The 144,179-nt window shown below is 41.2% G+C and overlaps 1 protein-coding gene across 1 annotated transcript; it reads left to right on the forward strand.

Moving 5' to 3' along the window:
• The first annotated feature begins 14,174 nt into the window (after positions 1-14,174).
• Positions 14,175-120,087, forward strand: NKD1 (NKD inhibitor of WNT signaling pathway 1). The gene is made up of 10 exons (XM_066557683.1): positions 14,175-14,519; positions 14,660-14,692; positions 14,976-15,133; positions 81,318-81,375; positions 99,627-99,733; positions 102,248-102,343; positions 110,629-110,776; positions 111,796-111,880; positions 115,629-115,759; positions 116,493-120,087. The coding sequence occupies exons 1-10, from the start codon at positions 14,495-14,497 to the stop codon at positions 117,065-117,067; spliced, it is 1,416 nt and encodes a 471-aa protein (XP_066413780.1). The 5' UTR covers positions 14,175-14,494; the 3' UTR covers positions 117,068-120,087.
• Positions 120,088-144,179: the final 24,092 nt, after the last annotated feature.

The raw sequence follows: 144,179 nt of genomic DNA on the forward strand, positions 1-144,179 counted from the left end.
TCAGTACTGTTTCTCACTCAGCACTACTTCCCCTGGACTTCTATGTTCTTAATAAACATAAAGCCATTCCTATTTTGGGTAGCAGTATGCTTTTGGAAATCATTGTTATGAAATGTCTGTCAAATTGGTTGGAGAGAGACTTTATTTGAATTAAAATTTAGATTAAATTTTTAAAATAAAATTTGTGGGGCACCTTTTAAATATTTGATCTGTCCAGCAAGACCAAGGCACACAGCTTTAACCAAATGCTGCTTGGGATGCTTTGAATAAGGATATTCAAATTCCAAATCATAATGGAGCTCATTGTCTTTCACCTTGTCAGTAAAGTGAATAGAATCTCCATGAGTAAATAAGGAAAACGAAAGGCAAATATGTTGGGGAACACAATCCTGTCATCTGGAATCCATCCAAACATCACAAGTACTTGTCCCCTCACTCCTCCTGAGAGACAATTCAGACTTTATCACTGTTTCAGACCTTTATGAAAACAACCATAAATACATGTATTTGGGTGACAATCATAAATATGTGAAATGTTCTGCCTACTTTGAAGTCTGTAGTTCAGTCTCTGGAAAAAAAAAAAGCTACATGGAAAGAGTTTATAGAAATGTAAGAGCAAGGGAAGGAATTTGTGCTGAAGGCAAAATCTCCAACTCCATAAATGTCTGACCATTTAAACTAGGAGAATCACTGTAAGTGCTTCATGCTCCCTCACACATCCATTCTCATATTGGATGATTTCTGTAGTGCTTTATACCCATTGTGGCAAATTGCCAGAAAAAGGCATATTTTAGCTGCTCCTTATTAAGAACAGCATCTGAGGAAAATTTCTGAGAACTAGACTTTCAGCTGTATTTCTTCTACATTTTCATGTCCTTAAAAAAGAATTTTTATTGCCGCCAAAGGAACTTCAGCACAAATATCTCCAGGTTTGAAAGCAAGAATGGAGAGCATTGTTTACTGATAATTTGTAAAGTTTTGTGTGAATTTTAGAGCACGTTTTCTGTACAGGGAATGTGCACATCTGCCAGCAGAATAAGGGCTCGTGTCTGAACTGCCAACAGCAATAGACTGCGCATGTATCAGGAAGGGTTTGTCAACTGCTCCCTTCTTTTAATTTGCACGGTTAGTGCTGTGAGGTTTATGCAAGGCAGCTCTCAGGGGAGGGGACTGAAAGTTCTTTGAAGTCCTTTGTGGTGGCTGTCTAATCTGGAGAAGAGGATTACTTTCTTTCTGCCAGAAGCACATGACAGTTTGGTAATTAATGAGCATCATAAAGTTCTCTTTTTCTATTAGATACCCATTAGTAAACCTGGGATGGTTGTCATTTTGGACAAAACCATGCATATCCTCATTTTATCCCAACATCAAAGGGGATCTCCTACTGTCTGATGCTGAATGCTCTAATTGTGTTTGTGTTTGGTGGAGTTGGTGCAGAATGCATCTGAAACAAGCCTTGACATAAACTGTAGGTCCTGTGATTGGACACACAGCCTGAGCCTTCCCAGAGCTAACAGTTTAAATGAGTGGTGGGTTTCTCTATTATTTTAAACATACTGCTCTCTTCCTCTCCTGTCTGTCAGTTTATGCTATTTGTTTTCCTTTGAGAATATGGGAATTAACATACTTTCCACATCCATATCATGCTGAAAAAAGGAAAGCACTGTGTTGGGCTATTTCCCTTTCCCCTTTTGATATAGTATTACAAAAAGTCTTTCTTTAGGATTTAAGAGCATTTCAGGTATTAAAGCTCTCTTGGGTTGTCTTTTTCACATTATTCTGAAAGTACAGAATGGTTTCCTGTTCTTTATATTTGGCTCTTTTATACTGAAACAGTTGAAAAGTCCTAGTCTGTGGACTTTTTCTTTCTGAGAAAATGTCACCCTTTCTTCCAAAGGGTCCAGTTTCTGAATGCAGTGTAGTTTCTTCAACTGCATTTAATCTCCTTTAGAAATAAGAAGAATGGCTAAGCAGCCTGTTTTATATATTCTGAATTTAAGATTTTTTTAAAGGTCAGATGCTCATCCTATACTCAAAATCTGTGCCGAATGCAGGCTGGAAAGAACTCAAGGATATGCAGCTGCCTTTTCTATGCACAGGGCTGGACCAGAAAGCTCCACTGTAATGAAATGTGATGGCTTCAGAGGGACTGCTCAGTTGTGAAGCCTAAAGAGGAATATACATACTTAAGATTCCTTTTGCTTTGTTTTCTCTTATATTATTTTATCTTTTTAATAGGATTATGTCTGTACTATTTGGAATATCTGACGGGCCCAGAGTTCTTGTTCAGGGTCAGGCTGGATGCTGTATGTTCTGACTGTTAACTCAGGATTAGCAAAACAAAGTATTATTAATTTTTGCATCTCATGTGGTGAAAAAAGCCCTGGTGTCCTAACAAAGGAACTGTAAAAATCTGCAGTATAAAAACACATAAAATAAAGCTAACTGGCTTTAACTGGCCCAAATGTTTAGCATAATCAGAGGCACCCTGCAGTATGGCTGTAAAGAAAACTGACAGAAATAAATGTTCTTCCTTTACAGCAAAACTGAAATAGAGACACTGAATTTCTGAAATGAAAGTGTACCTTCCTCACTAAAATCCCTGGGAAGATGAACCTAGGTCAATAAAGAGTCACATTAATCAGAATTGGAAATTTTTTTTTCGGATGATATCTTAAACCTTTAAAATAAGATTAAAAATATATAATTACTATATTTGTTATATTTAGGACCTAAATTTTTTGATCCTGTTTTTCTGAGTCATCCTTGCTCTTAGAAGATGAAAGGGATAAGTAATACCATTGAAGATACAAAGCAACTTGTAAGCATAGTCTCTGTATTCTCTCACATTTCAAATTGGAACTGGTCAGAAAATTTATTGTGGACCTGCTCTTCATTGCAAAATGGCAATCCATATAAATGCTTCACTTTTGACAATGCTCTATGCATTAAAATATTGGAGCAGAATATTTGAATAGACTTGAAACAGAAGTTCTTTATATTTTTGGAATAGAACATTATGACCTTGTAAAGTAGATTTTTAGCCCATTGTTTAAAATTAAGAAGACAAACTCTTTTGTAATAAGAAAAGCCTAAAAATCAGAACCATCAGTTTAAACCTGAAAAGAACTTTAAAAAATTATATGAAAATAAATAAAGAGTTTTTTCCTCATTTAGAATGAAAAAAGAAATTATGGAATTTCCAATATAGCTGAAAACCTACTTTCTGCACAGCTCTGATCCCAGCTGTAAGCATGACAAAGGCTTGGACCATTGTAGCAATTTGAAACTCTTTTATTTGCTTGTTATATTTACTTTTGTCTAATTTTCTTTAAATGAATGTAGAGAATCACATCTGGATTCTTTTAATTGCTGAAGTGAAAATTATGGATGTCTGGGATAGTTTGTGCTCCTTGCAAAATCAGTCTCGGGCCAGTTTGTACATAAAAGACCATTCCATGTTTACTTCTGAGGCTGGTACATTGAATTTGAGATTGGCTCTAGACACAAACTTCAGTGTTCCACACTGCAAACTCCAGCATCCCAGGCAAATGTGGGGTTGGGGCTGGAAAAGTCAGAGCCCAGCTGGTGTCTAATGAGGCAAGGCCTGGGAAGAGCAACAGACAGGGGTTCTGCAAGTGTATCACAGGTAAAATGTGGGTCTGCTGCTGAATGAGGAGGGGGCTCGGTGGCAAAGGACACAGAGAAGGCCAAGGTGCTCACTGAGCTCTTCAGCTCCTTCTCCCCTGGTAAAACCAGCCTCCAGCTATCCCAGGTTCATGGGGCCAGTGAGAAAGTCTGAAGCAGCGAAGACTCACCCTCAGTGAAAAAATGTCAGGTGAGGAGGTGCTCCAAGAAGCTGGATGTACCAATCCATGGGAACTGATGGGATGCACTCATGGGGGAGCTGGCTGATACCTCTGTGAGGCCACTCCCAGCTATCATTGAAAGGTCACCACTATTGGGAAAGGCTTTCTGAAATAAAGCAAATGTGACACATATCTTCAAGGAGAACAAAAGGGAGAATCTGAGATTACAGACCAGTCAGCTTCACCCTGATCCCAGGGAAGGCAATGGAACAAATACCCTGGAACCCGCTTCCAAGCCCACTTAGGACAGAAGGTGACTGGGAGTGCTCTGCATTGATTATGAAGGGGGCGAATAATCCCTGGCAAACCTTTCTGTAAGAAAGGTGGATGTTGCTGAGGATATTGTTCATCTTGACTTCAGTAAAACTTCTGACAGTGTCTAACAGTACTCTCCTCACTGACAGAGGGATGGAGGAGGGTCTGGATGAAGGCACAGGCAGGTGGCCTGAACCTTGGCTGAACTGCTGGGTTTAGAGCCTTGTGATCAGCTAGAAGCAGCACCAGTGCAGTACCCAAGGAACCAATACAGGAACCAACACTGCTAAACCTCTTTGTTCGTGACCAGGGGGGGCCCTATGTCAGCTTTAGGTTGTTAGTCCTGTTTGGCCTGATTTAAGACTGATACATTTAAACTCCTTAACTATTTGCCAGGGTGCCATAATTCTGAGTATGATTCCATTGTGTGAAAGATGAGCTATTAAAATATTAGACGTTATAGTAAAGAGAATATAGAATTTATAAACAAAAGTTCTATTATCCGTCTCACTGGTTTGTGCCACAGAAAAGAATTTGTGGAGAACCATAGGGTATTCAACAATAATCCAACAGCAGGGAAGAGCTGAAGTATATTCTTTTTCCATAGAGATTTATGCTGATTTGTAGAATTTTAAATCCAGTTTTATTAATGCCTTCCCACTCTCAGTAGGAAATACTCAGAACATATGAGGAAACTGTCTTATGAAACAAGATTTTATTTTAATAATGTGGATATTATTGTACAGCTACTCAGACATGAAGAGACTGAATAGTACCTCATGGGTCTCTTGAAATCAGTATGGAGCCTCCAGACCAGCTCAGTGGCTTAGTTGAACTCGGTGCAAGAATTTTCTTCCTCTCTTCTATGGGGACTACACTAATTGAACTTCTTCAGTTGGTCTGAAACACTCATGATCCACTTTATTTTTATGTGGTAGGTAGATCAAGAATTGCTGAACAGGGCACTGGTCTCTAACAGTGACCAAAAGCAGATGCCTGGGGAAGAATATAATAGGGTTAACATATCATGATACTTCCACTCAATCATCTCTCAGTCTCTCACAACTTGTTATTCAGGGAATTCTTGAGTCTGAAATGACTTCTCTGTATTTAGAAATTGTCACTGGATTTCCCTTATGTTGGTTTGCCCAAACTTTCCTTGAGCCTATGTACGCCACAGAACGCCCACTGTTTAGTTGGCTAGGAGTACCAGAGGAGCAGAGATTGCATAGCTGTTCCTGCATGTGTTTGTCTGCTTGAGCTTGGTGGGAATGGCTGATCTTGAGCTTGGTGGGAATGGCTGATCTGGTCCCAGCATTTTTCTGAACAGTATCTTTCTGCACAAGAGGGCTGATAACAGCAAGCCCTAGGACCGGAGCAGTAAGAAACTTTTTGTGGTGACATTCTAACTCCTTGCAGAAACAGAAAACACTCCTTGAAACATTCCACAGACCCACAGCTACTCATACAAGAATGGCCTTAACACACCTGTAACTTACACAGTGACTGTGTTTGGTATGGTGACAGATCTGAGATCTCTCACACTTTTGTACATCCTAATTGAACCTTGTGCAGCACAGTAGCATTTTGTTCCCTCTGATCTCCTGAGTGTTTTACAGTGCATAGCAAGCAGGAGTATTCTTTTTGTGTTTAAAAAAAAGGAAAGCCACCTCTCCCTTTGAGATCAGGAGGAAAAAGAACCTTAAAATCTTGCTCCAGATGCACAAAGTGGAATGCATCTCAGCTTTAGCTATCTACAATATCTTCACTTGATATGGTCACCTGGTCTCCCCTTATAGCCAAGGGAGGGGAATAACCTGTTCATCTGACCTATTTTAAATGTCTATATTAAGGTGAGACAAATCATGTCCTAATAGGTACTTTTAGAAGATGATTCATTTCAACTTCATAGAGACATATAAAATAGGTCACATGAATCACCCATTTCTCTACATTGACTGTAGAGGAAGATAAATTCTACCTAGTATATGTTCAGGAATTTGTATTTTTTAAAATCTAAATTTGGATTAATAAATAAGACACTGTTCTCTTATTGTGTGAATGTGGTCTTAGCCGCAGTGACCCAGCCACAGCCCCATACCTGCCTCGTGATACTGAAGGAGTCTTAAAGGGAAAGATTCTCTTAAGATATTGCAAGAGCCTTCTACAAGGGAGGCTGTGAGGAAATACAAGGTGTGTGGTTTATGTGCCTGAGTTCTTTCACTTGTCTGCCCTTTGGCTGCCAGAAGAGAGGCAAAAGGGAAAGCCTGCTCCGATGCACCCTGACTTTGCAGGATGCTGGCAGAAATGCTGCCTTGGTTAGACGTGGTCTGGCACTAGTTCAAAACCACCATGGCAAAATTATGAATGCCAGCAGAAGAATTGAGGGCTTGTTAGTTTTATGCAAATCCCGGAATTCCTGTAGCTTCTGTCATGTATTTGAAAATGCACAATGTAAAAGGACACAGAAAGTAGAACAGAGCAGCAAAGTGGATCTCCATGGGTTATCTTCATTCAAACTAATGCAGCCTATCTGAATGCAATAATTATGTCATTAATGCCATAACAAAATGTTGCAGACGCCATGTATTGAGAACACAAATTAAATCTATGTGCAGTGTGTTTGGTAGAGTCTTGTAACGCTGATTGTTAATGGCAAAAAAAAAAGCTGAGAAATGTAAATTAAATGTTCAGAGTTTACTTGGTCGTTTTGTATCTGTCCATCTGCCAGTCCTTCAGAAGTTTCCATGTAGAAGTGAAGAAGACTTTAATTTTAAATTCATTTAAGGTAGTGTCTTATCTGTATGAGTCAGTTTTGTGGCTCCTTTGGATGCACCTTGTAAGAAAAAACTTAAGTAAATTTTGAAAACAGAGCTGTTTTCCACAGCAAAGTTTAGAGAATACAGGTAAGCAGCAAGGACAATTTAGATCAAGCTATGTGTGCTGTGCTGGTGGCCTCAATGCAGTTGAACTGCTTTAGTGATTTCTGTTTTCCTCACAAGGAATTCCTTGCACACAGGGTTCTGTCCGTGTCTCGTCACCCGGAGCGTGCGTGTGCTGTGCTGGGCAGTGCTGACACGCTCTGTGCTCCTGCTGTGTGCCTGCATCTCCCTGGGTCTGGGCCTGAAACCAGTCTGCTTCTGATTCAACAGCCTTGGTAAGCTGCACAAAGGCTGAGCACTGAGCCAGGACCGTGCTCAGCAGTTCACAGTTTGGATCTTTGTGCTGTACTCTGGGTAATTCATCCCCAAGACTGTCTGTGGGCTACAGGCAGCTGGGCTCTGCTGGGTACTGCAGAGCAGAAACACACACAGGGAAATGCAGAAGGGCAGTTTCTGTGCCTCAGCCCCTCACCTGTGTCAGCCTCTGTATTCCTGCTGCATCACAGGCTTTGTACCAACACCACTCCTGGGTGTGCACAGGGTACCTGTGGGGAAAAACAGTAGGAACATGATACATCATTCTCAACGTGTAAACAACATATAAAAAACCTGATTGCTTATGATTGCTTATTCTACTGAATCTTAATATTCAAAAGAAGGCATTCTTTTATAGCTAAGTTTCTTTTAAAATGACAAAATACTTGTGGCAAGTTACTGGAGCCAGATTTGTACAGTGACATGGTGGTCCAGGCAGAGTTTTTAGAGTAAAGTTTTCTTTCCCAGTACGATATGGTTATAAGTGTTTGCCAAAACACTTTGGAATTGTTATAATTCATGCAGAGCTTGAAAGGTAGTTTTATTAACATTTTTCATCCTTTTCAGATATTTATTAAGTTAACACTTCTTACACTTACTTACTTGTAAGCACAGCACTAACCCTGTTTACTATAGCAACAGAACTTCAATAAACTTTATGTTTATTTAAAAAAAACCAGCAAAACTAACACAGAAGTGCTGTGCTGAACCAGCATACATTGAATTCAAGCCTTTCACGTTTCATGAGAGTTTTGCAAATGCTATCATATTGGAAATCAGGCCTGGGTGACTGTCAATGTAGTTTCAAATATGCTGAAAATACTCCAGAGAGGGAACCTAAATACAAAATATCAGTGCAGATCCTCATTCTTACATTTTCTTCCCAAAGGTCATGGATTTGTCAACATGTGACAGTATAAGACTTTACCACCCCATAGTTGTAAATAATGAGACAGTGATCAAGCAACTTTCTCCTTCCTCCACCCCTTGCTGTGGGTTGCCACTTTGTCAGAAGTGACTTCTACACAAGCAGTGTGCTTTGTGTGTAAGGTCTGACTGGTCCTACTTTGTTCCCATGCCAATTGTTTTCCCAGCAATAATTTTTCCTTTTTTCAGAAAGAAAAGCACCAGTGAGTTACAAAATGAAAAATGAAAACAGAAATCCAGCTTCTTACAGTTTAAAAAACCCCAACAACATTGAGCAAGTAGCAGCAGAGTGGAGGAGCTCAGCTGGCTTATCTGACAGTAGCCATTTGCTTTAATGCAAGACATGTTTCTTTTGTCCATGTGCAGTGAGTATCCTCCAGAATGGATATGAAAAGTAATAGGGAATTGTATGATTTAATGGTGACCCTCGGTGCCATGCTTTGAACAGACCTATGATGTCTGTGTTGTCAGCTGTGGAGTGGGGCTCTCTTCAGTCATCAAAGCATTTTAGTGCAGTTTACAGTCTGTTGTTTACGTTATTGGCCAGTACTTTACTCTCCTGAATACAGTTTAACTACTCCGCCGCCCCTGTGATGAGTATTCTTTTCGGCGGCAGCAGTCCTCACAGCCTTGGAACATTGTTTTTGGACACAAACATACACAAGTTATTAGAACACAAGATCAAAGGAGGTGTCCCACTGTCTTCTTTTCAATGCTCCCATTGTGTTTGTATGCTGAAGCCTGCTAGAGAGTTAGAACCAGAGAAGGGGGAGAGGGGGGAAGGAAACCTTTGTACAAAGGTACTTGTCACTGAGAGAAGCCCATAAAAGATGATGTGAGAAAAGACACCAGGTGGAGTATAAACCACCCTTATTGTTAAGAAATGCAAATAAAAATCCTCTCCTATATTAAAACTTTCTTACTTGTCATTTCTTAGATGCTAAAGGAAAGATTCTGATTATTGAAGTCATGGCAGTACTTTCTACTTTGCTTTTTTTTCTTTTTATGTGTAGTACACTATACATGATGTGGAAAAAAGTTTTTTTTCCCTCTTTCTCTGCATATTGTTACAATTGTTAGCAAATTTCATGTCACCAAAATATCCACTGGAAAAAGAAAACTCAGAAAAATCACACTTTAAAATATCTCAAGGATTCCCTTCTATGGAGGACATCCATAGTTTTTGATTAGTAAATAAACTGCAAGTTCATTTTATTTGGATAGGAACAGCGTTTTCCTTGGGGAATCAATGACAGAAAAATTCGTGCTAATTTTGTATGATCTTTGAATTTCTTCTGGAGAATCTGCAATCAGATTCCAAGAAAACAGATTCTAGGTCCAACATCCGCTAAAATATACTGAAAAAGCCAATTGCTTCTAAATTGCTGGGAAAGCCCTGGCCCAGATTCCTCAGCTGGGAATATCTCTCTACCTATAGAGAGATACATGGTAGAAGGAGTCTCACTAGTTTTAGGCAGCATCAACTGACTTTTTCACCCTTCCACTTTTCTGGTGAGCTGAAATCTGGATTACTGAGTTAGCTATGCAAAGGTCTTTGAGAGAGAACTTGCAGGACATAACAGGTGACAATTAGGAATTCACAAATCAAAGCATTTCTAAACTCAGGCCTTCACTGAAGGCAGTTGCTGATGAGGACTTTCAGAGTAATAGATGGAGCAAACAAAGATTAACCTGGCATGGATTCTTCTGTTTTAGGACTTCTAAGACTCATTTTCCTGAATACAATGGAAAGAAGAGGTGATACCACCTGAAAAGGAGTATTTTAGTGGAGGCAGTACAAAGGACAACTGGGTGTCTACTGGTGGTTGTGGAAAACAGCTCGTCTACCAAATCAGCACTTGTCACCCTGAACTACCAGCCCTTAAACTCAATATCCATCTCTATCTGATGGGTTTTCTTGGCTCTGAAGAGAAGTGAAAGAAAAATTACTTTGATCATGGAAACTATATCCACTGGAGTATGGAGACACAGTGGTCTTACAGTCTGGGACTACAAAGTTTGCCAGGGTTTTCTCCAATCTTCACAGGCTCTCAGAAGATTTATAGGAGTAATCTTGAAGAAGGCCTGGAAAAATTTCTCATGGTACCTGAGCATGTGCAATATTTGGCAGGTGATGTAGTGAATGTGCTCATTTGTGATAGACATCTTTCTGCTGCACAGACACTGTTTGAACTTGCTGATCAGTCTTTCTTCCCCCTCTAGGGTCAGGGCAGTTGCTGACATCCAAGAAAAACCCGAGGAAAACCTGTGAAGCAAGTATGTTTGGAGTTGAAAGGATGCCACAGTGCAGACTCATGCCAAAGCTTTGAGGCAATAAGCTAAGGCTGCAAAGTTGCTAAAGCCAGGAGGTGCTAATATGCCTGATTGCAAAAATGCCTAAGGCAAAAGTGCTGAAAAAACTGCCAAGACCAGAGGTACAAGGACAAAGGCCCAAAAGCTAAAACAGTGTCTTGTGACAGGCATCTCATTTATGTGTTGGGAATGAGCAGTCAAAGCACTCACGTGGTCACCAAACCAAAATTTAAATGTTCATAAAACGGTTTGTGGCCCTAAATGCATCAGCAGGGTAGTGATTGAGGCAACTGTTGGAGAGGTATCATTGCTGTGGGCAATTCTTTGTTGATGGAGTAAAAGGGGTTTGGTTGGAATGTGGTTGAAATGGGGGCTGAGTGTGGTTTGTGACCATCTGTGATTCTGAGAGTGATGAGGTTAAAAATTCTGTATCAGCTGGATCCTGGAAATATTAGGAGCTTACATATGATCCATTGTCCCTGTCAATACTGCTGAGAGCACATATATGTTTTTCCTTCACAACTGAGCAACATTTTCTTAAAACACTTCTGTTCAATATGGATTTAGATTGTTTAATGTAAAGGAGGAACCACACAGTTTGCACTTTACTGCTTCTGTGTGCCTTTGGTTTCGGGGTTTTTTTTTAAGAATTACATGGGGCTTTTCAACTTTAAAAAACACATATCAACCCTCACTTATTCTGGAGGTAGTGTAGCATGACCAGCATGCCACTTCAGGTGGAAGAGAACAGCACCCACCTGAGACTGTGGGAGGCCAATACCAGCCTTCTTTCATCTCCAGCTGGAGGGAACAGGAGAGCCCAAGAAAAGGAAGGAGATAAAGCAGGAGAACTGGAAAGCAGTATCTTACCACTACCCAGACAGGAAAATCAGTGTGGAGCTTTCATCTATCAGGTAACTCTTGCTATTGCAACTATTGTCATTAATTTTGCTATGCTATTGAATATTGAGAATGAATTCCTAGAATGGTCTTACTCACTTGCTCCTTAGCTAAGAAGCATTTCATATCATCAACTGCTTTATAGTATAGCAAGGTTCAAAAGGGTTTTCCATCTTCTGAAGAAGTGGAGTGTAGTCAGCCCTAATGAAAGGGCAATGAATAATACTCTATCTCATGGCTTTCGAACTGTAAGAATTCCACTGAGGTCACTGGGTTGGAGATCCTTTAATCATTAGTACTGTGAATGGTGTACTTGACTCTCATATTTTACTAGACGTCACTACTTAACGCACTTCTGGCCTCATGGAAGCAAAACCAAAAATCTTTGTATGCCTTGAGGTCCCTGTAGTTTGAGGATCATTATATACTGAGTCAAATCTTGAGGTTCCTGTTTAGTTGTTATACCATGATAAATTCTCCTGAAATCAACCAGAATTTGATGTCTGAGCAAAACCATGCTAAGAATCACAAGATTTGTCACTTTGAGAGTAGCTAAAACTTTCTCCCAGGTGGAGGAAGAATTAGTTGCAGTTGTGATTCATACCCAGAGTAATGTCACCAGCTTGTTATTGTGTTACTCCCGTGCCCAAGCAAGTCATGAATCCATTGTACGTGGAGTCATTTACTGACATTTGTGATTCTTTTGTCAGATTTGCTCTCCTGTGTTGGTTCTGCAGGGTATGTCATCGACTGTAATGAGAAAGGGCTTGCTCTGAACTCTAACAAATGTTGCGTATGTGAAGGCAGTTGTGCACAAGAGTGGCTGTGTTTTGAACGCAAGTTCCTCGACACAAGTGGACCTCTGTAATCTGCTGTGAAAGAAAGCCAGGGCTTCTTCCCTTGCCCACTTCAGCAGACCTGCTGAACTTGAGACATTTCTAAGGCCTTGTTTTAGTCCCAAGAGCTGAATGTGAGCACCATCTCACAAAATGAATGGATAGGCCGATCCCATTTGGGGTCACTTATACTAAGCTGTTCTCTATTTCTCATGAACAGTGAAGATAAGTGATATTCCAAATAAAATATTGCTGATGAAGTTTTAAAGGGTACTTGTGTTTATGCCAACCTGAGGTATTAGGATTTAAAATTTCTTCATATGGATCAGAAAATTTTTACAAGTTTTCCCAGTCGAAGTGAAGCTCATGCCCCAATGAACCGGCCTTATCTAAATAATTTTCTTCCCCTCTTTGACCTCCCCAAAACAAGAGACAATCTTCAAAGGAACAAATATGTCACCTAAATACGCAATATAAAAAATGGTCCAAACAAATTATTAAAATACATAAAAAAGAAATTCACAAAAGATGCATGTTATTAGCTATTTGACAAGCAATTGATGCTGTTGCAACGGCTGCATTTCACAATGCAAGGGCTTTCTTTGCTAGACAGATAAATAGTTGGAATAATGTGAGAAATGACTTTGCAATCATCCAAAGAACAATTTGGGTTGAAACGGTTAAATGAGCTCCAAGCCTGACCCTCTTCTCCCGGTCCCAATTCCCTGCAGAAGTGTTACTACATATGCTTTGAATCTTTTTTTCAGATGAGCTCCCAAGTCTAACTCCTTCCTCCCTGTGCTTGAAACATATGGATTTGAAAGCACAGATGTGGCCTTGAAGTTTTTTGGACCAGGCCCATCTGGGTCAAACCCTACATAGTTTGACTAGTAGTTTCTTGAGTGAAATTCTCAGAAGTCTTCATTTTTTCTTGTTCTGAATCTACTACGTACTCCCTTTTATCTCTCCTACTTGAACTACAAGGATCTCCAGGGAGATGTGATTTTCATAAACAGAAATATAATGACCAGCCAGAGGAAGAAAGCAAATTTTTAATGACTGTGAGAACTATCTTTATGAAACAGCAAGTTTCCTTTTAGTTTATGCTCTATGTAAAAAATACACCATTCATAATTTGTAGAAGTAGGGTAGATTCTTTGTAAATCTCATCTACTTAACTAATAATGAAAAAAAGCTGAGAGAGACTTTGTCCTCCTGCTGCCAACATTTTGAATCACTGAGAAAGGGTTCCGGACCTGACTCTGAGAACTGCATTTTGGCATTAACAGTGACTTCATTAGGACCACTTGTGTACGAAGGGATGCCCGTGAAAAACAATTTGCACGACTAAGTCAGCAGAACAACTGCTTTTCCAGACACGCTGGCTTCCTCCGCGATCCAGATCCCGCGCCGTGGGGACCGGAGGGGCTCAGCAGCGCGCCCGGGTGCAGACAGGGCTGCCGGAGGCGGCGTGCGGGGTGCCCGGAGCCCCGGCAGCCCCGAGGGCGGCGGCGCGGCCCGCGGCGGAGCCCGGGGCCGGCCCGTGCGGGGACGCGGCTGCTGCTCGGGGGCGCGGCCCGCGGGGCTCCGGCGGCTGCGGAGGGCGGCGCTGGCGGCGGCGGGGCCGGGCCGGGCCGAGCCGGGCCGGGCCGGGGGGCAGCGGGCGCCTTGTCCGCCCGGCGCCCCCGGGGCTGCGCGGAGCGGGGCCGGCCCCGCCGCCCGTGCCTGGCTGGAAGTGAAACGCGCCCCGGCTGCTCCTTTTTCTTTTTTCTTCTTCTTCTTCTTCTTTTTTTTTTTTTTTTTTCCCTTTTTCCTTTTTGAGCCTCCAAAAGGCTCACTCGCCCCTTTCATCTGCCGCCGCGGCCCAATGGGAAGGCGGAGGCTGCCTGCAAGTGGTCTAATCTCAATGAGGTGTCAATCATGTTCCCCGGTGGGTGAAGTAAGGTCTTTTGTAACCGCCTCTGTCTTTGGGAAAGAGAGGAGAGAGGAGGAAGGCTGGAGCGGAGAGGGGGACGCCGGACCGTGCTGCAGGAGAGGAGCTGAGATTTGAGCTCGCTTGTGTGTTAGCAGGGAGAAGCGGAGCACATGGATTTCTAAACACGCTGGGATTTTATATATCTACAAAAAATAACAACAAGCGAACCTGACCCTACTGAAAACAGTCAAATGAATCGTAATTGCAGATCAATGCAGAGAGATGGGGAAACTTCATTCGAAACATGGTTAGTTCCTTTCACTTGCTACTTCCTTAGTCCCTTCCCTTTATTCGGATTTTACTCGGTTTGTTGCTGTGATTTTATTCTGGTGTCTAATGATCTTCCTTTATTATTTCCCTCACACACTTTCCTCCGGATCTGCCTAGCTGCCGTTTGTAAACCCAGAGAAAGTCCAGAAGGTAGGGATGGCTCCTCGCTGTTAGTAACTTTGAACGCCTTCCCCCGGTCCGGCCGCTGCCCCCGGCCCCCTGCCCTCTCCCCTCAACTTTCCTCCTCCGCGCTTTGCTCTCTGCGCGGCCGCCCCGCTCCCAGCCCCGGTGTCAGTCCCGGCTCCAGCCCCGGTCCCGGCTCCAGCCCCGGTGCCAGTCCCGGCTCCAGCCCCAGCCCCGGCGCGGGGATGGCCGCGGGAGTCGGGCGGGCTCTGCGGGCGGCTCAGCGGCGGCATTGTCTCCTCTTTTCTAGGTGATAGTTTTGCGGTGAACGCCTCTCTGGCTCGCAGAGGGCTGGAGGACTGGATGGTGAAGCAGAAATACTCCGGGGGCAGCAGCAGCGGCGGCAGCAGCTCGGGACTCCAGCACGGCTGCCAGCACCGCGCCGTGTGCAGGCTCTCCAGTGCCAGGGTATGTCAGCTTCCTCGCTGCCCCCCCGCCCCTTTCCTTTGAAATACTGAAAGGCAAAAGCTCTTTCTACATCCCTCTTTCCCTCCCAAGGGGCGGTTGTGCAAAGGAAGGTTTTCTTTGCCCTAATGTTGCTCCGAGGCGCTGCCCCGTGGGTGGTTTCCTTCAGTCCTTTGATGAAGTTAGAAGCTGCAGAGCAAACTTGGTGAGGGTACAAAAGCCAGAGGAGTAAGGGAACCTGACTGCTGGTGTCTGGGCAGTACGATTAGAACAAAACCTTTCACAAACAGGAACAAACAATCTCTGGGGAAAGCCCAGCACCCAGCCAGCGTGCGATAGCTTGAGCCCTGATTAGTGCACAAGTTTGCCTGTGACATTTTGGCAGTCAAGGAGAAGTCCCCGAAGAGTTACTGTTATTTATTTGCTCTTTGCTAATAACGTGAGGCTGACTTTGTCCACCAGAGTTACTGTGCCAGTTGCTTGTCCTGGCTGTTTCACTGGTCACTTTCAACCCCTTTAATCCTCCATGTAAAGCTGGGCTGGAGGAAACATTTCAGTTGCCGTTTTCTTTTATTTATTTTTAATGTTGTCTCTTTAAACAAAGAGGCATGATGGGAGGTAAACAGACTTAACATTACTTAGATATGGTCCTCATAGTGTTTCAGGGTGTGATCCAGAGCTTATTGATGTTTACTGAAAGACTCCCATTGACTTTGGATCAAGCCTTGAAAGTTTCATCACTGGAAAGGTAACCTGAGAGATGGGGAGATTGGAATCTGTGCTTCCCAGCAAGCAGTGTGGCTTTGAAAGCACAAGCAGAGCCAGGGCCACCAAACCTCCTGCAGGCTCTTTGCTTTGTCAGCTACCAGTTGTATTGTCAGAAGCCTGGACTTCTTGTGCCTCAGGAAAATTCACTTGCAAGTCGAGAATGCTTCATTTTAGGTGGGATGTGTAAGTGAGTAGAAGATGTGTAGTATGGGAAAAGCTAATGATGACATTTCATATTCCACCAGTATTGTATTTTGAGGAGCATAAATTGTGTGAGAGTCACTAGAAGTAAAGACAAAAGGGGTAAGATATTGCTTTGTTGTAACTGATGAATATAATCACCTTCAACTTGCAGGTATGATTGGTTGAAGTGATATTTATTGTGCTTTACTAGGAAACAATATGTTCAAAGGAAGAAGTTCTCATTAACAATAGTATGTACTATGATACAGATGCAAAGAGTAAGAACACCTGTTTTTAATTATTTTCTAATTATCCCAGTTTTTCTAAGTTGTTTTTTTTTACATATGTTCTACCTTTCATATGTATGTTTTCTAGAGAAGAACCTCAACTCACCAGACTAAACATAGATTTAATATAAGAGTTAAAGGTGAAAACTCTGCCTTTAGTTTGTGAAATGTATTTTCTTCCATAAAGATTATTTGCTTTCTGAAAAGAAGACAATATCTTTTGTCAAAGGTCCTTTCTATTCACAACCCTCTTCAGTTGGCAGTTTGGTGAGGTCTACTCAGCTGGAATGACAGTAGAACAGTATTTCCTCTCTTACTCAAGAGGAAGTCCTCCTCTTGATGAATCAGCAATTAACAAGCTATTAACTAAATATTATTCTACAGTTTTAGTACATTATAAAACTGTAAATAGGTTTGTGTTTAAAAGCACTGTTCCCATGAGGGCTTTTACTGTCATCCTTATTGAGATGTTTCTGAATGTTCAAAAATATTTGCCATTTATTGCCTAATGTATTTGGTAGTATCTGTGTGCATGTATAGCCTGCTTGTTGATTTAGTTTAATTGTCATCCTGTCACAGGCACACTATGACAGCTACATTAAAGTTCTTTTAAAATACAAACTTTTGGAATATGGAAGGATGCATTTCTAATCCTACATTGGAACCAGATGTGCCATATGTACAGTCATTTTGACAAGGATTATGGAGTCACAGCTATTGACTCCATAACTGAGGCTGCATGGCTGCTTCTCTTCTGAGATCTCTTTGATCTCTTGTATAATTATACCAAGATACAAAGGGAATTGTAGCCTAACCTCTTGGTTCTTTGGTCTCCTCAAGATGTAGAAATACTAGTTTCTTCTGCTAATGGTTAGTCACGGGGTTGTGTGGGACAGTGGTGTAGACCCCAATAGTGTACTAGTGTTGCATTTGAATTTACCTTACTGCACTTGAATCTTCTCCTTACTACTTCAAAATTCATACTAAAATGTTCAATAAGCTTACAAGGCTCTGTGGAATGTTGCAGTTTTATTGTGTCACAGCTGAAACTGTGACTTCTCAGTAAAAGAGAGGTTTTTTTCCTCCAAAATAGATCCCAAGTTACTGTGTTTGTGACTTATGGCAGAAAGAGCTAGATCAGACATTGATGAAAATATCTGCATTCACAGAAACATACAGCTGTGTTAAAAAATAATGGTCCTAGAAATAATTTTCCTAGTAGGAATCCTTAACCAGATCTTTGTTGATGATGGTTTTCTTAGTATGTAGGGCCTATTTGGTGAAATTCAGTTTACTTCCAAAGACCTGTTGATGGGAGAGAAGAGCACCTAGCCTCAAGAACTCCTAAGACTGATAATTCAAAATTTGAATAATTTTAATCAAAACTTGGATGTGATAGTACAATTTGATTTATTTTACTGTCTACAGGCCAAAAATCCTGTCTTAGTTGTAGTTGGAAGGCTGTTTCTCTCAAGAATAGGCAGTGAATTGTTCTGCTAAAGTTAGTCATCCAGGGGAGATGACACTGAAGTTCAGGCAATTCATGCAGTATTTTACAAGAGGAATGAGTGACTAATACAGGAAAGCAGTAAAGTTTCATTTGTAGTCCTCTCTAGAATGATTGAATTTACAATTGTCGTGGAGGGGAGGTCTTTACATCACTCAAGGATAGTTCCATTATACGACACCTTTCCTTCTGAGCAGAAGTTCTGAGAGTTTCTCAGTTGGAGAAGACTTTCCTCAGCTGATGTGTTGTCCCTGTCGTGTCCTGTCCATCTGTCTCTCCCCTCCAATTCACTGGAAGAACAGTAATTAGCGTCCAGCTGTTGCCAGAAGTGCTCGGGGAAGGCTCTGCTGGTGGATGGTTGGGTGAAGGTGTGGGCCAGGGAGGGAGCCTGGCGGGGCGAGCGCTGTACGGGGTGGGGGCTCCGAGCTCATTAAACCATTGCCACCCGCCCGGCAGGGGCTGCTCTGCTCCAAGGGTTTTAGTGACTCCACAGGCCGGGGCTGGCCTGCAGCTTCCACTTTGTGAGGGATTAAAGGGAAAAGGAATTCTGTTGCATCCATGAGAAAAGTATGAGGTCCAGAGTCATCTTCTGGTTTCAAAGCTAATTGAAACCACTGAGGCTGTAAATCTGCTAGCAACTGAATACACTTCTTTTGCTGCTTTATGAATGAGTTAACTTGTATCCAGAAAGGTTTTTCTGATACTGTGGATTATCCTGTATAATTCTTAAGCTTAAATTTATTCAGTGTGTTTACTTTTACAAACTATTTTTGGAAATCAACATTGTTTGCAAATATTCATGTATTTATTTATTTAACTGAGAAACGGTTCTGTGCTAGAGGGGGGAATATTAAATATGACATTTGCTTAGTTCCATTTACTTTTATCTTCAAAGCCATAAGAAATTTTACTAGGGTCTTGTGCATCTCATTGACATCTGTGCTTGGGAATGGAAAAAATATCCTATTTTTAATTAGATTTCAAACCAACTCTCAGTGAGCCACATTGTAGGTAATCATTTTAGGTAAAATAGAAATGAATTTAGCTTACCACTTCCACTGGGCTTGTTGGTACTAGTGATCCCCATGTTCAACCCTAATTGATATTAATTAGAGTTGAGTATCTGGTTTGGGACTGACACAGTATGAAATTCTGAGGCGCATCAGTCCTTCAGAGGTGGGGCTTGTTCTCCATTTGTTCTGTGCCTGTAACTGCCAGTGACATTAATGGGCATTCCTTGCATGGCTGAGAGGAGACAACACCAGTGTCAACTTCACTGCTCCTCTAGTATGATCAATCTTAAATTAAAAAAGAAGCCCTTCCCAGTCCCCCACTGTTAAATAGTGTGTGTGTGCATATTAAAACTACATCACCTTACAGATGACACAGCTGTAGGTCATTCATCCAAAATGAAAATACTAAACAGAAGTGAGACTTTTTAGTGCTATGTATATGGCTTAAAGGCTGTTGCAATGCAAGATTTAATTGCAGCACTACTTTGGGGTCATTTCATGGGTAAAGTGACATTTGAAACACTGTCTTCTTACTGGTATGGTGACAAGAGCAATGAAAGTTTCCTTGGGTGTTATCTTGTGTGATTGCTTGAAGTGATCTTTTTAACTGAAATATTTTCAAGTTGATTAATCTCAGTACTATATAAATAATTATTTTTATTGACTCTGAAGATTAAAATAAACAACAGACCCAGCAGTTCTCAATATTGGTATGACTACAAAGTATTTTAGTACACAAAAATATTGTTTATGGCATTTAAAATAAAATTACCAAACTTTGTATTGAGGGAGAGAAAAGCAGAATCTTATTTAGTGTTGAAATTTGGTGCCAACAAACCAAGATAATTTAATTAGTGGTGTACATAGTATATCTTGACAGCTCTGGTTTGGGAAAATTATAATATGAATATTAACAATCAAAGAGTCTCTGAAAGTATTAGTGCCATGGTGATGAGATTAGTGAATTGGCCAATACTGTAGCAGAAAGCTGGATTCCAAGGGAATTATCCTTGAATGATACCAGTTGGTGCAATTAAAAGCCACAATTCAGTTGCCATATGGAAAGTGTTAGGCATCCTTATATGGTTTCAAAGCTATGTGCCAGAGGTTAAATTGACATATGAAGAAAAGCATAAATTAAATATTTTTGTATTATGAAATTAAAAGTTGACTTTGCTTGAGCCATATGGAGGAGGTAGATGGAAGACTGTCTGTATTTCATCAGGGCTTGTTTTATAGGTGTTTCAGATTTAATGTGGTGCACTTTTAATTTGCCATGTTGATTGGAAAGCCGAATGACCCATGAAGTTTCTGCAAACAATCTCATTAAAGGAACTCTTTTTTTTTGATCTCTAACAACCCTCTTTCTCCCACCCCCGCCAAAGTGGAGTTACTTAGGTTGGTGTTTGTAAGAATAAAACATATTCACTGTAGTAGCTGGGTCAAATCCTCATCTATGTCACTCGAGCTCCTGATAGTCCCTGTTGGCTTAGTGAAACTTTAATTCTTCTGAATGAGAAGGCCTTGGTTGTGGAGTGTATTTTCTTCTGTAATCTGGGATGAAAAGTAGCAACAATATGTTATATTCTTTAATATCTTAACTGTAAATAATGCAGTCCAGACTTCACACTAAAACTTTAGTTATAACAAAAAAGGGACATTTATAGCACATGATTGTCGACATAGGGGAATGTTCTTTACAGCAGCATTCATTAACAGAAGGGTTTTCTATAGGTTTTGGGATCTGTAATAAGACCCAAGAGGAGCTCAGTAAGTAGCTATTTGTATGCACCCTTCAGAAGAAGATCTCAGTTGACTTTTATGGTTTCTTTTGAGTTGAGTTATGAACAGAGGAAAGAGAAGTCTCTTGAGTACTGAAACTTTGTAGGAGTTAGTTTTTCCAAAGTTGGGGAAATAATTGTTCAGTGATGATATTTAAATCAGAATGGAACATTGCTCCCAGTGCTGCAGATGTTGGCCTTTATAGAAATCCTTGCAGACGGATTTTGCTTCGTGAATGTCAGCATCAAACCTTGGTTGGAAAGCAAATGGTAGATGTTCAGACATATGAAATACTTGAAGTTGTTTTTTTGTTGTTTTTTTTTTTTAATGGAACTACTTTTTCTTCATATGCCAGTTACTTTGAATACTTGTGAGTTATCTATAAATATCACATCGTTTGAAATCTTTTCATGGAAAATGAGGTAAAGTTTTAGTTAAAAAAATTAATGTGAAGGAAGGGTCAAATATACTTTCTCTGTGAATTTATTTAGTCATATCTGCCAACATTGGCAGCAAAACTAAGCCTGTATTTACTCCTACAGAGTAACTACAGCTATGGGAGACTGAGTTGGACTGTATTGCATTCAAGAATTATTAACAAAGTTCCAAATGCAAAATCTTCATTGTGTCTGATTTTTGAGCCAGCAAAGCGTGTTTGTATTGCAGTATCTCATGACATTTCTCATTGCAGTGGTGGAAAGCCAGTGGTGTTAGCTGTGGTGAAAGGGCTGTGCTGGCTTTTAGTGTAAGCTAAGAGAAAGGGGAAATGATTTGTGTACCTTCAATCACTGCTCCCCTGGAGTCTCTGCAAGGGGTACTGCTGTACAGGGCATTAACTTTCTGTAGGCTTCTGAATTTATTGTCATAAGAGAAATATGGCATGTTTTTTGTTGCCGTGTAACCTGGTGTCCACTGTTTAATGAGGTGATCCATTGGCTTGCCATGGGACTTGGCTTTCCAACAGGCTTTTGTGTGTAAGCAAGTGTTCAGCTGGATTCCCTAATCTCTTTGTGTCTCACATCACCTGATAGCTGCCCATCATACCTCAGGAGTACTTGTGGTTTAGCCATACAGAATTTAATTGTTTAAGGAATGCTGCAGTGTCTTTTGGGGAAGTCCTGTAGCACTTTCAGAAAAGGAGGCTGAGAGGGGACCTCATCAATGTCTATCAGTATCTGGAGGGAGGGTGTCAAGAGGCTGGAGCCTGGCTCTGCTTGGTAGCGCTAAGGATTAGGAGAAGAAATAACTGGAAGAAACTGATGCACAGAAATTTCCACCTGAACACGAGGAAGAACTTTCTTCTTGTGCAGTGACCAAGCCCTGGAACAGATTTTCCAAGAGGCTGTGGAGTCTCCCTTCACTGGAGAGATTCAAGAACCTTCTGGACACAATCTTGTGGCCTGTGCCCGGGGATGGCCTTGCTGGAGCAGGGAGATTGGATCAGATGACCCAGATGATGTGGTCCCTTCCAGCCTGAACCACTCTCCACTCTGCAATTCTGTGGTTTGGCCTATTGCATTTTATAGGGCAATAAATGATCCTATTGTTTTGGTCCGTAAAACTTCTGGTGGTATAAATCTTTTTGCTCCTCTGATGACCTGACAGTGGCCACAGGAGACTGAAATGCCATCAGTGCCTGAGAAGCTCCTCAATGGCCAAAAAGAGCCCTGTAAAAATAAACCTAAAGGGTCCCAGCAGACACCAACCCCTCAGCAGGGAGAGCAGAAGACCCTGTGGTTCCTTGGTTCAAACCAAGGTCCCTGCCAAACGTACATGAAAAGTAGTTGTTCCTTAAACCTAGGGCTATTGTTATTAAAGTTTAATACTTGTGAACAAGACTTATCAGGCAAGCAGTTTTTCTGCTTTTTGTCAATGCTCCAATAATTTGGTAATTTTGTCCATTAACCCCCCTCAGTCTGAGAATTCAGTGGACTCTGAAACTCATTGAGTTGACTGATGGGGTTTGGGTGTCTTGATTACACCTTGAAAGGGAACATCTACCAGCCTTGCTTTCAGTTTGAGTGGGTTTGGATTTAAATGCAGGCTCAGTGGCTCTTGTTTCTTGTGTCATTTGCAATGAGAATGCCTTGAGAATGTGAGGTCCTCCCTTAAATGTTCAGTTATGTTTTGAGCAAAATTTGCAGCATAGGACGTTTCATGTGTCTGGAATTTTAGCCATGTATCCTTGGACTTCTGACTAACAAATGCAGGCAGTGTATGTTGCTTTAGCTCAGAGGTGGATTGGCATGTGGTCAGAACAGTCTGTGCACTGTCCACCCAGAGAAATAGGGTGGAATTTAATGCATTTGGGGGCATTACTGTGGCAGCTTTAAAGGGATTAAGTATATTGAGGTTCCTATTAAAGTATAACATTGTGATTCAAGATCTGTGAAAGAAAATCATGCATGGGTGTTTGATCTTGGGGTGCAGCCACACATGCTGTGAGGCATAAAATAAGGGGATAGACTCAGTAGGGAAGTGACAGAACAAAGTACCGTCTTGCAGGAGAAATGGGATTTGGGAGCAGCCTCGGATCTTTTGATCCACACTCTGATGCGGATGATGAGTGGTACAGAGGTGACAGATTTGTCTTGGGGGAGGAAGGAGAACGGTGGGTAGTGTGTCACATTGCCCTCGGAGATAGTTTGCTGTCTGATTCCCCAAAGATTTGATAGTGGTAGGTAAGGACTAAGCTGCTTCTTGTCCTATCTTAAAAATCTTTCATACTTCCAGGACAGTTAGTTTCAAGAGAGTTGGGTAAAGAGGGTAGTAGCTGTAAGGCTAAGCCTTGTGCCTTGTGTGAATAGGAAGAACAAATGCCTGTTTAGGGGAGTGGGGATTTTCTCAGAGCAGAGTCCCAGCCCTGAGCTCACAGAATAACAAGCAGTCTCTGTATTGCGTAAGATGCTGCGGTTAAGCCTGTATCAGTGTTTCTGTAATAAACTGCTCTTTTTGAAACAATAAATAATAATTTTGCCTGTGAACTCTCCAAGTCTCTCTCTGTTCGTGTAGCGTACGTGTGTATACACTACGGACACTCATTCCCCTGTAAAGAGAGAACATCACAGTCTAGCAAACAGAATATCTGTCATTCCAGCTGAGCAAAGGTCTAAGGCAATAACCCAAAATATCCTGGAAGAAATTCTAAAAAGCATTGAAGAAATCAATCGTCTGATCCTAGAGGAAGGTCTTTGATGTGCTCCTGGTAAGTTTATACTGGGAGCCTGCCTATTTATGGTCAGCCATAGACTTTCTATATGAAAAGTGGATCAAATAATTTCATAAGCTCCTGCTGTAAAAAAAGATGGTTGATAATTTTCTAAAGCATACACACTGTTTAAATGTAGATTGTGGCTTTTAGCAGAAGGCCAGGTGGGGAGGAAAGGCTTTTCAAAACAAGTACCTACAGGAAAATAAATAATACTTTGATATTTTTTCCCATGGAAAAACTGTGCCTCATTTAGCCATCCTGAATATTTAATTTTATTTTGAGGATAAACTTCATAGGTTATCTCAGTTAAAGCCACTTCTATTTATGCAAAGCTTATGTGCAAGGTCTTGTTCCTGATGTGGATATATATGTAAAAGGAGTTTTTTCAAATCCCATAAATAAATTACATTTAAATGTATATTTTTAACTAACTCAGTGCAGTTAGGTAAGACTGTTTCTATATTTTTTTAAAATTCTGCATTATCTCTGTGATGCTTTGATGCAAAAGTCCCTCAGTAATGGAGGGGAAGTTTCTCATTGGTTTTTAGTGGTTTTGTATTGGGTTCTCTGCCACATCAGTGGAAGATGAGGGAAGGTTCACGAGACTAATATTCTTTTAATCTGGCAGCTACATTGCTGGTATAATGGCAGCGTATTTTCCCCTGCAGATGCAGTTTATCTGATCATTTTATGACAGGTTCACAAAAGTTTTTCCCAGCTGTACTGCCACTTAAATTCCCATTTGTAATTAGCAATGTAATTTTCCAGATAGGTTTAAAAAGCATGTTTTGAAAGAGGCTATTCCCACAGCACTGCTTAATACCCATTAAAATGCCACATTTTTATTGTATGAAGGTGTTTTTTTATGTAATTAGGTTGGTTTGTTAAAGTATTGAACCACAGTCTCATTTTTTTTTCTTCTACTCTAAGGGTGTTTTCAATCATTTATTTATGATTAATAGGAAGCACACAAAATCTTTAACTCTGGACTAATGCACAGCATAAAGAAGTAAATGAGATCTCTTCCTGTGTAAGCTATTGTACAGGGCTTTACTTTGAAAAACAGTTGCTCTCTGACTGCAACGTGGTGATGTGTAACAGAAAAGAAAGAAAAAAAAAAACCCTAGCATTTGGAAAGGAAGTACTGTATTCATTGATGCTATATAGACTTTACTGGAATTTGGTCATCAGCCTTACCATGGCACTCTTTTCCAGATGAGTGTCTGATTTCTTTTTTTTTTTTTAATGCCATACAGAAAAAAAAAAAAAAGTTGTGAGAACTCTGTACTGAAATTCAAAAGTAAGGCACATTGAAGTCGCTCTGTGTCCTTGGGCATTTGCTGCTATCCAGGAGGGACCAGCTAGACTGCAGCATGCAGGTGTTTGTGCTTATTCATTAAACATACATATGTTCAAATACAGAACAAACCTCTGCTAAAACAATTTGCCCTTAATCTAGGGCCACCTCTGATTTTCCCCATTTTGGAAAGACAGAAACCAAAGTGGGAAGCCCCCTAGATTTGTCAGTAATTGAATAACAGACAATGGGTAATGTCCTGTGGGAGAAGCAGAAAGGCTGTGAGGTCCCTTATTAGCTCTGCCAGAGTAATCTGACCCTCCTCATGTGTTTCTGATGGCAGCACTGGCAGTCCTGCCTCCTCAAAAATGAGGGGAATTTCACCACCACTGGGGAAAGTAGGAAAGCTTGTCAAACACAGAAGAGTAGAATGGTTAGATGAGAAAAATGCTAATGATGTGCCTTTAGGGGTATGTTTTAAGGAAGGAGTGTGCAGTCTGAGTGTCTCCTGATACCAGCAGGAACCCTGTCCAAAGGCAGGGGTGAGGCTTGCTCCTTCCACAGTCTCAACTGCCATGGGCTCTAGTCAAGCTCATCTGCTACTGCACATCAATTCCAGTATCCAGCAGTGTGAGGATTGGGCAGCCACTGCTGCCTTCAGTTAGAGACTCTTCTGAGAGGCACTCCAGCCCGAGAGTGCCAGATCAGGGGGTGGATGTGCTTTAACTTGGGCTGGCACAGCTCACTGGTGCTAGGGGGCTGGGTGCTAATAGCTGATGGCAGAGCTGGGCAGAGGGAGCTGCCTTTGCTAGAAAAGTCTTCTGATGTCCAGTCTTATCTGTGTATAGGTGGGAGAGGAAAAACCCCTTGTGTTACCTGGACTTAGCCTTCCACAGCCAAGCATCTTCCTTCCCTGCCAAGGGTGATGAGCAGCATTCTGTGTCATGCCTGGCTGCATTCCTGACTCTGTTGTGCCTTGTGCAGCTTTGCAGTGGCCCTTCTTGCAGGGTGATGCCTTCCCTCTGTGTCAGCACTGCTGTGGCCAGGGACAGTCGCCTTTCTTCTGCTGACCAAGGTCTGCTTGTGGCTCGTTTCCCCAAACTGCACATGCTGGAATGCCTGCCTGTGCTGTACAGAGAGGGAAAGCTACATGCTTTGCCATGCAGTTTTGTGACCGTGCTGTTGATAGGAGGGATTTTGGAGTGAGTGATCTTGGTGGAGTAGAAAGGGTTACGTTGTTGAAGTTGCCCAGGCGCCAATCCACTGGCACACCGCAGGTGATCTCGAGTGAATGTTGTTTAAAGCGCCTGTCCCACGGCTTCACAAATGTGCTCTGACCAGAGGATGTTTTTCTAACTTCAAAGGGCTTCTCAGGCTGGCTTGGTGCCTCACAGACTGAGTCCACAATTCCTCTCTGCTCATGATGTGTTCTAACCATGTGTGATTTTTTTGGTATGTGATGTTTTCTTAAAGAGGCATTGACCTGTGTTCAAGTGAAACTTGCTCTTAAGCTTGTAAACACAAACTTGTCGTGTGGGCAGTTTTCATCTGAACTTGATGTATGTTGTTGTTTTTTTTTTTTTCAAGAGCAAGAATAGATATCAAAAGGAGGGATAATTTATAGGGAAAGGAAAAAAAAAAGAAATAAACTTGCAGCAGCCTTTTGAGTTGCACCATCCAGAGTCTTTTGCTTGAAGATCAAAGCATGTGTCCTTTGCTGGCCATAAGGAGAAGAGTGTGTTCCCACCTGGGCACTGTGAGTGTTACAGTGGCTGCTTTGTCTCAAATGTGCCTCTGCACAAGGAGAGTGCAAAGGGGAAAGCAAGGCACAAAGGAGTAGAAAGCAGAAAGAACTTAGGACACTTGTGAATTACCTGATTTTTTTTTCTTTTCTTCTCTCCTTCTTTAACAATGTTATATTAAATTAAACTTTTAGGAACATGTTTGTATGTTTTTAAATATTTAAGGTTTCTTTTCCTTCTGTAGTACCTTGTAGTAGAGTTTTTTGAGGGAGACTACATTTGCTTTTTAGCAGTGTGAATTAGAAATGGCTGAGATTTTGTAGGCCAAATCCTTTTGCTATTGAAGTTCAGTAATTCTCTGTTAATTCTGCTGAGAGCAGGATTAGGCCCTGAAATATCTTCTGAGGTACACTCTGCTACATTAGCTGTGGTTGTGGATCTGGGAAGGTTTAGTTAGTGTTTCACTTAAGTTGCACTGGTGGACACTATTTTTTTGCAATGTTATTTGCATTTAGTAAGTCTAGAAGAAGTAGGCTAGTTTGAGGTTTCAAAGTAATAATTCTTACTTTACTGTTACTGCTATTATTGATGGGTCTGACTTATTAAAAAAACCCCAAAACAACAAAAAACGCAGCAGCAAAACAAACTCTTTCTTCAAAGAAACCAATACCTTGTAAGCCAGACCATAATACTTTCTGTTTGGCAAGGGATTAGGAAGTATCATCTGCTGTGGGAGTAAAACACCACACTGTGAATGGCATGCCGTGAACAATGTATCTCAGCTGTGCAATGAAGGTTTGCTCCTCTTGAGTAACAGGACTGCAAACTAGCACTTAATAATTAATCCAGCTTTCAGATGCAGCTTGATCCCAAGGTCTTCATCCAGATGAAATCCTGGAGAAGTTAGTGATGTCTGGGACCTAAGCCCTGGCAGCAAATAACCTGTGCTGCCCTGCCATCCCATGGCTATCAACAGGAACCATCCCACCACGTTTATTTTGGCTGGTTTTAAAGCAGGTGGCCAGAATGAGTTCCTAGTTTCAAAGTCACAGCTGCTGCTTTGAAATTGTGTAAGAAGGGCTTTGGTTTCTTAACACAAAATAACTGAGCTGCTGTTTAGTATTAGAGCATCATTATTCTGGGAAATGCACTCTTCGTTTTAAAAATATCTTCCCTATGGAAGTTGAAAGTTTATACCTCATGATTCTAAGGTCAAAGAGCTGAAATGGCTCCTTGTTTGACTGATGATTGTAAATACTTAAGAATTGCTCAGTGACTTGAAATGAGTGGAGGTAGTGTTAAAATTGATAGCAGTATTAGAAACACAGAATTACTGCAGGGATCTCTTGTTTGTTGGCATTAAGTAAATTAGGGGAGGACTGTTTTGGGCAATTATAATTTAAGATTTTTCTCCTTTAACTGGATGTCTTTGTGGGAGTTCTCCCCAAAATATATGTTTATCATTACATCAATTAAAAGACCAAATAGGCTTTATACCATCACAGTAATGATGTAGTGATTAAGTAGAAGGAAATGCTCCATTACAAATCCCCATTTTGTCTCCTTGTAAAATTTTATTTTAAAATGAACCATCTTGGGTGACTTTTTCAGTAGCGTCAGCAACAGTGTCAGCAGAATGGTGAATTTGTGTCACTGGAAGTATAAAGAGAATTCATGAAGGAGTTTGTGTTAAGCATAGTTTTCTTTTTTATAAAAAAGAATTCTATTCACTGTGGTTTTTTTTCTTCTTTTGTATTCCTTCCCACCTTATGATATTATAATGTTTTTTGCCTACTTTCAAAATTTCAAGATATATATTTATAAAAAATATATGTCATGTAAGCCTTTTTCTAGTGTAAGAGAAAGTACATTTTATGCAAGGTACACAGCATGGGGCTTTCTGGGCCTTCAATCTCATTTGATCCTGTCTCACAAGAAATGCATCAAACAGGAATGAGCAAAATGCAATCCCCTCAGACTGGGTGAAAATGTTCTCCTAAGAAAGAAGATGAGAGAGGACTGGTGAGAGGAAAGGCTTGACCTCTCCACTGAAAAAAGCAAGTGGACAGAGGAGGGAGTGCATCTTCAACTTATGTAAACAGGCTTAGTAAAGGATGGAAAGGGCAAAATTAGACACAGTCTAAGAAATGGGGACACAGTCGAAGAAATGAGTTCAATTTGCATGCATACAATATAACAAAATCATTGACTTGGTTGTTAAGGGGAGGAGGTGAGAATAAGCACATCAGAAGTACAGCCAGTACAGATGGGATATCTGGGCTGTGCCCCTTTTTGTTTCAATCATAAAATAATTTTTTGTATTTTCTTGGGACTGAAATTTCTAGTAGCTCAGTCTGCTGGGAACTGCATGTTCTAGTGCAGCACTTCTCAGAGTTATCCATTTGCACATGGTGCTGGACCATGTTTTATATTCAGGTGTGTGTGGCAAAAGATCCCTCGGGGTTAAAGCTGTCTGTGGTTCAGACACAGGCTCTGATAACAGCATGGGCCTCTCCTAACTGGGCTGCTGGTGATGCCCCTTGGGTCTCTGCTTAGTGGTTGGGATTTTCATGGCTAGGATGTCAGCCCTGTGGTACTTAAGGAGGTGGGGTAATAGGTTAAACACAGCTTTCTTAAGCTCTCTGGATTGCAAGGCAGGTAGGCTTTGAAGTCATCTGAGATTAGCAGACTGGTCTGGGCTGGCATGTGGAGCTGGGAGGTGTTTGTGATGTGGGTGGCCAGGGATGGATAGGCACTGCTGTGGTGCTGCCTGAAACTCTGAATTTATGGTTTAAGAGTGAGATTCAGGAGCCATGCATTCTAGTCCAGACCCTAGCTTCAAGTGTCTATCTTTTCTAAAGTTGTTCATATATTCACAGAGACCCAAAATAGCTAAACACTTGCCACTCATTTAGTCTCATTTATCTTCTCTTAGAACCTACTGGTTTTATCCACTTTTTCCCACCTTCCCCATCAGAGAAATATTTATAGTTCATTAAGAACTTCAGTGTCAGCTGTACTCTTAATTCATTGCTATGTTTTTATGAACAAGCCAAGTATTTATCACCTACTTTCCTGAGCAAAGTAAGAATGAAAAAGAATGTTTGAATTCTCCTTGAAGTTTATATAATCTCCCCTTGCAAAATAGCCCAACCTCTTAGATTGTTTCTTTTGATCTACTGTAATCTTCCTAAAATGTTTCTGAAAGGGGCCTTTCTGAACTGTCCAGCTCTCGTTACAATCCAGTGGCTCAAGAAGTCTAATTCTAAAAAGTTTTTCTTAATCAAAGCAGTTCTGACATATAGAGAGAAAAGATATTTTACTTCTCAGTCATGCTGATGAGACTTTGGACAAGGGTGTAGAAGGTGGTGAGAGGGATGTGTCTTTCATGTATGAGGTGAATCTCCACTCTCATGGAGGCCTGTCCAAGGATTTGTGCATACAAGTGATGTGGACTTTCTGCTCTTTGCTCTACCCTGCTCTTGGTGATGCATATAAAGTCAGGGCAAGATTAATAGGAATGTAGGGACAGAGTATGGCTGGCATGTGTGTCAATAGAGTAGGTATAAAATACAGCATGAAGAGAATGCCAGACTTCCACTACTGATACTAAGTGAAACTGATTACAGAGACATAACTAAATTGGGAAGGAAAAGGTTTGTTCAAATTTGACTGAAGACAAGCTCTGATGCACCAGTTAGACTGGAAGCTTTGCAAGGAGATGAAGTTTTTCTGGTGTTTGCTTGAATAATGAAATTACCCTCTCTTGAAGGTTATTCTCTGGAGCAGCAGAGTGTGTACATGAGTGAAATGCATGTCAAAATGTTTACAAAGAACTGAAGTGGGGTGGTGAGTCAAAGCAGTAAGCTTTTCTTTGCACTGGCTTTGTAATGGAGAGCCTTATAATGAGGGTGAACTATGCCTCGGATCCGGCGGGCTTTTGTGCTATGTGGAGCACAAAGTGGGGCAGGTTTACAGGTTAATTAACACCTCTTCCCTCCTGCTTTGGTGCTGTCTGTGATGCATCACCCACGGTCATGTTTAAACGGCCTGCTGGTGACTGATGGTTAGTGACTGATGGTTAGTGATGGGTACTCCCAAGCTTTTTAGTTGGTCCTGCTAAATTCCCTGCTGCAAATGTAATTTGTTCTTTTAAACAATAGAGAGCACAGCTAAATATATGGTGCTGAAGAGGCACTTATTGTCCTGTCAGCCTGGCTGCAGTGAGCACACTCCCAGAGCTGCATGTTGCAGTCAGGCACATCCCAGTCTGTAGCTTCCCTGCTCCCCACTCCTTGTAAATATGGAGAGAATTCAGGAATATTTTGCCTGTCTAAAGAGGATTTTATGGCATCTCAATCCCTATTATTATGTATTTAAGGATGATTTCTCTGAATATTGAATTGTAAGGATGATTTTAATCTTGAAGCTCTCTTTCGTTTTGGAGAATTTGGTCAGTCTGGCTGGAATCAGGGTTCTTAGTCTGTGTGTTAGATATGGGCATTTATTGTTGTTTTCAGGGTTTTTTTCCCCTCTCCCTTTGGACACTGAAAGCTGTCTTTGCTACCTATGGCCCACAGATCACACTTTCTCAGTACTTGCCCTGTGCTTCCTTTCCCTCTCAGTTCCTCAGGCCTCAAAATGTGCTGGATACTTATATTTTAACAGCTGTTGCCTTTCCTCTAGCTTGATTTAAATGCTACATTCTTCAGAAACTGAGTCTGGGAGGGAGAAACAAAGCCACGTGGTGGTCTAACTAGCAGGGTGTGCATTTGGTGTGGAACACCAGGAATCCTTTGCAATCATGGGGTGTCTAGCACACCAAATTAGCACTTGAGGCAAGGACACACCATATCTACTGAATAACCACACCTTGCTCTGCTGTACAGATGGCTAACATAAAACATGTGTAGCATGTGCATATTTCTGGAGCTTAAAGAATTTCTCCTCAAATCTCCTACTTCCTTACTTGCCTGGTTTTGAGTGGAAAGACAATGGAGCATAGCCCAGCTCATGAGCAGAATCATTTAGGGAAGAGGACAGTGCAGAAGCAGTGCTGGCTGTGTTACTTGAGGCAGAGTGGAAATTGGAGAGGAAACTGTGATTCAGTGAATCACAGTCATCTCTCAGACAGCTCCAGGGCAGTGCAGCTCTCTGCTGCTGCCTTGCTCACAGTGGATTACAGGGTCATAATACAGCCCACTATGCTGAAGCAGAAAAGCAGTAAATTCATCCTCAGGAGCTGCTTTATGTTGTCTAGAAATGAGGAATTCCTCTGTAAGAATGTAATACTTTTTATCCAACTTCCCAATTCCCATGCTTCAGCAGTATATATATCTTCACCATTTTCATGCTGTGAATAGAGGGAGGTCAAGAAACTTGTATAAAGGACTTCCTTTGCAGCCAGTGATATGTGCACTGTAGCATTCTATAAAGTTAACAGGGATTAAGGTGAATGACCACGTGAGCAAGGGAGGCATCCCATCAGGAAATATGTCTATTTCTGTGTAGCAGCTAAAGCAATACTATCTACAGACTTTGAATCAAAGGTTTGGACAGCTAAACAAAGCTAATCCCCCAAGATGTACTATTAAACTCATTTCCTGTGTATGGAACAAATATTTTAGGAGATTCTAAAAGCATTTTCCAGCCATTGTTAAGAGAGGAGTTGGGGTGTGAGTTATAAAATTCAGATCTGCTTTCAGACTTTCACCATATTTGTGGTTTTTGGTTTGAGCCTGTGTCTAGTTAGCAGGGATATAAACGTTAAAATTCACCCATGTGGCTTGAGAGATGTTCTCTGCTAGTAGTGCAAGTCTCACTTTTTCAGCATGTCTTTGTTTTAGAAAAGATTTCTTTCTGCTGCAGTCAGATCCTTTCTTTTACTAGGCAAATTCTGAATATTCAGGCAAAAAAGGACAACTAGGCTAGTAGAGCAGAAAATGTACCATTAATTGTCTGTTAAAAATAATGCTTCTCTCATATATTCTCTTGAAGTGAAAACTTGTATGTTCTTACAGAGAAGAAAGTAAATGTCCTGTCATGCTATCTTCTTAGGAAAGCTTTTCTTTCTTTGTTTCAGTTTGACAGCCCAATACATTTAATTACTCAAGTAATTGAAATTAATTGTTAGATGGTAAAGGGTTAAACTAAACATGAACATCCTTGGTTTTGGAGAACTTTAAACAGGGAAGAGAACACTAAGAAACTCTCTAAGCTGCCTGCTCAGATCTGTTAAGCTGGGTCTGACTCAGTGATGTGTTTGTAGAAGGGGAGGTTAGGCATTAAATCTGAATTCTCTTCAGAAGACATGATTTATGAATGGCAGTGAGAATCATGTACCCAAAAGTGAATAGGAAAATCATCTGGGCACAGAAGATGCTTTCCCCTGGGCTGTCACCCATTGTATCTGTAGCCTGGTGTGTGACACTCAGTGTAATTTCAGACTGGCCTCGCTCTGAGCAGAGGCTGATAATGTGTGAACACGTGTGATGGTGCTGGGATGGTGGACAGAGAGTCCATGGGCCCTGCAGGGTGTCTGCTTTCAGAGGGGGTTTAGTGCTGACTGCCTAGAGTGAGGCTCTGGCTGTTAGAATCATGTAGCAGAGAATATTACAGAACCAGCGATCTCAAATGCTTGGCACTTTGTTGTAAATTTAATCTATTTACATATTTCCTGTGCCACTGTACAAACAAACCAGTGGGCAGAGTCCTGAAACCACTTTCTCAGGCCAAGTTTCAATTGATACCAAAGAGGTCAGAATTCAAAGGAATCACTCATTTAGAAGCATTTGAATGTGACCTTTGGAGAAATCATTTTCCTTTTGTGGACTTTTTGCACCCCTCATTAGGGAATTATTGAAAGTCAGTAGGAAATTTCAATGAGTGCAGGCTGCAACCCTGGCTGAGCTGTTACTTGCTGTTCCTTTTGGAGTATTGCGGGGGACATCACTTCTTCAGAAACTAGCATGGATCTAAAGTATTGTTACTCTGCCCTCCCCCTTGTTCTTTGTGGAGTTTGCACATGCTCACCTTGGCCCTGTGAGATCTGTGGGTACAGGTGTGTGTGGGGATGCACACTGAGCTGTTCTTCAGTGGATGCTGAGGCAGTCCAAGGCTGGTAGCATGCACAGGCAGTGTGCAGTATGTGATTGTCTGCCACCATTGTAATATCTTTTTGTTCCCAGAAAAAAACCCCAAAACCAAAAAGATAATGGGCAAGCTTGAAGAAGTTCACAGAAGAGCTAAGGGTGGTTGAACCAAGACTGAAAGGGCAGATTATTTACTGCTTGTTTATGTAGGGAAGCTGATAAGACCCTTTGTTATAGACATAGAATGAAAGAATGAAATGTGCTTTTATTTACCAGTAACCAATGTGCTTACTTGTGCAGACTTTTATTGTGATACAGAGTGTCTGCAGAGCAACTTTTCTGGAATACCTATTGCAATCCTTTTCCATATGTAAACATGCCAGTAAATACTGAAGTAGAGACTGAATGAGAATTTAGTCTATATTGTTTGATGCCTGAAAAAAAGGTTACTCAGATCTGTGAAGGAGAATGATGAGGAATAACAATGGGACTTGGGAAAAATTGGGTGTAGAGACATGGCAGTAGCAGTCTGTTTGAATGTGTAATAATTATTGCAAAGTGGTGCAGGTTTTAGTTCCACTCAGAATTGTTAAAGCTGCAGTTTACATCTCTGAACTTTCTCAAGTATGTAATGGAAAAGAGTCTTCAAAGTTCTGTTCATTGAACTCTGTCCATTTCTCTTTCTTCTACTGAAAATACAGAATAACTGTGTGTATCTGTGCCAGCAAAATTGAGATGTATAGGATTTTTCTCCTTTTCAATGACTATATTTTACATTATACCGTTCGACATAGAAGTGTTGTTACTTTAGGCATGGCTTTAGCAGTTTATGCTGACAGCAGTTAGTTATAACTCAGAGCTCTGTCCTTTATAAAGATTAATGATCCTTGAAATAATAAATATATTGGAAATGCCAACCCTGGAAGTTGTTTTCAGTTCATAAATAGAATTGTTTGTGTAGGAGCAGACATCTTCGCCTGCTATTTCCTATACTAGAGCAGTAAGGTTTCAGTATCTCAAAGTTGCTGTAGGAGAGAAAAGATCCCTTCATGAGGAATATATGTGTTGGGAAGGGCAGGAAGAGGGTGATGACAAGCCATTTTGCAGTATCACATTTGCTTATGGCTTATGGGGAGTGCTGCAAAGAGCTTGAAGCTTTTAACACATCTGAGAATTGTTGACTTTTATTCTGGTTGCCATCATTCAGTAGGCAGAAAACAGCTCAGCAGGAACAGGGACCAACAGCTTGGCTTTTGTGGGTGGGCATTGTTTCGGGGGAGAACCAGTAACTTAAAAATAAGTTTGTTACAATATAGTCCTAACAGTAAATTAATCATGACATTAAGGGGGAGTGTATGCATAGACATTACTTCACAGAGTTGTCATAAATTCTGCTCTTGCCATATTTTAATTTCCAAGGCTTTTGAATCTCAGACAAGGTGCTATAGATGTAGTTATTAAATTCTGCAGAAATATTTTTATTGGGTAAGACGTTGCTTGATGATGTAGCTGTGAAAGGCAAATTCAGAGACTAGCAAAAGGTCCTTTATCCCTGCATTTAGGAGGAAAAATACCATTTTGTAACACTCACTTATTATTGAAATACTTGTTTTAAATTTGCCTTCTTTTTCCTGAATATGTGCATATATGTGTAGTCACAGTCTTGACAATGTGGGGTTTATTCTCTTTGTTACTGGGTCATCAATATCGTTGTCACCAATAACACACAAGTGAAAACACAGCTTTGGAAATTGTGATTTTTTACTCTTGTGGTGCAGAAGACACTTCCTACTGTAGAGTCGCCTGAGGAGATGTTGCCCTTTTCCAGCTTTTTTGAATACTCTTGAGAGAAGACACTGGGTAGGATGTAAAGGAAAGAAAATGTTAAAAAGTTTACACAGTGTATTTCTTTCAGTGCAGAAGTGAATGTAGGTGGAGGCTGAGTTAGACTAAATATTGCTGAGAAAACAATATCTAGTTCCCTGCTTTTCCAAGGTTTCTCCTTCGTGTGCCTTGAAAGGGAAGGCCATGTTCTCTGCACCTTTCTGTATCAAAACACATGTTGCTAATTATTTGGTTTCTCCTAGGGGCTGTTCTTTTGGATGGTGGTTTGCCATGCCCTTTAAGCCTATGGGGACAGCCAGTGTCAGAGGGAGCTTAAAATAGGTTGTCTGCACTGAAGATGTTTGGCAACCAGGCAAAGAATGGAATGGTGGTGCTGGGAGAGGTAAAACCCCCTCATCCCCTCTTATCTAGGTAGCAAACTGTGCCTGGTTAGGGGGGAGATCTCAGGACCAAGTGCTTTGGAGGCTGCTCTGGCAGTTTGGTTGCAGTTTTGGGCAGATGGTCTCTGTGTGAGTGAGGTGGTGGACACACCAATAACTGGCTGCTCCATGGAGTTCTGTCTGCATTCCCCTAGACCCCACGGTAAATACAAGGTAATTTGAGGCAGCTTATGCCTTTATTTACCCCAGTAGAAGTGTTGACATGAGCTATTACTGTGGAATGCCTGCCATGTAGCCGTACTCTCAGATGTCCTAATGTTGAGAAACTAGCCTGAAGCACTTTGCTGAGGTTCATCCAGTAAATTTTCATAGCTTAGTCATTTGCTTCATAAACCATGATAGCAGAGCTGTATCAGATGGCAAGGTCCTACAGCTACTAGCTTCAAACAAAATTTAAGAGTTGTTTCGAGTTTAATTTGATGCAATAATAATTTATACAGTGTAAACGCACTAGACATATCTCCCATTGCTGGGATTAATCAGGCAAAAGTCTTGTAAGTAAAGATTCCTCTTTTAAAAACACAAGCTCACTCATGGTTCCTGTTTAACAGCACTGGTGAAATGAAGTCCTTTGCCACAAAACAGGTGTAAGCCACTGTCCTGCCCTGGCAGCACACCTTGGTCACAGCTTGGAGAGCCAGGGCTTGACCTGTCTGCTCAAACTGCCAGTTGTGTGTTGCAGGCACTTAACAGAAACTGGAAGTGAAATCACGATTTCATTCAACATTGGCCACCTGTTGGATAATAGATTTCAGCCACCATTAGACTGGGCTGGATTTGGAACCAGCAGCCTGTTATTGAAAGACACCATTTTCCTTTCTGATCTGCTGAGCCAGCTCGTCCTCCAGAAGCATTTGAAAAAATGTGAGGGGAGGGCAAGAATATGAAATTTTCCTCCTGCTTCAAATGGGTTTGCCTGCGACTCGTTCTCACACAAGCTGTTTAAGTCTTCAGTTCACTGTTCAGCCTATAGCTCTCAGGTGCCATTTGGCTTCAATTTCTGTGTAAAGTTTTTGGAAATCAGAGATGATTTGGAAGGGGACAAAGCCCTGGAAGATCCCTCCTGAAGCAGAACGTTTCCTTTCTTGTCAGGAGCAAGTGCGTGTTCAGAGAGCCAGCTTTGTTCCTCACTCCCTGCTCTCGACACGCACGATCCAGGACACTTCTGCCAAGAGTTTTACTTGCACTTATGTTAGTGGAAATATCCCTGATAAGAAGGAGTTGTTGTTGAAGTCTTGTGGCTTCAACTGTGAAGGATTTTAATTTTTTTTTTTGCATGGAGACCGCTGATCCATTTGTTGTTACATAAAAATGTGAGTGAAGGTTTATCTTTTCCTTTGAGATGCATGGCATTAGCTCTGGAATTGCTTCCAAGTTTACAAAATGAGTCTGTGGTTTAGACCTCTCTGATAAACATTTTTTTGTTGTTGCAAAGTTGGATCAGATTTTTGTTGTCATAATGGTTGGTGCACTTGGCAGCTTGCATTTTAAATAATTAGGAGATAAAATTGGACTGTACTGGAAATCCAGCATGTCTGGTATTTTTTTGCTTTACTTAGTGATGTTTCTAATCCCCCTTTTAACTTTGAAGACTAATGTTAGGCAGTTAAGAACTGAAGGTTGATAATTTTTTTGTCATTTTTGAAACCTAGATCCAAGCCAGCTTCTCTTGCAATATTTCAGCTTCAACCTCCCAGGACGCTTTGAGATACATCAGTGTTTTTATCAAAAGATGTAGCCCTTTTGTGGTGGTAGCAGTGTAACATTAAATATTCATTCTAATTTGCAGAGTTGAGACAATTATTCTGAGGTTCCCAATAAAGTTTACTTTGGAATTTGAAGCTTTGAAAATATGCTGCTTGCTTAATTCAATTACCAGTAGCCAGTGATGGAGTTTAATTCTCAGATGCGTCAGAACTGAGATGTTTTGAAGGTTTGTTTTTTTTGTTTTTTTTTCCTTTCACCCTCTTCTTTTTGTTGCCCACAGTGCTATGGGAATGGTGAGGGAGGAAGCAAAAGATAAGGCTAAATTGAGAAACAAGTTTCCACCTTAAAGAGTATTTGCTGTATGAAAAGTATACGTTGAAAATGTCCTACAGAATTTTGAATTCACATTTAGGAAAAGGATGCTCACTTGCAAAATTGTTCCTGTTCTGGCCACAGGTGGATTCATTTTAGCAGCTGGAGAAGTAATTCTCTGTATCATTAGCATCACATTCTTAAAAAAACAAACAAAACCCAACAAACTTGATAAAACTGACCATAATTTCACAATTACACTCTGCATTCAACAGAGTATTAACAAGACAAAAGTTGTTTGATGTGGCTTAGGCCATATCTGCTATATCCAGGCTTGGGAAAGGAAGTGCAGTTTGGAATTGAGAAATACAGACTGCAAGCATCAGCCTAACTCACATGCAGATTTTTTTTAAATTATTGTCTTGATTTTACTGAGTTAGCTTCTTTAGCCCAGAATAAATCATGTGAGGAATGAGAGCTAGAAGCTAGTCCTGGCTGCAAGTACTTCCAAGAAAACATTTTTTGTTAACAGTCTACCAGCTATGCCACAGGAGGACAATTGTGGCACCTGCTCTCATTTCAAATTCCTGTAGTCATCTTCAAACAGAAAGCACAGAAATTCAGGGACTTTGAATTCAACTTGTTTCCTTTGTAGTAATGGTCCCTCAAGTACAGAATTGAACATGGCACCTTGCTCTTGTCTGAGCTGAGCCTGTTCAGAGGATAAACTGACTACTCAATCTGCTTTCTTTCAAAGGGTCTAAATTCACTTTATTGTTTTTACAGTTGATTTTCTGTAAAGATTAGGCTTCTCAATTTTTTCCTCTGGGCAGCATATGGGAGGACATCCAGATGCATGGGCAACTGGCAAAGCAATTTTGTTCTGCTGCTGGTGGCCTTAATTAATTATGTCTAGATTAATTAGCTGATCCATTTGTGGATGCAGTGTTTGGGGAAGAAAGTAACTGGGAGCATTGTGAGCCAAGAGTTATGGCACTTTCTCAAATACGAGTAAGAAAACATATTCTAGCTGGTATTCTCAGAGCAAGTATTCATGTTTCCTTTGCTTAGAAATACACAGTTTTTAATGGTGAAAATAGAAGCTTAAAAAAAAAAACCCATTGAAGTTTGAATGGTAAAACTATATACATAAAATCAAGCTGTTTCTTGGTGGAATGTGACTTATGGAGAGGAACACCCAAGTTTTAAACTTCCTCCTTCAAAATTTATGGAAGGCTTAGAAACTTTCCTTTTTTTCCTTTTTTTTCCTCCTGTTTTTAATATGTTAGAATCTGTTTTAAGATTTAACTTTTTTTTAAACGCATATTCCAAAGTATGTTTCACAACTTGATTTAATGTAGCTTCCATGTGTCTTGAATACAATAGTAACTTCTGAAACCAATATTTCTTTAGAGAGCAGTAAAGTTGTTTCTTCATGACACCAGTAAGTAGTTTTCTTGCCAAGAAGTATATTGTAAGATTTATTAGACTCTCCATTGCCCTCCCCCAAGTAACCCAGATTTTAGCTTAAAGTAAAGCAAACATGTTCAAAAAGTGCTCTTTAACTTTAGGCTAGGCGGACACAAAATAAAATCCTCCAGGGGTATATTACAACTAAAAGATTCACAAGCCCTCCAGGGGGTTTAACTTTTTAAGTAGGCATTTCACAAGTATTTGTTGCATAAACCATTATATGCTCCAGGCTGGGGTTCTTGTAGAATTTTATTTTTTTTTTTTTAATATAAGGCATTCAGCAATAAATGTATTTTTGTGAAAAATTATAATCTCATCTTTGCTTAGAAGTGATGTTATGTTCTGTTCTTCAAAGCATGTGTTTGCTTCATTTAATATCAAATTTCTTGGACTGTCATTTTAGTCTATTCAGTACCTTGAGGTGCTGCTGAGTGGAAATGGGGATCATCCATTCCACTTTACTCCTTTCACTCATTTTTCAAAATCAATTGCTTTTGGTCTGCTGCAACTCCATCTTTGGCAGTTGGAAAAACAGATTTTGGAGGCTGCAGAAGTCAGATGACAGCCATTTATATGTTGGTCTTTCATAATTGAATAGTTCAGATAGGCACAAGTGCCCTGGGAAAGAGAATATCAGAGAGAGGAGATAGGGAGCCCTTCAGCTCTAGGAGATCTGGCCTCTCTCTCTCTATCTTTCAGAGACTTCCTTGTAAGCTTGGGCAAGTCTTGTCTCTGTATTTTGCTTGTTCATCCTTCCCACAAAGATAATGATCCTTTCTTTGTTTCTTTCCATCTCTAACTCCTGGGGCAGAGCCCCTCTATTCCAGAGCTGTAACGTGCAAACCTCTTCTGACAGTTTCGTCAGGACCTCCAAGTGCTACTGAAGTGCAAATGACAAAGAAGTACATGAAGAATGGAAAGAAAGTAATGCAAGACACAAAAAGAGTCCTTTTAAGATTGTAACAGGAGCAATATAAGAAGTTTAATCCAACCTTGAGTCCTCTAGAAGTGAATGAGGAGCTGTAATTCAAAGAGATTTTGGAATAGAAGCCCTTGAGTATTATAGGCTAGCAAGTGACAAGGAAATGTAGGAAAAGGAGTCTTGATTATCTTTTTAGACAACTTGTTAACTGAACTGTTGCATTTAAATCAGAACGATGATCAGTTCGGAGTCGAAAGAGTAACAGAAGCACTTGTAAGGAGGGAAATGATGTGTCTGTCAGAACAGTGAGATTCAAATATCAGACATGAAGGATAAAGACAGAATACCAAAAGCTTCAGAAAAACAGAAAGAGAATATAAATCCCAGCAAATTTCTTTCTTTCTAGATCAGAGGCCCTTACAGAAGAAAAAGGAGAGCCCTGATACCTGTAAGAATGTCTTCTTGAAAGAAGGGCTGAGCCCAATGTATTGTGTGCATCAGAGTTGAGAGTCATGTAATAGAAAGGCTTAGCTCTTTGGTAGACTAGAGAGAGGTGGGCAGCCAGTGTCATCTTGTATCCAGAGATATTCTGAGATCCAGATGGAGGAGAATAATTGCTAGACTTTACTGAAGTGAAATAATACTTGTCTTGAGACTTTTTCAAGGCACTTGAAAACACAAACTCTAAAGTGGTCACTCCCTATACCTCCATTTCCCAGAAAAGCCTAATTCTGCCTGGTTTTTGCAGGGGCATCCTTTTCTCCAACAGGAGCTCATCAAGCTCTGGCATGAAGACAGATATGTTTGTTTCTGCCAACCAGTGCTTTCAGAAATGTAATCCAAGAGCAAGCCTTGCTGCATAAAGTTCAGTGCTGTATTGTCTGATTGCCCAAGGACTCTGCTTATGCTTTGCCTCACACAGGAATCTGAAAACTGTTCATGAGAGAGCAGATTTGCTCAATTATTGATTCATTCCACATGCTGTGTGATTTTTAAGTCATATTTTGCATAAAAGCTCTCAGCTGTCACAATCACAGGAACATCAGTAGTTAAATTACCTGGCATCATATCCTCCTGGATTTGTGCACAGCATAAATAAACTGCTCCTGGTGAGGGCATGTGCTGGTTAGGAAGGAAAGAGGTGGCAGTAGAAAGTTACTATTAACTGGTTTTGGGGTTTTTTTTGTAAACAGAGGCATGCCACTTGTGATAGATCTCCTTTTTCCCCCACATCCTGACTTCCAGACTCTATTTTACCTTTCCTGCACTGGAGGAACTAATTGTATTAACAGGCTTGTCCTCATTTATTTTCAAGTGTGTTTCTCTGTAATTTCTCTAAGTATTTTGATGTCTAATGCAGATCCTCTTTGAGGTTTTAGTGTTCTGTCTCTGTCATTTCCATTTGTATTCTTGCATTGGGACCTGACAAATTATATCCGTTTCTGTTGTGGTTTTAGCTGATGCTGGTTTTCCATTCTATGGGCCAAATAAACTTCTTGGATTCATATGTGCAGTCCCCATTTACTTCAATCATCTTTATGTTTTATTTATAGTTGGTTTTTTTTTTCCCCAGATGCTCAAGATTTCAGCATGAGAGTAGTATCCAAATGTTGCCACCTCCTGGTCTTGTGTGGCCTAAATAAAGTGAAAATGAGCCAAATATTTTTTCATGTTTACACTTTGAGAGTGAATGTGTGAAAAGGAGAGATTTGTTTCAGTGTGCCTGAGGCCTTTATGCCTCATCCTTGTTCATACAACTTGTGCAATTTTTGCAAACTCTGGTTGCATTAATTGTGAAGCAAATATGGTTATTAGGAAGCAGTGCTGCTAGTCAAATAATGTGCAGGAATGAGATAGTTGGCAATAAGAACTGGTATTGTTTGAACCCTGTCTCATTGAAAATAACTAAAGTGGAGTCTAAATTGTATAAATAAAACTGCTACAGGGCCTTTGAGGGCATCATTGTTACAGAGCAGCTCATTCATTGTTCACCTGGGATGGACAGGAATACTTGAATTTGAGAGGGTTCTGTAATTCAATCTGTCTTGCTTCACAAGTAGAAATAAAGCACAGTGACTGTTCTGCATGTTTAGATATGCATTTCTAGTGTCTTAATGATCCTCTAAGAGTTTGTTGGTTTGTTTTTTGTTTGCTTGTTTGTTGTTTTTTTCCCAGATGCTTACTAGAAATAAAAGCCCCTGATAAATTCACTTTGCATTTAATTTGTTCATGACAGTCTACAGAGCAAACAGTTCTACAAACTAGAGATTTAGGGCACAAGATCAGATTTTTTCCATCTGCGGGAAATTCATTGCAAACTTAACATGGAAAGAGGAAGACTACTTTAGGTGTCTTTCTGGTGAACCTCTTCATTTCTGTGAATTACCTTCTGAAACAGAAGGAAGCCAGGATACATTTGCAGCCAGAGAGGTGCCTGGGTGCTGCCCCAGCGTGGGCTCCTGAGAGCTCTGCTCTGCAGAGTGCCCTCTTGGCTGGGACGGGCTGTCCTGACAGTCCATGGAAATCTAACACAATTTGAGATTGCATTATCCCTCCTTGGGGACTAAGGAAGATTTGGAAGGGAGGCAGGATGATGAACCTCATGAGTTTTCTTTCTCCATGGGTTTCTCTTGCTGGCCATGTGACATGAAGCATTTCCTTACAACTGCAGAGAAGCAGTCACTGCTGTGGCTGCAATGGAAACTCATTTTTGTGTTGCAGATCCAGCTAGACTCCTCTCTACATTTACTTACAGGGTGAAGGGGGAAGATTAACCTCATTTCCCTGCCAACCTATTACCTTGAACATTCTGGACTGAAATCTGAACAGTGGCTGTGGCTGAATTCTTGCTGGCTGATTTCTATGGAAAGCTTGCATGTCTCATTTTAATTTTTCTTCATTTAAAAAAAAAATTCCCCTTGATTCTTCTTTTTTTAGTCACTTGAAATAGGGAATGTAACTTGAAACTGGAAGTAAAAAATTTGCTTTGAGAGATCAAGAGTCTTTTTAAGCAGCTTACTGGATCAGCAGTTGCAAAGTTATCATGAGGCCTGAACTCTTTCTATGGGTTTAAGGGAGGCAGCACAGTGCAGGAGCAAACATCACAACTCTGTATCCTCAAGGGAAGACTTAGTGCTTTACACATACAAGCAGAACTAAATACTGTACTTTGATGTACTCCTCTCTCTTTTTTTATTTTGTTATTGGTTTCAACCTGTTGGGAGCAAGTTTTTCTGCACTCCTGGTTAAGATTTCCCTTGATGTTTTGTGGATCTCATGTACATTATATAAAGCTGAAAAGAAGGACTCTTCATGTAGATAGTAAGCACCCTAATAGCTATTAGCTATGGATTTGTGTCAGTGTGAGTTTTATGCAGTCCCACATGTAAAACAGAGTCACCACGTCTCAGGACTGTTGCAATGTGTAATATTTGATGTTTGCCTGCCACTCTGAGCAGTGTTTGGTGGAAGCAGAATGGATGCCCAGTGTCCACTCCACTGGGGTGGGTGAGATGTTGTTCCATGTGTTGAGTAGACCCAAAGGGTCTCTGGTCAGGTTCAGTACCAGGGCTCAGTTTTCAGACCTGTGTGTGGGTTTCCTACAGCACACTGTGCTTTGTCCCTAGTCCAAGTTTACTAGTTTGCATTGTCTGTCAAATCCAGGTGTTGGCAGTGGACATCACTCCAGCAGAGGAATATTTTTAGAACTCAGAGCTCTGAGTTGTGTGCTGTCTCAGGATGGGAGCACAGCAAAGACAAGGTGCTGTACAAGGAGCTTCAGCTGTGCCTGAGGGTTGGCCACACAAGGTCAGCACCAGCCAGAGGTGGCTCTGTCTTGTTTGCCATATTTTTAAAAACCTTCTGTCTCTATCTTGAGTGTCACATGTGCATTAGAAAAAATGGGGCAAAGGGCTGGAGTAATCCTCTGGGTTCTCCAGGTTATGCCCTGTGGTTACAGCCAGCCATATACGCTCATTTATAAACTGTGGATGGACAGTTATTTAATGGACCAAGATCCATTAGAATAAAATAACCCAATAATGCTGCAGGGGTTTTGATTGATTTGGGGGGGAAGGAAAGAGAAGATTTTCCAGTTTTCCTGTTGGAAAGGTTCCTCTTAACCATTGGGTAGCAAACTATGTCTAATTTTAGCCTAAGTTAATTATCTTGAAAGGTAGAAACACACCTTTTTAGCAGGAAAAATAAGGCTTCAGAGAAAGAAAACTAATGACTGGTTGTTAGAAGCATCAGCTTTCAACCACTGAAATGCCCTGGCACAAGAGATCCAAATCCTGGCAATGTCTCTGTTTGTCCTTCAAAGGTAAATAAATTAAGCACTGTGGATTTTACTGGCTGGAAATCTGTCACAGGAGTGTAAAATTTCCTTTTGTTCTTTTTCTTTAAGACTGTAGGATAGTCTCCTTGATAAATACAAATTGCCCTGATGTCCCTAAATTAAATTTTCTCTTTCCCATTCTCCACTGTGTAAGGCATGTTGAGAACTTTCATGATGTGGAAATGGTAACAGCTGAAATACAGATGTTTATGTGAAACACAACATAAGAAAAAGGTATTTTAACCTTTTTCAGGGTTAGTTTCAAAGGGAAAATTTTATAGTAAAAAAACTCTGTATCTATTCCTTGTGAGGTTCTGCAATACCTGCAGTACTTCTGCACATCCCAAAATCTGGACTTAACCAAATTTTATACTGAAATCAGCAATCTTGCTTAAATAATGTCACTAAAGAGAGTGGGATAACTCAGAACTGATTTGGGATCCTATAGTGAATTTTATTTCCCAGACAATATAATCTGTCAAAACAGACAGACTGTGTCACCAAAATTATTTTTAAAAAATGTGACATTTTATTCAAAGTTGCTGAAATTTGATTTTTACATGCTTGAAACGAATCTTTACTTCTAATGTTTTTATCCTTCTTTAAGATGTATTTTTTCTGAAGTTTTGAAAATTCTTGTCCAGCTGTCCAAGTTTTTTGGCTCACATTCCTGTAGGTAAGTTATAGGATCATCGCAGAATGGTTTGGGCTTTAATGACAGTCCAGTTCCAACCCTCTGCCACAGGCAGGGACACCTTCCACTGGACCAGGTTGCTCACAGCCCATGTTTAAAGTTTGCTTTGATCTTTCCTGGTGTATAGGACTGTATGCTATGAACATTTTATAGTTGGTTTGTTACCCAGAGTAATTGGGACCTGCAGTGACTGTGTGTGCAGCAGCACTGTAGTGAAACAATGCTGAACTTCCCATGTGCAGCACAAATGTTGCCTCAGATCCAAGGGCTCACGTGACAGCTCCTCAAGAAGGTTTAGCTGTACTTGGCTTTAAAGGGTGTCTTAGCTAATTAGTGTATTAGAACTCATGGGCCACGGCTTGTGAGTTCAGAGCTTCTGCTAATTAAGTTTTGAATGTAATTTTAGTTAAACTATTAAAGCTTTGTCCCAGGGCTGTTCTCATTAAGCAGAACTCCAGCTCTCCTGGATTTTCTTTGTTCAGAGCTCTCTTGCAAGTGCGTGGAGGCACATCTGGTATTGGCTATGGCATTCACATGGGTCTAAAACTGCTGCAAAAGAAACAATGCAATGAAATTTATCTGGGAAAACAGTGAGATCACAGCATAACATTTCCCTGGAGAAAAGCCTGAACCTTTTTTATGATCTGTCTTAGTACAGCACTTTTAACCATCAAACTTCAGGGCGTATGAAATCCCAAAGGGTGGAAATGGAAATATTTTTTTGTTTAGTGAAGGCTAAGTATACCCAGATAATTATTTCATCTCCTCTTCCAGGAAACATTTAGGGGCACTAAGCTCCAGTGTGTAACATTGGGTAGGTAGTAGGTAGTTACTGCAAAAGGGTTCATGGACTGTGAACCACCTGTGACTTGAGTTACACTGAAACCTCTCAAAACTGTTGTATTTCTGGTGTCATAATATCACTTTGTTTACCAGCTTTGGGCTTTTAATTAAATATTACAGAATACTTGCCCACAATATGGATTAGGCCCATTATGCTACTTGGTGAAAAAAAATAATATTATCAAACACAAGGCTTTAAATTTGGCAGTTGCTCAAATTTATTTTTTCTAAGCCTTAATAGGCATGTCCAAATGAACATGGCAATTTCTTTAGAATAGAAATGAATACACTGTTTTGTTGTATCTGAGGTCTGTGCGACGGGCTGTGACAGTTCCTGCTGTGGTACCAGGTGAAAACCCCTCTGCAAGGGCCAGCCCCTGGCCATTCCCACCAGAGGCAGCTGCTCCCTGCAGCATCCGGGGGTGCAGGTGGCTGAACCCCACACAGACTGGGAGAGAGAAACTGCCCGGCACAGACTGGGAGAGAGAAACTGCCCGGCACAGACTGGGAGAGAGAAACTGCCCAGCACAGACTGGGAGAGAGAAACTGCCCGGCACAGACTGGGAGAGAGAAACTGCCCAGCACAGACTGGGAGAGAGAAACTGCCCGGCACAGACTGGGAGAGAGAAACTGCCCAGCACAGATGGGGAGAGAGAAACTGCCCAGGACAGACTGGGAGAGAGAAACTGCCCGGCACAGACTGGGAGAGAGAAACTGCCCGGCACAGACAGGGAGAGAGAAACTGCCCAGGACAGACTGGGAGAGAGAAACTGCCCAGCACAGACAGGGAGAGAGAAAACTGACACAGGAACTTGGAAGCTGATGTGCTGTGGAGGTGAAGGGAAATAGTTAATTCTAAATAGAGGCAAACTTTCCCTGTTTTTTTTCTCTATGGAGAGCCCTGTGTAGCAGAAGATAACTTGTTGCTGTTTGTCTTCCTTTTCAGCTCTGTGTACTCTAAGGTTTTCATCCCTCTCTGTGCCTTCTGAACTTGTTTTCTTTCCTTGCTGTTGTACAGTATGTCTTATTCCTGATTATTATTTTTGTTCCCTCTGTATCTGCCTTTCCCCAGATCATTCCTTTCCCCTCTACTTCTTGTTTTTCATTTGTCATCTTTGTTTTCTTGTGGAGCAAGAAGCTGCTGGAGTGGCAGCACAGGGATTGGGTGGCTCTGCTGGGGCTGCAGCTGCTGGTCATGCAGTGGTTCATCACCTGCAGGGAGCTGGAGGCAGGCTTCCAGATGGGAAGTGGACAGGGAAGATCAGAACCTCACGTGGTTTGCCACACCAAATGTGTGGCAGCAAATGGTGGCCAGCACCTCTGTGTGGTGATCCCACCCTGGGAGATGCTGACAGGCCATTGCCCTACCCTGGGGTGTTCAGCTGTGTTTCTGTGTGTGTGATGAGTGAGCTTTCTCTCCATGGTGGAGTTTGGCTTTGAGTCCCTGGACTGGGGGGAAATGAACTTCAGAAGCTGCTCTCCTAGGAAACCACAGCCATGGCCTTGTTTTATCTAAACAGTGGCAACTCAGACTGATCAGCTCTTGGAGAACCTTTGGTCATGTCCAGTGATGATATTTGCCCTACACCTGGCTCAAGTGTAACCTGTTAACTCACCTGTTCACTTCCCTCCATGTGAGTCACAGTCCTACCATTCTTCCTGAGGCAAGGACTCAGCCCAAGCACCAGCAGCATTTCAGATTCCAGCTCTTTCTTCGTGTTATTTCTCTGACAGCACTTGTTGGGACTGTGGCATGTTCTACTCAAATTTTGGTTTTCTTTTTTACCAAGAAGAAACCACACCATTCCCTCAGCTGGCTTGGCAGACTACCACAGGGAGTTAGCAGTCTGAAGCTCTTTGAGGCTTCTGTTACTGCCCAAATTTTGAACCCTTTCATTTATTATGTGTCCGGCAAGAGTTGTTGCTTCTGAGACTGCAGAAAGATAGCTCAGCTCTCATCCTGTGAGACTGCAGAAAGATAGCTCAGCTCTCATCCTGTGAGCTGATTGCCTGGTTTTGCATGTTTGCTTCATCTAAAGTGGCAGTATCGAGAAAGAATATTGCATATAAGGTTTATCTATTTCACTTTGCATTGTTTTTTCTCTTCACATACCCCAGGTTAAACATCAAAAAGAAGATAATGTGTTGTGGGTTTAATTTGCCATGTAGGAAGTCTGATCTTTACTTACATCTTTGCTATTAATAATATGTGATACTTTTCTGGGGCCAAACAAGTTTTAAGGATGACTAGAACCCAGTTAATGTGAGACCAAATACAAAGACAGCACTTGTCCTCTGACAAAAGAGATGATGGCTTAACAGAGGTATTGGTGTATTTATTGGATGTTGCCTTGGGATGAGAATGCAGCTCTTGGAGGCAATAAACCATTCCTCATGTCCTGTCAAATATTAGCACCTGATGGGTAGGAAAAGCAAATGTATCAGCAGATCTATGTTTTGTGTAAAATCTGGTTATTGAATGCTTTACTTTCTCTAATTGTTGATCCTAAAGGGGTGTGATGTTCATGTTGAGGCAAAACCTCACATTAATTTGGTGGTGAGATTATTACTACTAATAATAATTGTGTCTAAGTGTTATTTGACATGATAGCCTGAAACTGAGTGGTGTGGATGATTAGAATGGTGTGGATGATTAGAATGGTGCTGTTGGCAAAGAAGATATTCTTTGAATGGTTCTAATTATGCTCAGAACAGGTCAGTGTACACCATCCAGACTGAGGGGAACTGCCACTGCCATGGAGAGAGAATGAGCTGGAGCTGGGCCTGCTTCCCCAGGCTTTTCATGCTCCTGTTCCTTCCCTGCCCTGCAGTGAGACATTGCCTCCAGCAGTGTGTCCAGGTGTCCCCACCAGCTCAGTTTCTGGGAGCCTCCTCATTCCTGACTGCTCAATGCAGCCTGGTGTGTTGGCATGCCACTGATCAATGTGCCTGAGAAAAGGAGAAGCTTCCCTGGAGTTCTCTTGAGAGCCCAGTACTAAGAAGAGCTCTGCTAAAGCCTAAAATTTTGCTTAGCCATATTAGGTCTTTTAACCAATATTTTTGTTTTCTGTCTCTTGTCACTTTCTTTTCTCCAGCTCAGCCTCTAATCTCAACATGAATGTCTTGGACATTCATTTTTCTCTTCCTCTTCCATGTCTGTTCTTTCTCTCCATGCTGGGTCTCTGAAAAACAGCAAAATTTCTTCTGTGTCCTAGGGCAAAATTTTACTGTAAGAGGTTTTTGCTCCAGCACACCAAAGCTGCACCTGAGTCTGCCTTTTCTCCCCCTTCCTTAGAGGCATGAAATATCCAATATAGAGATGTGGAAAAGACTAAAAATTTAACTTTTCCTTGCATACTGCTAAAACTGCCTGGCATTGTGTCTGTGTCAATTCAAGAAGGATGACAAAGCAAGTATTACATGGAACATTTTATTATACTTCTGTAATTATGTACAGCCTCAGGGCCATCATTCAGGAGATGGGATGGAAGGACTTCCACACTATTTTCAATTCTCTGTTGAATCCTTCTGTGACTGGAAATAAGTAGTTTAATTTCCTTTGGATCTTTTTCTCCAGTACTATGTTTACTTTAATGTCCCTCACCTCCTAACAATGTGTATGGCAGAATAAATCTTCCACTTGTGTTTATGAGTGGGAATACTTGGATTTTTAGACATTTCCAAAATGCAACTGATAATTTCAAAGTTTGCTTAATTGTGTAATCAACTGCATTACTATGGTCATAAAGTTGTCTGGTTTTGGCCATTACAGCTATTCTCAAATCTACCATAGGTTCCATTTTAGAGGAAGTAGACTTCCTTTTGTATATATCAGATTTGTTTAGTGGAATTAATTCTGGTAGGGAGGATGGTTATTTTGATGACTTAATCTCTGTGGAATTTGTTAGAAAATGTAATCATGTTCTTGCATGTGGCACTTTAGTTATGATCTGCACAGCTGTGAACTGGGTTTCCCTTATTCCTGTTATACTTCCCCTGCCTCTGTTAATACTAATTTGGCCAAGTGTGGTTTACAGTTCAATTTCATGCTCATTACAGTGTGACATGAATTGGTAGCTGGCTGAAATGGGCATTCAGAGACTTGAGAGTAGGGAGGCTTGCTAGTGCATTCAAAAAATAAACACTGTGAGGATGTTTCTTCATTAGATGGAGCTGGGAGCTATAAACCCTGGGAATTTGAGAATTATCTATGTACATATCTGAGCACTTAGAGCTAAACCAGGAAGGTGTGAGATTTCAGCTAAGTCATACCTGTCAAGGGTTAATGGGAGCTGAAGCTGGGCTACTTCCTTAGCAGCAGTATCCTTTTACACTCATGCTTTTAAAAACCTGCTTAACCAAATACAAGCTGGCCCTCACTTAAAAACCCATTCTCACTTTCCTGAGGTTTAACTGGGGCTGACTGTCCAAACCTGCTCATGTACCATCTGATATCACATGAAAGAATCACAACTACCAGTGCAAGAGGCCACACATTTATCCAAAGGGCAAAGTTTTCCGAGAGTCCATCTCCTAAATGACACCCGAGCTGAGAGCTCAGGATTGTACCTACTTCAATTTCCCTTAAATCTGATACTTGTATACAAAGTTGCCCCACATTTTATAAATACATAAGAAAAATATTTTCTTTGGTGTTTTTCAGAATTTACCTTTAACATATATGGTGTTCTCCTTATTAATTTTTTAAGAGGTCATCTGATGGCTTGAATGATTAACACAATGAAAAACTCACATCTTCAAAAGCACCCAGGTTGGTAAAAAATGGCTTTTTTAATGATTTTGAGTTAGAAAGAACTTCTGCCAAATAGAGGTGTAGAGTTGCCTGTTAGAGCTTTCTCCCATGACCAAATTTGTCAGAGGAAACTGTTCTCTTTTAAATCAGATCCATGAATGAGTATCATGAATGTTAAGGAGAGCTGTCAGTCAGAAGAAATTTGGGCTGAAAGAGTTCTACAGGTTAGCAGATGTGTGTGTGTTCACTGTCATTTGAAAGTTCACAGTTTTTAATCCTTTTCCTGGGACTGGTGTAAATGACTGCTCAGATCAGTTTGAGGGATGGATGGGAAAGCCTGTTTAGTCTTAGTTTTTATAGGACACGGTGAATGGTGGGGAAGCCTCTAAAGTCTATTATCCTACTGCAAGCCCAGCATGTGGCAGAAAACATGTAATGTCTGAATATATTTCTTACCAGATAGGGGTGAGAGTTATTTTATTTTATTTTGCTTCTATTATTTTTTTTTCTTCCTAAATTATAGAACAAATTTTCAATAATCTAGTTAGTTCAAAAAATGACTCAGTGTTTGTGAAACAGTGAGAGAGTTTGACTCTTGTCTTTAATTTAACCACAGCAGATGCTGCTAACAATACTCTGCTTCCAATGAAGTAATTCACCTTAAAGATGAGAAGCAGAAGCACATTGTTTAAACAGCTGACTGGATTGCTCAGAAATGAGGCTGACCAATGACTTGATGGCTTGTATCTGAGGACTAGGTTATTAAACAAACTAAGCAGACAATAATATCAGCAAGAGCTGTGGGGGGGAATCAGCCCTCATTGCAATTGGGATGTTATGAGCATTTTTTAAGCAAATAAGCATATTGAATCAAGCAGTAATGAAAGTAATGCTGTGATTTGCTTTCAAAATTGCCATTAAAGGTTAGGAATAAGTGGGAAAAACAGCAGAGCAAGGAAAGAGGGAACTGAAGGCATGAATGTTGTCTGTAACAACATATGAAAAAAACAAATGTGCTGCATATGCCACAATACAGAAAAGTGTTCTGGATTTGTTACTGACTGGAGCTATGAAGAGTTTTGTGACTTATAACTAAGCCTGGAAAAGTTTCAAATCTCAACTCAGTGAAGGCTGCAGTCAAAATCTGCAGTACCTACTCAGCTAAATTGCCATAGTTTTCTTTATTCTAAGACTTTCAGCTTCTACAAATAGGATCTCCATTTCTAATTTGACAACAATTTTTTCATCTTATTTAAATAAAATGGGCACAGGAAGATGTCCAGATTTTATGGTGCTCCCTTGCAGAACCTGTGTTTAATCCCTGGTTACCCTTTGTCTTTACCAGCACCCCTCGTCACAGCTGCTGAGGCGCTGGGCAGTGCCCTGTATTCCTTGTCATGTCTGGAGCTCAGTTCAGCTCAGCTAACTTTAGATGTCTACAAGGTAAATGTTGACATCTGAGCCAGCCATGCTGTCTCCTTTCATCAGTGGCAAGCAGCAGAAGCTGCAGTGAGGTCAGTTTGGAGGCTGGGCTGTTTCTGGCAAGCCACGTGAGCAGGGCTGTGTGATGTGCCGGCTGCGCTCCGGCCGCTCCTCTGGGTGCTGCTGTATTTATAGACCTGGGGTGAGAATTTTCTTAGAGCATGGAGAACGCTGTTATTTTTGAATATATAGCAGGAGGTAAGTAAGGTAGGATTAGCTGCTCAGTGTCTAGCTGCTTTGAAATTTTACAGTTAGTTGTGCTATTTTAACCAGAGGAGATAGATCAGGTTTCCATGGGTAGACTCATGTCCACTCTGTGTCCTGCAAGTCAGTGTGTCCAAAACTGTCACTGTCTCTCAGGGGAAAAGAAAACCCAACCATGTCCAATGGCTGAGAAGGGAGAAATTAACAAAAGAAACGCTGTGGAAAAAATCTGGGGGAGGACATGTATATGTATGAATGGAGAAGAGCAGATGACAAAAAAAAAGGAGAAAGGAAAGCTGCTGATTGTCCTTTTTTTATTCATTGCTTTAAGGAAGACCTTTAAGCTGGAGAGCAAATTGGAATGTCAGCAGGCTGACACGAAAACATTAATCTCATCTATCTGAAAAGTGGTAGATTTAGGAACCTTTGCCTGTGAAGCTTGGCCTCTGTTGCACTTTGTTAAGTGTGGTGTTTAAGGGACAGTGTGTTTGTGTGTACACATGTCAGAGGGAGAAAAAACAGAGGACCAAGGACTTATCTTTGCAGAAGCAGAACATGACACCCATTATCAACAGTGGGTGCATCTCTTCTGCAGATAGGGGGTTTTTGTCCATTGATCATTGTGTTCTCTATGTTTTCAGTGTTTGCCTCTGTGTCACAGAACTGGATAAGCACTTGCAGTACTTCTCAACTTTGTGTTAAACTCTGACTTATCCCATATCTCTTTGTATCTGCCTTTTACATTGAACAGACAGAAAATCCTTGCATTTTCCCCAGCAGCACAGCTCAAAATAACAGCTCCACTGTGTTAGAGGTGAGACGTGTGTATCTGTGTAAATAATAACAATGATAAGCTGTTTCTGTGGTTTTTTGTTTCGGTTTTTTTTTTTATTATTCTCAGAATGGTTGAAAATATTGGATGTCTTTTTGGATGTCTTTTTCACCATATGTATAATTAGCATAAGGAAGAAGTAATAACCCTGTCACTTTGCTGTGGAAGGATTATTGGCTGAAGGTTACCAAGTGGGTGAGGTTATAAGAAATCCTGGGTTCTCTCATTGGTTCTCTCAAATTCTTTAGCTTCTGCATGACATACTTTATCTCTCTTGAAAATACCTTAAAGTTTTTTCAATCCCCTTGCATGCTGTACCAACCTATCACTTGCCATCACTGCTCATGCCATAGCTACTTCTCATGCTTGTTTTAGAAGCTTCTCCCAAAGTGTGTAAAGCAGTTTGTAGTTACTTTCAGTCGTGGATCTCAATACTTTCTTAGTATCCTCCTGGTGGCAAGGTATTTAGGGACAAAATTTTATCTATTGACTAACTTTCCATTTGAGAGTGAGTAATACCAGTGCTAGAGACTTTCTTGAACAAAAGATGATGTCAGCCTCTTGCAGGAAGGAAGAAGCCTTGCCTGTATTTCAGGGGCAGAGATAAGGGGAGGGGAAAAGAATTCCTTCTCTGAATAGTGCTTGAAGTAGGAGGAGCTCCTATCACTCAGATCTTGAGTTGCTTTATTGTAGCCTGCTCTTCCTCTTTGATGCCTTTTTTTCCTTTAGAGCCCTGTAGTTAATTAACTCACTTGATTAAAAGCAGAATGTCCAAACTCATGGGTCGCCACACTTGGGAAGTTTAGATGTCCTGTTTAAAAATAGGCATCAGCACCTGATATGCCTTTTGAAGACAGCAGGAGCCAGTCCTGCATGAGCTGGCTAAATATAGTGGCAGCCCCAGCACTTGCCAGAGAGATTAATAAAGGGAAGAAATTCCACTTGGGCAGGTAGGGTGCAGCAGATCCAGATCTCCCTGCTACACTGTCTGGTGGTGTGGGCTCTTAGTTAAGAGAATTGCTTTGAATTTTATTTTTTGGTATAGCAGTGTAGAGAAACTTATTCTGTCAGATGTTGTCAAATTGTGAACAAGAAGGGGTTTATATTCCTTTTACTCAGTTATTACTTGGACAGAGAAGAAATACTTGAAAATTGCTTTTTTACTTCACAGCCCCTTGCAGAGATCAGCCCTGTGCAACCTTCACTTAGTGAAATAGAAAATTAAATTATCCTAATTGCACAGTGCACCATGACTCCACGTTTCATCTTTCTTTCCTTTTAGTTTTATTTTTGCTACCATTTCTACACAGACCTATTTTTCATTTCACTTGTATTATTGCAAATTATTGGTATCAGCTGGAAGGGAGGGATGATGAAGATGAAGTTAGAGCAACTGGTGTGGTAAATTACTTAAAGTTTAATTCTGCAAATTTATTTCTTGTGCTTCTCAGTTTAGGCACCCATTTTAAGTCCGTGAGGTTTGGCATGTAGGAATGTTTGATGTGTGTTGACTCCTGTACATAAACACAAACTTCCCAACTGTCCAGAAAAAGAAAAGCTGATGCGGTGAGATTTGAAATGAGAGATAGAAACAGGGGGAAGAGCAGAAATGGGAAAGATTAGCCATAACAAAGATGCAGGAACTTCTGGAGGCTGTCAATTTGGAGTTTTCACTAGGTAACCCATCCTTTGAATTCAAGCTGGAAAAATTTACCTTGCACCAGCCAACAAGAAGCCCTGAGTGAATGGGTGGGGGAGTCCTGCTGAGGAAGTTTTGATCTCTGTGATCAATATGAAGTTCCTTTGCCTGACTGTACACTTAACCCAACCTTCCACTTCTGGACAGAGTGCTGCTGAGCAGGATGTCCTCACACCTGCCTTTGTCTGTAGGCAATGTCAGGGCTTCTGGTAGCTTCTGCAGCACTCTTACATTTCAGAAGTGTGAGCAGTTACTGTCCAGGGCAGTTTGGAACAGCATCAAACAATCTCCTGCTGCTTAGGAAAAAATTGTAAATCATTCATGTGTCATGAAAGGTGTAAAATAAACTCATTGTTGGCCTGATTTCAACACAATGCTTTACAACAGTTCACTGTCATAACCCAAATTCATCAAAGATAATCAAATGCAGTAAACAAATCCAACATGGGAGGCCCTGAAAAACTGTCAGAGACAGTGCCCTTCTGTGAGTATGGCACCTTCAGCAACTGAGAAAGAGAAGGTTGATTATTTACCATAATATTATTTCTGTACAGATATAAAAATAAGTTGATATAATGACATTTGGCCCTATCATTGCATTTGGTATATAGTGAACAGCATAGGGGTGACATGTACATAAAGCAAGTCCCTTGGGAAAGAGCTTTACCTGAAAAGAAATTTTTAACCTTGATTTATAGGGTTACTATTTGAAGTAAGTGATGTGAACTAATATTTCACCTTTGCATTTGTAGATTATTTCATCTCCAAAAATCTGATATTTAGAAACACACCTACTTACTGTGCACAGATGTTCTGATCTGGGGACCCTTTTCAGGTGATAGTTTGGCCTCTTTGAACTTAAAAGCTTTGATTTTCCCCACGGACCACTTGAAGCTGAAACAGATGCCTGCCTGACCAGGAGGGCATGCTGATGAACACCAGACTGTCTAAATACTAGTGAGAGAAGGAAAGAACAGTGATATGAATGGGTGGGGGAAAACTTACTTCAACAAACTTACTATGGCCTCTGGGTACATGGTCAAAATATGCTGAGAATGAATTCAAACACCCATAACACAATGGGGGCACTCTTCTCACTGAGCTGTGTCCTGTATTTCCTCCCAAGAGATGTGTGATGCAGGCAGGCAGATCCAACATTCCACATGGGGCTTCCCTTTAATTTTTGAGCTCAGATTAATGCACATCAATTTCTGAGAGAAAATGTTTACCAGTGCCACCTTCTAATTCCATACTGAAATATGCTGTTGAAATAATCCCTGTCCAAGAATGAAAAAATAAAAGACAATAGGGATATGGAACTACTAAAGATGGCTGGTTTCAGCAACTGCATGAGGGAGTTAGGATCCAGATGAGTACTGCAACTGAATGGAAAAGAGGCTGAAAGAAGTAGGTATTCCATGGGGACCTTCAAGTAAATTCTTTTCCCTTTCATAAGAAGGAAAACAAAAGCATGTTCCTCAGCTCTGCTTCTATTTTGTTCATTCTCTATTTAACTTTTAGAAGGCAAAAGATAGAGAAGCTCTTTCCAACAACCTGTCTGCATTGGGCAAAAAAAATAAATGTATTTTTGGTACTTGAGCTGCTCTGGCTGTGGCTTGTCTTTAGAGAGCCTGGTGTATTCCCCCCTGTGATGATGTAGTGCAGTTGAGGCAGGGTGGTGCTGACTCCTGGGGGAAAGCTTTTCCTATGGGATGCCAAGGAGTCCTTGCCCAGGGACAGCCAGGGGCCTGGCCAGCACTCACAGGCTCAGTGCAGTGCTCAGAGTGAGGGGGCTCCAGCTCCTCCCCAGGGCCCCCTGTGTAGGCATGGCTGCAATGCCAGTAATTGTGGTTACTGCTCTGTCACATTTCAGGAGTGAACAGACATGGAGGATAAAATGCCATATTAAGGGGAGTTAGATGGAGGCAGCACGGAAGAGCTTTATGGCCACTATTGAGGAGGGCAGCACATAAAGGATGTCAGGCTCATCTACTTTGAAGAGGTCTTCCTTTGTGCAAAATATTCATACAGAAGTTAATTCTCTCTCTAAAAGTCTTCTAATGTTGAAACCTCCCAGACTCTCTTCTTTTAAGTTTTACCTTTGGGAAGATTGAATAGAGGAAAACTCCCTTTCTTTTCAGAGTATGTGCTGGTAACATCTTCTGAATACCCAGCTGCTTATTTTTTTCTTCGTACTTACACCTTTTTCCCTTTTGCAGAAGAGGATTAAATATTTTAAGTGTGTTATATCAATTTTTTCTTAAAGAAAAAGAACATATGGTTGAAACTATGCAAATTTCAGGTTGACCTGGGTGGTGGTTGTTATTCTCCTGAGATGTTGACAGTATACCTGGTGGTAGCTTCATTTTATACAGATATTATTGAGACATAGAAAACCTCAAATATTCTGAGTTTCTTCAAACTCACATTGTCTTTTTGCCTGTATTTCCCTTAAAAGTAGTCAAGTCTGATGTCTCAAGAAATTGCTGAAAATAACTTTTTTCAAAAGACATTTGTTCTTAAGAAGATATTTTTTCCATTGTCTGTGTTCCTAAAACAGTAATTCCCTTTCTGAACTCTTGAGCTCCTTTTGCTTCTGTTGAAAAACTTGGCCAAATCAGATTTAAGGAAAAGAGAAAGAGGATAGAAGATCAAGAGAGATGGAAAGTATTTAGTGGCATGTTTTTAAAGAAAGTGTTGTATGAAGTGTTGTACAAAGATACTGTAGTATCAGCCTGAGTTTCTATGTAGTTTCTAAATGTCTGTGTTTCATGAGTTTTACGGTAAGGAAATTACATCTTTTAGCAGGAGTTGTTTCTTTGGAGCCTCTCCCAACTTTTCTTTGGGTCCCAAAGAAGGTGTATAGAAGCTTTTGGAAATTTGCAGCATTCCCCTATGCTAACTGTGGGACAGATAGGTAAATCCTGATAGACCAAGACAAATTACATGCACTTGCCTGTCTGTAAGAGACAGTAATATACTGGAAAAATATTTCTTTGCCAGCACCTTTCCCGCTTTGATTCATCTCGTTCCAGCAGCTTAATCATGGCCATTTAAATGTGCTATTGCAGATATTAATTCAGTTTGACACATCTATTTTCCATACACTTGGGAAGGAAATCTCTTTCTACTGGTTCCCTACTTCAAGACACAATGCAAAACAAAATACAAAGGAATGTTATGTGATTGGTACCAGCACCGGATGCTCTATTTGTTTGTAAGTTCTTGTTCTTTTTGAAATAAGCTGCAGTGGCAAGAGAGGCCTTTAGACAATCTGGAGGGGATATAAAGAATGTGCTTTGTTTATACTGAGATAAAATAATTGAGCTTTTCTGTTGCTGCCTGAAAGCCATGTCTCCAGTTTCTGGGACCTGTTTACTGTGTGCTGTGCAGAGCCTGCAGCCCTTCTGGAGCAGATCGGGACTCCCCTGGCCTGTCTGCCGCTTCCTTTTTTATGGCTGGGTTTTTGAGCAACACTGGTATGCCCCAAACACCTGCCAGATTTGCATATCATTCTTGCTTGGCTTGAGCATCCACTGCACAGTTGGCACATGAACTGTGGAGAAGCAGGGCCAGTGTTTTGATTGTATGCCAGAGCCTGATACTGAAATAGGCAGTGGGAAGGAATCCAGTAATTGTTGGCCTCTGATCAATGAAAACTGTCGTTAGGCCAGTAAATCGTCGGTATGTGGGCTTAGTTCTATATATCATCTCTGGGCTGGTGTCACCCTGACTCCAGGACGAGAACATTATCAACATGTCATCAAGTCTGCCGGGAGCTTTTTATTACTTTTTCTCCCTTTGATTTATATCCATTCTCAAATTTCACACAGGTCAGGTTCGACAACACACTGGAGGGACGTTGAAGGGATTGTTTCTTTGGCACAGAAATAGATTTGCCAGCCCCATCTAGCAGGAAGCCCCTCTCCCTCTTCCCTGTATAGTCCAAACTGGTCTTCCTCTGGACTGAAGAGCCTTCCTCCCTCACTGCTAGCTGCTGTGGCAGGAAGCAGAAGTTGCCATTATCTCTGCTCAGGCTGTTTGCTGAGATTGTGATGAGACAACACTTGATTAGCTTTGGCCTTGTCCATACACAACAACTTTAGTTTAAATAAACTGCTACTTTAATTTGGATTGAATGGTGAAGTCTCTATTGTGGGCATTTAGGATTCTGGCTATCTTTTTTATTTGGCTTTAAATGATTCAGAATCAATTAAACCAGATAAAAATAAACCACATGAAATAAATGTCCATGTGGCTTTTTGCACTTGATCTCTGTTTAAAACTAAGCCTCCTGTTTAAATCCAGCAGAGCTTCCTTTTGCAGACAAGCCCATCCACAGTAGTGCTGTGGGAGTAAGGCCAAGCAGCCTCTCTGGAGCGTGCAGATGTACCTGCTCAGGAAAAACTTCCCCCTCTTCCCACTGGGAAAATTAAATCTGTACTGGCCATAAAAACTGCAGCTTCTGTGGCTTTGCTAATGTTTATCTAAACAGCTAAATGGATGGTCATTGCTATGTGTGCATGTGGGATAATATAATCTGTTCTTTAGGTAACTTTCTATGAAATAAAGATATTTTCTGCATTAACACCTGCAAGAAGGCACTGCTAAAGCAATAGCAAAATAACAGTAATTGTGATAAAGACCTAAACCTGCTTTTAAATGAAATCATGGGTATTCACCGTGTAAAACAAAGGCCTTATCTTTGAGTTGGAGATGGGGAAGTACATGGTATTTCTTCCATAAATTTTTCCCTTATTCCTAACAACATTCTGTATTTTCAAGGCCAAGTGAGGCTATTTCTCAGTTGCTGCTCTTTAGAAGGATTAGTGTTTAAAAGTATGTGGTATATACAATTAGAGCCTATTGTAGCATTAAGGTTTGAATTCAATTCCTTTTGCATGCAAGTAATGACTGAAATCTGGAAAAAATCATAACTGAAAAGAATTTGACCAGAAAATATGGATGTTGCCTGTTGGATTACAGAAGAAGACAGCACCTTCAGAGTTAAGGCTGAATGCCCAAGTGGCTGTGGCACACCAAGGGATTATGTGCTGCTGCCTTCTACATATAGGCACAGCGAGTCCGGATACAGCTAAGGGTCCAGGCTCTGATTTTTCCCAGATTTAGCTGAACTTGAAATCTTCTGTTTAAAATAACTCTCTGTGGATTCCACCCTTGAATGTAGGATAGCTTTATTTAAAAGCAAAATTAGATAAAAAGTTGCTGGTTAAGGTGAATGGCTGGCTTTTAACAGGCTGAGTGGCTTTTCTGGATAGCTTTTTTTTTTTCTAATGAGTAAATCCTCATTAAAGGGCACTGTTTAAATCTGATCATGGCCCCATTTCAGCAAAGCACTTAGTGTTTCCTAAAGTATGTGGGAAGTCAGTGAGATTACTTACTTGCTTAAAGTTAAGCAAGTGCTGTACCAAATTGGGATGTGCATGAGCACAAGATTAGTTGCTACACAAATATAGACCTTATTACCCAAAGTTAAATATTTTGAATTCTTTTTTAATCTTCTTAATGGGAAAGTGAGTAGGCTGCCTTGAAACTCCTTTCTTGCCAAATTCCATTTCTTAAATCAAAGCTTGCATTTGAATTACATGACCACAAAAAGCATTATAAACTAATAAACCTCTGAATTTGTTTACAGTTGTGTAAATTGAAAAACAGACAAACCAGCTTAAGATTTCTTTGTTCTTATTTTTCCTTTTCCTTTTTTTTTTTTTTTTTAGCATTTGCTCTCAGGCTCAGCCTTTGAACCGTGTTCTTTCCTTGGCTGTGTTTCACTCTTGCCCAGGTTGAGCAGGCAGGGAGGGCTGTGACAGCTGCCTGTGCTGAAGTGCAGAGCCAGCCTGGTCACCCTGCACACAGACAAAGGAGCTGCAGTCTGCTGGCCGTGCGGTTTCACGTGTCCAGGTGACAGCCCTGCCTGCCCTGGGCTGTTAGCAGAAGGCTTGAATGCAGCCCTGGCCACAGAGTGTCCTGGTGTGGTGACATGCTCTGTGTACAGTTGGGAAACTTGTTCTCCTCAAATTCCCCTCCTGCTTCCATGAGATGAGCAGAATGCACACTGCAAGGGGAGAGCTCAGGCTCTGTGTGCAAGGGCATAACCAAAATAAACAGTGACCAAAACCAAAAAAGAGCAGAGGTCTCTAAACAAGCTTTTGTGTGTTATCTCCAGCAAACTTGTAAGAGAATTCACAGCATGAATTTGTGTATGTATGTGATCATTGGCATGTGGGCTTTAAAGTCTGGTGCAAATTGTATTTGTTAGTATTGTCCCTTGTCCTAAATTCTATCCAGAAAGTGAGATTTTGAAGCTATGATAGTTTCCTGCTCCATTTATTTATTAATTTTTAAACTTTTAAATTTGTTACTCTTTAATGGAAAAGACACTAAAGCAGAGGGGAAGGAGCTTTGCCTATCAAAACAGGCCTATGGAAATATCCCTAGCTAAAATAAATGGAGCTTTATTGGGTACATTCAGGATTCAGTCAGGATGCAAAGGAGTACCCAACCTGTAACAGGCTCAGAAGCTGCAAAGGTTTCTTTGTAGGCGTTGTGTAAGAGATTCACAAAATTAAGCTGTTAACAGGTATTCTGGTGCCACTTTACAATGGATAAGTACTGGGTACCCAGAGTTATTTGCCTTAAAGCAGATGAACTTGAGCTAAAATGCTCTGGGCTTAGTACTTTTGATTTCAGTGTGAAATCCATATACTGCCAGCCTATGTGAAACACCTCAGCCCATTCTAGGGCAGAGAATTTTAAAACTGGTGTGCCAGAACTACCCCACAGACGGTGTTTTGTGATCTAAGACAGGTTGTGTTCAGGTTTCCCAAAGTCAAAAGCTTCTCACATATTACCAGTCTCCCCCAAGGGCTTCCCAAGGGCATTTGAGTCTCCAGTATCCATCAATTCAAATGGACCAGAAAATTGTGTAAAGTTCTGTTCCTGTGCTCAACCTGCAACAGGTGAAGTTTTAGGGACACTCCTCTAACTGAAGCTGCTGGGGTTTCTCCTTTGGTCCTGGAGAGTCTGGAAAGACTGTGGGTTTACCACAAACATCAGAGCAGTTCATTTTTCCATCAATTTGATGTGACTTTCAGGGCCTTTACTTCTATGATATGTGTTTTTCTAGCCTGTCTTTCTGTGCTTTTCCCACTCCCCAGGTCTTTTTTGTTTTCTAGCATCCCTGTTATGGATTATTATGTTTGAGCTATGTCCTTGGAGACAGTTACTGCTTTCTGCCCCACACACCACATTCAGGGCTGAGGTCTGTGCTGGAAACACTGATGTGAGAAGAGCTCATTGAAGATCTTTGGGGATTGCTTTGACATGGGTGCTCAGGTCCTTCTGACAGTGCAGGGCAGCCTGGGGGAGCTGGTGCTGGTGAGGACCTGCACTGTCAGCCGCCCACTCTGCTTCAGCAGGGAGACACCCTTGGCAGAAATTTGTTCAGAGAAACTTGACAGAGAATTCATCTGCCTCTCTTTCCATAATATAAGTTTGTTGAAGAGCTTTACTGAAAGACATCATCCATGGAATTATTTTCTTCATATCCATTTTTTTTCTTTTGAATTCTTGCTAATTTATTTTGGGTTTTGTTGTTTTGTTTTTTTTTGGTTTTTTTTTTTTTTTGTTGAAAGCAGTTCCATGTATGTACTAGGTGTTGATACCTAACCTATATTTTACATATACATGATCTGAAGAAATACCATTTACATGCCACAGAAGTTTTTCTCACTAGGGCAGTGTTCTCAGTGCTTTCTGGTGTCAGCCAGCAGCCCATCTCATTTCTGTCAGATGAGCAGTAGAATTTGTTCGTAATTTCTTGGAAATATTAGTCTCCACTGGATATCTGTCTCTGCATTGCACCACATTTTGTCACACTCCCAGCAGTTCATTCTCACTTGGATAAGGCTGTGGCTGTTGGAACCATATTGAAGAAATTTGGAACTCAGAAATGGCTGTGAGCTAATGATCAAACCCTGCAGATGCTCATGTGTGTGCTCATTTTGAAGGGAAGCCCCTGCAACTCCAAATCTAGGAATATCCTTAAGAGTTAGACCCAGGTTGCTGAAATTCACAGTAATGGCTGTGGCTTTAGTCTTTTCATCAGGTGACAAATGTTTGCAGGCTGTGGCCCTGAATAAATCAGGAATAAATCATCTGGGCTTGTTCTTCATGTACATACATCCCATCTTCCTTCCTGCTGTAGTCCTTGCTGGTTTCTCTTTTTGCTTTAGTCTTTCTGATTATTCCCTTTTCACTGCATGTGCTATTCTATACCTTAGCCTTGTTTCTATCATCACTTCTAAATCTTGCCTATATTACCATTTAGGCTTCTTGTACCACTTTGAAGTTTGTTTCTAATGAGGGATGATTAACATTAGTATTAGTGTGATACAGTACTGGTATTCTGATATCTTGTACCTCTCTTTCATTCATTTTAGATGATTGATCCAACAAATTTAAATTTACTCCTTTAAGGAATCAAGTTGGTTTCAAAAGAACTATTCATTTGAGTAAGCTTCAGTGCCTGTGCAAAGGTTTCCATTACTGGGTGCATTTAATTTCTTTGCATCTGTTTTCTAATCATCATGTGTTTTTAAGCCTTGCCTCTTAACGTCTTCCATCCTCAATGTCTTTTGTGTTTTAAAAAATAGCAATAATTTGAAAAAACATTTAACTTCTCCTAGATTTCTTACTTCTTCTTCTTCTGTTGTCATTATCCTGGGTCTGTGTGAAACTGCCTTGCTCCTTCAAAAGCAGTCAGTTGGTAGTCTCCAGTAGTAACTGCAAGGTGATAGTTGAAGCAAATAAAGGCAGATTGGCAGCAGTTTGTTTGGGATGAAAGACAATTGTAGTCTAAAGTGAGATCTGCAAGGCATGACATATGGTCTAGGGCATTAACCTGCAGCTGGCCTATGCAAAGCATTGGAAATAAGGTCTCCTTCCATGAAAATCAATGACAAAGCTTCATTTACTTAAATGGGAGATGTTGCAAATCCATAACATGTATTTTGTATATTTGCACACATCAGAATAGAGTGACTCATACATTCAAATTTCTGTTCTAAGATTTTGAGGATGTTCTAATATTTTGAGGAATTTTGTATTTTCCAGTGCAATGCGCAGGTGAGTTAGTGTGGTAAGATTGTTGGTGTCTCATCTGGGAAAACGTGGAGCTGAGCTGTGAGGTTCCAAGCTGTGCTCTTTCTTTCCCAAAGTCCCCAGTTGCCCTCTTACTCCACTCAGTCATTTCTCTATCTCTCTCTCATAACTTTTTCTTTTAGAAGCAAGAGAGCAAGGCAGGCTTTTATACAAAGCAGGTAAATAGAGCAAAGTCTGTAGAATGCTTAAGGCTGGTTGAAGTGAAGAACACTAGCTTTGATAGATAGTTCAGATATTGTTCTCTGGTTTTTAGGACCTGGAAGTGGGATAGATCTAAGGAACTAAGCAGTTGGTTAGGGACAATTGTTGACCAGCCTTGCTTCAGTTATATCTGTGAGCTCCAGAATAATTCTTCACACTTTGTGCAGACATGTGCCCTCAAACCAAATTGTGCAATAGAAAACTTGGTAGAAATTGATAATGAAGTAAAAAGTCTGTCATGCAGTCAGAGCATCCTCAGACTGTATGGGAAGAATTAACCAGTCCTTGTTCTGGTTTTCTCATAGAACACTGAAGGTTGTGCATTTGCAGTATTGAATCTTAAATTTTGTGTCAGTCTGAATCAGATCTGCATTTAGTTGAAAATGGCAGTGTATCCTAACTGGAGAACAATAACCTTTCTATAACTTTATTGGGATTTATGAGTGAATTTTTATCTTAAGGCAATACTTTGTTCAGCTATTGTACATGGGTACAGCTCTGGGCTGGGGCACTGTTAGCAGTAGTGCCTGGGACATCTGGAGTAAATTTTAATAATATCAGGAGGACAGACTGATCAAAGTTTCAGGTCATTTGCAGCCGTGTGCTTCCTTCTTGTGTATCAGGAATTTCTTGCTCACTGCCCTCTTTCTTTTGTGCTTGCAATACTTTTCTTTATGGTTGAAGAGGAGCTGTAGCCTCCCAAGAGGTAAAGAAAAAATGAGGAAACTCTTCAGTGACTAACATGAGCAGACAACTGATTCAGTAATGAGGTTCATTAAATACGGTGTAAATAGTGGTGCAAATGCCTTCGTCAGGCACGTGGCCCCTTGGAAGACTTTGGAGCCAGGATATTCCTTTCATCATCAGGCCTTTGTCGAGGTGCACTGTTGATTAGGAGCACAAATGTCAGGTTGTCAGTGTGCTGAGTTGGGAAAGCATGTCTGAACAGACTCCCAGCAGGAAAAGCACTGAGCTACACTTAACAGGTGAAATAAGGGAGTAACTGAGAGAGAAAACCACTGTTAATGGAAGGCAGCTGACTGGGAAGAGTTGTTGCAAAAATCCTCATTATTATTATTTGTTTTATGATAGATGTCATCCTCTCTCACTGTGTAGTGTCTTCTGAGGAAAGACAGTGCACAGTAAACTGAAGGTTCCTATTTGCACCGTCACTGAGGCTCTTCACCAGTCACTGTTGCAGACATTTGGGATGCTCCAAGAAAGATCTTTTGCAGGGTGCTTTTCCCCATTATATATTTAAAAGGTAGAATGACTTGTCCTTGCAGATAGTAGGGATACTGCCTGGCTACTTACTGAACTTAGACATGAGGATAAGTCCAGAGCAGTACAAGGGAGTAGAACTTAAAAGTATTTTACGGTCAAGTCAATAATTTAAAACCAAACTTCTGTTGTATGGCTTTTTGATTTCCACTGTATGTCAAAAGAGAGTGACCCACTAGATGTAAATATTTCTTAAAAGACAAAACAGGTGACACAAACCTCAGCAGAGAGGCAAGATGGTGTGCCTGGTTTCCATGCAACCACTCCTGGTTCTGTTATGGTGTACTTAAATATTGTGAGGCTTATCTGCCCATTGCTGGCAGGGCAGAGACTTCCACACCAATGCTCACCTATGCTGTCACATTAATGGGTTACTGTGTCATTTGGAAGTATTGGCTTATGCCTAAAAGCATTTCTGTTCCCTGCAATGCAGTTAGAACCAAAATTTGTCCTTGCAGTTGAGTTAGAAATATAAGCTACTGCAGACCAGACCACAGGCAAGTGCTGCTTATACTCCGATTTTGAGACCTTTAATACAGATGTGTTAATCTCTGCTTGTTGCTTCTGACTTACTTGGTTGTGTTGGCCCCCATGTGCACTTCTGGCCCTGTCAGTTATTGTATTTCCACAGAACAAAACCTCAGGTGCAGACAGCAATTGGCACCATGAGACCCTGTGTGTGGCAAGAGTATGGCAATGATCCACTTGGAATGGAGGTGACTTTGGTGTCTTTGTAAGGTCCTGAGAGAGAATGTAATGCCTGAAAAATCCGTTTGGTTAAATCACCCTCCATGGGCTGTGACACACATGGCAGCTGAGGTGCTTTCCAATGGCTTCCTGCATCTTCCCAGTGTGTGTTCCTGCTTACACAGAGCCAGCAGCCCATGCAGCAGAGTATCTGTATCTGTGCTGTGCCTGTGCTGCTGACAGCTGGGGCACTGCTGGTAGGGTGGGCTGCTCCAGGGATGAGGGATTAGACAGCAGCTTGGAGTGGGAGCAATGTAACCATGTTGGCTTTGTGCATGGTTAATGGAACAACTTCTTCACATGGCTCCTAGCCCTTATTTCAGTGATTTTTAAATAAAAGCTTTCCTTTTATAAAGGATGTTGCTGGTTCTTTTTAATGCACCTATTTGCAGGAATGGTTTTCATTCTCATCTGCTTTCCTCCTTTTTTTTTTTTTTTGTTGTATGGTTTGTTTCTTTGGTTTTTTTTTTATTTGTTTGTGCTGAGACCTTTTTTCCTTTGCAATTTGATTGATCCTCCTTCTTTCAATTTCACATTGGCTGCTGCATATGGAACCCCTCCTGGCTTTAGCTGAGACAAAATCGACTGCACACAATTTCCCTCTGACAGCTTGTACAAGAGCACACATTTCCGAAGAGCTGAAAGTCTAGAAATTCAATCAGCGGAAAACCTACTGTGTGGAACAGCTTTGCTAGTGCTACAGCTCCCTGCTGGGTAGAAAAGCAATCCAGTTACAATAAATCCTTAAGAGCAGAGTCATTTGGGTAAAAGGAAAAACAAAAGCTGGTTTATACAAACTGATTGGAGTCAGACGTTTTGACTTCCCATTGACAAAGGAGTCAAAGCCCAGGCTTGCTTGGTAATTTAAAGGGGAGATTGGCTCCTTTTATCTTTCTCTAGGCCAGAGTTCTTAATGTTTTGCTTGTGGAAGAAATATTAAGAATTTTCAATTTAAGTTAAAATATTTACATTGATGTCAATATTCATGCTATAACTGACTAGAAAACTAATTGGTCTTTAATGTCCAGTGAAGGCACAATTTTATTTCCAGCCACTCTGATTTTGTTGTGCTGCAGTTACAGAAATGTGAAACTAGGGCAAAACTGGGATCAAAATCAAGGTTTGCATGTCTTGCCAGGACAGCCTGGGCAACAGTCTGTGCTATGCTGCTGGTGTGTCATGAGCTCATGAAGCTGTTGATGCAATCTGGGCTGCCTCACAGACTTTTCTGACTGAAATTAAGAGCTGTCCCTAGCGAGAAAGATTTGTTTGTGTTAATTACATTTCATTCTTTAAATACAATCTATTAAAAATCAGCAGCATTAAAAAGCATTTGACATGAAAAAAATGTCAACCAAGATGCCAGTAATGACTGTGATGGACTATTTCCCCTAATTTATATTAAAAAATTTAAATGAAGGTAGCTTGGGGTAGTAAAGTCTCCTTGTTGTTTTCCTTTATTTTCATGATTATTTGACCACTCCTCTTTTTGTGCCTTTCTTACTGGAGCATATTAAAAGCACCACCAGGCATGAATTGAAACAGTCTTTCTAAAGTCAAAATGAACTGTCTGGAAATGCTGAGACTTTCTTCTTCCTTTAATGCCTTTCTGGTGTTTACATAAGACTAGGTAAAACTTTTCTGGGTATGTGAATTTTAAAATGTTGCTGTCCCTTTATTAGGTGCATGGGGCCAGTCCAGCCTGCTGCTCTTCATGTAATCTGCATTGGGTTGTCATCCTTCCTCCCTCCCCTCCCAAATGTGTCTGGTCCTCATGGAAAACATTAAAAATTGTAAAAACATTGTAAAGGATTTCCACAGGCTTTTATGTTTAAATAAGATGTTATAAATCATAGCAAATGAGTACAAAACCTTGCCACAAAGATGGAGTTAAATTGATTTAAAAAAGAAGGTTGGGATGGTAACCTGATGAGACTGTTTAAACTCCAGTTTCTGTCACAATCACATGCTGAGGGCTTTGTGGATTGGTGATGAAACTGAAGTACCCTGAGTTTCTCTTTCAGCTTTCTCCCACCCTCTATGGGAAGAGAAAATGTCTGTTGTGATCCCAAGTGACTCCACTTTTGTCCAAGTGTTTTGTCCTAGTCACAGAGCAGTGTTTCCTATGCCATCTGTGTGTAAAGGGAGGTGTACCTTTCCAAGGGGAGCTCACTGAGGATTTGCTAGCCCTGCTGATGTGCTCAGAACATGGAAATGGTGCTCTCATGGCTTTTGACAACATCCCCTATCCTTGGTTTGACTGGCTTCTCACAGCGCTGGCTTTGGCCTCTCCCATTTTGTGTGGGGTCTGATGCCAAGGCCAGCTTTTGTCAGGGACTCTCGCTGTGTCTGAAATCACACATAACATTGTGCCTGGGGCCACACCCCTGTCACTGGGGGTTGATCTTGAAGCACCTGTGAGCCCTGGGCTGAATGACACAGCTTTGCTGCCCAAGACCTGAGCACACACCTTTCTCTGGGCTTGGTCACTGCAAGAAGCTCAGTCCACTGCAAGCACCTGCAGGAGGTAAAAAATAACCCCCTGTGTACCTTTTTGGGTGTGTTCCCCTGGGCTGGGGAGGCTTTGTGTGTCTGTAGCACCATGAGGAACTCCCTGCCAGGGTGTACTGCACAAGGGGAATGGCTGAGCAATACAGTGCTGCTAAGTAATACAGTAATTCTTGTTAATGGAAATGGAACAGGGCAAAAAAGCCTTTGAAAGAGGTCCTATAAATATCACCTCCCTCGGTGCTTCAGCAGCCCAGGCTTGGCTGGGTCACTGCAAGTTCAATTCCTTTGTTTGAGGACAAGAACTGTCCATAGTTGTGAGGCTCCATTATGTTTTTCTATCAGTGTTTCTTGAGATAAAACTTAGTATTTGGCAAAATTCATCTTTTTTTTGTCCTGTTGTTACAATGCAGCAAACAAAACCTACACTCTCCACCACACATGATCAGAAAACCACACATTTTCCCTGAAATGGTGAAAAACAGCCTCAAATGCCTTTCCAAGGTCTTTGGATGTCTCTGGGCATCATTCTGCCCAGCTCAGATGACTAAACCATAGCCACTAAAAGTAACAGATACAAAGTTTTTGGTTTGGGTGAGGTATTTTCCTTCTAATTATTAATTGCTATTTTTTTCATCCTAAAGGCCAAATTATTTTGCTGTCACAAAATAGTCTTGATAGCGTTGAGCTGAAACTAAAACCAGGCCTAACCAGGTAAATGAAAACATAAATCTTATGTTATATTGTATATTTCACGATTCTTGGGGACTTTTTTCCTCACTGTGTTCTGGTACACATGGGACAGAAGGAGCATGTAATCAGCTCACACTGGAATATGGTGTTTGACAGGGGTGAAAGACACAGGCAATGCACACAGTGGAGCCCAAAGGCAGTTCCTGGCCCAGTGCTGCCCTGGTGGCTCAGAACCCATGGCTTGATGGAGCCACTGCCACCGGGCAGCTCCACAGCTGAGAGCTCCTGGTGGGGCTGCCCAGCCTCCCCACTGCTCAACAGCCCCTCAGTCCAGAGAGGGTGGGGAGTTCTGAACAAACTGACAACCCAGATCCTAAACGTGCATTATTTTGAGAGTTCAATAAGGGTTTGAATTTATGGCATAGAATTCCAAATCTTCTGATTCCCTAAGGGCTCAGTAGTGTTCAGTATTTCTGTGCCGTCCCCTGTCCTCTGATGTTTTCCACCTTGGCCCCACTCAGTCACAGACTAGATTTGAGTTACCTGAGCAGCTCTGCTCCCTGCTCTCCTGTTGAAGCTTCCTAATGCTCTGCAATGTGGTGGATGACCTCAGTAATAACAGTATTTAACTTACAAAGCCACAAGGCTTGAGGATGCTTTCCTTCTGACTCCCTAGAGGAAATGACCTATCCCCAAACACTGAAGCAGGAGAGATAATAACGAATCAATTTACAAGGAACCATATTTTATCCTCAACAAATGTGATAAAGGACCTTAGTTCTGGTTTTCCTAAGCTGTTTGCCAGTGTGTTTGAGGGATAATTATTTTGCAAAGAAGATGTGAATGGGAGTAGCAGCAGCTAAACTGGGGAGACTATTGAGCTGCTACAAGGAAAATTTTCATGCAGATGTGAGTGGATGCAGCATGGATCTTGCAAGCGAGCAGCAGTGAAAAAGTAATGTTTCACATATTGTGCTTTTATATTTGAATGGTTCAGAAAGAGACCATGGGTTGTTGCTGCTGCAGTAGGGCTGTCTTTGTTTCTCCTCTTCCAACTAAACCCCTGAAAGAAAAACAAGCAGTATAATACACCTGCTTATCTAAAACCTTTAGAACTCTTTGCTTTCTAGTTGTTAGATGAGAGATGTCAGTGCATGCCTCCCCCTGATGTTTTCTTTCCCATTGTTACTTGCTTTGTGTGAAATCTGCTGTACAGTGGTGGGGACTTTATACAGTAACTGCAGTGGTGGATTTTTAGGAGTTTGTATATGAGGGGAGAAGGGATTTAACATTGGTGTTATATTTTTGTTTGCTGTGATTTGATATCCATCCCAGTGGAGGGCAGAGAACCACTGAGAGAGGTACTGCCAGGTGTGGCTTCCTACTGCTTTTTAATTCTGTGATCACAGAACACGTGATTCTGCAGTCGCACACAGGCGAGTCTCCCACTGATTTCAATGGGAAATTTGCCTGCATCAGGGATAAAAGAGTGGGCCCCAAGTTGTGTACAATGATGCAATCTGATCCCCCTGCTGTGGAAATTGATGTAATCGCATTCTCGCCCTCCCCCCTTCTCTCAACCCCTCTCCCTACCAACCCCTGGTGACTCCTGGGGGGCTTCTCACCAAACAGAGGGGAGGATGCAGCTGTGTGCTGAAGCAGCAGAGGAGAGGAGGAGACCTGCTAGCAAAATTTATGGAGGGTTGTATCCTAGATGTAATCCTAGAAAACAACTAAGAACCTGCCTGCCCTGAAAAATGCAATCACCTGCTTTTGCTAAATGAGAGGATGTTTCTTGTTTTTAGGTGTGACATTCACGACACATCCTCCTCAGGTGTTTAAGGCTGATTTACAGTGCTCCATGAACTGAGCAATCTCGTTGCCATCTGCATTCATTCTGTGCAGAGGGACAGGGTTAGATTTTTCTAGGGCTCTCTGTATTGTTATTATTGACAGTCTCTGCTTTTCAGCAGTACTTTTGTGCCCTGGCACAGTGCAGGTTGCTTGGGAATAGTGAACCTTGAGAATGCTGCACTTCGTTGCTGGGCGAGCCGGGCGACCTCTCAGATGCTTCCCTGCTTTGCCATTTGTATGGGGTTTGGCTTATTTTTTTCCTTTGGGAATTCTAGGCTCAGCTGAATTTGTTCTGTGTTTTGCGGAAGAAAGAGCTTGTTAAAGAATTCCCTGATGACTTTGAAGTGAACTATTTATTTTCTCTCAAGGCTTACTCAGTGTAGCCATTTGCCCCTCTCCTCTGTTTTTTCACCCCAGTGTTTCCTGAGCTACAAGCATTCTTGGAATATATTACTTGTAATGAGTTATGTGGGCATCAAAAGTTTTCTTTGAAACTATATGGCATCAACATCTGTTAGCTCTTAGAGAACAGAGACACAGACAAAGGGGCTGATGGGGGGAGGGAGGAAAAAGATATTAAATTCTGGAGTATGAAGTCTCCGTCTCAAAGACTCAGGGGGAGGGGAAGGGGAAATCTGCTAAACTCCGTGCTTTGATGTGGGCCGCTGGCCCTGCCATTCCATTTATGGGAATGTGCGTGGCAGACGGGCCTGCACAGCTGCCTGCTCTTACTGCCTGCTCTGCCCTGCCTGCTTTGGGCTGCCTGCTCTCACTGCCTGCCCTGCCTGCTCTGCCCTGCCTGCTTTGGGCTGCCTGCCCTGCCTGCTCTGCCCTGCCTGCTCTGCCCTGCCTGCCCTGCCTGCTCTGCCCTGCCTGCCCTGCCTGCTCTGCCCTGCTCTTACTGCCCTGCCTGCTCTGCCTGCCCTGCCTGTTCTTACTGCCCTGCCTGCTTTGGGCTGCCTGCTCTTACTGCCTGCTCTGCCTGCCCTGCCTGCTCTGCCCTGCCTGCTTTGGGCTGCCTGCTCTGCCCTGCCTGCTCTGCCCTGCTCTTACTGCCCTGCCTGCTTTGGGCTGCCTGCTCTTACTGCCTGCTCTGCCCTGGCGTGCTCTTACTGCCCAGCCTGCCCTTACTGCCTGCCCTGCCTGCTTTAGGCTGCCTGCTCTTACTGCCTGCTCTGCCTGCCCTGCCTGCTCTGGGCTGCCTGCTCTGCCTGCCCTGCCTGCTCTGCCCTGCCTGTTCTTACTGCCCTGCCTGCTTTGGGCTGCCTGCTCTTACTGCCCTGCCTGCTTTGGGCTGCCTGCTCTTACTGCCTGCTCTGCCCTGACGTGCTCTTACTGCCCAGCCTGCCCTTACTGCCTGCCCTGCCTGCTCTGCTCTGGCGTGCTCTTACTGCCCTGCCTGCTTTGGGCTGCCTGCTCTTACTGCCTACCCTGCCTGCTCTTACTGCCTGCCCAGCCTGCCCAGCCCTGCCTTCTTTGTGCTGTTTGCCTCCTCTGCCTGCTCTTTCTGCCTGCTCTTACTGCCTGTTCTTTCTGCCTGCCCTGTCTGCTGCCCTGCTCTGCCTAATGTCCTGCCCTGCCCTGCCTGCTGCCTTGCCCTGCCCCACCAGCCCAAGCACTCTCTGTCACCTACCTGCCCAGCCTGCAGCCCAAATCCTGCCCCAGCCCTTGTTGCTACAAGGAAAGGCTTTTCAGGGAAAATGCCATATGCTCAGTTTTTAGCAAGTGAGATAGGGAATTGGAATTTCTAATAATAGAGGCAACTCTTTGAGTTAAAAAGAAAATGTTTGGAAGGGAACTTCTAATTTACTTGTAATCCTCCTGACATCTTTGTGAATCAGCATGCAATTGTTCATCTAAATCAAGTTTTTAAACGGTGTGCATCTGTGGCTTTTTATTGCCTGTAATTAAAAAACATGTGTCTGTTTTAATGTATTCAGCATCAGTCACCAGTCAGGCATGGTCACAGATGCTGGACTGCTTACAGGAATGTGTAGAGATAGGTTCTGCTTTCTATTTTATCTTTTTCTCCAGAGCCTCAGTGCTTGTCCTATATGCCAGGCTGCAGAGGAGAAAAGAAACTTCCATGTCTGTCTTTTCCTCTGTTTTTAGCCTTAATGTTGATGGCATTGTGCTTTACTGGGACTTCCTGGCCCATTAAAACCCCAACCAGTTATAAAATGATTAGTTGACATACCTGGGCTCTTGGGACAAAGAGGTGGTTTGAAAAGGAATGTGAACCATCTGTTTTGCCAGCACCTCCTGTTGACAGATTTATGGCTCAACATTAGCATATGTGTCCAGGGTCACACACCTGTGCTTCCTAACAAGGTAATATTATTTAGCAGGGAATGTTTTCATCCTGAGGATTCAGAGCTCTTTGCAAAGGTGGGCATCAAGAATTCCGCTTTACAGTTGAAAAATGAAGGCACAGAGAGATTTAAGTGATTTGCCCTACACCACACAGTGAGTCTGTGGTGGAGCAGTTATTGAATCCAGGTTTCCTCCAGCTGCATAAATACACGTCATCCATTAGCAGGAAAAGCCTTAGAGCTATAAACATAATAGAGGAGCATTGATTATCATTCTAGGGGAGCTTTAAGCTCTCGTGCTGTATGAAAACCTGAGCCTTATAGGAAGACACAGGCTATTCTCACAAGAAAGGCTCAGAATGAAGTATGGTAAAGCTGTAATGACCACTGAAGTTGGTGATCACATCTTAAACCAGCAAGTTATTCTGTCCTCAAGCTCTGTAGCCATTTTCTACAAGCTTGCTTCCCAGTGCATGCCTGGATACAATCACCTCAGTGCACTTCAGTCTGCCTGTTAAAGAGTTTTTTGGTTACCAAATCTATCATGAAAGCAGGTTGAACAAAAAATCAGATTTATTACATAGCTACACCCATCTGTCTGCTGTGGTAAAAAAGCCCAAAATAAGCAATTCAGAGAAATCATTGAGCTTCTCCAGGCTGGAAAGGAGATGAAGATTTGTCCTCTTTCATTCATGTCCTTAGACATGTTCCTCAGTATAATCTATGTTGAAGATGATATCTTGGAGACAATTGATTTTCCAATCAGCAAGGAGATTAGAGGATAGTTAGAATGAAGTAAGGTAAATAGCTGAATCTGTGGAGTGAGTTCATTTATTCTTCTGAAGTAGCTTCAAAGTGAATTTAAATATAGCAAAAAGCAGTCATTTCTTGTTTCAGCTCTATTTAATCTCAAAGACTGATGTTCTTTTTTAGTTGAAGATGGCTGGACCCTTCAGTAGGAAAGTAACTGCTGATTCTGTACATCTGTTCTAACAGTTGCTCTCAATTATATGGTCTCTTCTCTGGCAGAAGTCCTTGAAAAACTGTGTTTTATCCTATCACCTTTAAAGTTAGAAGCCTTAATAGTTACAGAATTCCAATAATAATGTTAATGGAAGATGTCACTTTGCAAACACCTAGCAGGGGTTTATAAATAGCCATAAAATCCCGGATTAAAATATCATAAAAACAGTAATGTTCTGTCTTGAAACTAGAATAATAAACAAGTGAGGGGGATCTTCAAGCATTTTTGAAAGAGAATATTACAATGAAGTCTTCATTTCCAAATGCCAAAGAGCCAGATGCATGCCCAAAGCACATTCTTCTCTTTTGCCTGTAAGTAGTGATTGCACAAAATCGTGTCCATAAATACCTGCTCTCATGTGTATTTGACTGCATGGGTACCTGTGCATGGAAACTGCTGGCCTGGCACAATGTCCTCTCCACACGTCTGACTGTGAGCAGTTTATTTATTTATTTCCTTATTTATTTCATTTTCAAGTTTTAGGCCTGGCTGTAAACCTGTATTTAAAGAATGACCTCAGGATAACTGAGTATCTGCTTCCACTTACATTAGCTAAATAAATAAGATAGATAAATAATAAAGTAGTAGTAAAGAAACTACACCATTAACTGAGGTGTGAGTAGGCTTCCTAGTGCTGAGGCCTGGCTTTAGCTGATCATAGTTACACATGGCTGTGTTTCTAGTCCATGGGAAATTTCAGATACCCAAAGGGGAACAAGGTTCCTTCCATCAACTGTTTTTCAAAAGTCTTTTTCCTCTTTCTGTTCAAGTCTTACCAAGACTAAAAATAAAGTAAAACAATAATGACTGCTTTGTATTTGGATGGGTTTCCTGAAACATCTTCAATAGATGAGGTTTTCACATTTTCACAGTCTTCTAAGGACTTGCTGTATGAAAATCAGACTTATTTTGGAACCTTGCTTCCTGCAAGTGAGACTGAAACATTCAGAATGGCCACTTGGCACCTGGCAGGCCCTCAGTGGTTTGGTTGAAAGGCCAAAGGGCATCCTCATTCTCTTGAGCCTCTATTTTTTGACATTGCTTTTCTACATCAAGAATTGAAGTTTGTGCATAGGTGACACAGCATTCTTATTGGCAGTGACTTTAAAACCATTTAAAATCTACACAACACATTAGAATTACCACATATCTTGACCCTTGCAGTCCTGTTGTGAAAAGCATTTCTTCAACTTTGCTCATTCCAAAACTTTATTGCATCAATATGAGAATAAAGAGAGAAAACCTCATGTTTCAATCAGATGGTTAAAAATAGGGTAGAAAGGTTTTTGGTTGATGATTTGTCATTCTGCATGTGTTGTGCAAAAAAAAAAAAGTCTATATGTTTCCTTGACAAAAACTTCATTAAGCAGAAAATATATGCATATTTTCTGCCAAAAATGTGGAAAATTCAGTATCTTAAGGCTAAATCAAGGTATTTTAATGAGGTGTTTGGAGAGGGAGAGAGGTAAAGTGACTTGTTTCTACTTGAGAAGAGCAACACCTTTTAGAAAAATGTTAATTAATGCAATATTGACTTGAGATGTAATACAAGGAGAGGAGGGCTCAGGCTTTAAAAATGTGCTTGTTATCATGATAACCCTCTTAAATCAAAGGTTATCCTTTGAAATATCTAATACATGTATGGATGTATCTGTCTGTACTTAACACTGGCAAAACTGTACTGAGCACTGTGTTAGGTCAGGCACAGGCTGCTGAAATACACACTCTGGTTGCTATCAGGAGCTTGGCTCTTGTGTGCCATAAATGTGCTGGGTGTTGTGGTGGTGACATGGAAAGGCAGAGCCAGGACAGGGAGGGGGTAATAGTGCAGAGCAAGGTTGGAGCAACCAGTGGATGTAGGGACTGGGAGGTTGGACATGGGGATGTGACCACAAATACGCCTGTGCAGAGCCTGGAAGGTGAAGTCAAGGAGCTTACCCTCAAGGCAGAAGCAGAAAGGGAGGCAGCAAAGGTAATGTAGGCAGAATGAAGGGTGAGTATTTGGGTTGCAGCATTTTCAGATGGCTGGTGAGAAGGAAGTCAATAGTTGGAAGCCCCAGAGTGAGTGCCTGGCCTTTGTCTCCAGAGACTTGTATCAGGAAGAAGACTGCACAAGGCAGTTAGGGCTGAAGTTGAGGTTAAAAAAATTAAAATTTCTATCGAGTTAGAATTCACTGATGTCTGATTGCACAGCAAAGGTGGGAAGCGAGTGATGATTGCTGGACTTGTACTGAATAGAAGCCCTGGGGTGTGGGAGCTTTTAAAGGTGTTTTTTCTCCTCATGTATGTATATACTCAGCAACATTTCTGAGGGAGTTGCACTAATTAACTCTTCTCTCCACCTCCACACTCTTAAATCTGTGCTGAGTACAGCAGCATCTATCAGAGGGGGATGTATGGGGCACAAGGTCCTTTCTAGCCAGGCCAGGCAGCTGTTCTGGGCTGTGAAGCACATGTTTGAGCCTGAATCTTAGTCATTCACTGTGAGCTGTGTGGATAGCCAGCAATGGCCAGCTTCTTTATCTGGGAAACTCCTGGTGAGGTAGAAACACTTACTCTAGATGGGTTCCTGTCCAGCAACCCATAGCCAGGGCATGCTGGAATAATCCTTCTGTGTAAATGTTTCTTTTCTTTATTCTTTCAAGTGCTCACTGACCTCATTTATGTAGTATTGCACAGGGTACATCTGGTTTTGGTTGTTTCATGACTCAGTGTTGCAGTTTGAGAAGGCAGTGCTGTGATTTAAAGCATTGTGTCAGGACAGTGATATACAGCTGCCTGTGACCCAAATGTTGTTGCTGTTTGGGCTCTGCTCCTGCCCTGGTGGGTGCTGAGGGCTCTGTGACAGAGCCTGGCTGAATGCAGAGCTGTTCCTGGCTTTTTCATCCCCTCTAGCCTGTGTCCTCCTTGTGCTCAAACACACTTGTCCCCACTGTCAAATATTCCTGCCTGGCTGTAGTGATTGCTTCCCACTGGAACTTCTTGAGCTGTGAGTTCTGTTTTACCCATTGAGCCTTTTCTTTCACTCTAGCCCCCTTTATGAATTTGTGTTGCTGGGAGTAGATGCACTGTTTTATCCACTCCAAAGGAATTTGTGTGGGTCACTGGGAGAATATGATGCAGGATGAGCTGCAGTCAGAATTGTTTTCTCTGATGCTTGCTTAGTTTTTATACTTTTCTGTTGTGTGAGTTCACATACACTGCCCAGAAACCTTTTCTCAGGCAGGTGCATTTTGGTGTTTATCCAGGTTGCAACATCTATCTCAGCGGTGCTAAAAATACTCAGGTAACTCTCTTGCAGTTTTTTTGACAGAAAAGTTAATGATGATAAGATGAATGAGAGAGTATATTTTTTTTCTCCTGCATTTTCTTCACTGTAAAATCTTAAGAGTTGCCCACACCCTTCTCAGCTACATGTCTGTCTATCAAAGATAATACATGTCAGAATCTTCCACAGAGGAATACCTTTGAATGGGAGCTGAGGAAGTCTGCTTAAAGGTGTCACTAACTGTTCAAACGATACTCTCATCAGTTTCAGGATGGATTGTCAATTTATGTGCTGTCTAGCAGTTATATTATGGTTCAACAGCATGAAAAACACTTTTTAGAATGTGTTAATTTATAATAATTTGGTTTAAGGCAGAAACACTTAGTGGAAATTTGCTTGCATTAAGTTACTACTTTAACTTAAATAACTAGGAGCTAGAGAAGGAGTGAAACTAGACTGGAATATAAAACATATTTGCTTAAGACCCATGTAATGATTAAAAGTGAGGAAATAAGGAAGCTAGTGTAATGAATATTAATGCTTCACTCTGCTGTTTTACACTCCCTGTCTCCACTGTTTTCCTTTGAGTTACTTGATAGTGCATTTTTCATCAACAAATGTATGCTTGTTTTAAAGTGATGTCTTTTGACATATGAAAAATCACAACAATTAATGACTTGTGAGTTTTGTAGAGTGTGAGATTAATGACATTTTAACAGACAGTGTTTGATACCCAGATGCAATGCTTGCCTAGCTAAAATTTTAGGAAGTGAAAGCTACCATCTGACAGTATTCTCAGAGATACACCACAAGTACCTACCCATTGCATATTTGCTGGTCAGAAACACAGAAAATAGTTTTTTTCCCCCAAGGAGAGTGCGAATTCCAACACAAGAAAACTCCAAATGAAACAATTATTTAATATTTAGCATTGTGGGAGAGCAGAGTCACTTCTATATATCATTATCTATGGGAGCAGCAAGGTATGCTCTCACAGCTTCACGGAAAATTGTGACATGGGGGAATTTGATCAAAGAAATAAATGTGTACTAACTTTTAGGTGGTCCTAAAAAAATCACCTTTTTGCAGCAATATGATGCATTATGCCAACATTTTGTCTTCTTTTCATTCTGTTTGTTCCTTCCATAATTTTTAGGGTAATGATTGATATTAATCAGCACATGCCCAGAAAAAGAGAGGTTTTTTTTTTGGGAACAAAAGTAGGGTTTTTTGTGATTTTCTACCTGGAAAGATAAATCCAGAATGTCAGCTTTTATAGCATCATTGTGCTGTGCTGTATCCCAGCATTCAGGCCAGTTTGCCAGCATTTCTCAGAGACATTTGTCCTGCAAGGTCTAACTTTACTTCAGGGGATGTGATTGTGAAGAGGCAGTATTTTCATGGTTCCTGGGCTAGGTATCCAGTATTGTTAGTGAAATCTAATTTTTAATATGCTGCTGCAGAAATTGATACTGAAGAATTCCTGAGATATGCTTTTGTGGCTTAGTTACTCTGTTATAACTAATCTCAAAGGATAACATTTGGGCATGTGGAAGGTGAAGGACCTCTGCCAGATTTTCAAGAAAAATAGGTGAACTGCCTTTATCATGATCAAATTCCTTAACAATAAAGCTAATGAATCCAACCAGACATTAATTTTCACAGGTTACTCCCTTATCCTTATCTTCTGCTAAAAGCTCTCCAAGGTCAACTTCCATCCCACAGGTTGATGCTGAGAATTCTGGCTCTGTGCTGCTGGTCTGTTTTTGCAGATGCAGCTGGAATGGCTGTGAGTGCAGCATGCCAGTTTTTTAGGCCCAAATCCTTCTTTGTCCCCATAAGTTTATCAGAGGCAGAGGGTGTCTGGGGAGAATGCAGGGAGCTGGACTGCAGTGTAAGGTCAGTGACACTGGTGCTGCCAAAGCTTGGGAATGGCTGAGAGCAGTCAGGACATGAGGAGAGCTGCCATTGCTTGTGGTTTTGCTGGGCTGGGTGATGGAGCTGGAAGGGTTTGTTAAGAAGTGAGTAAGAATGCTCTTCAGAGTGTTTTTAACTGAGTTTAGCTCCACTGGTGCCCTTAATAACTGCTTCAGCACCACTGGAGAGATGTTTTTTGGGTCTGAGATAAGTTTGTCTGCATATCTATGGCATCTGCTTCTGTATTGTTCTAGACATACTGGGGTTGACAGAATTCCATTAATTTCAGAAGTGAAGGCTCAGGCAGCTTGTCAGAATGTGTTATCTGCTTTTCTTGGGTGACCTCTGGCATATGGAAGTTTTCTGTTTGTTGGTGGAACCAAGTGATGACATTCCTCTGTGGGTAGTGAAGGGCTTATTTCTCCTTTATCATTTCCATTTGGAGTTTTTTAATCTTGCTTGATTGAAAGAACATTGAAAGACTAAATATTACATTATAAAATTATTTAAATATGATCTATTTTTTTCTTTCCCCTGTATAGTCAATTCATCTTCACCAAATTTTTGCCCAGAAGTATGTCCAGAGCATTGTAAAATAGCAGCAAATGCATTGACTACCCCTAATAAGGTGATTGACTTCTTTCCTGGAAAACCGTTTCTGTGTTCTCATTCATGTTATAAATTAATTCTGGCAATAATAAATGCATATTGTTAACACCTCAACACTTTCTATGTAGTGTATTTGTAGTTAATTTGTTTTGTTTTGTTTTAAACAGGATTTATCTGGGGAAGGCTACAGAGACACTATTGGTGATGAACACTTTCATCTAGAAGGTATTTAAAGAACAACATTTTTTGGTTAATAGAAAGGAGTATTGGAATAAGTTAGTGAATAAATAAGTGTGAGAATGCATATTTAGAGTGCAGTTCTTGATCTACTGATGTGTCATTTGCCTGAAAAAACTGTTAAGATGGAAGTAGGGTATTATTTCTGTATCTACTACTAGTTGTGTTGGAAAAAGTCACCCAGCTGAATCACAGAGACCAAGTGTTTTAATTCAGGGTCTCACCATTTTCTCCAGGTACTTCTCCTGACATTGGTAGGAGTGATGGATGTCACTGTCCCTGGCAGAGGTGGCAGATGAGTGAAACTGTTAGCTCTGGGTTGTGTGGGACACTGCACTCCCTTCTGGCTTACACAAACCAGCCTTAGAAACTCCCACGTTAATTCCTAGTAATGACTGGAGACTCTTACTCAACACATTTTTCTTGAATATGAATGGAATCATTATTGTCTCAGACAGTTTCTCTTTCCATCTCATCTCCTCCTCTGTGATCAGGCTGTTGAGATGGAATCACTGTTTTGCTGGGAAGGACATTGGTACCTGGAGTGTGGATGCTGCATTCTGCCAGGGAACACATCCAGGGTACCTTGAGCTTCAGGGACAAGTGGGGGCTCTGAATGCAGGAGATTAATTTGTTGCTCATTCCTTTCAAGGAAATGAGACTTCAGAAACCCTCTAATATAACAAGAGGTTGCATGGGCTATGTGCTGGATTTATATTACACACTAGTGGAAACAGTATGCCCAGTTTATTTAAAGAATGAACCATGTCAAGCTTAATCTGGAAATTTCTATACTTTTATAATCCAATCATGTGTTTCTGGTATTAGAAGCTTTCATATAACCAGAACATGAGGGATTCTCTGTTAAGAATGTCTGCCTTCCAGTTCCTTACCTGTGCCATCTGTTAATGCACTGTGAGTCTTGGATTATAAATTTCTCTCATCCCTGTAGTTTACAAAAACTGCATGTCTCATATGTGCCATAACAGGAATTTTGTCTGGTGCTTGTAAGCTACTGTTAATCACAAAGGCAAACTATACTTGCCATGATGGAGACAGTGTTTGTTGAGTGGTTTTGTATTTAACTTCACCACAGTTTTCCAATCTTCCCTTACTAGGATATAGGGTAGGATTTTAATTTTAGAATTATAGGAGAAACTACTTCAGACAGGATATTAAATGTCAGCAAGGTGAATAATTTCATTTTCTTTGTCTCATTCTATCTTTCCTTGCCTCTAATTATTTTTCTTTGTTGTGTAGCATTATCTTGCATAGCAAACATAATGTTCAATATGTAATATTTTTGAACTAGTCAGCAGCAAGATTCTTTTTATTAGAATGTAAAGCCTTTTAGGTAACTGTAATTTCAGTCTTTCAGCAGTTTCACATGATTGCTTCTGATGAGTCTCCTTTGTTATGAGGTAGCTGGGTAGTGAAGACCAGATTTAAATACCAGCAGTGGTCGATCCTTTGTGTGCTGTCACCATGGAAGAGCTGTTTTGTGGCTTCTTTCCAGCTGGGAGGAAGAGGACTGTTCCCACCCTGTGCTTAGGCAATGCATGCAAGTTGTCAAGGCTTGCTCCTCATCCCTTCTGCTCTCAGATCTCCAGGCTGTGCTTTCCATGCTGGGGACAGTGTTAACCATTTCCTATTTCATTCAGATATTGAAAATCTTACAATTATCAGACAATACAGCAATCACTGTGTTAAAGCATCTTTTTGTGTAACTTTTTACTTGCATCATACTTTAATGATTGTGCTAGTACTAGCACAAAATTGTGGTATTAGATAAAGTGAAGCTGAAACAGCATTTGAGATCTTTGTTAGGGCACAGCTTGGATTCTTAGGTACAAGATGGCAACTGTGGTACCTCTTCTCTGCATAGAAATGTTTCTGTGGGAAAATGTGATTAATATTCTAGAACATGGATTGATCTTTCCATCTAAAATAGTTGTCCTGCCTCTATTTTGCTTCCTTGTGGTCTTTACAAATGTACTGGTATAACACATGTGCGCATGAATATATTCTCATGTGTCATGAGATAAGAGCTTCAGAGACAGGGATCTGTAACCCAGGAAATGGTTGGTTAGACTAAGCTCAGAGAGGACAATGGCAAATGCCATGCTCTACCAAATACCATGCACCAGTGAACTGTATTCTGTCTTTATAAATACATGGTAGGGCTGAAAAGGAAACATTTCTCAGATTTGCAAAAAAAGCACAGCAAGTTCCACAGTTCTGGTTTAGGGGAACGTTAGAGCCTTCTCTTTCAGGAACTTCATTGGAGAATAAATCTGAGTTCTTTAGAAGACTCTCACTAAAAAGGCAAAGTGGCAATAAGAGAAATAATTGAATTCCTTATTTTGTTTTACATAGCCAAGTTCATTACCTTTTTTTCCTTCCCTCTCTTTTTTTCCCCCTCTCTTAGCTGTCTGAGCAGTACAGATAAAAAGAACTCTCTTTGCTGGATTTAACTTCTGTGTTGTTATGTAAAGCTTGATCAAATCCTTTCGTCTTAACAGACTTAACTGGCCAACAGCAAAAGGCTCGGGATTCTGGGATTAAGATTGTATTTGGGAAGAGGACTGGTGCATTAGTGCTTTCTTTTGAACTATACAAAGAACAAAGTAAACATCAAAAGCATTAAGCCATGAGAGCGGATTGTTGACTCAATGTTGCTGCATGACAAGAGGTTAGAACTCAATAGCAGCAACTCTGTTATTGAGTGCTGTGCCGAGAGAAACGGTTTGACCAGCATTGTCTGTTACATCCACCACCTGCCTTTGATTCTGCTGCTGGGCAAGTCGCTAAATTGAAATTTCTGGAGTTTCTCTTATGTGGTCAGTTGAGAGACTGATTCCTTAGATAAGAGACACCAGTGGAAACTTCAGTCTCATATTACTCTTGCTCTGTTTTCCTTCTTCCACTTTCATTAATAACACAACAATTGGGCATGCTGGATATAGATTCTTCAGTGGATTTGTTTGCATCTTGCATCCCAGGTGATTTTCCAGTGCATTTCAGAGCCTTCCACTTGGCAGACTTGGAGTACTTGTGCAATCTGCTGTGGCTGTGTGGGAATGTCTTATGCTCAAACTTCCTTGTCCCCCAGTTTCCGCACAGGAAGGAGATGCTTCATCACCCTTCACATATAAAGGACCTCCCATTTTCTCTTCCTGGTCCCTAGCTAGAATAATGGATTATCAGAACTGAATGGCTGGGGGTGGCTCTGGAAGAAGTCACAAAAAACTAGCACAGACATTAGGAGATATTTCCCATTTCGTGTTGGTGGAGAGGCTAAAATGGCAGGCAGGAATTGAGTGCAGGATCAAACAGCAAGTCACTCTTCTGCCGTGGAGACAAGCAGGTGGTTCAGAAAGACATCTGCTATTTGAGTGCTCAATAATGATATCTCAGTTCTTCCTCAACTTTCCTAGGCATAAGTAAGCTTCTAAGGAATTGTTCTAGAGTCCTGCATTTGTTTTCCAGAACTTTTTTCACCTCCTTTCCCTGGACCCTTTTAGAAATTTTTGCAGCTAAAACTTGTGGACCAGGAGAGCTGTCTTATCTTGACCACTCCGTGTCTTCCTGAAATGAACTGGGGTTTTCTCCGTCTTATCACTTGAGCATTTAAAAACTTCAGAAAGTTCAGCTCAGGAAGGAACTCCTGATGCAGTCCTCTGATGCAGAGTGATTATATAAAGGGGTGATTTCTTCTTGTCCCAGGACAAGCTCTTTGTGGCCCTCTGGGATGCAGCTGCCTTTTGGAGTTCACAGTGAAGTCTTGAGCTTCCCCTTGATGCCTAACCTATTGTCCCAACTATTTATGCAATAATGTGATTTCTCATGTCACTGTTCTCTTGAAAAGTATGACCTAAGTATTTCTGTTAATCAGAAATCTTGCATCTCTTGAGATCAATCTAGTCCTGTAGCTGTCAGAGGAGCTGCCTCTTACACTGATAGCAATCTGTTCCCTGTTTCATTTGTCAGCCAAGGGTGATGTCTTGATTATTATTCTCTCAACAGAAGACTGGAGAAGATCCAAGCCTTCCTGGTGCCTTATCTGAACACGATATCCAAAGCCCTGCTGAAAGTACTGACAGAGCTTGGCCTGAATAAGCAAACCCAATTTTTTATGTATGTTTCCTGAGACAGATTTATCTAAAGCCCTAGATGTAAGATGTTCTCTGTTCTGGTACCAGAAAGGACAAATTATTCAGGTCATCTTCTTGCCCATTAATATTAGAAAGCCCTCCAACAGAGTTCAAAGCACATGTTGTTGCTTAAAAAAAAACCTAGCAGATCTGTAAAAGAGCTACTTGTTGCATTTTTCACATATTTACAAGCCGTTATGTAATTTTTAAACCTGCAATTAAAGCATTTTGTATTCAGCAAAGCAAAAAAGTTATTCATTATATTCTTAACATTGTTATATATTTTCCAACATTTTGCTGGTGTGTGCAGTCTGTCCTGCACGTCTTCCTTCCCAGCATCTGTGGCTGAGTGGGAGCTGAGGTGTGGTTAGCAGTGCTCTAGCATGAGGAGCTGTGTTAGTTTTGACTTTAATAAGAACTGATAAGCAAACAAGGGACCAATAACAAAGAGTGAACTGGTGGTTTAAGGCTGCTGATCTTATGCCCAGCTCTGACAGCCTGCCTGCACCCCCCAGCTGCACGTGCTTCCCCCTCCACACTGATCCCAGACATCCCAGGGATGGGAGCACGTTGGTTTCCAGGGGGTGCTTCCCTTGGCTGGGGCTGCAGCAGCAGGGGAGGCTTGGGGGAGCATCCCTGCCCAGTGCACCCTGCAGTGGGGCTGCTGCTCTGTGAGATTACTCCCTTTCCTCTCTCTCCATTCAGGAAAGTTCCAGTGAAGGCTTTAGTCCCTGGAGTTTTCTCTAAAGTTAGTAATTGGAAGAATATTTGTTGGGTTGTCAGCTCAGAGGAAGGGTGATAAGGTATGGTACTTGGGCCCAAATTGTTTATAAACTTGTCAGCAAATGAAAACTTGAACAAGCATTTTAGCTAGCTTTAGCTAACCTTCTACTTGCCTGGGAGACACGTTTTACCATACTTTGTTAATCTCTTAACTCTAATAAATTAATGTATTGTTCTAAGCTGAGCTGTGAATAGGTAATAAAAGGCAGCTATTTCAAATGGCATTCCTCACCCTAGTTAATGCTTTCAATTATAATTGTTCTTATTTTTCTAATGCTTATATATTTTTTTCTATTTTATATACATGACATTCCAGTATATTTATAGAAAAGGCATAGATTGCATCTTGCACACAGGCAAATTTTCTTTATGTTGGCACCACTGTTATTACCTGAACAGTACCATTGATGCAGTCTTGGTGCTTTGCAGAAAATGATGGTCCCTTCTCTCTCAGGTTCTTAAACAGAATACCTATTTATCCCTGACATTGCAAATAGAGTGTTAATAATTCTACCTCTAAAGTGCTCTTGTGGTCAGCCTTCTGGGATGTTACATGGGAACTCTGTGTTTTAAGGACTTGCTGCTAATCCTGTGCACTTACCATAGTTTTGCTGTGCATGAGTGCATGCTATGTGATCACCCCAGACTGCTGATCGCTTGCTCACTGGCTGTATTTCTTTCACCTCCCATCAGGTTTCTGCTGTATCCTTTCCTACTACTCAATATGACATGGAACAACTCTGAAAAATGTCTTTGGCCGTGGGGTGACCCACTGGCAGCAGCCAGCAGTGTGTGACAAGCAGCAGGTCCCTGCTGAGGCTGGCAGCTGATAAGCTGGGTACTGTGGGCTGGAAGGAGCAGCAAAGGACGTGGGGGTGTGGGGAGGAAGGAGCAGGGGAGAGTGCCAAGAGAAAACTGCTTAGTTTGGCAGTTAGAATAAAAGTCACCAAAGAACATGAGACTGGTAGGATTAGCAGAAGTTTTCCTGTGGTTGTGCACAGATCCAGGAAATTATAAGAAGCAGGTAGGCTGCTTGCCATGAGTGGGAGGAAAATCTTACGGCATGAGGCGCTTTAAAAAAAAATTAAAAAAATATAAAATTGTACAAGTGTTTCTTAACATTAGCTGTTCCAGTTGAGGGGGGTTGGTGTTTGGATCAGAAGCTTTTACTTCTGGAGCTGCTGTTTCAAGTGCAGCCAGGTCAGTAGTGATGAAAGACTGTTGCCATCCAAGGGTTGCCCATGGCCTGTGTGTAATGAGTTAGTGGTCTCCAGGTGTTTCCAAATGAACCTTTACAGTGTGTCTAACAGCTCCCACCCATGTTGGCAAGCAGAGCACAGAAAGGCAGTGAAAAGTGGGCTGTTAGGACACCTCAGAGGGTGAGCTTTCCTCCTCACTGAGCTGCTGCTGTGTGGAGAGCATGTGCTCTCCTCCCCATGTTCCCTGCACGGAGCATGTCACTCTCTTTAGCTGACACCCACCAGCTCCTACTGGTGCTGCCTAACAGGCTGTGATAGATGATGTGTTTTGTCCATGGTTTGAGAGTGTTCTGGGTTAGAATCCTGTGCATTAGGCTGGGAAGATCATACCTGCTGTAAGTAGTGGTTTCGCTTTAATCTCAGTGTTCAGATCATTCTACAGAGCTGGAAAGTTGTTACATTGAACACAGGCAAGTTGCATGTTTGGTTCAGGAGCAGGCTGAGAATGAAACTTGGGATTTTTTGCAACCATGTCTGTCCCTTAAGATACGATAGAGAGAGAATTACAAACTACACTACTCAAGAAAGCCTTCCAAACTTACAAGTGGTCTATATTCTTTATGATAGCTGAAGAAAGCCAAATGTTAATAGGAAAGTGAACAAGCACCTCAGAAAAAGCAAAGAGTTGATCCTTAATGAATATCTTAAATATGGAAAGCTTTAAAATAATATTATGTGCATAGTATTTATAATAATATTGGTTTTCCATGTTCTTTCCATCTACCTAAGACTGGCAACTTTTCCTTCTGCTGTCGAGAAGCTAATGCTCTTCCTGAGTAGTCATTCAAAAAATAATCAATTAACAATAAGAATATTCTTTTATTCTCAGCTCTGGGGTAGTCATGAAGTAGTTTTGGTAGGAGGCAAAAAAGGTCACCTGTTGGTAAATCTACATCTACAGATCTCTCAAGCTGCTTCTTTCCCAGCATGTGAGAGCCAGACCATCAGGGTGCGTGTGGGAAGCAGAAGAATAGAAGGCCAAAGGCTCAGGAAGATCTCATAGAAGGCAGGAGGGCTCTTGGGTTTGGCTTTGGCACCCCAGAGGTGAGCAAGGCATTGTGGTGGATGTTGGGCTGTCAGCTCCCAGCAGGCTGCTCCCTCAGTGAGTGGAGCTCAAGGGAAGGTTCCCTGCAGCAGGGCTGAGAAATGGTGCCAGGGCTGTGGGGCTCGTGGTGTGTCAGTGCTGTGGGCTGGGCTGGGGCACTGTCACACACGGTGCAGGGTGAGGCAGGCTGTGCACAGCTCTGCTCCAGCTGTGGCACAGCTGGCAAACCCTGCCCAGCCCTGCCTGGGGCTGTCCTGCCCTCCTGCCTCAGCTGTGCCTGGGGAGAGGCTGCACCTGGCAGAGAGCAGCCCCTGTCTGTGGGCTCAGATAGAGCTGCATTACTGTACATGGCAGCAGTGTAATAATGTACTTCAGCTTTGCCCCAGGACATCCACCACCAAGAACAAAGAATGAAATATGGGAACAAGTCAGGAGTTCGAAAACAATCTCTCTGGAAACATGATGAATACCAGTGGTTTCATTTATTCTACTTGAACAAAGGTCCTTTTCTACTTTTAATTTCCCAGCAACGATTATTACCAGTTATTTTTCTTGTAGCTTTGACCACAGTTCATGGAGGTTTTATTAAACATATTTTTGAAAAGTGATTCAAAATGCCATTCTTCTCTGACTCTCTTGTGACTCTCTCTTTTCTTTTCTTTTTTTCTATTTTTTTTTAATCTATGTGAAGCCAGTGCATATTTCCAGTCAAAGATTTTGGACTAGATAACACTCTCATGCTGGTGTTCCTAGAATTATTCCAGTTTTTTTCCCTTATAATTGAAAGAAGTTTTGGCCTTTGATATTTCAGGAGACAACATATATGTTTCAAATCCCTTGCCTTTACATGAAACACTGCACTCATTTTTAGAAACCTTGAACACTGCATTTAATAGGCAACGTGTCCTGCTCTAACTCCCAAATAGTCCTGATGTTGTAAATTTTCTTGTGTTTCACTGACCTATGGCAGAGCCAGGCAACTGAGCTTGGGTGCTGCCTTTGCTGGGGTTTGGTAGCTTTCTGCAGAAGGTTTTTGTTTAGACGCCTTGTGCGTAATTCTGTCAAAGCCCTTCTCTCCTGCCCGCAGGGATTTCATGTCTTGGAGTGTCTCATGTGTGGACACACATTATGACAGGATTGAATGGTTCTTGCATTTCTGGGACTGAGTTTAGGAGCAGTTGTTCCATACAGATGGCCTGCCTGATGGATGCAAAGTTAGACAGGAGCCTGAGCCTCGTGCTGGGTAAGTTTAGCCCCAGCAATGCTCTGAGCCTTGCGAACACTGGGGTGTGTGGATGCAGAGCTGTGGAGGCCATTTCCATGACAAGCATGTTGCTTTGCCAGTTGCTGTTCCAAATTCAAAGTGTGTATCAGGGTGCTTTTGTGTGTTTCAACTGCACTTCTGCTGCAGTAGCTACAGAAACCCAAAGTTTTACCTCACCAGGCAGAACAAGTGCCCTTTGTTACCTAGACAGATTACAGGTTTTTCTAAAGTCTGCTCTTCATAAAAGCCCAGCTTGAACAGTGGAAATTCTGACTTGCCTCAGATACTGAGGAGACTTTTATAGTTTCAAGTAGCTCCAGGGTTATATTTTAAAAGTTGAATTTCATCACATGTTTCAAGTTTGGTGGAAAAAAAAAAGGCATGATATTTTTAGCAGAAAAAAGTCCCCCCACACCTTTTTTCTTAACAGATGTTTCATCTCAATCATATCCAAACCTCAAAGCACAAGTAGCAGTCAACCTTATTCTCCTGTGGAGCAAGAGATAAAATGTCATTTGTTTGGAAGACAAGCTTTTTTTTGTAACCACAACTAGTTTGTGAGTAAAAGCAAATAATAAATGCAGCACTGTGGGGTTGTGGAAATGAACCTGAAGCAACATTTCTGCTCTTGAAAGAGCTTGGAGTCCAGCTGCTCTTGTTAGATGGAAAGTCCCAACCCCCAGTCTACAAAAAAAAAAACAACCCAAAACTACCAGCAATCAGTTTTTTCTTGCTTTATAAATCTGATCCAGCAATCCAGGTCCTTTTACCAATAAAATACGTCATCCAGAGTTCTCAACTTTGTACCAAAAAGGATTTAAAACTGTAAAGGTAACAGAAAGAGAGGAAAGGAATAGTAATTGTAGCCTGAAATATCCAGAAGTAAAAGAGCCACTACCCAAGGAATTTTCAGAGGGCTCTGGAGGAGTGGAGAGCATTTCTGTGCCTGGCAGCCAGGGCTGCACTCAGGGCTCCGTGCTGGCACGGGAGTTGCTGGGGGAAGCCAAGGCAGCCCTGGACTCTGTACATGAAAGATATTTTTAGGAGGGAGTTACAGTCCATCCCAAGGATGTGGAGGCATAAAGCTGAAGTGTGGTGCTGCAGACCCTTGTTTTGCTATTTCAAGGAGCCTTTGAAGAGAGTGGAGCCATCCAGGTGTAGTAGGACATGGTTGGCAGAGTGGGATTCAGACCAATCTGCTCTCTGTGCTCCTGCAGGATCCCTGGGAGCTGCCCTGTGCCCTGCAGGGACAGCTGCCAGCCCCTCTAGCACAGGCTTACTGCTGCCCAGATTCCAAGATGCTACATTTGAAGGTAAATTCACAGTGACAGTGTCTAGGAGAACATCACAGGATCTTCCACCAGAGGGGTAGCTCAAAGTAGGAAGCTGAATCTTGAGTTGCAAAGACATGGGCTCTCTGGAGCAACAGGAAAGGCTGGCTCCTCCTGAAAGGGTGTTCCAAATCATGCTCCAAACCATCTCCTTGTCTGTGTTTGAGCAGTATGTGGGCTTCCATCTCTGGCTGAGGTCCTTAGACTCAATGGTGAGCAGACACCTGCCTTTGCTCTGTGGGAATTGTTTCTCTGATGAGATCCTGTGTACTCTTCAGACTTCAGGTGATTGGGTCAAGCCTTGACAAAATTTATGTCTCTGCATGTTTAGCAGTATGTGATGTATTATCTCAGTACTATTCCTCACCCAGGCAGAAATATGAAAAGGGAAAGAGACATATGTGCACATGTATGTGCTGGACTACTAATATTAATCACAATAATGCTTTCCTCTTGTTGTGGATCAGTCTCCATTCTCCTCCCCCCACACCCCAGAGTAATATGGGAATGGCTGTGAGGATGGGAACACTGAATCTGCTACTGAATATTAACTATTAAAGAGTTGTCAGATCTGTAACAATTTATCACAGCCAAAATAATGTTACAGTGTAGGTCGACAACATTGCTCTGTATAACAGGTTAGTGCTGTGAGGGTCAGAGTAACATTCATCCTCATGGGAAGCAATTCTGATTAATTGAAAATTACAGTTCAGACACCTTTAGAGGCCCTGTTATCACAGCAAAGGTGGTGGAAACACATTTTTCTTATTGAACAGCCAAGTTAGATGGGAGCGAGTTAATATCAAAGACTGCATTATTAATAACATTACCTGCTCAGCCTTCATTTGAATAAAGGGTTATGTAGGGGCTGGATTCTTTTCTTCTTTTCCTTTCCTTGTGAATCTCAGGGGGAAAAAATCCAAAGAGACAAAGGCAAAGGAAATTTAAGATAGAAAATTCTATATGAATGTGCATGTCTTCGACTTACACTGAGAATGGATTTTTAAAAAGCAAAATTGTTACCAGTTTCTAACTAAAATCACCGTTTCAATCAAATATGTGTAAAATCAGCTTTAGAGAAGAGACATCGTTTTTCTTTTGTTTTAAGTCACAAGTGATCAGTTGATGTCCCCATCTGCCCATGCTCAGTAACTGAATTGAGCACCTCAGAGGCCCATTCAGGGCCCTGGGACATACAACACTGTAAGAAAGTGGTAAGTGGTCTATATGACACTGACAGTTGTCACTTAAGGAACACTTACCAAGTTAAATGATACAACAGATTGCATTCTGTTCATGTGGGTTTGGTTATGTCCACTGATCAAACAAAAATCTTGCTTCTACAGGTATCATCCTGAGCTATTCTGACCAAAGCTTATGGAGATTCTTCCCTGCTTTCATCTTCTTTTTTTTTTTTTTTTTTAAACTAGGGGTGGGGAATGAGAAATTATCTTCTTTGATCTCCAATGAGGAAGGGAAAAAAGAGGACTGTTCTGTTCAGGCTTTTGGCTAACACAACAAACAGTGTTTAAAATTTAACTTTGCTTAATTAATTAGTAATTCTGTTTAGTGCTGTCTGATCTTCATCCAAAAGGTATTTTGAAGCTTGAGAACTGAACATGAAAGTGTTTTGGGTGAAGATGGTCAAGTAAGGCATTTAATCTGGCAGTTTCTGTTGATGAAATACAGCCAGTTGGGGAACTAATTGGAAAAGGGAATCATAATCTGGCAAAATTCAGCAAACTCCCTCCTTTTAGCAAACTCACTTCAGATAGAGTGTGGGAAATCTAGGTTTAGTGTTTATGCATGTATGAGTTACGCCCTGGCTAGCAGAGAGAAACCATATTATCTTTTGTATCTGCATCTTTAGTACAAAACCTTTCTTGTAAGGAAATAGTAAAAAAATGCACCCCTCTTTCCCAAACATAATAGGAAAAAAAAACCCTAAACCACCAAACCAAAAAAGCCAGACCCAGAAAGAAACCTGTGAATCTGCATCAAAGTTTGGAAATACTTCTACTTAGAAATGTCAAATTATTGGGATTGGCAAAAGGAATTGAACCTTTAGGGAAGGTGATGTTGCACAGACCTGTGAGTTTGACTACATTTTATTCAGGAGAGAAACTGTTCTCTGAATTTCTGAGTGAATTTCAGTTTAGTCATTCCTGACTGTCCTGGTAGTGTCTTGTCAGTTAGAACCATACCTGAATATTTAAAACATATTTTGGTTGTCTATTTTTGTTGGGGTTTGGTTTGGTTGGGTTTTCTTTTGTACTTTTTTATTGCAAGCTGTCACAAGGTCTGAGTCACTACCCCTCTGCTCTGTCTGCTCCTGGTCAGGTGCTGTGAGTAGGTCTTGTCACATTGTGACTTCTTTTCCCCTATGGTTTGCTGTTGAATCTTTAATTTGTGTTCTGACTGTCAAGAAGAAACCATGAAATAGAACATGGGTTCTCTCCATATTTTCAGGTTGAAATACCCATTCCAGATTGGTAGGAGGCACTGCTAGTACAGCTTCCTCTGAATTGCTTTTGACTTGTCCCACTGGACGTAAAATGGACAATTAATTTCCCTACAGTAAGTTTCAGAGAAGGCAGCTTGATCTTTGTTGTTTTGGAGGGTGTGTCTAATTCATCAGCTTCAGCTTTCAGTCAGGGAAAGCTAAATGCATGCTTCTGGCACTGCCCCAGGACAAGCCTGTTTTTCTATGTGCTTGTTCTGGTGGCTGTGGAACAGGAATGTTCCTCCCTGATCCCGTTATCCCTGTGTTCATTTGCCACTGGAGAAGAGGGCCTCTGCTCAAGCAAAGTTATCTCCATCAGGGGTAAATTTCAATCAAATCAGTGGAATAAAGCAAATTGTGCTTAATGATGGGGGTGATGTTTCCTAATCCATGGCCTCCAGGAGAACTTAAAAGTGAAATCTGAATGTGAATGTAATTGTTAATTAAAGGACTTCTCCTCAATTTAGACTTTCAAAGATGGTTGTTATTGCTCCGGTTGTTGTGCGGTCAGTGAGGAATGTCAGTTATGAATGAATGTTTATTATGTTTGCAATGAGAAAAATGTTGGCAGATAACTTAGACATCAGAGACCTCAGATAAAACAATGAAATGAATTCTCTTTCTATCCCTTTGGTTCTCACAGTCTCTAAGTCCTGCTGCATCTGCTAGGTCTGTAAATTGGAAGGGAAACCCTGACCCTGTTGATGTCCATAGAATTTCACTACTGAGCTTGGCCAGCTCTTGGATGCTCAATCCCACCAGTCAAATACTGCTGCTGAAGTTCAATTCGACTGTTTTAGAAGTATTTATGACTTTCCCTCCTTGTTTTAATATGTAATTTTTAAATTTTACTTTTATCCTACTCCCCCATATGTCTCAGGTTGTAGTTGTGGTTTTTTGTTCTTTTCCCCATGTACAGATAATTCTGTCCCTTTTCTTCTGGTAGTAGTTTTAAGGAATTGCTGTGGAATCCACTCTATCCAAAATGAGAGGAAGGCTAATAATATTACACTGCAAAGGTTTGGTTTCATGTGTGGCAGGTGCTGACTTTCATAGGTGGCATTTTTGTCAATTCTCCAATTTTACCTTTACTCTGGTTTCTCTCAGTAATGACCCTGACATTAAGATAGGGTTAAAACATCACTGGTAATGTCCAGTCATAATTCACCACTGTGGAATTGCACAGCTTCTCCCATAGTTCTGCTTTTTGAGTTAAGGTGATGCAACAATCACATACCTTTTGGAAAGGAAAACCTGTCCTTCCAAGGAGGTTCAGAAGTTGTTTGTCTGTTTAGCCTGAGTTCTCCTAACTGCTCTGCAAAATTTGGAGTTGGTAGCCTGGACATTGATCGTGAGTTGCACCCTTTGCTTCTGGTCTCAAGATACTTTTAATCCATCTGACTAAAATGCAAAGTATGGCTGAAAATTAGAGTGAAGCTGTCCTTATTTGAGAAGGCAGATCATTTGACAAAGCACATGGTCCTTTGCTGGAATGGGCCTTTGAGAAACATGGAATGACATGCCACCTGAGTGAGGGTGAAAGTTTAAACACTCATTTTTCCACCTGAGTGCAGCTCTATTTTGGTGTTTTCTTTTTTCTCCCTTCTTGTCAGATGCAGGATGAAGGCAAGAGAAAGATATTTTTTATGCCTGAAGATTACTATTCTTCATTCAATACACAGGGCACAGCAATCAGTTTACCTCATTTCTGGGATATTTTGGTGATTCCTAAGCAGCATTTTGAATTATTATCCCCTTTCCTTAGGAATGAAAAAAAAAATCCAAAAAAACAAACCCTGAAAAAAAGGCTTAATTCTTCTGGGATCAGTCTTAATATCTTTAAACTGGTGCTCATTCTCTTACTCTTTTCCTCCCCCACTTCAATTATGAGCAATTGGGTGGTAGTAATTAACAATTGTAGAGAGAAACATCTGCTAATACACTTAAGCCAGTCAGTTTGTTTTTCGTGAAAGAATGGTATTTCACAATTTTTCCAAGTTAATATTTTTCCTTTATTGTCTTTCCAATTTCAAATATTGTCCAGACCCATTTTTATAGTGTCTTAAGGTTATAGAAGTGAATACAAGACCATTAATAATGAACAAGAAAAGAACATAATAAAGAAAACATATGCAATATTTCAATTCATGAAACATTCTGTAAGGGAACATTGTTTTTGAGAGCATATGGTTATTCCCATGAGAAGCAATACATATTCTTTTTTCCCCCTCCAGTTGTGGATTCCCACAACAAGGGTATGTTTCTCTGTGTATTTGTCTATATAGCACGTTCTTTTTGTCAGGACTTGTTATCTGAGCAGGGAGGTAAGTAAGTATTTTTGCACAGATGATGTATTGTATGCAGACCTATTTCTGATGGCCTAGACTTTGGAAACACAAGTCTATTAAGTCTCCACAGTCCTTTGAGATAGCTATCTTGTCTGGTCTGGTTTAATATCATTGGCAGAGCTGAAAGGAAGTTCACATTGTGAATATATCTGAAACCTTGGCATGCAGCTCACTGGTGGATCTCTGTTTACAGGCTGCCAGTTTTAACTGTCCCAAGCAGACATTCTCATTTTATTTATAAGTAGGCTCTGCATGTGTTTGTATCCCTCATGAAATTGAGCACATGTCAATAGTCAAAACTAAGTATAGCAGCAAGATACCAAACACTTCTTCTCTTCTCAGACAAAACAGTATGTATTTTTAAATGTTCATTGGGTTTGGATGAGGCATATGGGGATATAGGCAAGACACATTATTTGATCACTTGTTAATATTATTTTAGTATCTCTATATTGCCCTTTAAAGTTTCTTCAGTTAGATTTCATTTTTCTTTGCTGAACGAAACTTGACATCAGGATGAGATCACCAGATTTCTCCATTTCATTTGAGCTCCAAAATGAGTAACTGATTTCAAAGGATAATTCCCTGGAGCAGCAAGGCCAATAAGTTCTTCAGATCAAAGGTCAGCAAAGCTCAAAGAGGATAATTTCTGGCATACAGTATTTAAACTCTCCCAAGGAGTGTACTGCAAGATGTATCCCCTCCTTCTCCAATAGAACCCTTGTTTTTTGAGAAGACTAATTTGTCAGTGCACATTTTTCCTCTGTTACATAAATTATACATTAAAGTGAAAGCTTCCTATCTGAACACACAAACTGTACATCCAGAAAGGCTGTTAACCATACCAGGGGAAGGAAGGGCTGCTCCTTCAGCAGAAGGTGACTCTGTGCTGTTCCTCTCTGAAGCACCTGCTGGGCTCTGGTGCTCTCTGCTAATGCCAGTGGCTTTCAGCTCAGTGCAGGAGCAGGGTGCTGGGAAGGAGGGAATGCTCTGTTAGACACTTTGTTTTGAGAGAAAACCCAACAAAGGGCGCTGTGGCAGGGAACAGCCACCTCCTGCAGGATCTGCCTCACAGTGCTGTGCCCAATGCAGTCATTTGAGATGCTGACCCTCAACAGATAAAAGACTACTGTAGAAGTCTTTTGGCCATCATGTACTTTTAACCATTTAAAAAATATGTGATAACAGAAGTGGATGTTTGTGTTTTTTTTCCAAATGGCTGTTCACTGTCCCAAAGAAGCTAGGGGTCATACCAGCCCAGCTTTCATTTATTTCATATTCCTTAGAGCAAGGCTGGGTGGGATTGCAAAAGCCTCTTTTACAGAAGTTTTAATCAGGTTATAACTGTGCTTGTGAAAAACCAGTCACTGGTGCAGATGAGACACTGAAAATCTGGGGGTGTGTGTATCTAATAGCTCTGAAGATGTACTGTCAGTGTAACTGTCCTTGTTGTGAAGGCCCAGGCTACTTTTTCATTTCTTGTTGATTTTAGAATGTTGCAACAAAGCTGGACTGAAGTAGAGAAACAAATGCTGTCTTTTGTTGTATGGGGGTCTTTCTGTCACCTTAGTTTTGAACTTCTAGGAATGTAGAGTTGCATTCAAAAGGCAAAGTGAGTATAAAGCAAACAGCACTTTATCAGATATACTTCAAAGTTATGTATTGGAAATAATATTTATTTTAATACCTGTCTTACCTGTGATAAACACTATACAAAAGTCTCCTAAGAAGCAGTCCCTGCTCATCCAATAACACCAGCTTAAAAGAATCAGGGAAGAAACTGCTGTGAAGCAGCTTTGTCTTCCTTTGTCTGACCTTCCTACTCAGCTTATGTTTGGTGTAAGGAATCCTAACATGACTTGGAGTAGAAATCAAAGCATATCAACATGTCATTATGTGTACAATAAACACCATCAAATTGGTATAATGCAAATTACATGTGTGCATTGGGAAGCTGGTGTTAGTATAACCTCAAAACCACCACTTAGTATCACAAGACAGGAAATTCCCAAGGTCAGCGTTTCATATTTATTCCCTTTTCTTTACTATACATCCATCTTACATAGCATACCACAGTTTTGAAAACAAACAAACAAAAGTAATACAATAATGTTAAATTTAAGCAAACAAATGTAGTGCAGTGTGGCAATGTGAATGTTGGGGCAGAAATCTGGAATTTCTGAGAGTGTGAAGCTATGGTAATGGGAGTTGTAAGAGTTTTATTTTGGTTTGTGTTTTGGTGGTTTGCTTTTGGTTTTTTATTGGTGTTGTTGGTTGGTTGGTTTCTTGAAGCTAATTTTTCTATTTTAAACATGAAAGAAAGTCCAGGAAAATGGCTCATGAAGTATCTTAACTTCTAGCATGTTAGTGACTTGCTTTCCTGGAAGAATGGTTGGGAGGCAGCTCAGCAGTGTGAGACACCTGGAGAGCCAGTAAACCCAGTCTGAAATGGGTCACCCTGAAGTGGAGGGGATCATCATGTCACCTCCTTTGTAAGGAATCTGACTTGATTGAAGTGGCACTGAATGAGATGCTACTGCCAAAGGCATCCCCAAGAAACAGTTCCTAACATGGCATTAGGATAAAGCCTTTGGGTAGATGCAAATGCTGCAGTGCAAGAGAAGAAAATGCTGACTTTAAGACTCATGCTTTTGCAACATTGCTGGGTTTTGGGGAGTTGGAAGGATTGCTGCTATATGTAATGGAGTGTGGGCATAACGTTGGCAGAGGTGTGTGGATGTGTAAAAAATCATGTCTAAAAGTCTGAGGGTAGGGTTAAAAAGTTTGTGTATATTTTCATAATGCTAATGAAGATAGAATTAGTTTTCTTCAGATATAGGGTTTCATCACGTGCAAGGCTGAATGCCCCTACAGAAGCCAAATGAACAGCTATTAAGTTCTAGACCTTTGTCTTTTAATCCACACGAGAAGCATAAATCTTTCTGTTGTATATCTGATATATGTTGTGATAGATATTAATATTGATGCTCTTTATGAGTGCTATTGATTTATGCAAGTGCCTAATGTTTTAACTTGAAACTTGAGTGAAATATGCTATTTCATGCATTGAAAAAATGCAGCTTAACCTTTTTGGCAGGTAGTGTTGCCTTCTTGGAAGGTACTAAGCTTTGTGTGTGTTTGAAGAGTGAAACTGGAACAGAATGAGGGCTTTATTTCAGCTTCATTACTTCACTCACTGCTGGTGAATGTGATGGGTTTTTGCAATATGTCAGAAACTTTCAATATTTTGCAAATTATTCAACTTATTTGCAGTAACAGTTCTGCTATTTTATATTCTCATAATACTGTGTTTGAACTTCCTGTGACTCTAGTGATGTTTGTAGGGGAGGCTGTGTACCAAAAGCTGTTGGTAGATTGTCTACTGAAATTATCCCAGATGTGTAGTGAACACAAAAGCAAATCAAGTATAATGATCCTCTCATACAAGTGTGCTGATATCAATTTCACCCTAAATATAAAGACAGATTTGCAAATATGAGACTGCTTTGACATTTCCTTATAAGCATTTTTTCTTAAATATGCTTTTCGCAGTGGCTTTGCCTCCAGAGAAGACAGATGGAGTTTGCAGTGGAGATGAAAAGAAAGCAGAAAAAGAAAGTGACACACGCACAAGTTCCAAGAAGCAACTGAAATTTGAAGTAAGTCCTTTGTATTTTAAAGTTTCACTGTACTGACATAATTATGGTAGAAAAATAACCTGTGGACCAAATAGTGTCATCTGATGCATGTTTATTGCTTCCAGTGTTTGTAGTGGGTACAGGAGGCAGCAGAACTGGCACAAATCAGTGCCTTGCTGTCAGTGCTCCATATGAGGTGATTAGTGGCACTTATTTCCAGGTTTGGAGAGAATCAAATGATGGTTATTTCTCTGCAGGATCTGAAATGCAGAGTAAGAGGAAGCTTTCAGTTTAACCCTTTATTTATTAGGCCAGCTACCATATTATCAAATCTTTAGATTGGCTTTCATGGACTATTGCACTTGGTTAAATATGCCTAGTGTAAAAGATGCCTGTGAAACCTTCTGCAATGATTGATCTTCAGTGCCCAGGTCTCCAAAGCGGAATAACCCTGACCTGCTACATGGGAAATCTGTCTGGTCACATGGCAGGAGGAGGAGGGTGATGAGTCCTATGGGCTATTTCCTTGTAGGCTTGCATCTGTAGAACATCATATAACTACCAGACATTGTGTGCAGTTGGCAGATTTTGTTTCTGTAGGGAGTGTTTTCATTAATATGAGTATGGAAATATGCAGTCACCCAGCTAGCGGGTTGTCCGTCTTGGTGAGGAGGAAGATATTCTGGCACCAGCAAAAAATAGCACAAATATTCATCTCTGCACTCCAGCCTTTTGGTGCTGGAGCCTCTCTAAGTAATGAGCTTTGTGTTTCCTCAGTTGACGTTTCGAAGACCATGCAGGCACCTTGCAGCATGGCTGGAGTGTTCTTTTCCATCTTGCTCTGGTACAATTTTATATTTTATTGTTTTAAAGCAGATGAGGGGGAGGTAGGTTTCCCATGGGTAGTTCAGGTGTTGCTTTTGTGCCTTCTGGGGAAGTTACTTTTCTTTTTTCCTAGGTTTTTTTTTTTTTCCCCCGCGCTGCTATAACTCTTTTTCTAGGCCTATTTTATATTCTACCTGAAGTAGCAGATATTTGCAGACAGGAAAGGCATGATAAATTGCAATTAACAGTGCCTTGACATTTGAACGTTGGAGGACACCTGTCAACATGGTTGGTGCCAGAGTAGCTGGAGCTCCACTGTACCAGCAAAGTCTGTGCTTGTTCCCAAGTAGTTCTTGGCATGCCATAAAGGTTAGCACTTGGTTCTAGGCACCGTGACTAATGCACGGAAGGTTTCCATGGCTCTTAGCTAAGCAGAGCACATCCTCACATAAAGATGTTATGTTAGGCAGTGTGGGACAGGGAAGTACTAATATGTGGCAAGAAACCAAGTATTGATATTTTTTTCCCTTGTTCTACAAATGAAAGTTTTCCAGCAGTGTAAGCTGGGAGCTAAGAGACTGGTAAATGCTTCAAAGGTATAAAAGAATCAGAAAACCCAGTGTTGCGACAAGGGGTCTAAACCTGAGGTGAAAGTGATTTGGCTTTTAAAGGTGCCAGGAATGTTTATGTAACATGAAACTGTGTTTCCACAGTGGAGTGTGGGGCACTTGGCAGCTCTCAGCCGGGCTTGTTACAACTGAGAGGAGCTGCCTTTGAACTCGGCAGGGGACCGGTGCCCATAGCTGCTGAAGGGAATTGGTTTCAAGTCGGAAGATAACCAGGTGTTTTGAGGTCTATCATGCTGAAGCTATTTGGGCCTGTTTATTTTACTTGCATACAGTGACTTTCATTTTAATTGCACTGTAACTTCTCTGTTTTGCCTTTTTGTGGCTCTGGATAATTCTGATTGCACAGGCCTTGAGAGGCAGCAAACGATTTGCACCCAGGTGACTGGAGTCAGTCAAAGTGCATCCTTTGTTCTTGGTTTTGGTTTGGGGATTTTTTTCCCCTTTAACAAATTGATTCTTTCAGGTTTCCACAGATCACACTCTCACTAACAGAAGCATAGTTAAAACCAGGAGCAGGCTCTACTCCCAGGTTGTTCTTGCCAGTTTCAAGGCAGGCTCTGTTTCAGGAGCTTCAGTGATGTTGTACTGCACTAACTCTGACAACCTTTGCCTGTCAAATATCTGTGTTGAGGACAGGTCTCTCTGGTGGGGATCTGTTCCACACTGCATTAATCCTTACTCCTGGCCCTGTGGTTTGCTACCTCTGCTTCTGTTGTCTTCTTCCTGAGTTAAGTGTAGTTTTCCTTCTCACATTTTAGTGGGGAATCTTACCATGTTTCGAGAGCTTCAGGGAATAGTCTTGTACCTTTTCCTGTTTTCTACAATGTAGTAGAAAGCAAGTTGTGAATTCCCTGAGGTGTAGCCCAGAGAGTTGGGAGTGTTGTGTGATTATGATGGGACCTATTTGTTGTGGTGGACAGAGACCTCTCCAGGACATACCCTGATGTCCTGTCTTCCTTCCTTCCTCCCTCCCTTCTTCCCACGAGGGAGGGAGGAAGTAAGAAAGCAGCATCTCACAGAGCCTCCTCTGCAAACAGGCCTTTTGCTGTAGGTAATCAGCTGCTCTTTGCATGTTTCTTAGGAATTGCAATGTGATGTGTCTGTAGAGGAAGATAACAGGCAAGAATGGACCTTCACTCTGTATGACTTTGATAACAACGGAAGAGTCACACGTGAGGTAAGCAAAGTACAGCTGCCCCTTTATGTGCAGCACTTGCTAACAAGAGAAGTATTTTACAACAGGAACATTTTTTCTACTATGAAGTGGAGGTGTCCTGCCAACTTAAACAGCAGTTTCCATGGACCCTTCCCTCCTAGAAACAATCCCACCAGTAGTTTGCTGTTTTCAGATCTACTGTACCGTTCTTTAGGCTGGTTGTTGTTTAATACCTGAGATCAGCCTTTAAAAAGTAGTACTGGCATTTGAGGAGGAAAAATATCTGAAACAACTGAACAGCTAAACACATTGTCAAAATAAACCCCTGCAAATGTATATTGTTCTGGCTTCTCTCCTGCTTTTCAGAGTTAAGCTAACCAAATAGCAAGGTTGCTTACTGACATTCTTTCCAACAGTACTAACTATACTCTTCTATTGTTTTTATGAATATTGGGCTGATCTCTGCCTTTTCCCTCCAAGTATAAATAACACTGATGATGTTCTCTGGAGGACCATAAAGAATGGCTGTCAAAGCATACCTGTGTGTATTTTTTATTATCAGGATGTCTTCAATCCAAATTAGAGGATGTATAGATTAGGATATAGTTCTTTCTGAGAACTATTTCTGCCCAAATTGAATAATATTTCTTCTAGAAGAATGTCTTTTACTTGGGATTTATGCTGTCTGCTGTCATTGATTTTTGTGATGTGTGTTTACTGGCTCCCATGCCTTTAGATAATCAGCTGAAAATCAAAGGCTTTTTTCTCTCTTAGATCTGATGCTGGTGCCTGTGACAATTACTAAAAACTGTTTGAAAGCAATAGGGCAAATACTGAAAGTGTAGTGGCCTTAGACGCCAAAAAGTCTGAAGCAAATTTGTTTTGACATTGCCAAAGGTGATGGTTATTCAGGGTTTTTAACGTGTATTTGAACATCATTACAAGGCTATTTTTATTGTCTCTACTCTATAGTGCTTTGAATAGTCAAGTGAAATCTGTGCCCCTCATGCACAAGAACAGGCAGATGAAAAGTTGCAGGCTAAGTCCGGAGTTTCAAATAGGAAGATGAGATAGAGAGGGCAAGAAGGACGGGTGAGGTGAGGAAGTAGTATTGTATTTGTTAATGTTTGTGGAACAGAGACTGGAAAAATTAAATAACTTGCTTGAAGTCTCACGAGAACCTAGTGGCAGATTGAACCCAGGTCTTTCAGGACCCAATGCTAAGTCTTCATTACAAGATTATTGTGACTCTCAAAAATAGGGGAAAAACACACAAAACCCAAACCCACAGACATTGGGTGTCTTTTACATTCAGGCATGGAATTCCCATTAATGTCAGTGGGGGTTCCGTGTGCTGAACATAACGAGAATATGCTTTCAAGTATGTATACAATAATTACTTGTGATTATGTGGTACACCAAAGAGCTTAATTTGACTGTACTTTGAGAATATGTTACAGCCAAATTCTACCTCTCCCTGCTACAAGAGCAGACTACAGCTTAACTGAAACCAAATCTGTGCAGGGATTGAATATTATACTGCTCTGAGATCTGGAGATTGCTACATTCAGGCTTGAACCTGTGCCAAAAAAAATTCTTTCAACCAAGGGACCAAATAGGTTGATAATTTTCAGCTCTTTACATGTGACCAAAGATAGAAACAAGAAGTATGCACCATTCCAAATCTTCCCCTTTATGTCATACACTTCTTTTGCAAACTGTTCCAGGGCCATTTGTATAAGCCATCTTCTTGGTTATCTTCTGTTGAATCCAGGTGCAATTTATGAGGGGTTTTTTTGAGCAAGAATGACCAACAATAGCAGCTCATAGATAATCCTGGCCACAAAAGAGGAATTTTAGTCTCTTAATATGACATAGAATTTCTTGTTCTCTTGGCCCCTGGGAGATGGGCAGACATAGTGTGCCTGATACTGTCCTTTGCTTAGCAACTCTGCTCCTGTTCCTGCAAATGACTTAACCAGGGGGAACATTAAACATTTGAATAGTTTCAATTAAAATTAATAAGAGACATGTTTTCAGTCAAAAGTATGTGAAGTACATTGCTGGAGCAGGGACAAAATGGGCAGTCTGAGGAAGAGGCAGATCTGTACCAGTGCCCTTTAGTGAGCTGATGAAAATGCATTCAGACCAGTCAGCTTTTCTTAACAAAGGTCCAGTGTTCTGGTGAGAAAAGCTTAATATGGACCTTTTCTCCTTCTTGGAGAATTTCCCTTTAATGTCTCCTGGATTTATATATGGATTTAACAGAGACATTTTTTCAGTTAGTTTTTTACCTGCAGACCTGGAGGTGCTTTGCAAAAAGAAGTCAGTAGCATTATTCTTGCTTTTCACCACGTTGTAAAAGTGAGACAGTGGAAAAGAAGTAGCTTGCCCACCCACATCTATTTCATTTGATTCCAAATCATTGTGTTTAAAACATTGTACCTCATGTCCAGAGAATTTCCAAAGGAATCCAGTGTTAAATTAAATTTGTAAGACACACATAGCTGGGGAGCAATTTTACTGATGAATTGAATTGGCTTTTTCATTCAAATGTATAAAAATTGTAAATAAGGTGTGTATTTCGTTGCTACAACTTCCCTTGGGTTCTACAGAATGACAGATCACTGCTAGAGCATTCAAATTCCATTTTAGTGAAATTTCTCCTGGATCTAACAACATCTTCAGAACTTAATGCTGCTTTGATTTCCTCCTAGAGTCTGTATGACTTATTCTATAGTCCTTATAATTAGAAATTCACATCTAGTCATGCTTCTTGAAGAGATAGACCCGTTATGAAAGCATAATTATTGGGATGGCAAGTTGTAAATTAACATTACTGTATGTTATTAAACTTCTGCTTTTTCTGTCATAAAGATGACCAGTTCTCAGTCCTTTTTGGTTTAGTGAGAGATAACTTTTCCTGCTGTAATATGTATATTACAAAACTTGGCTAATAACACTTCCCTTCATTCCATAAGCCATAAGAGGACAATTCATTATGTACAGCAGGCCTTTTTAGAACTGACAGCTGCGCTGTAATTATCTTCACAAGAATATTTGTAATCGGACTTGAAACTTGGATAATTGAACTAATGTGTTTTGATCCGTGAGGTTTTATATTGAGCTCTCTGAATGTAATTATGCTTCATAAACACTAGGTTTTTTTTTGTTGTTTTTTTTTTTTGTAACCAGTTCTTCCTTGTAATATTGAGTTTCTTTGGTGAGCAACTGCACAGGAATAAGCACAAAAGAAAGTTACTTGTCAGGACAAAAAAAAAAAAAGAGAAATTTCTTCTAGAGCAGCTTTTGAGCAGATAGCAAGTGGAGTTCCTTTTGCGTTCCAAATAAGAACGATTCAAAAATGTATGTGATCAAACAGAGCTGATGTTGCAATAAAAACATCCTGCTGTATGTAGAAATCAGACTACAAACAAAGTACAAATGAGACATTTGTATTTATGTTTTTCCAAGGGAAAAGTAATGAACTGATATTGATGTTTCTCTTCATGCATTTTTAATGCTAAAATTGTTCTTTGTATCTTACATTAAATACCAAATTTTTCCTCTTATGTTTCCTTTGTGACTTGTTCTTTCCCTTTTTAGATTCTTTTACTCCTATACTCTGATGAATAAAAATGTTTGAGGTTATATCTGCATTCAGAGCTCAGCACCAAGTCATTGACTTGGGGAAGGATATTGGCTTTTTTGGGTCACCCATTTATCAGCCTGACCCTTATCTTGAAATCTGTTGGTTTTCACTGTGTTTGTGCTAACTCAGGATATAGAAAGAACAATGAAACCAATGCATAGAGCAGCAGTGCCTGTTGTATCTGTGGCCATCACTTCAGTCATTAGAAATGATGGCTTCATGTCAGATAGAAATATTAAGAAAAAATATAACTTTCTCTCTTGGTTTTAAGGAGAGTCAAAGAATTCTCTCTCAGGCAAGCTACAAAGAATCAAACTGAATCTCTCAGTTTTATTGAACTCTTTGGTTTTGGGGGTGTTCTCTGGGGGTTTGTTTGTTTCGTTTGTTGCTTTGGTTTTTTGTTTGTTTTTGTTTTTTTTTTCTAAGGGGAGGCTGGGAGTTCAGGGTTTTTTGGGTGTTGTTTGTTGGTTGGTTGGGGTTTTTTTGGGTACAAATATCTCATTCTGTTAAATTAATTCTAATGAAAAAAATCTATTAGTGTCTTCTACAAAGATCTCTAATTTGCTAACTAGTGATGATAATCTATGCTAATATGGGAAAAATAAGGTCATCCCTTTACTACTACTATTCCTTAAAAATAATACTTGGAATAGGGACTTTCTCAGTCTCACACATATTCTGTAAGGAATGAGGAATACTTCAGTGCTCTCATTCTTTTTTCAGACCTATTGGTTCCTCTAAATGTTACAAATTTCTCTGAATGTTATAAATGACTGTTAATCTCCTACTGGAGATCCATAAAGTATTCTGCAGATAGATGTGTGAGAGCAGCATACATGTGTGGACTTAACAAATGGAAATATTTCAGGCAATCTATTAAATTTTCTCTTCTTAATATACTTTTGTTGCATTGGCTGCTTGATAAAAAAGGATGAGATTTTCACCCTGGAAAAACCAACCATGGTGTTCAATAAGCAAAAGACAAATAAATCTGGGTATGGCACGTGCTGGCTGTTTGGGTACTACTCAGTGAGCATTTGTTTTCCTCTCTGTGGAAAAATATCATAGTTTCAGTTTTAGTACTTGATTAACCTAGAGATCCCAGCAGAAATTTTTCATACCAGAAGCCCCTCAGAAGTTAGAGTCATGCAGAATACTTCCCTCTAAATATATTCCATTTACTATGAAGGAGAGAAATATTTTTGTTCATTCTTGTTTCTCCTTACCCATTTAATATGGTAGTCTAAAAATACACTTTTTGTGGGGGAAGGGCCAAGCAGTCTAAAGCAAAACAGTTGCAAAATACCATGATTTGCAAAACTCATCATTCATTGTGCATAAAGGTTTGATTCTTTGGTAGGTGGGCTCTGAGTATGCTGGTTTATGTATCAGACAAGAGGAACATTTGACTAGGTTTTATTCTTGATCTTTGAGGCTAAATTTCTTGAGGATGGTGAAAAGCCCAGGCTGGGGTGTAGAAGGCAAAGCTGTCTCAATGGATTTAGGCAGTTTTTAAATTAATTTAAATACAGATAATGTTCAGTGGGACTGCTTTCAAGGGAAAGAAGTCTGCTGGCAGGCTACTGGGAGATGAAAATACTTTTGGGGTAAATATACATGTAACTATAAAATACAGAGTGTGTAACATATATCTTAATTGTCTATTGCTACCAATTTGACAAGAAACCATTACCATATTAGCTGCCAAAACAGGGCTGTGAGAAAGGAATTTTAGTGGCAGTTCAAATTTCATTGACAAAGACCATTCTCAGTAGATCAGTGCCTCAGAAATTCAAGTGTTATAATTGTGAAACAATAATTGTGAAGCAACAGGAGGCTAAGCTGCCTTGTGGCTGGTACCTGCTCAGCCAGGACTGTGGTACACGAGACAGAACAACCCAAGCAGCCTTGTTTGACCAAATCAGAACTGTCAATTTGCTGTAATTCCCAACCCCAAATTAGGACCACAAGTAAATGAATCCTGTAATGAAAACGTTGTTGTCAGTATTTAGGAGATCAGCATAAGCACTGAGTGGTTGCTCATGGCTGTCCCTAACCTCGATCTTGGGACACATCCAGTGTGGGCACCACGTTCTGCAGTGCCAGAATGCAGGAACTTCAGGGCTGCATGTTAAACACATAACAAAATGCAGAGACAGCAGTGTGTCAGTCCACAAGGGTGCTGAGTCCTCTGTGCAGTCATTTCACAGCCTGGACATTAATTTGGGTTAATTTGGGCCTGTTTGGCTGAGATGTGCAACTTGTCCTGATGTGATATGCATGTGCACATATTTGTGATTTGCCAAGTATGTGTCACACAAATGCCACATTTTGCCTTCCCTGACAGCCTTTGGGAGTAGGTTTTAAACTGCTGAGTCAAGCAGCTTGTTGAGAAAGACCCTCACAGAACACAAAAAGCAGATTGTCAGCCAGTTAGCAAGTTAGACCTCAACCCTGAAAAAAAACGTGTAAAAGGTCAGTGGGGGATTTTCTGTCTTTGGTTTTTGAAGCTGAAATAGACTGGATGTACAAACATCTGGCTTTACAAATATCTGGCATAGCTGAAAAAAGGAAGAAGGGCAGATTACTGTGAGTGAAAGAGTTGATAATAACCTCTTGATAGCAGCCTTGTGTGGAAACATGACATGTTGGCTAATCAACACTTGTCCAGGAATGTATGGGAAAAGCCCCACTCACCCACGTGCTGAGTGTATGGAGCCCAGTTAAGAGTAAATACTGTGCTTACGTGTTTTGCTGAAGGAGAAGGTTTATCAAAGAGTGGGATTATAGCACAATGCTCCTGAACATGACTTATGGAGGATGTATAAAATAACAGATATGGCTTGTTTGTCTGTTTATGTGCTAGCCTGGATTTTTCCTCTTAGATGAAATAAAAATTCAGGCCTTCAAGCTGGCTGGTGGATGTGACTCTGGCCACATTTAGAGATCTGGCTAGGTTTCAAATTAGGGTGGAAACGTGAGAATGGAGATGTATTAAAGAGCTGTGAGGTGTCCACCAGATTGACATAGAGCACTCTGTCCCACACTCAAGCTTTAGACAGGGATTGTCAGGAGCATGGAAAGCAGCTACTGATAACAGCCCATATAGATTCTCGCAGCAATGAGAGAAAAAATACATATTCTGCTCTCTTTTTATGAATACTGTCTTGAATTTACAGGTCTGGAGAATTTCTCCTAAGTGCAGAAAAGTTAGAGAAGTTGCATGTTAAGACAAAGTCTGGACCCTCTAGGATTTAGTTATTCATTCTTCCTATTGAGCTGGAAAATCATCTACTGTAATATCATTGGTCCTGGCCATAAGGTCAATATTTCTCTAAATTCTGTGTGAGTAGAAATTAGCATTTCTATGTAATCTTTAAAACTGGCTCCATAATGAGGACTGTGTATTGACTTCTAAAGTGGTGGGGGGCTCCATTAGGGCATACTAAACTTTGAGCTGCCCATGTTACAAGTGTGACTCCTGAGCAAAGGAGAAGTTGTAGAGGTTTTGAATTTTTATAGACCTGACTCTTAATCCTCAGAACCAGTTATACCTAACAAAAGATGATTTAGGTATTTCCTTTGTGCTTGCAGGCATCTGGGAAGAGCTTGGGTAGTAGGATAGATCAAGGAAAAGGAAGACCAGCATGGGGAAGTTCTCAGATATGCATTCAATGGGCTCTTTATAGCCTGCAATGATCAGAATGCTTTATCAGAATGCTTTGGCCTTAGGTTGGTGCCCAAGACCAGTTTGGGTAAAATCCCTTTGAGGAAAAGCAGTGAGCAAAGAGATCCCTTTTTCATCCTGGCAATTTAAGGTAGTGCCCTGATTGAGCCTGGCTAGATTAAATCAGCCTGGGAGACCTTTGAGCATCACCAGCTACTAAACAGTGTTTCTCCTGTTTGAAACCATTGGTTTGTTAAAATTGGCTGGTGTTCTTTCCCATATAGCCAGACATGTAAGCCTCTGATCACATCCCATTGCCTTCAAAGAGATCTGTGAAGAAGGTTCTGTAATAGGCCTGACTGGATAATATTTGCAGTTCAAAATGTGTGTTTAAAACTGGTTGAATTTTGCAAAATATGCTAAACCCCAAAACACAGATGGTAGGGTGACATTCAGACAGACATAATTTCTTTCCAAACCTGAGGTTTACAGTTCTGCCACTTTTCTTACTGATTTTCCTCTAGATAATCAACCATTTAACTATGCCAAGGGAAAAAAAAAACCAAACACCAAATCAAAACCAAACAAATAAGAAGACTGTAATGCCCAAGATTTTCCTCAATTGATGTATTGGCCACGTGAACTCAATTTTTAGTGGAGTATGAATGATTATCCCTGGGTTCTGTGTAAATCAAAGAAAAGAGAGGGCAGAACACCATTTTGCTGATTCAGACCTTGGGAAACCTGCAGATCTTGTGCTGTTGTTATTGGTTTGATCTGCTTAGCCCCAGTTCATAAACCCATTTGATGAAGATTGTAACACTCCTGATTGTAACTGTGCAAGTTGAAGTCTTCTAAATTCAGTGACTTCTGAGGATACCTCAACATTTAATAGTGCCAAATCCAAAACAATTGTAAGCATTGAAGCTGTGGGTTTCATGCCATTTTCACAGTGCTGTGTTCTTCTGTGTTTCAATCCTTCTCCAGGACATTACCAGCTTGCTTCATACCATCTATGAGGTAGTTGATGCATCAGTAAACCATTCTCCTAGTTCCAGCAAAACTCTGAGAGTGAAACTTACTGTGGCACCAGACAGCAGCCAGAAGAAAAAGAGTATCTTGTTAAATCATACTGGTAAGGATGTGCAATCACCCATTGGAAAAATACAAAAGCTTCCAGAGTCCCTTGAAAATCCATCTCTATATTTTGTTAATACAAATACATATATACTTAAAGGCAAATAATTATGTGGGTCTTTTAAACCCCATGAGCCTGCTTTATGATCTTGACTGTAAAATTACCTGCCCTCCTTTCAGAGTCTCATTAGCAAATGAGGGTTCCCCCTTCTGATGGATGGCTTCTTTTGGAAGCAGCAGTAACCCAACTGTAGTGTAACTGTCTTTGTGCACTGCAAGGCAGATCTAAGGCCTTCTTGACTTGCACCACTTTATCTCTGCTGATATTGCAGCACTTGGTTTGTGTGGGAGGAAGTGTAGGGGTGTAAAATCTTTCTTGCCCAGTGCGTAGCTACCACTGCTGCTGGGTAAAAATAAACAATTAAGCATAAGTAAACTTAAATAATCTGTGCATAAAAATTGTACATTTTCTGTGCTGGCATAGTCTGCCATTGTAAAAATGTTTGTACCACGATGGCTCATCTAACTTATCTTCCCTGTAATAATAATTGTATCAGCATAGTTACTTCAGTAGGTAGAGTAGTACTAAATTGAAATACTTAAAAGTATTTAAAATAATACTTCAATGGAAAATGTAGGCATCAGATCTAAAAGGAGAGCCTGGTCACCTCAATTTTAATAAAACAATCACTCCCACAAGTACAGACACAGGCAAATTCTCACTGCTGGGGAGCTCTGTGGTGCATTAGGACAGCACTGAGCCTTCAGTGTGAGTGTGGCTCCACCTGGGCTGCCCCATGGAGTGCAGAGTAAACCCAGCCCTGGCTGAGATCCTGCAGTCCAGGTCACCTCTGAATAAAATCTGTTCTTTGGGTGAAAGCAGGCCTGGGAAGATGACAGGAAATGATGCATCACATCTGATCTACTCACACAAACAGAGGTGTTTGCAATGTGGAATGTTGGTTGTGCTGGTCAGCAAGGACAGCAGTGTGACAATAATGTACTTTCTGCTGGCAGATTTGCAGAGTGCCAGGCACAGAGCTGAAAACAAAGCTAATGAAGAAGCAAGAAGCTCTGAGAAGAAGCAGAGGGCTTCCCTCAGGTAAGGGGAATGAACACTGGCCCCTGACAGGCACTCTGAGGAAACCTCAACCATTGATTCCTTGCTTGCTTGTTTTATTTTAAAAAATTATTTTAAAATAGAAGAATTACAGGAGTTTCCATTGTGGACTTAAGAGCACATTCTATAGCTGGATACCTATGTTAAAACAAACAAAAAAGAAAAAAAAATCCTGGCATTTTCTTTCTCTATGAGCTCTTTGGAGGATCTGAATTGTCTTTTTAGATGCCATCTGCAAGTAAGTGAGGTTAATAGCAGAGCTTTTTGGCTAAAAGTGTCCAAAAACCTTTTCCACTACTTCAAGGCCATCTCCTGCCTTTCTCTGTCCTCCTTCCAGCCCATCTTTTTCACTCATCAACTCAAATAGTGCCAAGCTTTGCACGGGCTAATTGGTTACCAGCTCATAACCCAGACAGAATGCTAGCAGGTCATCTTTGTGTGTATTTGATATATTTTAGGATTTTATGTTTCATAGCAGAAACTGCTTGGAAGGCAAAGGGAAGTGTGTACTGAAATACTGCAGTAATGACATTGACTCATTAGTTATGTTTGTTTCTTCAGCTGCAAATTTAAAAAAGAAAAAAAACCCAAACCTTTGGCTTTCCTTAGATTTAGGGATATTTGTCTGGATACATAGCAAATTTATCAGGAGAAGGAGCATTCAGTCTTATTGAAACTGACAAGAGAACAGTACCTCCCTTTTTTGGATGGAGAAAAAATGCTAGTGAGTTTTTCCAGTCAGCAAATCCCAGTACAATCAAATTTCAGATTAAAAGAAGAATAAAATTACTATTAATCTTGTGTCAGCAACTCTGCACAGAATCTTCTATGAGCTGAAGAATACTCTGTGGTTTTACTTGCTGGCCTAGATGTGGTGTGCAGATTCCCTCTGCCCATTAGCAAAGTTTTGTCCTGTGTGAATTCAATAGATTGGTTTTGTTTGATAATCTAGTGCAAAAATCCCTTTTCAGTTTGAAGTCCCCTTCTTATCCACCTTAAAGTCCTGGCTCTGCAAATGTAGTGTTTTTATGAACAGCAGGCATTTCCAATTAAATCCACAGTCATGGAAGCATCAAATGTTGGGCCAAAATGTTTGTCCTTCTCCTTCCTTTGGTGAGAGGCTTCCTCACAGAAAAACTGTATTTTGAGCTGAGTAGATCAGCATCAGACAATGGTCAGCAGCTGCCAGTTTTTGTTGCATCCCACTAAATGAGGACAGGATGAAGAGTGTGCTGTTCACACTGTGTGTGTTTCAGGGATGTTTGTGCACTCTGGCCAAGCTGACAACCCTCAGGAAAGCTGCTGAGGCTCAGGTCAGAATCTCACAATATTAATGCAGTTGCTTCCCTTTTGAAAGCAGCAATGAGAACTTGTGAGAAGTGCACACATTTCACATGTTCAGTCACTTAGGGAATTCTAGGCAAGATGTGATTAATATTCAAGATAAAATGGATAGAAATGTTTTTGTCCTGAAGGTTGGGAGATAGATGGGTTGGATTTTTCATTTGCTGAAAGCTCCAGGCAGGAGTTTTCACCTGTAGGGCTAATAAGAGTATCAAGATAAGTAGCTAGATTCATGGCTAGATAGCCTGGTTCTCCCTGGCTGACTTAAACTCTGTGTTCTCAGTGAGTGAGGCCCTCAGGGGATGTCCCTGCATTTTCTGCCCTGTGCTCTATTCCCCTTTCCTGCTATGTTGCTGTGTGCTCTGTACCATCAGGATGACACATCAGCATGGGAATTTTAGAAAGGACTTCCATACACCCCACAAACCCTCCAGCAGATGCCCTTTTTTATTAGAACCAGAATCATACCAAGCCCAAGCCCGGTAACAGCACTGTGTTTTTGCACAGTCCTCAATGCACGGTTGGTGCCTGCCCAAGTCCTCCCATGTGTTTGCAGGACAGCACTGAGGGCCTGGGTGCCAGACACTCCAGTTCTCAGAAGTACTTGGAGTTCCTTTGACACTGGAGCTCATCTCTCATCACTGTATAATTGCATTGCTGTGTATATTTGCATGAATATTGCTGAACGTCATCTTGCATGCAAGAAAGTTATTAGAATGTAGGGCTGTGGCACTACTGGCATAATTTTTTTCCCTCTGTCTTGATGAGAGATTTAATTTATTACAGTAACAAAATAACAGGTTCCCTGTTAGCTTCATTTCCAAGAGCAGTGCTGGATGCAGTGTTACTTAATTGTGTTGGATCAAACTCAGTGATGTTTTTTCCGGGTTAACTGGGAATTGTCTTCAGCACATGTGTTCAAGTCCCAGTGGTTTCTGTAGGTGATTCATGCCTGGCAACTGCAGTTAGGCAAGTTCTAGCCCCAGAGATCTTTAATGTTCACATGCTAAAGTGTAACAACACAACAACAAGTGTAAAGTTGTGTCTGATACTGGAAAGGTGCTGAGTTGGTTGGGTGTCCAAAATGTAGAGAATACATGGACATTCCTTTTTTTTTATTTTTTGAGAGTAGCCCATGTCACCTTTCAAAGCTGACTAGAATCTTTAAACCTTACCTGCTTTCCAGGCAGACTCTCCTCCATTCAGGAGACTCTACCTCTATCAAAGTAGAGCAGAAATGATCTTCCAGTTTGGTCAAGTCTTGTGACTTTGATAAAAGACACTGCAGGCCTGGGTCTGACAGAGACACGAGGAGCCTCAGTTCTGTAATGTCCCTGAACAGTACAAACTAGACCAGGAAAGCCATTTGTGCCAAAGCTCAGGGGGATCAGCTGCCTCTGGAAACTTAGAAATGTGTTAATAGACTAAAAGCAGAGTACTGGGCACCATACAGTACAGAGCCCATATTTAGCAACTGGTGTAGGATACAAGGCCAGATTCTGGTGTTAGGCTGACATCAGTGCACTTGCACAGGGAAATAGCAAAGCCAATCTCGTGGTCCTGGAGACTGAATTGTCTGAATGACAAGCAGCAACTTAATCAAGGGTTTTCTGCTTATACTGTTTGTTATATTGAAAATGTTGTTCATATTTGCAGACTTCCCATTTAAATTGCTGAATAAAATTGTTTGGTATTATGGGCTACAATACTGTAAACTTCTGCCTGATTTTTTTCTGTCTCATAAATGAGTGGTATTTCAGATATTCATTCTCAGGAAATAGTTCTGCTATAAATAAAATTGCAAAGCTGAGCAGGAAAAGGAGTTGGGATTCTAAAGCCAGCGTCTGATCTGATCTTATTAATTATATTTTGGAAAGCTGCAGTTACCTCTGAGTGTCCTACCAGCACCTTCTCTTCCCAGGCTCTCTCTGATTACTACACCTGTGGTGTTGCCTGACTTTCTGAAGCAGGAGCACATGGATATTGATCTGGATTACCCCAGCACTTCCTCACAGTGGTGGGAATGGTCATGAATCAAAAAGGAAATTTTCTTTGGCGTGTCCTAATTGGAGAATTGGTTGAATGATTTGGCCCTAAGACAGAAAGTAATAAATGCTAGGAGTGGTTTTATTTGCTTTTGCACATGTGATGCAATTGGAAAGCCTCCTTTGCTTTGCAACACCAGGGTTGATTTATGTGAGGAGAAGGAACAGTCAGTTTGGGCCTATCGTCAAAACAAGTCTGGTCATCCACAGTTTCAAGCATTTGTTGTTTCTTTGTGAGCAGCTCCTGTCACTTCAAAGGGTCCATTAGTTGTTGGTTTGCAGATGGTGATAAGAACTTTAAAGAAGTTCTGCTGAATGGTAATTTTGCTTCCTGCTGACAGATACCACCAGAGTGAGAACAATCCAGAGCAAAGTGGGTGCTATCGTCATTGCGTTGATGAGAACATTGAAAGGAGAAACCACTATTTGGATCTTGCAGGAATAGAAAACTACACATCAAAGTTTGGGCCAGGTAATTTATGTTGTAACCTCATAATCTTTTGTTCCTTCAGTTGCATGTTCCATGCCAGGGACAGTGAATTGTGAAGCTGTGTGCTTTGTCTGTAGTGACTCAGGAATAGGACTGTGAATACTGCAAGATAATTACTGGTGAAGGTGGTATCACTACAGAGTGGGTAATGTGCTGCAAGGCTGCTTTGATGTACTTGTTTGTGTAGCTAAGCTTGGAGCTGAGCCTAGGAGAACAATCTTTACATCTAAATTATTAAGTTTAGTCTACGGGTGAGGTAAGGATTGACTTTTGGATGTTGGAGCTTGTTCCCAAGATGAGACCAGCACATATTTTATAGTCACTACTGACCCAAAAATAGGAGAATGTGTGTTTGTACCTGGAATTTTGGCTCTAGTCCCCACATCAAAGAGATTTGGATTTCCTTAATTTCCCTGCCCTCTGCCAGGGTTTTACTATTCCCTTCACAGTTAATTTGATGACCAAGAGTTGGTAACATAAAGATTTTTATACACATACACACACACAGTGTGTGTTCAACTTCTCTAGGTAGGTATTCATATTTGTGTATTATTTACTGGCCAGAATTATAAAATGTAATTAAACTAGACAGCTATAATTGCATTCACTTCCTTAGGAAAAATTTGTTCTGCCGATAATGCTATCCCTGCCAACTGCATGCTACTAATTACAACTTTGAAATACTAGATGACTAACTCAGCTTGTTATTTCCTAGGATCTCCTCCAGCAGCTCAAAAACATGACCCACCAGGCAGAATTGTGAATCAAACTAGATCCCGTTCTCATGAGCCTGAGACCTTCCATGCTCACCATAGGAAATCTCAAGTGGTGGATCCAAACCACATCAATCTGGCTGAAAGTTCCTATGCCAAGATTGCAGAAATCCAGCAGAGGCTCCGGAACCAGGACTCCAACAAGCACTTTGTGAGGTCTCCCAAAGCCCAGGGCAAAAACGTCGCCCCTGTGCATCCTGGAAGGGCAGTTAGGAATAAACCTTTCCAAGGGGTGCCCTTGCCCATGGCTTCCCCAAGTGCACGGGTGGGCCAGAACCTCCCGTACCTTCCCTTGCAGTCCCAACAGATCCACAAGAAGCATAAGCAGAGGGCAAAGGAGAATCACCAAATGTGCAAAACCTTCCAGTCTCCGGGGACAGTTGTGGAAAAGGAGCACGTGAGAGACCTGCCCACAGTCATTTTATATGAAGGCCAAGTGGGACAGATGATACAAAGACACGAGCACCACCACCATCACGAGCACCACCACCACTACCACCACTTCTACCAGACATAGAAGAGATCCCACCAACATTCTCCAGGAATCATCCCAAATGAAGGAAATGCATTCTTGTGATACCAGGACTAAGGCATTACTATGATTAATATTATCATTACTCCATTAATATTCAGCTAGCATATATTTTAGAGGTTTTATGGAACTCTTGAAACTCACCCTATTTATATGTTGTGGAACCGCATAGCTTACTCAAACACCTTGTGGATTTTTTTTTTTTTAAGTGGCTTGTAAAACAGCAAACAGCCATAGCTTTTTGAGCTGTGATTTAATACAGGTCGTCAACGCACTTCTGTACAAGTACTACTTCCAGTGTACTCAGAAAGATACTTCAAACACTCCTGCAGACATCCAGCTTTCCACTCTGCTGTACGCCGGCTGATCGCACACAAGCCTTTCATCAGGGGAGCAATGTTCGAAGGGTTGGACTCCAGAGATACTCAGATAATGGAAAATACAAACAGCTGCTACCTCTAGTATTATTCAGATTTTATTTTCTTTTTATTGATTGTAATGTGCTACAGGGGGGAATTTTAATATACTGTGTTCGTGTAGCCTGTTTGTGTTCACATCCTTTCAAATCATCTTAATTACAAGGAAATAATAGCTAAACTTGTCAACAGGGCTACATTTGTATGACTTACACTTTATTTTCTTGGAGATTCTTCATTGACACAAGTACAGTCTGTTATATACTGGGTAATATTTAAATATACTTCTTTTATTTTTGGTTTTTCTTTTGCTTATTCTCCACTCTGTTTGGGGTACTATTTGAAAAGAGAAGGATGTGAAATGGGGCTTTCCAAAGCAGCACTAGACTTTAGTGCTTGGGCCATAAGTATCATTCATGGGGCTTTGAGAAGGAGAGGGGTTGATTGGGGAGATTTGTTTTGTTTAAATCCACAGTTCTTTGTTATGAGAAAGAATTGAGGAAAATATACTTTCTCACTTTAAATGTTGGCAAATATATATAAAATATAAATATAAATATATATATATAAATATGCACACTCTCAGGTACATTTTGTTGTGTTTTAGAAATCTGTGGTTTGAATATTAACATTATATTTGTTTTTTCCACAACAGTGACTTTTTAGAAACATATGCCATGGCATTTTCTTGGTGCCTCCAGTTTGAATTTCCCAAGCACCTATCAATTTGTGCTTCTCCCATTTTAGAGATGTGTATAAAAGTATCATTCACAATCTTCCTGGATTCTTCTACTTTTTCCATATCAAAGGGCTTCCATTCCATGAAGGAGAATCAGATCACACTCACAAGACCTTAATGGTTGCTGAGAAATTTGAAGGTCAAAAGAAAATGGGAAAAGTGAAAAAAAAAAAAAAAAAAGGGTCAGCGCATTGACGTTTTGCTTTCTGTGGAGCCCAGATTTAAAATAGATTCACTTGGGTTTTGTACAGATCACCATTTTGCAGGTAGAAAGTGACTGGAAAACACCTACATTTCTTTTGGAACATTAAAGTAGAGAACTCCTACATAAAGACATAATTGTTCTATAAATGTATTTGCTTTTGGTTTTAATTATTTTTAATGTTGTGGTATTTTGTCAATAGTATATATTGTAAAATGTAACTATCCGACATTGTTATAAGCCCTTTACGATTGGGGTATTTTTTGTTTTCTGACTAGAGTTTTGATCAGTCCAAAATGGGGTCTTACCTTACTGCTGACCAGGTTTAGGGGGATGTTGTCCTTCCTAAGAAGACAGAGACATCACCTTGTAAACAACAGAGGGAAGCCTTGCCTTCTCACGGAATTGGAATGGAATCACTGCTTCATGGTAATTAGCTCAGTCTCTTGTCTCCCTGGATCAGCAGATGTTTAGACTTATTGTCCCCTTGAAAAAATCTGGTTTATTTTATTTTACTTTTTTTAGCTGTCAACAGCGTGTTCTGTAAAATCTAACAAAATGTTTTTAAAATGTGTTTGATCTGTGTGACAACTATACTGTTCTGTTTATTTTAAAATTCCTAAAGTCCAAAAATATTTATATGCAGAATTTTCTGTGTTGATAATATGAAAAGGCCACGAATTTGGTTAGTTACCACTGAGTTGTTCTAGTCTAAGCCTTTTTTGCTGCTTGTGTATCATTCTTTTTCAATGTATATATAATTATGGACTGCAAAAAGAAAAAAAAAAGGCATTTATATGTCTAGTAGAAGGAATAAGCTTATTTATATTATAGTGTTAAAAAAAGTCTGATGTATTCAAGTGACTTACATTATACCGCATGCAAACACACAGTGTACATTCCATCTAAGAAGGGATGCCATGCTATTTGTTTTGAAGAAGAAATTAAAGCTGTTCTCTTTTCAGTAGAGTATGTGCCACAAAGACTGAGAGGTGGAAATTGTTCTTTTTTGTTCAATTTTCAATTGTTCAATTTTTTAAAATGCAGATTGTTACTGAAAACCAGAAAACATTGTAGAAAACTCGAGTGCTTTCAGAATTGTGGGGTTTTCTAGAAAAGGGCAGCAAAGGGGTAAAACTGCTCCTTCACCCAAAGATATTTTGGTGGAAAAGAAAACAGCACCACTACCAAAATCCATCTGAGTGAGAGGTGTGCAGTGCTGGCTGTGCCAGGTGGACTCTGATGTGGAGCACAACTGACCATTTGTTACTGCCTGGCATTGCTTTGGTTTGGTTTATTATATTTGGACATTCAAAAGACAAATTCTGCCTTGCTCAGAGTCTGTGAAACACAAATGCATCTTAATAACATGGCATCCCCTTATGAAAACCTTACACCAGCCATGTATGAATATACAGTATCTAAATACTGTGTTGCAGTTGTGTTATGTGCATTATAAGTGTGAATAACATGTAGCACAGTTTCTTTTCACAAAACCTTAAATTTCTGTACCTTTTAAATATGTTTGCTTTTCAGTATTTTGTATAGTAAATATAGATGGTTTTGACTAAATGCTTTATTTATTTAACAGCAAAAACTGTGCCAAGAGAACCCCCTGTTAATTAAAGTTTTACTAGTTCAGAAAGTATATTTCTTTCTTCTTGTTGTGGATTTCAGGGGCCTGTTGCAATTGCTGTCAGTGCTTGCAGATCCCACTGATGAAAGAGCTTGCATTAACGTTTTTGGGAACAGGATCAGGAAATTACGTATGGGCTGGGTATGCTTTGGTCTAATATTTAAAATATCAAGTTTCAAAGTTAAACTTCTTGTCCCCTGCTGTTGGACCTGTGTTGAGTAACTGATATTTCATCTTGCTATTAATTCTGAAAACTTTTCCTTAAAAAAAAAAAAAATATTGGTTTAGGTTGTTCAAAACCATAGTTGAATCAAAATTTGAAAGAGTTTAGTTTCTGGTTGATCAAAACATTTACTTCCAAAGAAAAACATACCAGAGTTGAGTATATTGTTAATATTGAAAAGTAAAATGGAGTGGCATTAAGTAATTTCAGATGAAAACTCCAGACTTTTCACTTCCTTCTTCTGTTTTCACATCAGGCAGTTCAGCAAAATGAAGTCAATCCTGAACTTTGCACTATTTGCTGAAAAAATTAAATTGAAAAAATTTTGCTCATCTCTACCAGCTGCAATTCTGGGGAGGGCAGTGTTTTGAAAAGAAGGGTTGCTAAGATCTCACAACTTCATGACCACAATAACAATTAACCTAGGCTAAGGCTGTGAAGTAAAATCTCTGTCCCAGTGAAATCCCTGGCAAGGCTGCTAGGTTCCCACTGGCTGCAGGGTGCCTATAAGTTCATTCCAGGAAGGTGGGTTTGAAATCTACATAATGTGCAGCCAGTAACTCCAGTATTTATTTTTTTTTTCATCTTACTGCTGATGGGTTTGCTAATAGTAAATGGAAGTTTTGCTGTAAGAGATCAAGCTGGTAAATTAATTAAGATTTGCAGCAAATATTCTTTACACTGATGTCATTGGAAGCCCTCAAGGCACTTCCCAAACTCTTTGAAACAGCCTCATATCATTTATTCTTTGTTAGAAATGGAGACCCAGTTCTGCCCTTGGATGATGAGGTACAGATTCTCCTGGCATATTGGCAGAGCAGCCCCAAATATATCACCAAATATATGACCTCTATTATGGTTTTTCTACTCTAGTCATTGTGAGGATAGAACAGCAGTGTTTAGCTGGAGAAGTACTTTAAAGGTGTGTGCTTTGTGTGTGTATATGTATATGTATATATATATATGTGTGTGTGTGTGAGTGTGTGAGCGTGTCCTCGGGCAGAAGTTAGTGAGTGGAACAAGATGGATTCTGACAGAGGTGATTTTTTCTAAAGGGATGAGCACTGTGTGTGCTCAGCAGTCCACAAGTTGCCACATAAACACAGAGCTCTGATGAATGCATACTGTTCTCCATATGTCATCGTGTACCTCAATTACTGAATGACAGATTTCATTTGTATTCCAATTAACAGGAAAGTTGGGCCCCTTTGGGCCAAGATTATACTTGAGAAAAATTCATCATGCTAGAAAATTTGCAAAAACATTCACCATAATTTTTGCCTGGAGTACAGGCAAGAATGTTCATGTTTGGAAACATGTCAGCTAATCAAGTCTCACCTTTAATTACTTTGATGCAATTCATCAAGATCTGAAAATACATTTTCAAACATGACTTATTCATGGCTTTGCTGGGAACCAAGACCTATTTATTCAGCATCCTATTAATTGTCAAGACTTCTTTGGTTTTAGTTTTGGTTTTTTTCTTTATATACCAGCAGAAACATGTTTGAAAATCCATAAACTAAAAATTGAACTTAATGTGTTTTCTAAATAGCTTCTGGAAGAAGATATCTTTCCTAATGCACTTACCAGTAAAACCAGCCTCTATTTATGACATAATAGTGTATTTTGTTTGCATATTTGAACAGATGTTGAGTTGATTTGATTTGGAAGGGTCTGTTTTGGGGTTTTTTGTTGTTCTGTGCACATTTAAAATGTGCTTAAAATGGTCTAAAAGGAACAGATAAAGAAAAACAAATTATATTGAAATTATTCAATATACATTGAAATGCATCCTATTTGAAGCTTGGGTTGTAGTTATTAAATAATGAGGTTTTCAATGATGCGATAATTTACTTTTATAATTCTATATATTTCTAGATAACTCAATCCTAAATGAGCTGACATGATAGGAGTCACATGGATGAAGTCTTCTAATTTCTTTGGTTTAAACTAGCAGGATTTACGGACTATTCAGGCAGATTACTGTGAGGGTTAGAGCTGTGAAGAAAGAGTGGCAAGGGAAGGATGGAAGGATTTGAGAAGTGTAGGGATAGCACAGAACTGTCCAACAGAGGGGCTGGGGGAGACACACCAGGGGCAGGAAAATCCTGTATGGAGAAATTTTTATTCATATTACTTTTATGAATCTCTTCTGGTACAGTTTTTGCTCATAAAACAGCAACAGTAGTTTGTAGAATGCTTTTCACTGGGAAAACTTGAAAGACTTTCTTTAAGAGGTGAATCTCCAGCGTGCAGGGGGAGGCACAAGGCAGGAAAGTTGCAGATAATCACTGGGGCTGTGGCAGAATAAGGAAGGATCCCTGAGTCCCTGTCCAAGCTGAAGGAAATGGTTTTGGACACAGAGGTGTTTCTACAGATGTTTTGAATATTCCTTAGAACACATTTTGAACAGTGACATCAGTTCTTTTTCTCTTTGATTACAAACACACAGAAATTGGTCAAATGTTACCCAAAGTTTCCGTATCTGTCCTGATTTTTCTAAACACTAAGCATTCACTATGCCTGTGAAATCTACTGACACAGGATAATCTTAATAGCACAAGGAATCACAGACAGGCTTTGCTGGTTGTCTCATCAGGCTGGTGTTCTGGGATCTGAGACTCGAAAGTTCCAGAAGGTTTTTAAGGATGTTGAAGACATAATGTTAAGGGGCTTCATAAATTTGGCAGTGGGCAAACATTAACAATGGCAGGCATAGTGGTAATGATGAGCATTGTTCTTTCTGGTTTCTAGGACATGTCTGTGAGGTGGGGTGTGTGTCTTCCTTTGAGTGCCTAGTCCATAGAGACAAAGCTGCCTCTAATTACTACCAGCTAAGGGATGTATGTACTCCTTTGGTGTTGTATTTTGTGGGTGAAGATGTGGGGTTCAGATCCTTCTGGTGCTGAGTGCTTTTTCTTGCATTTAATCCTTCCCATTCTGTTCTATTCACGAAGTATAGCATGCTGAGGTTTTGTGAATTTTCTAATAAAGCACCTAACAAACTGGGCCAAATTTGTTTTCAGCTTCATAAATGGAAGCAGAAGAGCCCCATGCATGTCTTGGAATTTGGACCTTACAAATGCAGTTTGCTATGATTCATCATTTTTTCTTGTACTAATTTCAGATATTTGATAAGCTCTTTTTATGGTTTACAAGTTTAAAAAGACAAATAAAACTTTGTAGATTAAACCATTGGTTTGGAGGTTGTATTTTGTCTGCTCTCTGATGATCTGTGAATAGCCTTTTTTCTTTGGGCTTCAGCTTAAACCTACAGAGTGACTTTGGAGTGGGTGTTTATAGTTCTTTGCTTGCTTGTTCACAGGCTAAGGCTGTTGATAGATGAATAAAGTGCCACTTGAGGTTGTTAACAACCATGACTGGTAATGCTAGTTCGACTAAGATAAACAGTGAAATGCTACAGCAATTAGCATTAAAGTCTCACTTGGCCAGTGCTGATTTTCAAAGCCGGAGATAGGAACTCTATAGATACCCAGGGCTGGGAGGTCTGGAGCTGCTCTCACCCCATGGCTGGAGCTCTGGAGCTGCTCTCACCCCATGGCTGGAGCTCTGGAGCTGCTCTCACCCCATGGATGGGAGCTCTGGAGCTGCTCTCACCCCATGGATGGGAGCTCTGGAGCTGCTCTCACCCCATGGATGGGAGCTCTGGAGCTGCTCTCACCCCATGGATGGGAGCTCTGGAGCTGCTCTCATCCCATGGCTGGGGCTCTGGAGCTGCTCTCACCCCATGGATGGGAGCTCTGGAGCTGCTCTCACCCCATGGATGGGAGCTCTGGAGCTGCTCTCATCCCATGGATGGGAGGTCTGGAGCTGCTCTCATCCCATGGCTGGAGCTGCTCTTATCCCATGGATGGGAGCTCTGGAGCTGCTCTCATCCCATGGATGGGAGCTCTGGAGCTGCTCTCATCCCATGGCTGGAGCTGCTCTCACCCCATGGCTGGAGCTCTGGAGCTGCTCTCACCCCATGGCTGGAGCTCTGGAGCTTCTCTCATCCCATGGATGGGAGCTCTGGAGCTGCTCTCATCCCATGGATGGGGCTCTGGAGCTGCTCTCATCCCATGGCTGGGGCTCTGGAGCTGCTCTCACCCCATGGCTGGAGCTCTGGAGCTGCTCTCACCCCATGGCTGGAGCTCTGGAGCTGCTCTCATCCCATGGATGGGAGCTCTGGAGCTGCTCTCATCCCATGGATGGAGCTCTGGAGCTGCTCTCACCCCATGGATGGGAGCTCTGGAGCTGCTCTCATCCCTGCTCCCAGTGCTGGGGCTCCTGTTGGTGTGTGCACACAGCGTCTCTGCATACTCAACGTGCCAGTAGGAAGCAGGAGTACAAAAGCTGTAATGTTTCAGTCCAAAGCAATTAACCCTCTCACCCTGCGAGGAGTGGAGGGGAGGAAAAGCCCAATTATAGAGACTCTGAGTTTCCAGTAAGTGCAAAAGTATGAAGGGAAGCTATAGGGCAGCACTGTGGGCCTCACATTCCTCTGGTGTCTTTACAGCCTTTTCAGGGAATATTTTTTACTTTTGATGTCTGTAATCATAATTTGCTGTTTGAGTGTGCCATCTGCTAGGGCCACAATGGCTCTGAGCATGTGACTTCCATAGGTTTCACTGGAAATTTTGTGCAGCTTTACTGGATTAACAGAAGTCCTTCAATTTATACTCTCACGTAATCAGGGCCCTGGGACACTCAGAGCTTGCACTGGTCAGGGACAGGTTTTTATTAGAACTTTCCTGGTCTAATAAATGGATGCTAAAATAAATTAATTTAAAGATTACAATCTTGATATCTTACAAGCCTGAAACACGGAGTCATTTGAGGTAGTAACTGTGAATTAAAACAAGTCATTGTGTTTTCAGGAGCAGGGCAAGACTTCTACTCCTTTCTCTGCTAAAAACATCATCATTGCAGCCCCTTTTGCTATAACTGAATCAGGAATTTGGCATTCACAGGATATTATGTGTCTGCTGATCTTTCTAACAATAGTTAATGAAGTTTGTTTTACTTGGAGCCAGTGTTCATTGGATATTGCTCCTGTAGCCTGCAAAGGAAATCCCCTGCACAGCAGATCTCACCAGGAGTGTCCTGCCTGCCCTCTTACTCACCTCCCCAAGGGTGTGAGGATGGAGCCACTCCAAAGGAATGGTCCAAAATTGCTTCTTCCTGGCACACAAGAGGTATGTTCACTATGTCTGTGACACCCTCAGGGAAAACTGAGGAGCCAAAGCCATTGAGACCAGTGGCTGCTCCTTGTCCTCAGGAGGGGTGTCAGTGCCTGGTGTCTGATCACCCCCTCAGCCCCAGAACCGGGTTTCTCTGGAGGCTCTGGCACGTGTGACAAGCAGGTGCAGTAAGCCCTTAGATTCCACAACACTCTTCCATCCCTTTAGTCGCTTTAGAAAGATGTCACCATGAAAAGAACTCGAACAAGACAATTTTTTTGCTGTTGACTTTCTGTTGTGCCCTTTAATGGGTTTAAAATCCACTTATCTGAAAGTGTGCAGTTACATTTTGTCCTTTTTCATCATTTAAATGCATCTTCTTGATCTGAAGAAATAAAAGCAATTTAAAAATTAGAGATTTTGTTTTCATATGTGCTGCCAAGTCTGATACTGCAAAGTAACTGCTGAATTGGCACAAGCAGTTTGAGAGAGCCAGCAGATTTAGGAAGGGAGAAGATAAACCTTATTATGTTTCTTTGCCAAAGGAGAAAAGAAACGATATTGACTTAAATGTGGGAAATTTAAAAGGGGCCATATGTTCTCACTTTGTGCTTTGTTTCTAATAGATAGACAGAAATCTTTGAAGTGTGGATTGGCACAGTAGGGTGCATGCTTCTGTAGAGAAAAGATGCTAAATGGGGAGGATGTGAGGGGGCACATGAAACTCTATTAGCCATGCAACAGCAAAGAGAGAAAGGCAAATCCAATGATAATGTACATCTGTTTCAGGGAATTTATAAGCTTTGAACATTTTTTATGTGCAGATAAGTGGATCCTTTTCTTACCATAACTTAGAACTTCAAAGCAGATTGTGTGGATAATGCAAATTGCTGAAATATGAGATTTTCCTACAAAGAGGTTTCCAAAAAGGAAAAAAAAAAGAATTAAGGCTAATTGATGCCACAGTCTTTTATGTACAGTGTAAAAACTCTAGAAAAATTGATTTTTATGAACTAAGAAATTGATGAAAAAATATTGAAGTCTGCTGTTTGCATTCAGGGACTGTAGTTTGAAACTGAGTTTCTGTGAATTAAACATTTGTCTCTGATACTACTGCAGCAATATTGTAACATAAATTAAGATATGTAGCCAAGCTGTAATTGTATCAAAGTCTGGCATGTCATAGGAATGTAAAACTCATGAGTGTGGCATGATGTGCAGCACCTGACATTAACATCACTGTCAAGGTAGCAAAGCAGGGATTTCTGGAATACGAGAAAAAAAATGATTACAAGAGACAAAAACTAATGGGGGGAGGCAGGAGGTGGAGGATACTGATATGGGTAAAGCCCAGGAGTAGATGAATGTGGCTTCTTAACTGCTCAGAAAAATTAGCTGCTCTCTGAGCTGGGAGGTTACAGCCAGGCCTGGGGATGCCAGCTGCATTCCAGCTGGGAGTTATGAATGTCCCAGCTGAAAGGCCAAGGCTGTGACACCCTGTGCAAGAAATGACATCAGCCAAGGGATTTTGAAGACCTTCATTTATTAGATGCAGTGCACAGGGGCATTCCCTTCCTCCCTGGGCAGACTCGGGCTATAGAGCCAGCTTTGTCCTCCTTCCTGTGCTGTAAATGGGGGGGCTGAGGCTTAACCTGATGCTGAACACAGAGGCAACCAGGAGTGGGAGCTCATGCCTCATTCCTGAGTCTTTCCCCCATTTTGGCTTCATTGGCCAGCTGGGCATCTTCAGTAGGTTTTTTTTTTTTTCCTGCATTTTAATATGAATGGATCACCACAATCTCAGCACAATCTCCTGGAGTATTTTTTTAATTCCTAAATCCTTGCACAATCTTGATCACTGTGTGCCATGGCAGGCTGTTGGAAAAGTGCCATATCCTGAAATAATCTGTATCCCTTCATACTCTGTGTCCAGGGCTCATTCTTCTTGCACCTCAGCAGAGGTGGGAAGCAGAACCAGCTCTCTTCACCAGTCCCCTCACCTCATGCTGACAATGACTCAAAAATGCCTCCCCCTCACCCCAGCAGGTAAGACTGCCCTGAAAAGGGTTGGATTTTTTGGAGGTTCTTGGGTCTGAAGGGCGGCCCTGTGATGTGATCAGCACCCTGAGACTGTGGGATTCCTCCCCATCCCTGGCCATGTGGGGAAACTCCCACGAGATAATGAAACAATTTACCTCGTGATTTGGGCTAAAATGTTTTGTTTTAGGCAACCAGCAAGGGCTGGCAGAGGATTAATCTCGAGGCAATCCCTCCTTTCCTGCTCCAGAGAGGAGCCCAAGAGCAGGGCAAGGGCAGCAGGCAGCGATGCTGAGCAGAACAGCTGTATGCCATCAGACTAAAGATAGCAGCATGAAGCATGTGGGCTAATTAAGTTCCCAAGTGGCAGCGTACAGAGTGTACAGCCCAAACAGAACAGTGCCTTCTGCTTGTTTTGATCAGCTCAGTTGCCTCACTTTGATGACAATAACCGCGTGGTTTGTGCCTGGCTGCCGCGGGAGCGCTCCCAGCCCGGTCGGGGCTGCCATCCCTGCACCAGCACTGCCTGCCCTGCCCTGCCCGGCCTGCAAGGGGCCCTCAGCAGCACCAAGGGTCAGGGGAAAAGTGTGGAAAATGCTCAGAACTTTTGAATTAAGTTTCTTGCTTTGTATTTTTTTTCCCAGTCAAGTATAATATTAGACACTTTCACCCTAAATAGGATGAAGTGGGCATGCTCTGACCAGCTTAGCACAACAGGATGGACTTTAATTTTTTATTTTCCCTCCTCTGATGTCTTTCAGTCATTTCTTTTTTCCTTCAGGGGGCCCAGCAGACTCTTGGTTAGGTCTGTCAGCTTGGCTTCCTAACTGGTTTGTTGCCCTGGTAACTTTTGATGTAGACTGCATATGAGCCAGAATTCACCACACCCCCCACACCCCCCTGCCCCCCTTTTCTTCCTCAGAGCTCTGGGTGGAAAACTACCTTAAGGATAAACATGAAGAGAAAAATTAATCTGAAAATCATCTTCCATGTGGAAAACGAATTTGTGATGTTTCAAAGTCTCTTGTGCTCCAGCAGGAGGCAGAAGGGACACTTTGGGGCAGTAATCCCATCAGCTGTCCAGCAAGTTCCATGAAAGGCTTGGCTCAAGTGTGGTTTTAGATCAGGTTAGAAGTTCTAAAGCTTGAGGAGCTGTGACAGGTTTGAATTATTTGCCTGTAATGATGCTCAGCTAGAGACTGAAGGATGAAAATATGGAGAGATGCACTTTTTTCTAAGTATAATAGTTGTGGAGGGATAGAATGTAAGAAACTAAAGATAGTGCAGAAGGCAATCTCAGCCCCGAGGAGTTGCAGCTGTACTAATCACCAAAGGCTGGGCCCAGGCCTGTCCTTAACAGGCCACAGCTGTGTCCAGTCAGAAGTGGGTTAGCTGGTGGTGAAGAGAGCTGGAGTTTGTTGGCTGTGCTGTGAGGAGCTGCCCATGAGAAGTCAATAAGAAGGTATGGAACTTTTGCAATATGATGACTACAAATAGTTGGTTTTAAGTTTGCCTTGCTAAGCTGCTTCAATTCAATTCATAGGACAGACTTTCTTTTACTCCAGTCCAGCATCCAGTGAACTCTGGAGTTTAAATTTAGCTCTATTTTAATCCCAGACTTGATCTCTCAGCTGAAACCTTGAGTTTTTCATTGCTGGCTATGCCATGCCTGATCACCAGCAATCCAGTTATGACAGGATACACGCGCTCTCTTTATTGTGACCTTTTTTCCAAGATGTTCCTGCTTTCTTCTTCTAACAGTCCCACTTTTCAGTCTTTGGGATCTAAGTGCTCAACCCAAACTTTTTTAACTACAACCCATGAGTAGCTGACTCCTTGAGGGAACTGTGGGTGAACAAAGCTACATCTTCATGCACAGGAGACCTGATGTCCTGTAAGCTGTCAGGCCCTGGAACATACAAACACATTGTTAGGCTGCTGTGCTGGGGATGAGTCAAATAAAATATTGCTATTTTTCTTTTTACAGTAAGAGCCTTAATTGCTCGTGTATTTTGTTAGACCCAGCTAAGTCCTTATTAATTTTGTTTGATACTGTAGTACCTCAATTAGCAGTAAGTGTCAGGTCTTAATTACTGTATTGGCCATTTACAATAGATTGATATTTTTTCCCCTCTTCCTTGCTTGCTAATTGCTGATGGAGTTCACATGTCTAAGGTCTACTTCTGAGCTTCTTTGGTAAGGACACAAGTGTGTAGATGATATTTTTAGATGGATGTGTGTAATAATTCAAAGTCTGGTAGCATTTCATAGGCCTTTAAAGACAGGTGAAGTGGTTTTCTCCCAAAATTGCAGAACTGGAGAAAAATAAATGAAAATCTGATATTACAGTGGTGCTATGTCCTAGAGCTGTATTGGCAAGCAAAAAATACAACATAGCCCTTGTTTCCTGGAAGGTTTCACAGAAATGTTTGGGTCACTGCTGTGTGATGCTTGTTATCTGCCAGCATGGAGGAAATGGACCAGTTTCCAGAGTTTACAGCCACAGGAGATCAGTTCATTATGCTAGTAATGAAGGGGTTTATTTATGAAATTTTTAGAGATTGCGGTGCAGCATAAAGGTCCCGAATCTGTGCTACCAAATATTGCCAAAAGAGGCAATGCTAGCAGGTATTTCAGCATAGCAGTACAGTTCTGACAGCAGCCAGTGCTGCATGTGTGTGTGGCATGGGATAAACTCCTGAGTGTTGAGAAGGTTCTTCCCAAGGCTTCTCAGCAGCCAGAGACTGCCTTGAGGCATGACCCTGCCCTCTCCAAAGCTCTCGGGCCTTTGTGCTGGGTCATGGTCTCACTATTGAGATTCTGGGGATTCTTTTTGCTCTTATTGACTGCAGAGTATTTAGGCTTCTACTTTTGTTTGTGGCTGGTTTAGTCTTCCAGTGTGGGGCGGAGGCTTTGTTTTTGCTCTTGGGGAGGTACTGAGCGTGGTCAAGCAAGATCCTGGGGTGTCAGAGGGTGCTGGCAGAGCTGCAGGGAGAGCAGGAGCTGCAGTCCCTGCTGGCTGCAGCTCACTGAGTCCTGGGGCTGAAACCATGCCCAGAAATGAGGCCCTTGCAGGCTGGGGAATTTCCCTGCTGCCTGAACACATCAAAAGTGGTACAGAAGTGACTGCTGCTGCTACAGACAATGGTGTAGTTTGTAGTTGTGGACATCTTAAACTGGCACAACTGCATGAGAACTTACCTTTTACCTTCCCATCTCTAGTCTGCTGCTACACATCTTTTACAAAACCAAAAGGGGCTTCTTGCAGTTGATCCTGACAACTATTTCCTTAAGAACGTGCTAATGCTTCATGAGAATATTTGTGGTGATTTGACCAGACCTTATTTTGGGCTCATTAAAAACGGGCAGAAGTATGGCTTATAGATGGTGTGCTTTCAGTGTTTGGCCTGCAAAACAAAGGCATCACACAGGATTTCACCTGGCTAATCCATATGCCTCCAAACAGTTCTTTTCAACAACATCTAAGCCTGAAACTGGGGCCATGGTGTGGGACTTGGGCAGTAGCAGCAAAGCAGGTGGGAAGTGAATGTGATGCTGACAAACAGTTCTTAAAAATGTTCAACTTTCAAGCACAGCAAAACACTAAAATGTGAAATTTCTTTTGCTGGGAGTGATATAAATAACATTGAGAACACTTTTTTTTTTCTGTTAAACGTTTTAATCCTGGCATTTTCGCCAGTTATTAATGATAGTGAAACTAGAAATATTCACTTGTCTCTTAGAGATCAACAGATCCTTAGAGTTTTCTAAGGTAGACTGAGTCAGTGCTTTGACAGGAAGGGAATCTCACTGGAATATTGTTGAAAGCAGAGAGCAGAATAACAATGAGTATCAGGAGCACTGAGGGTTCACAGGAGTTGAATTCAGAGGGCAACAGTGACAGAGACTAAACTCCAAAAGGCAGAAATAAAAAGATTAAGTCGCACACACAACTTTATATAGTCAGAAGGTGCTATAGAAACCTGCCAACTCTGTCAAAAAAGCCTGTACTAACAATGGTATTTTTAGGCAATATCATTCTCCTCAAAATCCACATTAATTCGTGAGAGTTTTCTTTCCCCTGACACTCAAAATATTTGCTGGAAAACCTCTTCTGTTCTTTTGCAATACCCTGTCAGCCAAGGGGAAAGGACTGATGCTCTGAGGCTTCCATTCTCAAACCTGGCACATTTCAGGAGCTGTCTCTGAAAACTCAGTGCTCTTTGGTCAGAGGCATCCTTTTCATTTGTTTGGCTCTAGCAGCCCAGGTAGGTTTTTTCATCTAATGTGTGTTTGGATTGTATAGGCACAAAGGACAAAATATAACCATATACTGAACCATCTTTCACCCTTGGTGCCTACAGACTTGCTCATTCTGCTGCTCAGTAATGGCAGTGAAGACAGAAGCTTTACAATAAAATGGGCTCAGGTGCTTGTTTTGTTGAGAGGCACAAACTACCTTTCTGATTTCTTCAATATTTCAAGTTGCATTGACAGTTTAGAGGTTTGGATCTTTGCGAGAAACCAGAAGGGGTCATTTGGATTGACCCACTGTGTGAGTGATTTGCTCTTTAACCTTGGTTTTAGCTTGGTTTCTGCACCTTTCAAATTAAGCTTCAAACCATGCCATTGGTGGAGAAGGGCTTCCTCAAAATATAGTCTTAATAAAAGGTTTATTTGGTGCAAGCTTGAGTGGATAGAGATTGCTGGCAGTTTAATGAAGGTAAGATAATGAGGATTGTCTCTTGGCTCTCTGGACACTTTGGGCCAGAGGGGAAGGTTCATTGTGAGTGGAGCTACTTGGGTTTCACCCTCACACAGTCTCATCTGTGAACTTTTTCAGAGCCATCTTCAAAACTCCATTATTCATTTCTTTCCGAGACAAGCATGGATGTGGTTTATGCCAAACTTAAATTTTAGGTCAGTCAGAACGTCACAAGCTTGAATAAATAGAAGCAAGGTAGACAAGGTTTAGCTATTAAACCTCTCTGTGGCAATGCTTAGCTGCCTGGCAGAATTAGGATCACCTGGGCTCCACTGAGCAATAAGAGTAGAGCAGCAGCTGTAGAGGTGCCACCTGGGCAGCAGAGTAATAGCCCTGGAGGAGCCTCTGTGGCAGTGGAGGGCAGTTACAGGATTAGACACACAAAACCCCATCCAAACCCGCAGTAAAATCAAATGGCATCTTTCCTTCCACTGACAGAAGCTGGATCAGGCCTCCCATGAATTGTAATGAATAGTTATATTAATCCACTGCTATGTAGCTGTGAAAATCCTGCATCCCCTTCTCTGGGATGACGGTGCAAGGCTAAATCACCATGGATATTCAATTGCATTCTGGCTCATGTAGCTGCAAGAGCATTACCAGGCAGCATTTTATCTGAGACAAGTGCTCTCTACAGTACTCACTAACAAATCTCAACTTATTGAAACTCCAGTGATTAAATGTTTTACAGATCCCTGCAACATCAGAGGCCTCTATGCAATAGGCATGGCTGCTTTCAATATGATCTCATAGGGATGTGATTACCATTTTGGCTCTCTTCTCACAGCCATTTAAGTGGACCTTCAAGGAAGTGTAACCCTTTCACTTTCAGATTTTTTTCGTATGCAAAACACTTGCTCAAGCGTAAAAGCCTTGAGAATAAAACCTATAACATGGTTTTGGAGCCAAAGAGCCAAACTGATCATATCTGTGCTGGTCTTGAGCACAAAACAACAACAAATGAGGTTAAAGCAGCTATTTGTGTTGTTTTGGAAAAATTCAGGTCCTAAACTGAAAATGAAGTCTTTCTATAGCAGAAGGTCTGGACTAAACACATTCTTCCTGAATTGGTTGTGGTTAAGTGTTTGACACATGTTCTTGTGTTGGCACCAATTATGGATAAAATTCTGTTTGAAAGGAGTAGCCAACACCGCAGTTTGTGCATAGTCCATTCACATCCAGTTTCTTAAAATGTAGTTCTTGCAGATAAACAGTGTGACCAAAGTTTTCATTCCCCTCCCATTGGAGCAGGCACATTACAAATGCACATCAAAGAAAATGAGCTCTGTTCTGACTTACAGTCTGGGCATGTTCCTGACAAACCACATCTGATGAGGAGTCTTAAAGAAATAGCACAAGCAACACTGCCGGCAGCAAAACAACAAAAGGGCTGGCCCCTTCCTCCAGTGCAGGGAGGCAGTGAAGGGAGGCTGCTTAATCAAAGGATTTTGTGCCAGGGAGGGGGACTGAGCACTTTATGTTGAAGCAATGCAGTCAAATGATACATATGCAACAACCTAGCTTGGCAGAATTCGAACAAATCACATTTAATTACGTATCTTTTCCTCCCATGATATTCTTCTCAGTTCCACTGCAGTCTGGGAAATCAATAACAAATGTTCATTTTGAATGTCTCTGTTCTCTAGCCTTGGACTAATTATGCACATTCCTTCTGTCCTTATAAGGACAGGGCAGCTCTTCACTTCAAACAATGAAAGAGAACACGCAAAGCAAACCTCCCTTCCAGTACTCAAAACAACAGGAATGTGAGTTCTGGACCAGATCTGGCCTTTCCTCTTGTGCTGTGGCACCTTCTGACAAGGTATTCCCAGCCTCCTCCCAGGATTATTGTCTCTTTTTGTGTCTGCTATGGTGCTGAAGAAATCACCTCTGATTTCATGATCAGAGTGAGTTGCTGAGCCAAGTGCCCACAAGGAATTGGGACAGCTCTCTTTTATTGCTGGCTATTTGCTACCATGGCCAAACCAAATAACATCTCTCATTGCACAATTCCTTTATCTACAGCATAGGAATGGCCATGTTTTTCTAAATTCCTCTCAGTGACCTGTGAATGAAAAACACAACACGTGTGCATGCACTATCAGCATCATTATTAGTGAGGTGATGCTGGGGGTCCTGACACTCTGAGTGTGCAAAGTCACAGGTGAGAAACAAAAAAGCTCCTTAAATATAGGGTGTGTTCAAGCCACTGTAGTTTAGGCCCTGGGGCCCATTTTTAATAGACTGCAATGAGATCTGGCTTGGTTTTTTTTACTGGGAACAAAATGTTTATACAGGTTTGGTGAAAATGGCAACAATTTTCACATATCCATGGGGAAAGCAGTAGTATTTCTTTAAGGGAAAAAAAAAAGAGCAAACTACAAGTTCCCCGGTCTTGGCAAATCATGAGGCGTTTTTCATTTTGTAACATCAAAGTCGGCTCCTCTTCTTTGATGTCTTCGCATGCTGTTTAAGGTAAAGCATGAATGAAGAAATGTCAATCTGCAAGGTGTCCATGTAGTTTATGCTGAACACTGAAGAGGACTTGTAGATAAAAGGCAAACACAAGGTTTGATAATGAATGTCCAACAAGGAGGTGTGCATATCTAAAAGGAAACACTCAGCTGGAGAACAGCTCTGCAAACCTCAAAACTCTGCTTAGCCCAAGTTTAAGAGATTAAGAAAAAGTGGATTTTTTTAAAAGTGTGGAACCAAGACAGGAATTCTGTAAAAATCCTTGTTGTTCTATAAGAAATGAATGTTCTTTCATTGGCTTTATTTAACAATAATAAATGTGCCACCAACTGTGCTTAATTTGACAATGTGTAATTTTGAGAAGATACAGAGTTAATACTGGGAAAAGCATCAGAGAGGAAAGTCTAAACCAGCACAGTGCATTTTGGAAATTTATAGTGGCTGCTTTGTGGTCTCTAGTGTCTGAACGCTGGCAAGAGCTGTATGCTGAATCAAACAAAGGAAAGTGTCAATTATTTAACTCGGTTTGTTCCGAGGATCTAGAAACCCTAACAGAGTGAGAGTCACTTGGGGAGGCTGAGCAGTGTTGGGATGAAGGGGAAGGCACTTTCTGGACCCAAACACCATAATTGTTCAGGAGCACAACATCCAGTGATGTTACTAGAAACTTAGCTGCAGAAGAGGGTGTTTCTACTCTATCTTCCAGCTGCTAGCATTAAATTTATGCTTCCTTTCATTATTTCTGAAGCTGTAAAAAGTTGGTTTGATGAACTGCGTGTGCTTTGCTTGATTTACTCACAGAGCAAGTGCAGGGCACGCTGCCCTGGAGAGGGGAGCACCCAGGGGGCTGCCAGGGGAGCCCAGGCTCTGTGCCAGCCGGGCTCTGGCTTTGCTGAGACAGCTCTGCAGGGGTCCCCTCTGAAATACAGCAATGTCTTAATATTACCATCTGTCTGCTGCAAACAGGACTGAGGCAGCAAAATGGTTCAGATTGATGAACGGGGCATAGAAACCTTGCAGTGGTGCCTGTTGCAGTGGGGTGTGTCTGAATGAGGCATTAGGTGAGTTTATAGATGAGTCTCCAGGCACAGCCAGGCTGCTGTGGACCTGTATGACACTGAGTTTTGCCCATTAAGATCAGAAATACCTGTCAGAACACAGAAATGACTGGATGTTTCATGTATGATAGTTAAGGAATGGATATCCACAGGAATCCAGGGAAAGAGGAGGTAAAACTGCATAGCTTCAGTCAAGGCACTTATATTCTCATCAGGCTGTTCTTCTGCTATTAGAGAGCAACCACATGAAAACAGTATTTACTAGCACTTTGTATATGGGGGAGAGACAATCATAAACATGGAGTGACTTTTTCTGTTTAAGAACACATATCCAGAGCTGCCTAAAAATCCCTGGAAATTTTGTAGCCTTGGGATAATAACTTCTAAAAGAGAAATGAGGGTGTAGTGCATGGGAACATTGACACATTATCTGTTTTCATTCTTACAGGAGGGACATCTTGTAAGAGATAACAATATTTTTAAAGAGAATGCCTACATTTTCTCTGGAAAGCTATCTATTACTCTAAAGAATCATCTCTTGTATTTCTTGAATTTTTCTTCCTCTCTGTTCTACTTTAAGAAAATAATGTGCAGAAACAAAAGAGAAAATCTGGACAAAAGGGCACCTTCACTTCCTTCCAGATCTCCTTGCCAGATTCAGACTATTTTGACTGAAGAGGATTAGGTATGGAAGAGGTTTGGGGAAAGTCCAAAGTCAGCACTGAGATATGTTTTTTCTCAGTTAAGGTGGGACAAAAGTGAAAAGATATCATCTGATTGTGAGTTCTATGATCTGGCTGTAGTACCTGCTAAACCTACAGATCATGGATATAAGCAAGGGAGGTGTGGCCTAATTTTAAATCTCAACTGCTAAATAACTCCTCAAAACTTGGATTTATTTCCTAGTTTTATCATCAACCTCTGGATTTCGTGTCCAATAAAGAAATGCTTTGGAAAGTTCAAGAATGGGAAAGCTTTCTTGCAGATGGTGTGCAACTGCACTGCCCTTTGGAGAGCTCTTGGAAAAATTCCTACTGAATGTCATTGCACACAGACAGAGCCTCACTGAGCCAGGCTTCAGGACCATGTTTTGGGGTTTGAACAGAGGATGGGAGCAAGAAAAAAGACCCTTGTGCAGTAGTGGTTACAGGAGCAGAACTAACACCAACCATTGTGTGGGAGCAGTAGAATAGAGGGTGGGTTCTTCATTCTTGCATCAAGCTCTCACAAAGGTCTGTAGTCACATCTCATGCTCTCAGGCATAGGGGCACAGGTACAGAAAATGTTTCTCCTGTAATCTGAGTGATTAGGCCAAAGGGGTGACCCATAGCAAGAAGAACAGCTGAAATAATGTGTCTGGTCATCAGCTGGTGTGCAAATCTGAGACTTTCCAGCTTGAGGTCCAAAAGGAAAGCCTGAGGTCTCTCGGTGCCATTCAAAGTTTAGGATTAATTTGAAGTGCAATTGAATTGGATAGTTCTAAAAAATAATAACAATATCTAAGAAAAGAGATGGCAAAAATATTCTTGAGACACTGTCAAGGACTTCAAGCATGTTCCTAGTGCAGTGAGGGGTTTCAATTTACCCTCCAGTTCACCTTAGCTGCCTCTGGAGCAGGTGCCAGGGAAGCTGTCACAGAGTGAAACTCAGCCCAGCCTGGAGAGCTCCTCTGGGCTGCTGAGCACACTCAAATCTATCCTGTCACACAAGCACTGAGCTGTAGCCAGACTGGGCTAAGAATGATTTGATACTCTGAATGCAACCATCACACCTCTCATGGCATTGTGGATATTTTCTTCACTAGGAGCCATGCTAGTACGCTGAAGGATTTGATGCACTATTCATGGAAAGTCTGGATTCAGCAGACAACAGAGTAAACCTTAGTATTGCATTTGCAGAAGAAATTTTTAATTCAGATTATTATTGTTTTCCTAAAGAATTTCAGTTACATAGAACTCCAGTCTGAAACCGACACAATTTTGTCAAATTAAGTCCCATTCTTATACAGTTTTCATCTTTTTGGTTGAACAGTTACAAGGAACACCTGCATTCACTTTATTTGTCTAGTATACATCCAAATATTTTCTGGGAAATGTAACTTTTGAGAAGAGAGATTAGCTTTCAAGCTCTGAGTCTTAAATGTCAACTCTGTGAAAACTACTGGCAGTCAGTAGGTGAGAGTTACTATTGTCTGACAATGATATTCACGGGGAGCAACTTCAAAATGCAACACAGAAGAAAAGAATTCCAGGACTCTCAGAAGACTTTGGAAGTAAGAAAGTTTTACCCCTCAACACTTGTGCAGAAGGAACTGTATTAGTTCTAGGAGGCTAAATCACCTGATTTTGTTATGATTCTCTCTCAATTCAATTTCTTCAGGCAAAGGGACTTGCAATAGGACTGGCAGGTAAAGGGTGATGTTGGCATTTGTATCTAAAAGATGGAAGCACCAGTGGATTAATTAGTTCAAAGTATATTCGCTCTCTCAGACTGCAGAATGCTTCAGTGGGGTGCACACTGCTTCAGCCTGCGCTGGGGGTGATGAGGATGAATTGTTCTGAAGTTGGGTCTAAAAGCCCTATTCAGCTTCATACAAATCTTATGCAAAAATAATCCCTGCTTAGCAGAGCAGATCTGTTACAGAATCTGAGTTCTGTCACACTCCAGCTCTGCAGTTCAGGGCTGTTGACACAGGAAGGCAGATGTCATTGCAATAGCAGAAAAAGTGGGGATCTTCTTACATTTTCTGACACTAGAAGGTATGTGACAACTAAGCCTCCCCCCTTCCCAATTTTGAAACTTTCCATCCCTTTAATCCCTTTCATATAATTTTTTAATTTTTTAGCTTTAGGAGCTTTGATCTGTTTTGCCCCTAGAGAACAGCCATGGTTTTGTTCTGTCCCTCCTCTTGTTCCTTTTGTTGGCTTCACACTCTCCTGTCCTTGTATCTGCTTCCTTCTTCAGCACAGTGTCATGTGTTGTGCTTCCTGAACCTGCAGCTTCCCTCCACACTCAAAAGCACGGCTGATAACAGGATGCACATTCTGTCCCCTTTCCCAGTGCTCTGGAGCCTCCAGCAGCTCCAGGGCAGTCCCCTCCTGGGGACACTCCGAAGGGGAACCAGCTCCTGGCTCACCCTCTGTCTGTCTGTCTGTCTGTCTGCCTGCCTGTTTGGGGCTCTGCTCGGGCTGCAGGGCTCCTTGGATCCACCCCTCTCTCCTGTGGGGCAGAAAACTCCGACAGCACTTAACAAGCAGTGACTGCAACAGTAAGAACAATAAGAGGAGTCTTCAAAGAGTTATATTTACATGTAAAAAGACACAGGGACATTTATGCATACCAGATGGCCCAAAGCAGGTGGATATTGTAATGTAGCTGTGGATTACTGCAGTGCCAGAGGAGAGGGATGTTGTTACTAAAACAGCACCTCAGGGTCCTAACCTGGGCTGTGTTGTGACTCCTGTTTTACTGGCACTGTACAAATGTATCATGTCAGTCACTGACACCAGGAGATCACAATCTAAACAGACAAGATAATTACAGACTGCCGTGGATACAGAAAGACTTTCAAAGGTTCTGCAGTCTGCCAGGGCTGGGACTCCAGCTCAAGGCATCTTAATACAAACTGAACCTCTGGGTCATTGGTCCTTGCTGCTGCTGTCTGAATTGACTGGTTTGTTTATTTGCCCTGGATCCTGTAGATCCCTCAGGCTGCAACCCCCAGCTCTCTCTGTAAGCAAGGGGATCACTGGGAGCCAAGCACCTTAATCTTTTAAAGGCTCTGTGCATTCATTCTAGAGAATCTTACCATGGGAAAAAAAAAATTAAAAAGAAGGTTTTACATAAGAGGCTGATTTGTGGCAGCGCTGAAGGTACAAAATGTTGTGTTTATATCATATATCTAGGGGCAGCTGCAAGCTTTTTGTCACCCACTGTGCCACCAAATGGACTGAGCCCACAGGATGCTGCAGGTTGTACTGATGCTCAGAGACCATTCACACTGTAGCTGAGGCATTCCAGAGGTGAACTATGCCTGAAGAACATGAGGAATTTCAGACTCCACCTGAGTGCTTCTGTCTGAGGTTACTCAAATGGTGACTTAATGAAATCTTACAAGAGCTTTAGAGGGGATCCTGGGATAAACAGAACAGTGAGGGCAGAGTGGGCAAGAGTTTCTGGAAAGGGAAGTCCTGCCCCTGACCTGCCACAGTTCAGTGAGGTGTCAATAAGCATGTGCACATCAGTATTTCCATTTTCAAAAGACCTTTTTGAACATTACACACAAAAGGCGATTGAAGAAACTGCATTGCAAAAATGTTAGTGGACAGGTTATTTTACTGAAAACTGCCTAAGATACAGGAAATAAAGGGCTGAGCTTAGAGGTCATTTTTCCATTGCTGGAGACAGAATACTGGTCTAGGTGCACCACTGGCCTAGTCCAGGATTTCTTATATTCTGGAATCAGTCATGGTGTCTTTTGCAGAATAAGTTTGAAAAGTGGCCATGTGAATATCTTCCCAGAAGGAACTGAGAGTATTCTCCTCCCTGTGTTTAGTCAGGAGGGATTTCCAAATGAATGGTATGTACATTATGCAGAACTACAGAGAGTCAACTTCGGGCCATCATTTTAGAAACTTCTGAAGTAAATCCTAAATTCCTGCAGGATCTGGATGTCACTGTCTTGATCTCAGAGCACCTGGCAGCTAATTTACTTGTGGAGAGACAATTCATTTTTACTGTTTATGAATTTTGGTTGAAAACTGCATTAGACTGTGTAGCTTTTTACCACAACATTCATTGAATGCCTTACTGAAGAAATAAAGGGCAAATGATCTGTTGGAGACCCAAAAGGGATGATAGTAATTTTCAGTTTATTATGAGGAGAAAATACATCTGGAGTGATCAAAGGCAAAAGCTCTGCCCTCTGGAGCCAAGGCAGCCCCTATGATGAGCAGGCATATTGTGGCACACCTGGAGGTGAGCCATGGGTCAGATGCCTGAGTCTTATATTTGAAATTTTCCACTTACAGGAGGGGAGTAAAAATGAGAGCAAAGCCAAAGGAGGGGCAGGAGCTGAAAGGAAATAGAGCAGTGATTAGAACAGACCAAGGGATCCCATCCCCAGCTGGCACAACTTTGCTGCTGGCTCTCACATGCTGCCACAAGTTTTCAAACCCAGCAACAGCCTTGTCTCACTACAGAAGGAATAAAACAAACTTTAGCTCCTGCTCAGTGTCTCTCCTGGAAGAAAAAATTTCAGTGTCAGTCAAGCTGGTTCCTTTTTTTTGACAGAAGAAAGAATTTTCCAAGATGTTATGGAAGAAGGGGAGAAAAGTAGAATCTGCTTCTAAGGTACTGGGAAGTGTAGTTTAAGTGTGTTAGCCTCCTAAAATGGGAGCCTGGAGGACAAGCAGAACAGGAGTGCATGGTTCTGTGACTCCAAGGCAGCTGGAACTGTAAATGAAATGCATTCCTTCAAGGAACCCTGAGCCCCAAAGGATCATTTGATATCACATCATATCATGAGTAAAGGGAATATCCTAAATGACCTGACTAGGAGAATGGGACATCCAGAGCTGTGACAAGGGTCACATGAAATTATAGGAGACATTTGAATTGAAAATTTGGTATTGGAGAAAGTATTTGCTACCACAAAATGCTAGTGAAAGCAAAGACAAGAGGACAGCTTTATTTGTGAGAATTAGAGGTCTTTGTGCTCTTGATGTATTTAACAGTTCTTATGTAAATTCAAGCAGGGGAGGCATTTTGTGAGCCCTTAGTACAAAACCAGGATAATACTACATTCCTTGTAAAAGATGCATATAAGTGTCATTTAAGCTCCTTCAGGTCCAGCAGAGAAAAATCTACAATAGTGGAGAAGAGTGATGGGATTAGAAAATAGCTGCTCAGGATGATGAGCAGTTCTCTAAGAGAACTGTCTTTTTCTTTCCTTGAGGTGTGTCCTGGGCTGTGGTGGGGTAAGAGTCCAGAACATGGACAGCTTTTTATGGGCCTCAGATCCAACCAAAAAGGTGCTGTCAGGGAGGTTTGGGTGGCAGGATGGGCTGCATGCTGCACAGCCTCTGTGCTGGGCTGGGCTCTGTGTGACTCCCTGTGGCTGAGCTGTGTGGGGTCAGGGGCTGTGGATGGATGGACAGAGCCCCAGAGCACTCAGGGCACAGGAACCTCCTGACTGTTCTCAGCCTGAGCACCCAGGCCAGGCGCTCCTGCAGGAAGGAGGAGTGCTGGGCACTAAAGAAGTGACAATGACAGTAACTGGGTATTTCCTTACTGCACCAAAGCTGATACTTGTGTCTCATCAGTGCTAACAGCAGTTCTGGTTTGCTGCACTCCTTCTGCCTCTCAGGGCCTGAAAGGAGACTGATGAGAGCCAAGCAGGTCTGTTCTGGTGTTTTTAATCCTTTGATTCTTCTTCTTTTCATTCTGCAAATGCCATATGAAAGAAAAGAGAATATCCATCCAACCTGAGGCTTCAAAACTAGGGGAGGCATTTGACTAATGTATCATAATGTAAGTTCCAGTTTAAGCCACAGGAGAAGCCTAAAATGAGGCCAGAGTGTTCAAAAAAAGCTTTGGAGATGGTTTTTTTTTCTTTAGATGTGCTGTAACTTGACACTAAAGATGCTCCTAATTCTTCAAGTACAGTCAATGTAGACTTCCAAATCATTTGGCTCTTTTCATGCTGAATTACTGCCACATGAAGTGGAAACCAGTGAATAACTCTCTTCCTTTACTCTGCTCTTGTTAAGCCTCCCTCACCCCCCTTGCCTTGGTGTAAGAAATACAGAACTAAAGATCCATCAGGTCTAATGAAGTCTTGCCCTTTACAGATCCAAATTCACCTCTTTTTTCCCTTCTCTCTGAAGCACTTCTTGGTAAAACAACTAAGCTGAATTAGATTCTATTTTAAAATGGCCTGCTGCTGACAGCCCCAGTTCTACAAGCAGTTGAAAATGGCTGGCAAACCTTTATACAAACAGCATGCAAAACATCACACAAAGCCCAGGGAAGAAATGGCTTTAGATGTAGGGATTATAAAAGAGTGAATACAATTTTAAGATAAAATGCAATTGATTAAGTTAATGATGGATAATTTCACCAGTTTGAAAACTATAATTAATAGGAATTAATTGTATATTTAGACATTTAGCATAACTCCACTAAAAACACTACATCAAACATAATGATATTGGAAGCCTATATAATGAAGAAATGATCCAGATGTTCATAAAAGCTTATGAAGCTTTAGAAAAAAGGGTCTGCATGAAGAAGCTCTAATGATAAAAAGATGCCACTTGCTGTTCTGCTCTTCTTTTAAATACATCCTTTCTGAAATAATGATTATCATTTGCACTTTCATCTTAAGTGAAATAGCATATGGCTTTGGCTGATTAAAGCCCCCTCCTGGTATTAATCAGCATCTTAGTATCATGTTTCTAATGGAGGCAGCAGTTGCCCTGCTGATATTGTAAGCTTTTTAACAACATCTAAAGTCTGCAGATCACTGCTGCTGGCAAGAAATAGCTTTGAGCCTCCTATGTACAAGAGCATTGCAAAGATGTCACTTTACAGGTGCAGTTTATATGAGCTCCTACAACACATTGTATTTTAAGCATTTGCTGAAACTTGACTTTTAAAAATTACCTTTAATAAGTAGTTACCAGTTTTTCAAAGAAAATCAGAGGACTTTTGGGCCCGGTAACCTTTGGTGCATAGAGACATCTTGGAATCAGGGAGCACATGCTGCAGGGAAGGGTTTGTGTGTCTATATGTTTTTGGGGGGTTTTGAGTGTCTATAAACCATGAAGTCTGTGTGCATGGCCACTGCTCTGGGCTGAGCTCTGCCCAGCAGTGATGCTTACCTGGCAGCTGTGGCACAGCCCATGCAGAAAGAGCCACCTCCAAGGGCTCAGCTGGGCTGTAGATTTGTCACCTCACCAGGGAAATCCCAAGGGAGAGCTGCAGGCAGAGCTGGGGGAAATGCAGCAGCTTACACAACCACCCTGGTGGGACCCACCCTGGGTTCCTCGTTGGTGGAAGCCCCTGCTCCTACAACAGCAGGCAGCAGGGAGCACAGGCAGTCCAGGCTGTGGGATTTAAGGGAGACTGCACTGCTCTGTGGCACAGAAATATGTGGAGATGGGGAAGGGGGTTGTTCTATTTCGGCATCTCTCACAGGGACTGTGCTGGTCCCAGCTGGGCTGGAATGCAGGAGAGGGGCCCTGGGCAGCCCCTGAGTGCAGAGTGCAGCCTCCACCATCCTTCCTGTGCCTGCTGGGGCTGGCTTTGTTTCCCTGGAGACTTGTTCCCACTGTCCCATTGGGATTTAAATGTGCTGAGTG

The sequence above is a fragment of the Molothrus aeneus genome, chromosome 11 (genome assembly GCF_037042795.1).
Source record: "Molothrus aeneus isolate 106 chromosome 11, BPBGC_Maene_1.0, whole genome shotgun sequence".
In the NCBI taxonomy this organism is placed as follows: Eukaryota; Metazoa; Chordata; class Aves; order Passeriformes; family Icteridae; genus Molothrus; species Molothrus aeneus.

Coding starts and splice junctions, on each gene's coding strand:
- NKD1 (XM_066557683.1), top strand. CDS start 14,495: ATGGGGAAACTTCATTCGAAACATG. Junction 99,734..102,247: donor AGAAGCAACTGAAATTTGAA/GTAAGTCCTTTG, acceptor CATGTTTCTTAG/GAATTGCAATGTGATGTGTC. Junction 111,881..115,628: donor AAGCAGAGGGCTTCCCTCAG/GTAAGGGGAATG, acceptor TCCTGCTGACAG/ATACCACCAGAGTGAGAACA.